Genomic DNA, 144,179 nt, shown 5'->3' with positions numbered 1-144,179 from the left:
AAGAGTTGATGTTGCCATCATCACTGTCAGGACTTTCCTAAAGTGCTAAAATAATTATTAAATGCTAGTCCACACCAGTGGTGTCAGCAGGACCCATTCACATAATGCACCTATCCTCCCCTCTCAAAGTTGACCTAATTTGCTAATATGGAGAATTTCTGCATGTAACAGGAACACTATTATTAAAACTGGACACGGAAACAATATCAACTATGTGCAGCACTCACATAAAGCAAAATGTCAGATGACAAGATAAAATGAAGTAGTTTTTCCAACCATTTGAAGTGCATTCTGTGTCTCTCCATCAAACTGCAGCAAAATGGCTTCAGCATCAATTCCAATATTTTGATAGTTGTTCATCGATGTGAGTCCACTCTTTTGCCAGTCATCCTAGAACAGGAGTACTCAGCACTGGATGAGCAGATGTCGATAACTTAAATCTCCATCATCACCTCCATCAAAATGCTAGTATCATTGCAACAGTTGGAGACTCAGCAGTGTGCTTTGTGCCTTAAAAAAAAGCCTAAAAGAAAAGTGGTTTTTGTTATTGTTTTTGTTTTGCTCATTTCTAAGCTACTTTTTTGTTCCCACATAAAATTAAGTCCAAACCTAAGTGAAGCTTAAGTACCAACAAAAGTTGACCAGGCAATTAGTTGTTTCCAGTGACATTAACAGAAATGATGAGCTTCACATCATCACTTCAGTGAGAGAATGCACTCAAAAGTGAATGTCAAATATGATATATAAATAGTATTTGTGGTTGTCGAAATTGTATTTTCAAAATTTCAAAAAAACCCCACAAAAAACAAACCCAAAACATTTTACAGAGATCACATTTGAAATAATGGTTGCCAGTGACAACCATTATCACACCCAAGTAAGCCATGGTCATTCTGAATCTGTATCACAATTTGTGTACAGATCCATATGTGCTTATTTAGATGAGTTCATGATTTGAACTACATTAGCACATAATCCGGTCTGAATGCGCATACTGTATTCTTTATTCACAATAATCCTAAATATGCATGCATGGATTGGAATATAAGCACAAAAAATGTGAAAAGAATAGACCCATAACATCTGCATGTGCATAGTTTCTCAAAGCTTTATCCACAATGCGCATGCACAACAGCCAAAACAGTCAGCTACCTTCTCAGCTTATGAGGCTTCTAGCCTTTCTTAAAAAGATATAAATGCTCATGAAAATGACAGAAACAACCGTTTAAATGTCTGGTAGTCAAGCTACAATCCAGCAACCAAGCACAGCTGCAAAATGACAGTAATTTAGAGGATGGATGCCAAGTAGTAATGGATGGATGAGTAATATTACATTGAAATTTATTTAACTGGGTAATGACAGGCCAGAAAATGAAGGCAAAAATGTAATAATATTTGCCTATAACAAATTATTCTGCAATCAATTAATAATAGTATAGCAACATATTGTTAACAATATAATAACCTGCAAGCAATAGCATTGTATTGACTGTGGACTAGAACTTTTATAACCTTATGTGGTAGTAACCTCCTAATGAGGTAATATTGGTTGATATTTTGACATATACTATTATCATATGGTATTAGTATATACTTTATGTTTCCATATTATTACCCCTCTGTTTCTACCTTATTACACCAGTAGTACCATATTATTAACAGGCTGTATTAGCAAGTGCTACCCGGTAAGCGCTGCGAGATTATTCATAGGACGAAGCATATTCCTATAAGGAGCAAGATTGTTTTCACCTTGGTTATGTTTATTTTAAAATTTCTCTGCGTAAGAGAAATTTGCCTTGGTTGTACTGTACTGTACATTTTACATTATTATTATTTTTTCCTGGACCAATTTATTTAGTTATTAGACTTTATTTATTATTGCGTGCTAATTTTAACTGACATGCAGCAATACTTGTCTGTAGTGATGAGGAAGTAAAATCATGAGCAATCATCAGACCCAACTTTGGCACATTTTAGTGCTGTTGTAAAAGCATTTTTTTTCATAATCCTAAATTCTTGAGTGGCGAAAGTAAATTTCAAGATACAGGGGCATCTTTATTGCACGTGATCAAGATCTTTTCTTTAGGTTTGCAGGCATCACTATTTCCATGTAGAAAAGGAAGGTAAGTTTCCCATTGTTTGAGAAGTCATGGTGCAGTGCAAAAGCTGTCGACAGCACTTTCATACAATAATAGCTGCAAGGTAGAGAAAAAATGGATGTAAGGTGCCACACATGCCTTTGTCCATTGTACTCACTTTTCACTCCCCCACGGGTCCTCAACAGTCTCTGGCATGTGGCACACAAAATCCTGGCTGGAGACAGAGACTGATTGGAGAAGAAAACTTTGATGAGATTCCAAGTATTCCTAGAGAGGAATCACTTCTTCAATATTGTTTTCTAAGCAATTTTCATGCTGAAGTTTAATAATACACTGCAAAAACCCACCTCCTTAATACTAGAAAAATACACTTATTTTTGGTGAAGATTTGCTTAAAACAAGTGAAATTATCTGCCCATGGGGTAAGTGTTTTTTTCTTAATAAGATTTCTTGAAATAAGAACAATATCTAGATTTAAATAAAGCTAAAAATAAGTATTTTACACTCATTCCAGGGAACAAATCAGAACATTGAAACTTAAAATAAGCTTTAACCACTTATTGTAGGCCACAAATAAGATAATAAAGCTAAAAATAAGTCTTTTACACTTATTACAGGCAACAAATTAGAACAATTGAAACTTAAAATAAGCTTTAACCACTGATTGTAGGCCACAAATAAAGATAATAAAGCTAAAAATAAGTCTTTTACACTTATTCCAAGCAACCAATCATGGCTTGAAACCTAAAATAAGCTTTAACCACTTGTTCTAAGTAAAATGTTGAAGAAATTAAATCTGAAAATAGGCATAAAACACTTATTCTAACAAACAAATCAAGGCAAATAATCTAAAAACTAGTACATTAAATCATTTTAAAGATATTTCTTCTTTTTAAATTTAGCTAAACACTACTTTAAGATTATATTGCTGATTAAGGACAAAACAAAACTGAAACAGAGTAAAAGTGTCCATCTTTATTTGTCCATTTTAACAATAACCTGCAGATAATAAAGATACAATTGAACAGTACAGGTCCAACATTATGAGTTTAAGTGGTTTCAACATTTCGATAGCCTTAGAGGTTTCGCCATTGCCCCATTAAAATTGACGAGTGACATAGGAAGACCACAAAGATTCTAATTTCTTCCGAATGACACCAAATACCACAAAACTTGTCTGGGTGAGTAAATGAACATTTTCCATTTTAGAAATAAGACCCAGATTGAAAAAACAAACAAACAAAAACAAAACAGAAGTGCCCTCTCCTAATCTTATCTGAAATTTACACACTACTTTCCAATAAATGCATGCCATTCTGCCAGGGCTTTTCTGTAAGATGATGTAGTGTCATGCTCATGAATGGCATCCTGGAGAACTTCTGTCTGAATGACAGACAGCAGGGTTGCCACGCATTTGGGGTAAGTCAGATGGAGTGCATAAAAGTATGCCATCACATATATCATAGCCTCACCAATTTTTTCTTTGTCAAATGTTGTAACTGGTAAATTACCAACAGCAATGACACACTTGCAGCCATCGAACATCACTACTGGACATGACAAGCTTCGTTTCTGGAGGACAGCATCTGGATCTTCTGTAGGCTGCAAGACACAAAAGACATGACAGTCAACATCTTATGTTAATTGTATGTTTTTTTGCTGGGATTTGGTCATAACGTTGGAGATGTCATTATCCTGTTCTTTGTTGGTTACACACATTTTATAGTAGTTTTGACTTATGGTTTATCAAGCGACTCCTTATGTGACCACACTCGTGTACATTAAATACGTTATAAATTAATGAAAACAATAAATTATAGATTTAAGTCTTTCGGCTGAAACTGAAAAAGCATTTTTGAGTCATGTTTGACCGAAATATTTTGTTTGCCAAATTTTCTGTAGATCTTTATAAGCAAATTTTATAAAACTTACATGTAGGACATGTAGAAATGCTTCAGAAGCATTCCCCATCTTTTTTGGTGGATGGGCAGGTGTGGGAAAGAGGAAGAGCCTTCATCAGTGCAAGGTGGGCTTCAGCTGGACAAAGCAGAAACAAACCTTCATAAACATAAATTTTAAGATGAGAACTTTGTATTCAAATGGTAAAACTTACTTTTGTCCATGGTCATTGGTGGATTCATTGCCTTCTTTGACACACCGTAGAACTCTACCCTGGAGCAGAATTCTTCCCATCTCAGTTTTACTTGACTGATGAACTTGTTGTTGTGGGGATCCAAAATTCTGCGAAGCTCACCCAACGCCTACAATAGGTTTAAAAAAATAAGTAGACAAATAAAATCAAAATAACTTTACTACCACACCAAATGTATTAGGAGGCGAAAATTTTGGTACAGCCATTTTTGCCGACTATACTGCCGAACCCAGACAAACTGTTAGCAATGGCAATGGCACTGAAGTAGAGCCACCACCACTAGACCCCCCAGTAACATCGGAGGTGTTGGAGGAGGAGCGACAGGAAAGTCAGAACGTGATGGAGCAAGACGCGGCTGAGCTTCAAACACCTCGTCAGAATCAGGTAATGTACTTTATGTGTTTCTGTGTGTACGCGCGCGAATTTTTAAATGTATGTGTGTTGTTTAACCTTAACCAAGCACAGTTACCCCAATTCAGAAATGTACTCAGTTCAAGTGAAAATTATAGTTTTAAAGTTATGTGTTTTCTAAGATAAACTACTTGATTAGAATATTTTAATAGGTATGAAGGCCAGTGCTGAATTTCAAATGCATGAATCCGCTGAAATTCAGGCTTGCACAACAATGTAGGCTTAGTTACCATACTTAAACATAATAAATAAACTTATTTACCAGTGTTGTGTACCTGCCTTGGTTGTTGTTAGATGCTCCATGAACCAAGCAGCTTTCAAATTTTTCTTTCAGTTAACTTCAGAGTAGATTCCATAAAGATTGGTTAAGTTTCATTAAATAACTCTTAAATTGTTCATAACATTTGCAGCTTCATTAGCTATCCATTGTAGTATGAATCTTTTAATAGCAAAAATGTACAACAGTTTGGAATATTTCTTTGTTTTGTTTTGCATCTGGTGGAATTTGAAACACATTCTGAGTGAGTCATTTTTCTTACACAATTGTTTTTCTTTTTGTCCTGTAGGGTAAAAGAGAAACTGTTGATCTTGCCAGATGTGCAGCTGCATTTGCTATTGGTGTGCGGGAGCAATGCCACCTATCACAGGTACTGCTTCATCTGATATTATGGGGGTGTCATTGTTAACTTGTTAATAAGTCTGGTTCAATGTAAGGCTGCAACTAATGATTTTTTTTTCATAATCTGTCCACTATCTTTGCAATTAATTGATTGTTTTTCATCGCTGGTTTTATTCAGCTATTACTTTCACCTATATAAGTTATTAAGAACAAATGTACATTACGAAGAAGTTAAGCACAAGAGTTGTGCAGTTCACTGCAATGTATGTAACTCTGGGCACACTCAACAGTTTAAAATAGGCTTAACAGTGTAAAATGTGTTTACTTTTAGGCATAAAAGACAAATGAAGTAGAATTACATAAAAAAAATAAATGAGGCAATCATTTGTTCACTTTTTCTGTTGTAACCTTTCATGCTCCTCCATCTTGCTCGGTGCAATGTGTTTGTGCCACGTGAGTCATGCATGTGGCATGTCATGCAAAACAATGCCAATTATTGGCTGATTTCTTCTTCTACTGCTCCACTGGTAAATTACAACATTCAGTGGCTCATTAATTTGAGCTAAAGAAATAGAGTTGCATTTTGCTTCTGTTATATTTTCTATTTACGCTTTCATGTCTCTGATGTGTTTTTTTTTCCTCCATCAGAGGAGTGTCAACAACATTGTCCTTGGTGTCCAACAGTATCAAACAGCTCTTCTGACGTCCTTGAGGGGAAAAATAAAGACCATCCTTGAAAGGCAACCTGACAGCAATGGACCTTTACAACAAGAAGTTCTTTCAACACTGGACAACTTTCAGGATCCCTTTCCCATATGTGCAGCTTCAAACCTACAGGACCGTGTAACACAGATGCATTTCAACCCTGTCACACCTGAGGAGATCATCATTTCCAATTATGCCTGTAGAGTTAAAAAGGGAGAATCGAGAGTTCTTGCAATCAAAAACAAGTCTTTCTACTACATTCCTTTGATTGAAAGTTTGAAACAGCTTTTATCCAATTCAAGACTATTTGACATGCTCAGTGCTGGACCTCAGAGTTGCCCCAACGGCAGTTTTTTGTATGACATTAATGATGGAATTATTTTCAAAACCCACCCACTGTTTTCAAAGAAGAACTCTGCTTTACAACTGATACTCTATTCTGATGAGATAGAAATGTGTAACCCCCTAGGGTCACGTGCGAGTGTAAATAAACTACTAATGTTTTATTACACCTTAGGCAACATAGACCCTAAGTTTAGATCAAAGTTGGCTTCCATCAGACTTCTCGCAATCGCAAAGTCTAGGAACATAGATGAGTGTGGGGTAGATATAATACTGCGGAGAATCAATGAGGACTTGAAGTTACTGTACGATGGTGTTATGATTAACACTGTCAATGGGGAATTTTATTTAAACGGAGCAGTTGTTGCTGTGTGTGGAGACACTCTTGCCCAGCATGAGCTTGCAGGATTTAAGGAAGGAGTTGGTTTTGCGTATAGCAAATGTCGTCATTGTGAGTGTACTTTTGATGAAATGCAAGAAAATTTCAATGAACATAGTTTCACCAGACGGACATTGGACGGACACATTAGGCAGTGCATTGAAATAGAAAGGGCAACTACCGAATTTTTGAAATCCTCGCTCAAAACGACTTTTGGCATAAATAGACAAAGCAAATTAGTTGATTTCCCAGGTTTTAATCTCATAGAGCAGATGCCACAGGATATTATGCATGTAATTCTTGAAGGAGTGGCACCAATGGAAATTAAGTGTGTGTTGAAATACCTTGTTTTATCTGGAAATTTGGATTTGGACTTGTTTAATTCTGCCATGCAGAACTTTCCTTTTTCATCAGTGGACATACGTGACAAGCCTTCACCAATTAGTATTGCTACTTTAGCTTCAAGTGACAACAGACTCAAACAATCCTCTGGACAAATGCTTATATTGATCAAGATTTTGCCATTCTTATTGTACAGTGTTGTAGAGAAAAATCCCTTTATCCAGTTTATTTTGGATTTAATTGAAATTGTTAAAATACTTTTTGCCCCAGTTGTGTCTTTACAAACTGTGTCCAAACTAAAAAAAATGATAGAAGATCATCTTAAACAATTCAGGCAACTATTCCCAGAAAAAAATGTAATACCAAAGCAACATTACATGCTGCATCTTCCCTCTCAAATTATTGCCCTGGGACCTGTAATACGTCATATGTGCATGAGATTCGAGTCTAAACACAGTTTTTTTAAACAATGGTCATCCAAATTAAACTTTAAGAATGTGTGCAAGTCTCTTGTAAACCACAATCAGCTGCTGGAGTGTTGCCAAAGTGAAGCAGGAACTGAGCATCCGATATTTGTAAATGAGAAAGAACTAGGTCCTGTATCAGAGGTTGCTAATATGGACCATTTGCAATCAAAGGTTGTAGATTTTTTGGGGATTGAAGATGCTATACATCATGCCGTTAGAGTAAAGTGGCTTATTTTACATGGAAACAAATACATCTGTGACAGGTCTCTTATACTCATTTCAGCAAATGGTTTAAACCCTATCTTTGGACTTGTAAAAAACATTTTTATTGTTAATAGTGTACTTTATTGTTTTGAATACCAGGTGTATGAAACCTTGGGTTTCAACAAAGACTTTCTTGCCTATGAAATTGCAATTCCCAACCTTGCCCAAGCAACTGAACTGACTGATGTTGAAGACCTACTTGATTTTACGTCATATTACCCAGTCAATTTCAGAAACAGTGTCTATGTTATGACAAAATATAACCTTGAAGATGTCCTTTCTTTAAAAACCTGAAATAAATACCTTCCAATGAGTGACTTTCTTATTTCAAGGAAAAAGGTGAATGTTTCTTATTTTGAGATAATTTTTGTTTTACACTCTATCTAAAAGCTATTTTTGCTTGAAATAAATGTAAAATGGTTCATTTTTAGATATACAGACTAAATAAGGAAACAAAGTAATATATACTTGAAACAAGTCTAATCATCTAACACATGAGACTGGAAACTAGCTTGTAATGTTCAAAACAAGATGGACAAGATAATCTGGCTAAAATTAAGACAATAAATCTTGTCAAGCTACAAGGAATTTGCAGTGTACTGCCGTATAGAAAAGTACAGAAACAAACTCATTCATCTATGGTGCAACACTGGTCACAGTTAAAAACAAGCGTGTGCTGCAAATAAAGCTTGTACCATAGCAGCAAATATGGTCAAGAATCTGATACAGTGACCTCACTGCTGTCATCCACCATAGCGGAAATGCCCCTGAGCAGGACACTGAAGAAGACATGGAGAAACTGCAGTAGTACGTCTGCTCTGAGGGCAACAAGACAAGGCTCTTTTGTTTGTACACGGTAGCTCCCAGCTGTGAGTGCTGGTTCACATAACCTCTAACTTCTTTCCACAGCTATTGCTTTAAAAAGTCAAACATTTTTAGTAAACACTGTTAAATCAGGACTAAGAGGACTAAGAACTCTGGTTTATGATGGTACAGTCACTGAAGTTCTACAATACCTTAAAGGTGGATGCACTCCAGGCATTATATTTTTCTGTGTATGTAAGCCATAAGCACAAGTTTAGTCAGCAGTCTTGTAAATTTGCAGAATAGAGAGTGTCACCATCTCAACATCTTGTGCTCAGCAGGAAGTAACTTGGCTCCCGGGTGATGGCCTTGTTTAGTTTCCATGCTGGCATGCAAAAATAATGAATGATATGCTTGTAGTTTTCCTTATGAGCTAGTATAAATGGCAAGCATATATTTGTGCAATGAAATACTTCTTCTGAGACTATGTGGGAAGAAGAGTAAGGGGAGAAGGAGTAATTGTTTGAGAGCTTATTATATCATCACCTAGTAATAATTGCTGTAATTAGTGAGAATGTACATCTATCTCCTTCAGATCGACTCATGAAAAAGGGGATAAATTTCACAATAGGGCAAACAGATTGTTTTGTTGCAATGATTATTTAGTTTAAAATCATATCAGATGTGGGGCAATTCTCCTCTGTGTTCAAACAGCCAGTGATAAGACTCTCCGGTCTCCATAATGTTTGTCTCCAGTAATTAACTCGAGGTGAAGATTATGGGAGATTTCTTCTCTAGTGTGTACACATCATGCAGAATTCATATTCTGACCTAAGCCCAAAACAATGAGCCTCATTTACAGCTTCTACTCCAACTGACAGCGAATGGGTGTGACGGCAGTCAAAACTGCATATTAATCTCCCCAGCTGGCATTTGTTATCGATACATATTTATGGCAACTGTACTGTGCATGGCAATGCACTTTTATACCATAAGCAAGAGAACAAAGCGAGGGATTTGTATTGTCCCTGTAAGAACCACATCTACAGAAGAAGCCTATGATTGTGACTGCCAATGTTCAGGTAGTCATGGTGAGGCTGTTGTTTTGTCAGACATGTTTGGTATGCTGGCTCATCTGTAGACTTGCATGTGTTTATGAAGAATGTAGTTCACAGGTTAGTAAAATATATGTGCATTTTTAAATAGAAAAAAAAACAACATTTTATCGTCATTTGTGGAAAGGGTAATTTTGAAAAGTATATAAACAGTAATGTGTTAGCTTAATCTTTTACCTTTTTCCATAATTAAGCTGTCCATGCAGACAGTGAGGGCTGAAATTGCTAATTTTTATTTTATCACATCAGATATCACTGATCATATCATACCAGGCATTATAAATCAATTCATAAATATAATTAAATTAGTATAGAGAGTTGTAGATCATTTACAGCTCTGATTGCCACCTACATATACAGTTAGTTTTCTTTTCTTTTTCTTCTTTTGTTAAAGTTGCCACTTAATATTTAAATTATGATCAAAGCACATATTTTCAGCATGAATTTAAGGGATTAAATAGAAGCACTGCTCTGATGCTCTGAAGTAATCGAAGTATTGAGTGACAGCTGATTTTAATGGCCAGGTGAGAGCTGTTCCCTTGTTATTCCATGACAAATTAAACAGATAAAAGAGAGAAGAGTGGATCCCATGTGTAATGGATTTAAAAATCCCATGAAGGTATAATATGTAATTTTGTATTCCACAAATAGCCTTATCTTGTCAAAAAGAGACTCCTGATGTTAACAGTGGTGGGCTCAGAAAGATGCACTGAATACAGGAATGCTGTAATGCATTCAGCATTGAGTGAATATGGAATATTTAAACACAGAGTGCCAAGTCCTTTTTATGATTACACATTAGCAGCTTTGAGAACAATTGCAAGTTGCATGTGCCACTTTCCAGTTAATCCATTATACATCCATCACCAATGTTACAGAAGCCACCTCTTGTGCTCTCTGAACGCTGCCCGAGCCAGCGAAAGGGTTTGACTGTGGAAGCTCCTGCTATTAACAGAATTAACTCCAGCCAGGAGCACAGCTCAGGGAGAACACACCAATTCCATTATCTCAGCTGGACGGAGGCCATTCTCCCTCTGCCACACTGCAGCCAAAGTGCTCTAAGCATGAGCCATGAGCCAAACTCATTGTAGAGAGACACAACATGCACCGACTCTCAAATGCACTCTATCAAAGATTTTCTGCTTGAAATATTCATCTAGCTGGAAAACTACATTTGAATCTTTTTTTTTTTTTAAAGGTACAAATATTTAATTCGTTTTCCCTTTTTACCGTGTGAGTAAAGTGAACTACAGTGAACCCAGTAATATTTGGTTTACTTTAGTTTACATCAATACCCTTTTCAAGGACATGTTTCCCATTCTTCTTGCTGTTGAATAAATTGGAAAAACACCCTAAACAGGCAATTGTTTAAGTCAGATTATACGAAACAAGAAATATTCTGGTAAATAAGTCATAGTGGGTAACCTTTTAACACAGTGATGATGTGGTAATAATGTGAGTATGATGATAAGAATAAATTGATACCTGAACGATTAATTTCTTTAATGGTCAATAATATAGTAAAATAGTTTAAAAGTAATAACAGAGAAAGCTAATTAGAGTGGAAAACACTATGTGCGGTGTTAGAATGAGTAGCAATATTGTAATGATAAAATAATAACGTCAGATTAGAATCATGTTTCCACAATATGCATTAGATTATTTCAGGATAATACCTTGAGAAAGATATTTGGCTGCCTGCCTAACACATACTGGTAACGAAAAGCTAATTTACACTTTACCTCTCCACTGCTCTGTGCCCAACCCAGTGAGCAGCTCATACTGCTAATGTGTTTCCTGTTGTTCTGCAAGAGTAAACAGGGAATCTGACTGGAGATGTGCATAGTGCATTAAAGTAGATCCATATACGTGATTTGTACTACATTGAAGATATATTACATTCTTCAAGGAGCAATAACAGAGTTTCCCAATCTCCTTTTTATATTTCAGTTTGTCAAGTTATATTAAATTAACTTTATACAATCAAAGAAACCTTTTTTTTTTTATCTTGAACCAGAGGGCAGAGCACAGATTGTTTGTACTTCACAGTCACTTACAGTTTTTTACAGTCGCTAACAAGCGCCTACCCATACTTCAGATACTTTTTCTAAACTCTTAACACAGACCCACACCTACAAAACACAATTGGCCAAATGGATAATATCCTTCCCAAAAATACACTTTGTTAAATATATACTAACTCCTCATTTCAAAATTAGAACACATCTTTCTCTGCACACACTAACTGTACAAAAACACTATAAATCTGACTCAAAATGAAATTAGTCTGTCAAAGAATAACACTTGTTTTCACTTCACAAGGTACATGCAGTCAATCAAAGTACACCAGGTTTCAAAATACTGGCTATTATTGACATTACAAAAACTGCATAGACTTTTATGTTTCAGTGTCACAGGTATTTGCATGCGAAACATGCAATCCACCATATTGACACCAGAAATGTCTTGGTTGGTAACTGTATGTCCACATGTACAGTAATGTTCACATTCAAAAGCATTCCAGTAAAAAGCAAACAAGTTTTTGTTTCTTTACTGTTTACCACAGGAGGTACAGTAGAAACACGGTATGATAGGACAGAGAAAGTTTTACAGTATTGCTTACAGTGAACAAAATATCCATGAAACACACAAGAGCATTCTGAACAAAAAAACAACAGCAAAAAGCCAAGATAAAAAGGGGGGGAGGGGGGCTAAAATAAGGCAAAAAAGTTGCATCTAATCTCTGCGATCTTCAGGGTTAGGCCACATGTTTTCATCAACATCACATCTGATGTCAGCCAAGTCGATGCACCTGGGATAAAACCGCCTGGTATGTCGGATCCACCCTTGGCAATCGTCAACTGTGATGTCCCTGGAGCCAGCATCCATGGCTTCAAGGAGGGACATCTGGTCATGTGGCTGATGGTCATAAACCTTCCACCGCCATGCAGAAAAGAACTCCTCTATGGGGTTGAGGAAAGGTGAATAGGGTGGAAGGAAGAGACTCACCAGTCTTGGGTGGACTTCAAACCATGTTGTTATTGCTTGCGAGTGATGGAAAGCCACATTGTCCCAGGTAATTACAAAGGTCCTCATGTTTTCACCCTCCTGACCCTGCTCTGGAACCAGGCGCTGGTGGAGATCATTGAGAAAGGCAAGCAAGCGCTCTGTATTATAGGGTCCAACCTGACATTTGTGAAGGAGTAATCCTGCATTTGCAATTGCTGCACACATGGTAATGTTTGCCCCTCTCTGTCCTGGCACATCAACTGTGGCCCTTTTTCCAATTACATTCCGTCCACGTCGACGCCTTTTGGCCAGATTGAATCCTGCCTCATCGATGTATATGAATTCATGAGGGGCCTGGTTGGCCTCCAATTCCATAACTCTCTGAAACAAAGTTTATGTAAGTCATGTTATTACTGTATACCATACTGTACTGTAACCTAGTATTGTGTAGGTTACCTACTTGCAAAGTGCAAAGCTTATAGAACTGGACATTGGATTGAATATACACTATACCTGGACATATTGTCGTCGTAGCTCCTTGACCCTCTCACTGTTCCTCTCAAAGGGAACAGTGTAGAGCTGCTTCATCCGCACTCTGTGTTTGGACAATGTCCGCGTAATGGTTGTGGGGCTGATTCTATCGATATTGTCAAATATCTCATGGTCCGCCACAATTCTAGTTTGAATTTCACGCAGTTTTATTGCATTATTTGCAGTAACCATTTCTACAATGGCAAGCTCCTGATCATTACTGAGGAGCTTTCCTCTTCCCCCAGAGGGTGGAAGACGTTGCATTCTTTAGAAAGACAAAAAATTCAACATATGCATTACTGTATGACCATATTGACATGTCAAGTGAGAATAGAAACAATCCATGTAAAATGCAATACTTACCTGTTGGTTTGTTGAAAGATGCGTATAATGGAGGCAACCGTTGACCGCCTCAAATTGGGCTGCACTCTTTCACCAGCCTCTCTTAGTGAAAGACCATGGTTGATTACATGGTCAATGATAGTGGCACGAATTTCATCACTGACTACTGTTCTTGCAGCCCTTGGAATGCCACCACCACGCATTCTTACACCTCTACCTTGCCCTCTCCTTGGGCCTGCTCTTCTCCCTGGGCCCCTTGCTCTTACTCTTCCTCGACCAGACATTACAGTGTTTGTCTTTTTTTTGTTTCCAAAAACATCACTCCTCAAGGTCTTGCCTTATGAACCCCACTGAGTCTAAGCCAGAATGGAAGAAGGTGTGGTTGGCCCAATTTACCCAACATAAATCAGCTGTGTGTCAATTATTCAATTGTTTGTTTGTTTACAGCTGAGATATATTTTTGATATTGATATTGTTTTTGTACTGATATCATTGCAGGGGCAGAGGTTTTTATACTGTATCTACGGTTTGGAATATTGTTTTTGCTATTGTGGGATGTTGTGTGTTAACATTCGTAGATACTACAAGAACAGTCCATAGTTTTGTTGGGAGGTATAACTTGTCTGTTAAGAAAATGTAAGCATTGTGGAAATGTGTTCACTGACTGCATATTGGGTGAACACGACATGAAATGTGTGAATGGTATGGCCACAACAGACCGATCCTGTGCTAATTGTGTTTAGAGTTTTGCAAATGTGACAACTGTTTGGACAAACGCTTGTTAGCGACTGTAAAAAACTGTAATACTGAAGACAGTGAAGAGTGCAATTATCCTGATTACTACTTTAGTATTCAAAGTAAAATGTATATCTAAGAGAGGACATCCATAATTGACTGTGTGCAGATATTCTAGTGGCTTCCTCTTTGTTGGAGGTGGTTGGGCTCATATAATTATACAAAGTAATTCTAAGCAAGACTGTGAAAATGCTTTAGTTCAGAAGAAAAAAAAGTGAAATTTTCAAACATGTAGTTTTATAGCTAATTCAAGCTCTGAGTAAAGACAAAATATCTAGCCCTCCGTTTGTGAAGGCAGAGGCTCTTCCATTAAAAATCGAGAATTATTGGAATTAATGGATTTTGCCTTCACGGTGTGTGTGTTCTTAAAGGCCTGAGACACTTTGCCAAAAATATTTCTCAAGACTGTCAAGACTGTGTGAGTCAATTCAGTACACTAAGTTTACGTTGACTTAAATGCCTCATTTTTATGCATTTTGGTCTGTTTCTCTAAGCTGTTAGTTATACAGTTACCAGCCATTATATTAGGTACACCTTGCGAGTAGCTGGTTCAACCTAATGTTGGTCTCAGGACCGTCTTAATTCTTTGTGGCATAGATTCAAAAGAGTGCAGGAAACATTCCTCCAAGATTTTGGACTTTGTTGACACGGCAGCATCACCCCAGTTGCTGCAGATTTATTGGTTGGAGATTCATGATGTAAATCTACACCTCAACCGCATCCAAAAGGTGCTATATTGGGTTAAACTCTGTTGATTGTAGACCAGAGATGGGCAGTAAGCACGTGCAACGTTCGTGGTAACCTAACAGACAACAATGGATAATATATAGAGTGTGGGATAGAGTATGATCCTGCAGTGTTTAGAGTGAAAGCACTGATATTACTTTAACAAGCGAATAAAGTGATAATATTAATATTAAAGTGATAATATTAGCGTCTGCTGTACACTCTGCAAGGGAAGAAAACTTCTTTCTACAGCAAACCCCCCCAAACTTCTGAGCAAGTAATGTGAAATTCACAGAGAAACCCCTGGATTCACCCACTGACCTGACCACTGTGGCACCGGGCAAACCTCCGCCTGCTCCACTTCTGCTAAACTGATGAAAATAGATTTAAGCACAACAAGACTCGGTGCTGCTGATTTTATTTATTTTCTGCTGTGTTTTACTTGCATCTATTTGAAAGAGTGAGTGTAAACAGAAAAAAATATTTTATTTTTTATGCTGGAATATGCAGAAAATAGGTTTAAATGTTAAACACATTTCTTCAAGTCAAAGACAGTTGCATATAATTTTATTTTTGCTTGATGCAATGTGCATACAGTTAAAAGATTAAAACTAAGAAAACAAGTTTTAGAAAGAGACACATTCATTTGATTGCCTTTTATATGATGAATAATGGAGAAAAATAGAATTGGGCTAAAGGTCTATTACTTTATTACCTATTGAGGTTGTGTATCATGTTTTTTTTAAAAGTAACTAAGCAACTAAGTAACTAATTACTTTTGAAAAAGTAATCAGTAAAATAACAGGATTACTTTTTGGAGAAGTAATCAGTAATTAGTTGCTAATTATTTTTTTCAAGTAACCAACAACAATGACCAGTCACCAACAATGCTGTGGAAACTAGAGTACAGTAAACTCATTGCCATCTTAAAGAAAACAGTTTAAGATGATTGGAGCATTCAATTGATGCTCACTTGGTACCAAAGTCCAAAGTGCGCAAATGGTGCTGGATTAGCTCAGTGGCTGAGCAGGCAACCACATGCCGCAAGGCCAAATAGAATGGCCCGGGGTCTATTCTGACCTATGGCCATTTGCTGCGTCTTTCTCTCTGTTTTCCTATCTCATCTTCAACAAAATTTGCAGGTGAGAAAAAAACCCAGAAGAATAATTTAAAGAAAATATCGCCTATATCCATGCAAGGCAGGATGGCTCCAGGCTTTCATGTTTTATGCCACATTCTGACCCTACCATCTGAATATTGCAATGCACATCATCACCCATCATTCCAGGCAACATTTTTCCAGCCTTCTATTGTTCAATTTGGGGAGCTCGTGTGAATTGTAGTCTTAGTTTTCTGTTCTTACAAGAAAGGACTGGCAACTTGTGTGGTCCTTTCTTACATGCTGTCTTTTTCGGGTCATTCTATCTGAACTCATTCTTCCTCATGCCAAGACTTGGTTTGAACTTCAGCAGGTCATCTTGAGCATGTCTGCATGCCTGAATGCACAGAGTTGATCCCATGTGATTGGGTAATTAGATAGTTGGATTACGAACGACTTAAACTGGTGCACTTAATAAAGAACCAGGTTAGTGTTATTTTATCAGTAAAAATAATGAGGAAAAAAATGTCCACAGCCATGAGGTTACATTTTTATATATTTTTTGATAAATCACCTGTTTTATCCCAGGCACGCACACAAATGTGCACTTCAAGCAAAGACAAAAAAATTATGAATTACTGAAGGCTGTATTTGTTCTCAACCTTTAAAGGGGATTTTTCTATTTGTTTTGAAACATTAATGTTTTAAAGCAACATTACTGAACATTGTCTAAACAAGAACATTTCCGTTACATGCCTCTGGCTATTTCTGTTGGGGATGCTTGAATATTTTTTTTTCCTGCATTTTATGAATATCCTTGAGTGGAAATATCACATTTATTAGTAGACTGAAACCGAATAATAAGAAAGCTTATGGACTAAGTTGTAATGTTTTACCTGTTTTTGTAATTGCTAATGGAACCCATCGCCCACCTACCTGTAAAGACAAGCTATTTATCAGCCAAATAGCTTACTTTGGCACTACGTATAAACAGCCTATTGTGTCCTTGTATCTGTGCAGCAGACTATTAGCATTGTTTAATAAGTAATGTTTATGTTCAATTTTAATGTTTTACTTCATACCAAGTATGGTGTTGTTCTTGGCTGCTGTTAAAACAGAATCAGATAAAATTTGAAAGAGTTTGAAAGAATGATAGCGCCTGCAGGTAAAGCAGACAAAACATCAGAAAAGACCAGGTGAGGAATATGAATCTGAGTTATAATAATGTATTATCTCATACAGCATGGCATTGCATCTAAGGGTTGTTTTACACAAATTTGCCTCCTGGCTACACAGGCTCTGGAAAGAATATTTGTTTAGTTTTCTTCCTGAACATTAGGCATTTATTGGGGGGGGGGGGGGGGGGGGGTAGAGATGCAGAAACACTGGAAAAATCTCAGTATTACTGTTGTGCTGTGACTTGTTTACAATATCCTGCAATAAGACAAAAATTTATTACCATTTGTGTTTGACATGTAGCAACTGTTGTTCTTTCCGACAGGAAGAGTCGAGTAACCATTCAGGAGCATTCTGTGAAACCCTCCCCAATCTTTCCACGCACAAAAACAGAACAAATTCAAGCCCTGGTGTCTTTCAATGCAGACATCAAAGAGAGATGCAGACATGAGAGCCAGGCAACAAGAGGAAAGAACAGCTAAGACTGCACACTGTGAACTGCTTTGTTATTTCATACAGCGCACACTCCTGTGACATTTTCTGCAACATACATGGGTAATTCATAGCAAGTGAAAGATCAAAACAATACAATAAATTGCCCGGGAGTTTTATTGAGGTTGTCAATACAGAAACCCCAGGAGAACAGAAGGAAGATACAGAGTAAAAAAAGGAGACCAACACACAAAAATAAGTGACCAGCTCACTCATATTGTTAAATAGAACATGGCATTGGTTTTTAAACTCCCTTTTCTCTGAGTACGCCTCCAGAAAATCACAAAGATTCTTACATTTCTTACAAGTCACCGAGTGTACAGATACACTGCTAATACAAACTCTAACCTTGTACAGTATATCTTATAACTTATTTCTTACTAGTGTGCGTGTTAACAATAAAGGTCTAAAGAAACTGAACACCAGTCTGCTGAATGCACTTCATTTGCTTTGTGCATTGACTGACTGGTGATGCAGACTTTTTGTTTTTGTTTTTTTGAAACACCAGTGAGTGGAATTAGAGTGGGGAGAATATTCTTTAATTCTCGTAAGCTGTCCAACTGCAGTGAATACACTCAGGGACGGTTCATTTGATTCGCGATTAATTCCTGTGAATGTGGCTGTTCAGCCACATGTTTTGGAGAGCAGCCAGCCAGAATTGAAGGTATTCCCAAAGGTAGATAGAAAATAATTGTGTTTGCCCCGAACACTCGTTTTATGTTAGCAAACTTGTCAACACACTTTGATCAGGATAGTGTAGGCTATAGTACAACCACAGGACATTGATCTATCTGTACTTTCAGCAAAATTGAGCTGAGTCATTCATGATATTGGTGCTTAAAGTTGGAGCAAGTCTCATATATACTACACAACTTTTAATCAGCTGAGCTGAGTCATTCATGAGATTGATGATTGGAAATGAAATAAGAACTCTCATATATACCACATAGAATATATATATTATAGAATCTATAATTTATATCACATAGAACATAAACTTAAAAAATACGACAACATGACAAAAGTAAATGTATCCTAAGCTTCCAAACTCATATACTCCTCTTGTGACCTCAATCAAAGCAGATTTGTATTTATTTATTTATTGGCACTGTCCAGTATTCAGGCACATACACTTATGTGTTTGTGCCTGAATACATATTATGTCCCCATCAGACACATAAGTGTATGTGCCTGATGGGGACATAATATGTCAAGGTCAAAATTTAGAACCTTGTAAATATTGTAACTTACAATCCACCAGGTTCACTTTGATGAAACCAGGACAGATGGGTCACTGAATTATTGAAATCTTTCTTTTTAAATTTCATTCTCTATCTCCTTTGTGACTATTTAGTCGCATTCTGCAACATTTTCATAACAAACATTTTTCTTTCCTCACATAAAAATGTGCATTTATCTCTGAGCAATTTCTAGTTCTGTGCCCATCTTGTAATGCCCTTCATATATTTATCCTAATGTCATGTTTCTGCTCTGTATAATTTCACTAAATCAGCCTGCAAAGTCCGTATTTTGAGTCAACAGTTCTATTTCACTAAGGTTTAAAAGGATATTAATATTTTTTTCAGATTAAAAAAAGTGTTTTGTACAATATGCAATGTGGACCATGGGTTAGCGCATGGTCTTTCTTGAGGTAGTGGTTAATTTCACCATTTATGTGTTAAATATTGAGTGAGTCGTCCCTGTCACTTAAACCTGTTAGAACCGTTATTTGAACGCTGCTAAATTGGTCAGAGCTGAATATCTTTTAATTTAAAGCAAAACAAAAACGCCTGCAAATGTAAGATTGTTTATTAAAACAATGAGAAAAAGTATCACATGATTTATTACCTTACCTCTCCAGTCTACCGTGTATGTTTGTATATTTTATTTTGTTTTGTTTTGTTTTTTTTGTATTAAATTGTGTCCGTTTGTAAATTAAAATCCCATTTACCTTAAAGTGTGCAATAAAGTTGGTTATAAGGTTTATAAGGGTGTAGATAACTTTCTGTTTAACAGAAACACAGATCTGTGCCAGTAAGAGAAATTTTGAGTCTACAAACTAATCACTGGCATCTGTTATTTATACAGTAAACAGCGTATGATTCAGAGAACTGTATATTTATGATAAAATAGTTAAGCCATAATTACCTCATTTTCATTCCTCTTAAGACGTTTGTTTTAATTATTCTTAGTTTTTTAAAATTCTGGTGAAGAGAACCTAAAGTGTAATGTAAAATTGTGTAAACTCATATTCATCAAGCTCGTTAAGTCTGCTAATTAGTAATTTTGCCTTATACGGCATCTGAGTTAGTCATTTGCGAGAGCTCATGGTACACTTCAGCAAGAACAAGTTTACATCGTTTTTTACACATCGCCTCTTCCTTTGTATTCAATATTTAAGAGCTATTCCCTCTGCACTGACACATGACCACATTCCTATTCTCTTAATCTGTGCCTCTGAGATGGGAAGCTGCTGTGCACAGTTTTTAGGGTGTATCTTCAGTGTATACAAGCTTTATAAATGAGCCCTCAGAGATATATGTCTGTGATCTGTGATGTCACATTGATGTACAGCCTGGAGCTGTTCTTCTACTTCAATGGATGGGAAACTGGGTGGATTTTTTAACCATTATTTATCCAGTGAAACCTGGATATGTGAACATGTCTTGGCAGTGGTTGGCTGTCTAGTATAACTGTTGCCTGACTCTATTGATCAGCCATCCTTTGTTTCTTGCTGCTTTATTATTTTGAAGGTGGAATTTGTGAATCAAATGCTTGCAAAAGAACAGATTGACTACTAAATGTCAAAAACCACAGAATTCAATCTCTTTTCAAATGACTTTAATAACGAGGAAAAACAAGTGTAGTCAAATGATTAGTTTAAATGCATACAGAGTTGATGGCCACAAAACTATAGGGGATTAAAATATTTCCAATTTTTGTGCAAACTTCTGACTTCTTATCAGTCCTTTTCTTTGCGAAATCTGTTCAAACCAGTAAGCATACTCTAGATTAGAACACTGTTCTGGTTATGTCACCGTTTCCTTTTCTGTCCTTTTCCAAATCAATTATGCATCAGTGTGGCATCCTAGACTGGGGCTAAAACAAACTCCTTTCTATCTTTTTTTTTTTTTTTTGGCTACACAGGAGGAAACAGAGATGACCGTTAAGTAATGCTGAATAAATTGTCCAAGGGCGAAGGGATTGCACCTTGAAATTCACAAGTGTTCCCTTGGAATTTCCAAATTCAAATTCAGTAGCACTGAAACAGAATTTTTAATAGACTGCTGGAGTCCAATAAAGCTCTGTCGATTTACCTATAAAGCCAGAAATTATCTATCCAGAAAAAAAGGACAAATATGCAAGTTAAATGTCACAGAATGATTTTTGCTCTTATGTAGACCAAAAGGTTAAAGGCTTTTCATCCATGAGGAAAAATGCTCTTCCCATGCATTTATTTATACTCTGGCTGTTATGGCTTTTTCAAGTGTCCCTACAGGGCTGTCTGCACTTCCAGCACCTCTCCACTCTGACGCACTTCCCCTAGTGGGGCTTGACTGCACTGGTGAGCATGTAAAGCTCGTCTCAGAGCACTCTTCCTTCTGCCTGGGGAACGACACCCTCAGAAAACACCTACATGAAAATGCAATTAAAAGCCTCCTTCTCTGAAAAGTACACCCTTTTTTTGAGGGACGGTGGCAGGAAATGTAGTGTGAGAGCAACATGGTGTGGGATGGACAGAGATGGGGGAGAGTATGCCATCTGCATTCTCCATGTAACTCATCATACATTCATCATTTCAGCACTCAGCTTTAAATTAAATGTTTTTGCCTGATGAAATACATCTAAAACCACACACACATTTTATAGCAAAACACCCAATATTATAGTGAGTTGAGAAATATGATATATAACAGGACTTTCAGATTATTGTTTCTATTACTTAGACCCAGAATCTGCATTTTTAGTCATCTAAAAGCTGCACATACACTTTTTTTTGTAAGTCGTACCCTTGAGAGAATCCAGTGAGTGCAGAGTGGCAAAGGAAAGATGATTATGTGAGCCAAATATTTAATTGTGCAAACATTTCTGTTAAGGATTAGTCTCTCTCTTAAGAATTCTTGGAAGAATGCTTCAACCATGTGCATTTCAAACTGTGCTGTATTTATGGATTTCAAGCAAGATCGACATTTCCTCCAGAGTGTTGGACTATAATAAAGCAGAAAAATACTGTGTATTTGTCTTGATTTTCAGTATCTGACAATCTGCTATTTTACCTCAGATTGCAAAAAAGGCAATGATTATTCTTGTTTCCCGTTGTTTCTTATATCTGTTTTGACTCTTTCATAATCTGGCTTCAACATTGTGATAGATGAAGGGAGCCCATGTAAAGGTTAACTGAAAGCAAATGCAATTTATTAAAACTAAAACTCACAGAAGCAAAGACTGCGACGTGGAGAACAGAAGTACTAAAAGATGGCAGGAGTGGATATGCATTCTGTGTGTGCTGTGGAGGTGTTGAAGGGGCAAAAGCAAAAAAGGTGATGCGGAGAGAGCACATGTGCCAGCTTTTAAAGCGTGTAAAGCCCAAGTAAACAAGACCAACTACTCTTCCATGGTAGCCAGGTTTCTGCTGAGGTCGGCCAGGACAGCATCCAATACAAAAGAGGAGGGCATCACATAAGCCCTTTGGCCATAAGAAACCAAGCAGCAATATTCTTTAGTAGTGTTTATGACTCACTAGTGTTGATAGATAGAACACCAGCAGACGCAGTATAGTGTTTAAGAAAATGTCACAGGTGAATTGATCTCTTCAGATAAGTCTTTGTGTAAAGTGGAGCTGGGTCCTTTATGTAAGCCCATTCAGAGATTTTTTTTTAATTGACATTGAATAAGGCACATTGGTTTGAGCCAGTGACGCTGCAGCAAATATTAAAAAGAGTTAAATATCTTAATGTTCCTCTCCATGGCTCTCAAGAGTTTGACTTCAACCTTGAGGCAATGTTGTGCAGATGAAATTTGTAGTTTCGGCGACTGCTGATTTTAGATGGCAAATGACTTCAAGCTCAGGACTCACCTAAGGTGCTGTACCAGCATTTTAACAAGGACTCAGAAGCCAGTTAAGAAAACACAGTGTTGTTGTAGCAACAGCTAGGTCATTTATCAAGTGTTATCTACTCTGTTAAAGGTAAGAGCTGGGGCTCATATATACCCATCAGTGTTATTATTATTTTTTTAAATCTGTGTTTCTATCATGTTTTGCTTGTTCTATATCAATTTTGTTTTCTTTGCTATATACTATTTGTGTCCTGCTTGATATCTAATTATAAAGAAGCAACATTAATTTAGTTTTTTGATTGTCGTCAGAGAAGCCAGGAAGAACATTATAACTATTACTGTAATCCATTATATATGTTTCTATAAGGAAACCATCAGCTTTCTGGGACCCTGATTTTAAGTCTTGCAATCATCATCACTATATAATTGTTCCATTGCAGATATGGGTAACCTTGTTACATTGTGTCCCATTTTTAGCTTCAACATTTTTCAGCATGGTGTTGCAACATAAATAGTGACATGGTGAGATTTAATTGTTGCATTTGAACGTCTGAAAGTTGGTTGCTTTTGCCTTTTCAGCTGCCTGATTGTGAGTGCACATTACACACAGCACGCACAATTTAATATAGTCTTATTTGTAGTCTGTGTTTTGAGTGAAGGCTCGGCGCACTTTAAATCTCATTATGCTTCCAAAGCAATGTCAAAGAAAATGACTGAGTTGTTAATACACAATGAACAATGAAATTGACTGAAAATACAAGGTTTCTTCACAACACTGTATACCATTTGCTGCATCTGCCATAGCTGCCTTTAACAGGACACCCAGGGTACAATATTGTAAAATGCATTTGCATAAATATTATTTTTCTGTAGTGCTATTCTCCAGCACAAATTAGATTTCTGTGTTTTTTGGTTGCATATTTGCTCTCTTGTTGCAAGTATTCCACTGCACAGTATGCTTTAACCCAAGGTTCAAATACCCTGCACTGAAAATTACCATGGGCTTCTTCTCTACTATAATTGCTTGAGATGCTAATTGGGCTGTGGAAATGGCCTCCTGAGTTCATTTAGGAATCCCACAACCTGAATTCAAAAATAAGAAGCAAAAAGGTTTTCCAATTGCCACAAGACATCTGGATGGCCTTGCCCTGAAAGCATATTCATAATTAATACACGAAGTCTGGTGGAAGGTGGCTTTTTTTTTTTTTTTTGATTGAAAGGTCTTTCAGTCTTACCCAAGCTAAATATGAAAAGAAGATGCAAGAATGTGACATTTGAATTAGAGCATGCAGCATTCCTCATTAAAATTGAAAAATATAGAGACCAAATGTAATTTCTCTGTGCACAGCCTTGTCAGTAGTTATACATACGTGGTCATGAAACCTCATTACAAAAAATCTAAATGCCTGAAATCTTTGCTCAAGTATTGTGCATCTCAAGTTGCAGCTAAATCTAAACATAAAAACTGTTTAAACTGGAAGTAACCAGGCTGTTGTAGCATTTTTTTAATCTTCATCTTTTATCATACCTAAATAATAAGGGATTGCAAATAAGATCGTGCTCTCGATTTCATTATATTATGTGGAAAAAAAAATATATGAGCAAAATGAAGGAATAGATCAATGTGAAGACACTGCCTTTGTATGACAGTCATGCAGCCTCAGACATAAAGGTTATATAGTGTTTTGCTGACATTGTTACGCTTTGAAAAGTGTAGCAATCTGAAAGCAATGGCTGCCTTGGATGACTATGTTACAGAAAGGGAAAGCTGCTAATGGAGACAAGCTCATTCCATTACAACACCATCTGTTCCACTGAAACATTCTGCTGGCAGCTACACAGATGTTGGAGCTGTACCTTGAAACCAGACAGAAAGGTCCGAGTGCCCTGTGAAAACCTGACAGTTATTTTATGGCGAAGATTTTAATTAGCTCAACCTAAGAGTGAAACTCCTTAATTTCCGCTGCTTGATGCGTTTTGTGACACCACACCATGAGCTCACCTTTTCAGAAGCTCTGATGTTAATTTGATTGAATAAGGTGAAGTATCTAAGGCAGCAAACAATTACAGAATATTAATGTTTCTGTGATCATAACAATGTGTTTAACCAAAGTAAATGAATGATTTTATCTAAACTAAAGGAAGACTTGACTGAGCAAATCCAACATTTAAAAAAAAGTAAAGTAATATAAAAAATAATATAAGTAATAAGGTACATTCCACACAGTACATTTTTGTCATTGCTGCTCTATAAAATAAATGAAAGCAATAAACTGCGGCTGTTGATTTGGTCAGAGGGATTCACTGTGGAGCTATCCTTCCACATGAAACATTTATTTCTCCTAATTCTCCTTGCAGAACCTTTGAGTGGTAATAACATGTTTCTTTCCGCTTGGTCGTGCCAGACGAGCGACAGGAAGACTGTAGGCCATAATTATCCTGTTTGTTCAGAGGCCCAGTGCTTTTTATTATTTAAATCTCCTAGGGCTGTGAAAGTGCTGGGAGGCAATTCTTTCTCCCATTTTTCGCCATGCTGTGTTAGTCAGTGTTAATGCTGCTCTGTAATTTTTTGATGTTCTGTTTGCACAGTGTTCATCAAGAATGTGAAAGATGCCTTAAACAAGAAAAAGAAGTGGCATGACAGTGTAAACAAATAACTTGAACAAATTGCTTTATGCAGGCATAAGTACTGATGATAAAGGACATCAAATACCCCTATTATTATGAGGAATTAACATTGGCGCTGAATGTACAATAAACTGATTCCTTTCAGCAGTGCAAACATTTCTGCCTTACAAAGACGGCACCATTTTTCTCCCGTCCCCCAGACAGTTGTCACTCTATGCGATTGTTGCAGTACAACATTTATGAATTCTTATGACAAATACATCGGTCTTCACATGTGTGAGTATTAAAGTTTTATATGATGGCAACATGTCATCATGGCTGACTTTCCCTTTATAATTAACTAGATAACAGAAACTCCCATTTTTAGTTTATCAGTGTCAAAATGCTTCTAACTCTATCAGCTACTACTACTGCTACTACTATCAAAACTGGCGTTTACCAGTACTATAAGGGCTCAGGGCATTATACACCGTTTCCCCAAGAATTCTTAATGTTATGGTAAAACTTTTATCAGATTTTAGGCAAAAAATATGAAATGATAAAAAACAAAATTGTTTAATAAATAAAAGATCAAAATTGGTAAAGGTTAGAAATTTGTTAACTTTGTTACCAAGTTAAAAATACCCCAAGTGCTATAAAACAGCCTTCTGATGAGACTGTGTGTTCGAGTTTAAAGTCTCTGGCTTTTTTTTTTTTATATCTACCCTTTTTTCAGTGTTGCCCTGTATAGCATAACAATGGATATTAAATCAAAAAAATCAAGTTGTAATTGAAGTGAGGGCATTCAGATTTAAATCAAGTGGCTTTAATATATAAGCTGTTGTCACATCATGACATTTAAGTATGATATCTATTTTATGTCATGCAACAGAAAAAATTCAATAAATTCAGTTTAAGGTTTTGCAGAGAATGCACATCACAGGTAATAACATTTACATAATAGGATTTAGTAACAGCAATACTTGTTCATCTATCTTTGTTACTGTTTATCTTTAACAATGAAAAAAGGGGGGAATTGACTTTAGTCATCACAGGCATTTTTATATACAGTGCTTAAATAACTTAGTGGTTGTGTACACAGTGCTGCGGAAGAGGAGGAGATCTGGCTGTACTCATTAATATCCTGGTTATAGGGGCAAATCAGCACAATTCCTTATATTAGCATGGCTATATACAAATATGATATAAGGAGTTTAAAAGGTTGGCACCAAGGATCATTGTCTCCAATTAAGTATCTAGCTAAATGTAATACTTTGTAACAATTCTCCTTCTTGTTCCTAAATCATGGCATTGAGTAACTGCAAGACTTCAACATCTTATCCTACTATATTTTGAGTCTTAATTAGCAAATGAATTCTTGACTTATGACGAAAAGCATTTCTCATTCAACCACCAGATTCTAATGAATAATCTAATTAGAAAATTGTCACCATAATCTAATTTACAAGTTTTTCCTTGTGTACGAGGGAATGCTTGTATCAGAATCAATGAAATTTCCTGAATGTCTTCGTATGCACACGAGTGGAACGGGCATGAGGTAACATGACTTTGACCTTTAAGTCACAAATCCAATCATTTCAACATTTAATCCAAAGGGACATGTGCCAGACTTGGAAAGAATTCCCTGGATGTGAGGTCACTGTCACCATGACCTTTGACTACTGACCGCTAAAATCTAATTGGTTCCTTGTGTCTACATTAACATTTGCGCTAAATTTGAAGTGATTTCCTCCAGGCACTCAATCACGAGAACAGGTAAGCAGGCAGACAGACTCGTTTGCTTGTATTTATTTAACTCAATCAAAGTTATCTTCGGCTCATGGATTTCAAAATGATGGATCATAAAAGAAAAGAAAAAAGAAACGGCTACTATAAAATGTTCAGCAGTGACACTGCTACCTTATGTATATTGCTATCATTTGTATTACCGACAATAACTACATAACTTGAGTAGAATGTCATGTGAGTTTTCATCCATTGGCAGTCTTATGTCCGCAGACCACATCTGTTGAGACACAAACTTTCAAGACAGTTGTTGTTCCTCTTCACATGACCTTGTTGTTGTCAATTATTAGTGACACTTAAGTGAAAATATATGTTGTCAGTGATTCTTGCAGAACGCATCGATCCTATCATCTTTCTAAGCAGTTAGTAGGAGAGTTTTTAAATATAACTCATTCCTAAATAATGCACTTATCTTTTATCCGCTAGTCTTGTACATTTTTGGAATAATACATGAAAAAACAAAACAACTCATATTATATGCAGTAGCTGCTGCTTTGATCTCCACCCCTTTAATCATTCCATGTCATGCTACCTAAGTATTTCACTTTTTATGTCTCTATAAATTGCCATGCGTTTCTGATTAAGATTTTGCAGTGAGTAAAATATGATATGAGCTTGTAAAACACTTAAGGTCTTTTAAGATAAAACAAGTGCTTCTCACCCTTTTAGTATCACTTAATTGGAGTCATTGATTTTAAATGTTTACAATTTTTTGAACTTCTATGGGGGCTCTACTCTTAGAATGGAAATCAGGGGATGCCCATAAGCATTCAGTAAAATTATCTCCTCATCAACTATTTCTGTGCTTATGTGCTTGTGCTGTCCTGCATTTATATTAACAACATATCTTGATTATAATGTTGTTTGCAGTTATTTTGGTAATAATCAGTCAGTACCCTTACAGAGATCTATTTTTTTTCCTGTACTTGAAGAACAGAAAGCCATAATTCAATCCTACGTAAGATAAGATAAGAACATGTCACGTTTCTAATTTTAGCATTTAATTATCTCCTTGGCAAATCAGCAAATGTCCTTCTTCTTCCGCTGTGAATAAACACTTCTGTACTGACACTTCCAAGAAATGCTATCAGACACTTTTGATTTTTGAAATCTTCCCATTGTTTTAACACAACATTTAATATACACTGTTAAAATATTTCTTTTCACCATGCCAAATCCCCCACAGACTTTCTATGAGCATTTGTTTAGAGCTGATTGTGGGCAGTCGTGCTTAGCACACAAGCTCATGCCAGACAATTGTATGCAAGACAGCCGAAAGAGAAAGAACCCAGAGCATTAGAGAGCAGGGATATTTGAGCAAACCTAGAGTCTTGGTGCAGCTTATGGTGCTTGGAATGAGAACCCAGCACAGTGGTACTGTATTCTCTGTTAACTCAAGTGTGTACCAGAAAGGGAAAATGACATAAAAGGTGAACTGGTTAAGCTGTTCCCATCATTTCTAGTCATGTGTGTCTTCCTATCCCACTGAGTGCTGTTTTATTCCTCTCCAGACAACACTTTGCAAGTTTTCAACAAACTGATTTCAACACTTGTTCTGCCGTGAAAGAAATTCATGCTTTGTTGCCCCTCATTAAGGGTTATTCTTCTGTCTCTTGTCTGTATCAGAGTCAAACCAGCATCAGCATTTTAGTGCACATCAGTAAATTAGAAATGCCGAGGTACAGTCGCACAACAATAATAAAACCTGCTCATAGATACGTGTTTACTGGTTCGCGTATGTGGGATAAAATGCACGCTATTTCGAGGTTGTCTGCAACACATTTTATCAACACCTTTGTTGAACAAACTGTTTTTTGTTTGTTTTTCTGTATTTAATTTTTGGTAAACTGTATTTGGTTTATTTCATTTAAATATGTAGGTGTTATGAAAAAAAAATGCTATATATATATATATTAGTCGTAAGTAAATAAATAAAATTGTTTCTGGAATGCAAAGAAGCAGCAGTTTTAAAATCATTCCAAACATGTGGCTTGGCTCATTATGGGACATGTTGTATCCCAAGAGCCGAAATGTAGTTTTTGTACTGGCCAGGAAGAGGTAGCATTGCTAGTAATCACATACCCCCCCCCCCCCCCCCCCCCCCCCAAAAAATAAATAAATTCTGACTTTCTCCATTGTCCATACATCAATTGATCAGAGGGCAGATTTCATAAATCCTTGAATAAGGCCAAATTGAACAGTACTGTGCTTCAGGCTCCTCTATATGTATGCAAGATTAATGGCATTATATCAGACACATTTATGCATTGTGTTTCAGAAATATCTACTAAAGCCAGCATGCTAACCAGCATGTCCTACCCTTGCTCCTCACAACTCACACTTATACTACTCATGTCAGTTTAATTTCCAAGGTAAGAAGAATTCTAGAATCTGTGTTTGTGATTCTTTTCAATCATGTTGAAAGAATTCTGAGAAAAAAAAACAGTAGACAGTGGTTGAATACCTTGGCAAGTAAACATTAAGGAGTAGGATTAACAGGAGAACTGAGATCTGCACTCCCACTGAAATCAGCTGAAAATGGTGATGCAGTCTACATCATGGACATGGACATTTATTGGGTCATTCCTACTATTCGGTGCCATTTCAGTGTGATCACTCTTCATCAAAAAATACAAAATTTTGAATTATTTTAACATTTCATCTAAAAGAGGGATTTTCAACCTATAAGAAAAATGTATTGGTCCAGCTAAGGATATTATATTATAATATTTTTTAAAATCAAAGTCTTTACCATGACGTGCCAAATGTCCACCCTGTTACAGGACATTCAATTTTCTATTAATAACTGTTTTGAATGCACAGTTATAGTAATATTTACATTTTCTAAAAGCTACAATGTCCCTTTTTAAAATCTGCAAGGAAATTTCAAGGAAGTATTTTAAACAAGCATTATATTGAAAGAAGACAGGTTCAGTTTTAAGACACAGTGTAATTTCAAAAGATTGTTTTTAGATTCAAAGGGAATATTAAAAAAAATTGGCTCCATTTTTAAGTAACTTAATTTTGCTGATTCATTCCCTCCCAATAACCAAAGAGACATGCATTATGTTTGTTGATTTGATTTAATTAACAAAAGAAACACACAGGTAACAGGGTGGACAGAGGAGAAACAGGGTGGACAGGAGGTAACAGGGTGGACATAACATCAGTGACAAAAAATACCACCTTAAAGAAACTTCAAAAATCTACATGTAGCAGACATTCATCGTTTCTCAGATTTTCTCTCAGTTGTCTGTAGGCCCTATACTGCCATCGGATATTAAAGACGTGCCGCCTAAATCTGAGTAGTCCGTCATGAAATTCCCCTGCAAGTGCATCCTCTGTTGTCATGACAGTTGTCTTCACTGTAATTGTTGACTTTTTACCAGATACCTCTCCATCATTTAATTTTTCATTCTCTTCTAGAGACCACTTGGTAAAGGCTATCTCTGTGTTGTTAGGAGGTCTCAAGAGTGTGTGTGTTGTACTGAAACAGTCTTTGCACTCACCGTATGCACAGACTTTGGATTTAGCATCACACATTGTTGCATCTACCGTCTCTTCAATGTGTTTTGTTGCTGACAGACCTTGGACATACAGGGCATTGGCCATGAACTGTAAGTTCTCATGTGTCCTGCACTGACAGGTTTCACGATCAGCTTCTGTGGGCACCACAACCCAAAATGGTCTTAAGGTGCAGAAACAAGAATATGAGACCTGATGCTCAGTTTCTGAAAGAAACTTATGGTGCAGATTCTTCAGTGAATCAGTTAGCAAACGTTTCTGTTTTTTTATTTTCTTTTGAGTTACAGTTTGCTTTCGTCCTGTTGTCATCCGACTGACGTCATCTCTTAAGAAGAAGGCCTTTATTTTCTGCTTGCAATCAACTGGTAATCTATTGCTTTCCTTTCTTTCAAAGGTTATGAGCCCTCCATCTTGTCTTTGACCACGCTTTTTTGAAAAGCCTAGAGCTGTCTGTGCAGCCCTCTGTAGCCTGTATTTCTTTATAATTTTTCCTATTGTCGTTTTTGCAATAATTTGCCTCTCTCGTTCCTTTTTGGTGTTTTTGTATTTATTCCTGATTTCCTCAATGATTGATTCCTGCAGTAATAGTCTTTTCCTAATTGTGTTGCTAACTGTTTCATGACGCAGCAGTGCATCCACTTTAGAACGTGGGGATTTTTTTTCCCCACCCAAACGCTGGCACCTCTTCTTGTATTTTTCTTTTTTTCTCTTTTCCTTTTCCAACAAGGCCTTTAGCTCTTTAATTTCATTCTTGAGTCTCCTTCTTCCCTGTCTAATATTCCTTCGTCCAACAATGTATTGCCTACAACACAGGAAATATTGTCACAATTATTATATATATATGTTTAGATAAATGTTTAGATACAGTATAAGATAGACGTTGGATATTATATGTTTATAATGTATTAGGCAGGTAGACTCACACACACACACACACACACACACACACACACTCACTCTCTCTCTCTCTCTCTCTCTCTCTCTCTCTCTTTTTAGGGCAAAATCACGTTTTATCATTCAAATACAAAATCTACCTAATCAGCAAAGCATTGAACTGTCAACTCTTCTTCTAACCTTGAGGGTCCTGGTTGCGGGGCATTTTCTGGCTCTAGGGAATATTCTGGACTTAGGGGAGGAGTATTCATAGCCTCAAATTCTGTCCTGCCTTTGGCACTAGCCCTCTGCTTTCTTTTCCTTTCTCGCCACTGCTTTCTCTGTGCTCTCTTCTGTCGTTCACTGAGATCTGCCACTTTCTTTTTTTTCCCCTTCCTCTCTGTCCTTTCTCCACTTCTCTTTCTCTTTATTGAGATATATCTGTCTTCTCTCAGGGTCAGCATCACGACGTGCTCGGTAGCGCCGCTGCTTCTCCGCAGCAGACATTGGTGCCATTCCCTGAAAAATGTATACTATTCAAAATCTTCTAAAAGTATATATATACAGGTTAATAATAATTACCAATACACACTTGTATAAATAACCCTAAACACTAAACTTCTATCATCTTACGTCCCCTCTGTTACCATGTGTCCCCCCTGTTACAGTGCATAGCAATAACAGGGGTGACGGTATCAGGGGGGAGATTTTATGCTAAACTTAGCCATTACTACTAGTATGATGAACAACAAGCTAGTACATGGTGACCACTAAGAACCATTTTTAACATGTTTATTAGCCATATTATAAAAATTACAAAAAAAAAATTGTTTCCACTATTAATAAGCGTAACAGGTTGGACGTGTTATGCTTTGCCACATTACAAAATCTTGCTAAAACATTGAAAAAAGGGTTGATTAAAGAGTGGTACTTACTCGTCTTCTTCTTGAAAGTTTTCCCTCCAAAATATGTTACATCCGGGAGTGTCATGTGACTAAAAGAATAATCAGGTGATGTGTTCTATGGAATTCTTATCAGAGTAACAGGGGTGACAGTTGATTCAGGGACACAACATTTTTTAAAGATTTTAAGTATTAAACATGCATTAATAATAAAAAAGAACATTTGATGAGGAACATTAGAAATAAGACAATCCAGAAATGATGAAAAATCTATATTTCTTTTTTTTTTTTTTTAAGTTATATTTGTACCTGAAGTCGAGCAAGCATGACTGGGGACATAGTACTTTAGTGACTTGTGCTAAAATAAAAGTAATTTACTTTTAATGTATTTATCCTGTGTATATATCAATGTGTTCTATGGTAGAGGGGGGTTAAACATACAAGAAAATGGTTTAGAAATAAGCATTAGACAAGTTTTACACTAAATATACCATATTATGTCATTAGGACTCAAATGGCAACGAATAGTAAGAATGCCTCTATTACAAAAAAGGATAAGGGCACAATGGTAAAGGGGAGAACTGCATCCAGGAAAGAAACAGCTCGATTAACTGTTGCTAACACAACTTTGGTTCTTTGCAAACATCGGCACACACCACTATGCTAATGCTAAGCTAGCCAAGAACCCAGACTGAAAGCTGAACAAATGTCAACCCCAGCAGCCAGACATTTTCTAAAGCAGAATCACTTTTTGTGCTGGTTTTCATCTTTGCTTTGTGGTCAGCTTTGTATTCTACTAAGAGAAACATCTTAGTGTGTCCTCATTATGGATTTATGGTGGTGTGGGGGGTTGCAGCCTCAGGTTTATATTGTTAAATGGTGATTATGAGGCAGTTTATTTCAGCTATTTTACAGAATAACATGAAAATAATGTAACTAGTATTATAACAAATTACGTTTTCCTGGGAGTCTGCCAATGATTGCAACAAGGAGGAGAAATATTTCAAGACACATGAAAAAAAAATTTCACCTGCAGCATGCACTTAATTTGCTTAAATCTAATTTCTTTATTGCTGCTTAGCAATGAAGGTTATTATCAAAATAGAGCCAATGAGAACCAATTGAGAATTGATTAGTGGTATCAGAAATGGAATCGGAATAGCTAAATTTTTATCAATTCCCATCCCTAGTCCCTACATTGCCACAGCCAGTACATAAGAATGCTTAATAAGTAGCAGAGCTTTGCCTACTGTTGTAACGGTGGTCTAAGGAGCTTGGAAAGAAAAGGTCTGGACTTCTTTAAGTTGCTTGAAGACGTTTCACCTCTTATCCGAGAAGCTTCTTCAGTTCTAGGGTCATATGGTGGAGAGTCCCAGATTTAAGCTCTGTGGGAGTAACCCACCGAGAGGGACAATGGACCCCCTAATGATCTTGTACTCCTCTTTCAAACCATCTGTCCTCTCTGTCCAAAATGTGAACATTGGCATCCTTGAAAGAGTGACCTTTGTCCTTTAGATGCAGATGGACCACCGAGTCTTGTCCCGCAGAGGTGGCTCTTCTATGTTGTGCCATAAATTTGTGAAGTGGCTGTTTGGTCTCTCCAATGTAGAGGTCTGGGCATTCCTCGCTGTACTGTACAGCATACATCACAATGGTGTATGCTGTTGTCGTCATCTGTTGCTGATCTACAAGAGCATCATGCTGAAAATGATAAATAAACCCTCAATGGTGTCTCTAAATATTTGACATTTTTCTTATTTCAAACCTAACAAAAGAGCAAACTTGTATCTAATTTATATGTGGCAAGTTCTGGCAAATCCTAGAAGCTACTAAGAAGTTGCTAAGGAAACATCCGAATTTTCCGCATTATTCTATCTGCCTCTTAAGTCTGACATCATTAGCTGTTTCCGGGTCCAAACTTCTCTTCACTTCCCAAAGTCAAACAAATACTATGGCATCTCTGAAAGTTTAATACTGTCTAAATTATTACAATTTTAATATAATGATCAGTGTGGCAGCTCTGCCAGGTGTAACAATAAAGTTTAGCTTTCAGGCATCTATGAAAAACTGGATATAACAAGTTTAATAGAGTTAGAAGTTAGCAGAGAGTTAGCTCGCTTAAGATGATCTACCATGTTCCGACTGAGGGATTTCTAAAAAATTAATTACTTTTTTTTTTTTTTTTTTTTTTTTTGCTGCCTGTCCCGTTTGGTTCTTTTGCCATCAGAATTGTTGTCTAAAGGCAAAGAAAGATGCCCAACGGATTTACTTTACCAAATTGACCATCCCAGCCTTGCCGTAATGGTCCATTTGATTCACCTTTTATTGTTCATTTTATTTTCACTTACTGAATACGGGACAGACTTGACTGGGGGAAAGAAGGGGAGAAAGAAAGAGGGAAAGAGAAACAGCTGAGAAGAGGGACGGGGGAGAAGGGCAAAAGACAAAAACCAACAGAATGAGCAGAAAAAAAAAGAAGAAAAAAAATGCATATATCAATCACCTGGATCACCTGCTGAGAAAGAAAACAAGCAGAAGAGAACAAGAGTAATAGAATAAACAACATCACAATGATATATGGGAATATGACAGTAAATACTAAATATTAAACATTATTGTGCAGCACATAAGATCAACAGAACACAGTGTGCTTTGAGGTAGGAGCCAAAAAGGGTGTAGTTTGTGGGTGTGATCACCCGTGTGTACACCTGTGAGCATGGACGTGCTTGTTTTTTTTTTTTAAAAGGTTCCTTCATGTAATGATCTGCTAGAGGGTGTGGGGGGGCCACAGCCCCGTCCTCCAGGGCATGAAGCAGGTATGGAGGAGATCAAAAACTCCAGACATCCAGAGGCCCCCAGAACACAAGAGACCAAGGAAGACCAACAGAGGGGCAGCCGCGCCACTGTCCCAGAAAGAGCTGAGGAGAGTCCCAGATGAGGGCTCACTCAGCAGCCGCGGAGCAGAAGCCAGGGGGAGTTGCAGTGACGCGCCCGTGAGCTCCGCCGGCAGCCAGCCGCGCCTAAATGACCGAGCCCCAGGCCGAGAGGCCGGGGGCACCCCACCTCCGAAGTGGCCCGAGCGAGCCCCAGGCTCCAGGCCCCGATAAGCGGCCGCCAAGGAGTGAGCCGGTGTGTACCTGGACGCCCATCCCCGGACACAAAGAACCACCAACGCACCGATGTCTGAGGGAGTCCGCCACTGGCAGGGGAAGTGGTGGTGGGGGGAGATAGGCCTCCAAACCTTGGAGGGCCTAAGATGTCCCCAGAGAGGTGGCGCCTGACACCCAACCTGACATATAGACACAGAAATACAGACACACACATATACAAACATCCATTCCCACCCTCATGCTCTCATATGCACTTACTCCACACTCAACCAACGTGGAGACAAACATAAAGAGACGCTGTACACACGATCACACTCCCCAAGCGTACTCTACGAACCGGGTCTAGGTACCCTTGCCCCTGGAGGGGGGAACTGCACCCAGACCCAGGTGGTGTTACCCTTTTCCCTGCGGTGGGGGGAGGCAGACCGCCCCGACTCCGCAGCAGCAGGGAGGCCCCACACTCCAGACCGCAGTCGGACGGCCAACTCCTCCTAGCCCCCCCGCTCCAGCAGGCCACAGAGAATGGGGGTGAGAGAAGACTCCAAACCTCCCTCCACCCGCTCATTGTAGTGTTGATGCATGTGTGTTCTAAGGTGCATTTAAAACCCAGGAGGGCATGGAGCTACCTGCCATATATATTACATTAAAATATATAGCTCTGCTATCACTTCAGACATACACAAAGACAGAAAACTAAAGAGCAGTGACTGTTTGTAGGGTTACTGAAGTTGGACTAGCTGGCATATAATTGTGGCTACGTGGTGACTAGCTACAGAGCTATGGTTAGGATAATATAAACACATAAGCACAGTGAAGCTAAAGGACAAACTGTAACCTTTTTTTTCCCTTCAATAAAAGTTAACGTGAGAGTCCTGGATGAGCAGAGACAAATGCAATCATAGGGCAGGAAAAATATGCTGAAAACCAACCTTCAGTCAAAGGAACGTGTGAGCTGATTTATCCTCAGCACTAGGTTAGTCATTAATGCATGGTTTGGATTACTCACTATGAAAACTGTCCGATCCTCATCTTGATGTACCCATTAAAGTCTTCCTTAGCCCCAAAGTGATTCTTTTCTAATCGTTAAAATATGTGGTGTCTGGCAAACCATGAGCCAGTGGGCTGTAGTTACATCATAAGGTTTAAAAAACTAAAACGTACTGCAGATGAATAGTGATATTAAAAACCCAGACAGGCTGATAGTGACCACTGACTATTTTTAGGGCCTTGTTCAGATTAAATAGAACAAGATACAAAGCTTTAGAACACATTATAAGGACGATAGCCTTAATGAGCACAGTAAAACTTGGACTTGGAGTTTATATATCATCACTTAACAACCAGATTAGGCTTGTGCCCTCTTACTTCTCAAAATAAATAAACATGTGTAAGTAATTATAGCACAAAAAATATTAACAGATTTATAAAATTAATTATGTAAGGTATGATTTATTTTTTTGTATCAGTTTAAATGTACCATCTGCTAACATAATACCTACAGCATTTTTCTGAAAAATATGACATTACAAGACGTTATTTGTTCTTGATTTTATTTTCAGACTTCAGAACCACAAGTGTTTTACACATTGCACCTTTAAAACATAAGACATTGTGTTTTTTACAGACATACCTTCGCACTAAACAGGCTAAACTGGAAATTACCTTCTAAAGAAATCCTGCCCTCCTGTCTTCTTGACCCTTTTCCTCACCCACTCTGTGTAGCTGTCTCCAAAATGTTGCAGTCTGATATTTATAACCCTTAAAAGCCATTTGACAGTTCACCATAAATTAATAAGACATATTTATCAGCAGTACCAGGCCACTCATGGCATATTAAGTAAATAATCCTAGAAAGATGGAGCCATATTTGTTCTATGTATGTGACTGAGCTTTGATGATAATAATTCCGAAAATAGTGTACCATTCATTTAAACTTATGGGGGGGGATAATCATTCCCATTTGAATTATGACACTGATGCAAATATCACAATAAAATAAACCTAACCTTCACAATATGAAAGCTACTGTTTGTCATAGATACACACTCCATATTTGTTTTTAGTCTTAAGACTCTAAATTACAGTATGACATTAAAGTACAAGTACCTGAGGGTAGCACTGTCCTTTGGTAAATGCTGAGGAAGCACAATAGCATCTCTTTCCCTCCGATTCTGGTTGTTTACAGTGGGCTCAGTAACAGAGTTTGGGATTTATAGGCAGTTGTGATATGGACCAGCACAAAGACATGAAAATGTCACAGTTTGTCAAATGGCTTGCGACCTGGAAAAAGGAGCACTGTTTATAAAACAGAATAAACCAATACAATGTACAATACAGCATGCATAACAGTGTCTAATTTTCAAATAATCTTCTGTAATATCCTAACATACATTATAACAAATGTTCATAAATGCAAACTTCAGTTAGTGGACCTTTTGGGTATTGTTTAAACTTGTTATAGTTTGCAATGTGCAACAAGATAAAAGAATCATCAACCATCTGCACAGGACCTTTGTTTTCAAAGCCTTTTATCCTAATAACAAATAAATATTACTTTAACTTCTACCATCAAAGTTTCTTTGATGGTAGATGTAAATGTAACAGGGTGAGAGGCCATTTTTTTAACTGGTCAGGAGAAAAGCAGAGGAAGTAAAGTCTGCATAGATACAGTATATCAACAAAGATGTGGCATAAATTGTTACATGAAAATCAGTGCTGAAAATTAAAGTAAAGTAAAGATTATATAATCTAACTACTGTTATTCAGCTGAAGAACACATTCGATAACACTAATACTGCCTATTGCTGTGGACATTAAAAGTGTTTAGAGCATAAGATGACACACCAGCTTTTTGTAGTAAACACTTGAGGCCAAGATGCCACAGCCAAATGTTACATTGTCATGGTTATGTTAAGTTTGTGATCTTAAAAAGAAAAAAAAAATCAACTACATGCGGTAATCATGTGTTCAGCAGCTCACTGTAAGTCAATAACTTGATGCATGTCACCTTGATCGGGTTTGTGTTGACAGTCTGATTATGCACAGGAGATTAAAAGTACCCTGTCAGGTTAATTTCCAGCTCCATATTTTATTTCTGGGGCTATGTGCAGCCCTTCAGCTCATGCACTGTCTGCAAAAAGATGTTATAGTTCCAGTTCCCATTCCTTTCAGCCAACTTTTTTTTTTCTGATTTGCTGCTTCCCATAAAAAGATGTTTTGAACTGGGTAGTTGTAGATCTGGTATGTTCAGATCTACAGTGCCTGAGGTGACCAGATCAAACATGTGACCTAAATTCTCTCACAAACACACACACACACACACACACACACACACACACACACACACACACACACACACACACACACACACACTGTGACAACGTGACAATGCATACATCCGTTGATATTTTCCCGGATAGTACAAGTACTCGTTATGGAAGATGCTTTGGTAATTTGTTACATAAATTGAGTGTATTTTCTATACTGCAACTTGTGTATAAATACATATATATATAATTAATATATCATGACTGCTATCTTAATATGAACACATAGTGCTTTAAGAACCTATTACCAAGAAAACTTTCATTTAACTGATACTCTCACACTGGTGTCATAAATGCTCTGGCACATTTCTTAATTTCCTTGTGGTGATCCAATATGGTTAATGAATCTTGCTGAGTGGATTGTAGAACTTAATGGGAGCTAGCTGTGCAAATCTTCAGTTTTAATAGCTGATTGTTCAGATGGTTGTTTGCCTACTTTAAAATAAACCATAATCATTTTTATCATTATTATTATGTGATGTAAATATTCACTTAAGCCATTTCCTAAATTAGATTTAATTGAATAACAAAAAACGAACTTGGAATAAGGAATCACATCATGTTAAACTCTGGATGAACTATAACGGTGGCACGCCGCGCTAACACCTCAAGGACGAGGAATTTCACTGAAAAGAAACTATTGCACTGGAGCAGAGGTGGACCTTATTAAGTTGGATGCCAATTACCAAGATTTGTCAACAATACAGAGGCACTGCCAGATAGCACTTCAATATACGTTTTCAAAGCTAGACGAGCCAGTGGCTAAAGAAGCAAAGAGGCTAAATCATCTGTGGTCCACCTGTACGGCTTTCATGAAATATTTATGTTATTTACCTCTGTATATTACTGGTCTAACATATTTAATAGGGTAGTATTTTCAGTTGTCAGTTCCAATTGCTTTCTCCCCTATCCCCTCGTCCTTACATCTAAACCAAATACCTTCTGCGTCCCACTTGAGTTAAAAGGCAATTAAACGTCAAAACAACAATCAACCTCCTAGTTATGAACGCTGCCCTCAAGGGAACCCCCTCCTGCATGTTTGGCTGGATTTGTGCATGGTTGTCAACAGCCCTTACCAAACTTGTCTGCTGCAGTGATGCAGCATGAAAAGATCTGAGGTAAAAGGTCAAGGCTATATAACTGAGTCTAATAAAATATATTGAAGTACTGCACGCAGCCTGTAGGAACGGGCTTGTTTTGCACCAATGAAATAATAAAGTTTTTGATCATTTATTAGCTATTTCTGTTCTATGTACATGTGTGAATATGCGTATATGATTGAAACTGAGTAATATGGTGTAATAAAATGAAATTATTTACCTGAACTATGTATCATACTTGCACCAAACACAGTCTTAATCCTTTTTCACATGTCATTCTTGGTCAACTGCAGCACAGTCCCACAGCATGTGTTTTGCGAGGTCAAACCAAAGGAATCCAAAATGGAAGTTCCAAATTTCAGATATGCGGGCAGCAGAAGTACAAAATCCAACTTGTATGTCGAATCTCACTGCTTCAAGGTTTGGCACAACTCTCTCTTTAAACAATGGCTCAAGCCCAGCATGTAAACACTGAAACTGTTATACGCTGCCTTCGAGCCTTATCGTTAATAGGACTTGGAATTGAGTTTTAAGTTGTGGTGTGGCGAGGGGCTTACTCTTAATTCGGATGTTCAAACACTAAACAAATCAAGTCCGTCACTGCTGCAACTACTGTTTCTCTGGTAACTAGTTTCAGCCTTTTGCACATTGTATCATTCCAGTGAATTGAGACCAATAGCAAAGTGCACCATTTTTCAAAAGTAGAGCAAATAAGTATGGATTTGGCTGCTCAATGTTGCTTAACAGAGCACATTTATGAAAGCAAAGTCAATATTGTATTAAGTGGGGCATATGTGTTATATTACCTGCAATAAGGTGATGTTACCAGGAGATGGCAGCAAAACTCATTCATGCACCAGATCAAAAATAATTTCCTATTGCTTGTTTTGACTGGTGTGTGATGAGAGAGGCGGCTCTCCATGTGTTGTTCATTTGTTGTTTTTATTGTTTTATCACAACCTAGTGTTTCATAGTTGAACACACTGCACAGTAGCGACAGTGTAAGGCTCAAATGCATGCCAAACTCTATATCTGAACATTTTCTTTCATCTGCCATATTCCAATTTAGTTCATTCCTATTCAAATACACCTCAGTAGTATGTTTTTCCTCCTTTCCTCTGCCTTCAGTGCAAGAATAATGATTTAGTCACGTGGAATGACTCCCAAAAAAATAAAAAAAAATGTTGCTTTTCACCACTTGATGGCAGTGTAACTGTGGACATTTGATTTTCTTCATTTGATTAAAACAATATATTAGATCAGATAAGGGGGAAATATGCACCCTGTTTAATTCACAGTTTAATTAAAAGACAAAACCAAAAAAAAAACCAAAACATCGACACATGGAATAGGAATGCTGTGTCCTAGAGATGTGAAAGAGTACCTCAAGAGATCTGGATCTACTGCCTATTGGTCAATAGGCAGTAGATCCAGATCTCAAAACAGAAGAAGAACTTTTGATTTTTGAGGAGATCTCTATTTGCCTGTACTTTGCCACTTAATCTGTGTGCCACAAACATTTTAAAAGCTGCATATATACTGATATACTCTTTGTTCTTTAGTGGAATCTGTCTTGTTTAGTTGAGCAGGAAAAAGTCTGAAATGGTTAACAGCCTGTTGTGAAGCAGTCTCTGTCAGTGTTAGGAGAACTAGAGGCAGCCTGCTGGCAAAGTTTTAATGCTTTAAACAAACCACTGTGTATTGTGCTAAGATGAATATTTCATTATGAATGTCACAGCATGTAATGATGTGACCCCAGCTTTGTATATAACCATCACCATTCTGCTGCTATCCGTGCAGTGCTTCGGCAGAGATAATTAGATGGTTCTATGCCCTGAAGTTGTTGGGCTGTTCTGGGGGCAAAGTGGAGTCCACTCCACTCCCAGATGAATGTAAAGTAATTACCTTGTATGCAACCTAGCAAATGTTTTTGGCTCTTAATGCTCTTATGTAGACAACCCGTGGGCATTTTAAGGTCACCGACTTTTCATCTGTGTACTTTAGACTAAACCAGCATTTTTGGTTCTTGTCAACAATAAGTAGACTGCCTGCATCAAACAAATACAAAATTGTTTTTTTCTTGCACCTTGATGCATTGAGACCCCATATTCTGTTTTGTCAAAATTGTCAACCAATGAACTTTTCTTAAACTCCCCACGTCACCTCAAGTTAGGCGCTGTGGCTGTCATTCAGCCAGGAACATGGGGACGTTATACAAGGTGTGTCAGGGAGATACAGCACAGATTCAAAAGCCCGGGGCACAATGTGTATTAAGGTTAATTTGAACTGATTAGATTAAGAAGAGAGGGGGGGATGTTGCTGTTGGGAACAAATGCATTGTGGTGTGTCCTGCTGTGGAAGCTGCACAGAGTGCTTTTTCCTTTGCTTCGTAGTGAGTGACACTTAATGCTGAGGGAGAGCCTCAGCACAAAGTTCAGCTCTTAAAATACCCAGCACCTGGTCATGCTTGAAGAGAGAGTCAAATTGGCAGCATCTGCAACAAGGAAGGCACTCTGAATGAGGCGGGTTTTTAATAGTATAGCTCTCCTCACTACTTTCCTATTATTGTCGTCCTTGATGTCCATTAAATTGAGTTGTGTTTACTTTTCTCTGTATAGTGTCTTCATATTATGTGGTCTGCCCCAGGAGAGTTCAACTGATTTCCCCTGTTTTCTTCCATTTCTTATTTGTTGGTCCCTGTCCTGCCACCTGAGACCGAGACTGAAGTTACCACTTTTTTATCTACGTGTATGTTACATCCACCATCTGTTTGTCTTTTCCTCTCTGTTATTGCTCCTCATTGTAAGCCTCAAAATATATATATTTTTTCCCAGTCCTTGCTGTGTTGTTGTGCTGGGTTCTTTGGAAGCCTAATTTACTCACTGTATATAGCTTTTGCACTTTTAAAACACTTTGCATGATGAGCACTATAAACCCGAAACACACCACAAAAACTGGTCATTTGGGCTTAACAGCTTGCAAAAACTGATAATTAAGTGTCCAGAGCAATGCTAGGAACTCTATGAAGCTGTATTTGTCCATAACATTGCTTAAAATTCACAATACGACAGTAGAGACACACTTGCTTAGCAGCTAAAGTCATTACTAATTCATCTTGTAGGTAACTCAAGATTAAAAGGACTAATCATGAAACTGGGAAAGGAATGAATATTTTTGTTTGTTTGATTTGTTTTTTTTAAGTTAAAATTGCAAAAAAAAAAAAAAAAAACTATTCAGAAAATAAAATTTGCAGGAAATTAAGGAGAGTATTGTGTGAGCATAAAGAAAATTATATGTGATTTTTACTAAGATATGCTAAGAGAAAAATGGTGAGTGAGTCAGTTAAATGTTCCGAACCTGCATGTATTTTGGGGCTTAGGCATGCAGAGTTATTGCTTAGTAGGATATGAGAATGTGACTTTGTCCATTTTAGTGGGTTCATTTGATTAAAAGATGCCCTATGTTGTTACATTTCCTATATAACCACTATGCAGAAATATAACACCCCAATGAGTCATTAACCACAGAGCTAGCAAATGAAGGCAACGTCACTGAAATATTCATGCCCTCTGCAAGCCAAACTTTACCACTTGAAAAAAAATAAAACTATGTAAGAACTGCGTCTATCACATAACTTCATATCCTCCTTTAAGCATTGCATTTCTGCTGGTAGATCGCTCATCATAATGCATACGAAAAATGCACATTGCTCTGTGCCAACTTCTGTCAAATATATATCACTTGAGGAAAATTAAATCACAAGGAGACACGGCTGGATATGGATGGTTCACTTGCATCAGTGTTAATATTGTGTAAAATTACATCAGCCAGGAATGAAAGTGTCTGCATCTCCTTTCCAATTAAGCTCCCTTTACGACATATTATGAGCTCAACTTAAGCTGTGGGCAGCAGAGGATGCATTTCAGCAGATCTGGATTTCCCTTCATTCCGTCTGGCATAGTGTATATGTGAAGAAATTACTAAGCCCCACAAGATTTTAGTTTTTGGAATAGAAAAAATACTGCAGCCAATTTGAGACTCTTCATCTGTAAGCTGTTTTAAGCCTCACTAAGAGCTTAGCTTTTCCTTATTAGTGCTTGCTGCTATATTCAACAGATATTCCTTTTACCTCTCTTTGCCACCCATCTATTTACCTCAGATGCAGTATTATGTGCTGATGACTTGAAGCAGACACCTTAAGCTCACTCCTGTCACAGAGCTGCATGTTAAATTCAGGGCATAGTGGTGATAACACTACAGGAGGTAGATCTTACTGACTGTTGGTTCAGCATGCAATGTACTGTATGTTCTTCAGCTACAGCTTTCAGTCTCAGAGTTTGCCTGAGAGTCCAATGAAGGAGAATGTGCTTTATTTTAAGGAGTCCGTTCAAGGATGGATATTTTTTGTTTTGTTTTGTTTTGTTTTTAACATTTAAGGTGACATTACTCCGCATGAATATTACTTGCTCCTGAAGACAGCACCATATTTTATGTATATGAAAGGAACTTTTTTTCCCTCCCTCTAAGAATCTAAGAATAGGCTGATTTTCCAACTAGATGTGCAGTGCGCAGCACCTCTCCAGGGAATGAATGCAAATCTGTTGGATATATTCCTTTGTAACTCTGCTGTCTTGAGAGTGCCATCTATAGTATATTATGTATACGCTTTTCTTCCATTTATTCTGTCTGTTTGACACTCAAAACAATAGCACTGAATAACAAGTGTCTAGAGGCTGCTAGAGACACTGACGGTCTCTCTCATTTTTACTTTTGTACATTTTTTAGAATAGAATAGACTTCTTTTTTCTGAACATGGGAAGTTATTTGAATATTTTAAAAAGTGCAAACAAAAATGCATAAACATTTTTTCAACTTAGTGAGCAGTGGGTGTTGGAGTGGCAGCAAATGTGCAGTTTTGTAGAAACAGATGTCTTTGCAACATAGTGTATTAAAAAAAGAGCGCATTGAATACCTCCTAGAAGGTTTATTTACCACAGCCCATAAGTAGGGGGCAGTAGTGCAATACAAACAATTGGTAATTGCAGCAAAGGCAATAATCAAAACAACTGCAGAGGCAGACAAAGCTGTGGTAGAGGTTGGATAAACATAGTGTGTGCTTCTGTGCAGCTCAAAATTGTAAATACCTGTAAATACCTCTTAAATGTGCAGGCAAACAAGACTGACTGTGATAGTGTGATATTCAGAGCTGGCCTATGGAGGAAATGTTGTGCTTTGATTATAAATATACACCGGCAGCAAAGCAGGAAATATGATTTGTCTGAAGGAAAAGGAAAAAAGAACACTAAGCTGACGGTTGCCACAAATATTTCAATATTTTTTAGTACTTCAACAGCTGCTTAGCACTCTGCCACAATCTCTTTGATTGCTTCCACTGTACTCAGTGTGTTACATAAACATACTAAAAATAAAAAATTTAAAAACATAAGATGTTAAAAAATTCTTTCCAGACATAAGTCTAAGCAACTCGGTAGGCTCAGTTCAGGATCCCGTCCAGCTCACTGGGTGGTTTTGTGAGATGGTTTATTATAAAGGGATTACAACATACAGGTATATATTAATTGTTCATTGTTGTTCCACATTATGTGGCATTTCTGATCTAGTGGTCTTCATCCATCCATTCATCCAACTTCAGACTTCCAAGGACAGTTCCACAGTTTCATGATGTCCCGGATCTTCCAGTGCAGAAGCAAAATTAAGGAGAACGCTAACAAGAGCGTGTTAAATAGTCACAAACAGCAAAGTTATGCAGTAAAATAGCTATAAAATAGAATTAAACTTGTCACAACAATTAATACCTTTAACATACAGTGTCACTCCCTCTTTGTTCACGTCTGCATAGCCTTGGGCGGTTCAAAATCATCTTAATCCACGCTGTCAGCTCTCCACTGACACCAAGGGAAACTTTCCCCCATTATTCAAGCTGACATGACTGATATCTTTGCAAACTTTTGGATCTCCACTTGAATTTAAAATAAAGTTGCATGGGTTTTAGAAACAGAACACACTGTGTTTGTGGCAGAGGTCTTGTCTAACATAAAGAGAAAGCCACTATATTTTCTTATGTCATTCAAACATATGGAACTGAACAAAGTCTCAGACCAGCTTTTAGGATGAAAAACTGTTTGGAACAAAAGAAGCTACAGAAGCTCGTCTACTCAACCTGCTACAAAGTCATCAAAAAGGCTCCTTATGCTCAGCAGCAGAGAATGGCCTCTTACTCTGACTGCCATGGTGACTGCAGCAAGTCACAATACTGGTGTCAGAGAGAGTGGTTTTAAATTTCTTGTCTTGCTTTTTGAAAAACATAAATTACAACTCGATCATTTGGGGGAAAATGTGAGGCAATCTCCAGTGACAGATATATGACACACAAGCAACAGAGGTCACAAAACAATTTTCACAACAGTTCAAGAGCGATCTCTACAGTTGGTTATGTTTTTTCTAGACCTAAAAAAATGGCACATAGATCTGTGTGTGTAGCTTTTAGGTCTTAAGAGTACCAGCTGTCACCATAAATCTGCATAAGGCCTATTTCCAATGCATGCAAATGTTCTTCAAAACACTGGAATTTAGCCCAGAATCCCAGCACCTGGAAAGTGGTATGATTGCAGCTGGGATGCATACTTTCTTCCCTTCTATTCACACTGTTGATATGAGTATTCAGTGCAGGGTTACAGTGACCAAAGGGTATTTAGGGCCACAGGAATGAACATTCTTGGGTACAATTTTGGTATGAGCTGTCTTTACACTAAAACATGTCATTATGCCATATTCTTATTATTAATTGGTTCCTTTGTAGACATGAATATCAGAGAAATATCATAATCCATACCATCTATATGAATAAAATGAGTTTGTAGTATTTAGATATAAACCATAATGTATTGTAAACTGCCTAAAGATTTAAATCAGAAGTGTAGAATAAAAAGCTATGCAGTCCTATCTGTCTTTCAGTAATGGAGATATTGCTACTCGCTATTTCCCAACATTGTTTCTTGCTAAAACAATATTGAAAAATACAATTTTCCAACACAAATGTCCAATTTCATTTCATTTTTTCAAATATTTACACAAAGTAAACTAATTTCTCTCAAGCCTTTAGGTCATTGCTTTGTTTTCAGGTTGCTGTGGATTACCAGAATTTAACACAGCAATAGCGCATTAGGCCTTATTACAGCTACAGAAATAATCCACCTGCCTGCTCATATTAGCGTCATCTCTCACAGGAATATTCGAACAAAAATATCTCTCGTCCGACAAATCAGCAAAGTTGTATTACAAGAAATGCACAGAAGCGCATACTTATTACAAGAATTCACCCAGCCAGTATGAAGATTTGTGTACAGTGTTAGAGACTGCAGCATGTAATATTAACAATACTTGACAGTGATCTCTATACACGTAGCCAACAGTTACCGCCGCCGTTCACTGTAGGAATATCACTATAGCTAGGTCTTCAGGTAGAGTTGACAAATGAAGCTATAACAAGTTCAAGAGCAACGACTACTTTGGCAAATTAAAATTCCTTTACCAGCATCTCCTCATCAAATGTCTCACTTCTGTTCTCAGGCAGACAGCTTCTCAAGCCTGTGTTCTTCTATACCTAATCACTCTCCATTCAATCTGAGTGTATTACCTGATTTAGCCACAAATAATGAGCTTCTCCTTGGACATTGATCCATTTAATGAAGATCTACCAAGACCAGTCTAATCCCTGCTGGCTGTTCACAATCCGCAGTCTGTACTACTTTAGCGATCAGACTTGTCTATATCCCCCTAACCAAAAAAGGGGGACATGATTGAAAGACATAGCCCAATTTGATGCCTTTGTTTCTCCAATAAAAACCCAACTATTTTACAAAATATGCCCTATATGCAGTGTACAGTGGCACTGCTGTAGAAGCTACATATCTGAGAATTCCTCTTCCTGATTTCCAAGAAATCAAAGGCCATTCTCTAACATATACTGAAATTTAAAAAAAGAGAAATATATATAACACAGAAAGGTAATTCTAAGTAGCTTGCTTGGCCAATCATTACCAGCTTCATATTACTGAGAAGCTAATACACAGTATAGCTGTTTTCATTTGAGTATAAATCTGATATTTCTCTCATATACAACAGCCTTGACCCTCTCAGCTGTGTATTGCATATTTCTTAAGGATTAGAAGTATTTTAATACTATGTGAGTAATATAAGACTATAATATGTATGCAGCAAAATTCGAGCAAGCTGCTGTATCCCATTTCCTTCAAGGTTCAATGTGGTGTGTGTTCAGAAAAACTGCATACCTTGATTGTAACGAGTGGTTATTTGAGTTACCGTTGCTTTCATATCAGCTTCAAGCACTCTGACCATTCTCCTCTGGCCTCTAGAATCAACAAGGCATTTTCACCCAAAGATCTGTCACTCGCACAATATTTTCTTTTCTTTTTCGGACCATTCTCGGTAAACCCCAGACGTGATCGTGCTGGAAAATCCTTGTAGATCTGCAGTTTCTAAAATACTCAGACCAGCTTATCCGGCAGCATTAAACACATTTAAACCACCTTTCTTCCCCATTCTGATGCTCAGTTTAAAATTCAGCAGTTTGTCTTGACCATGTCCACATTCCTAAATGCAATTTAGGGATGTAGACATGAGTCAATATTTCATCCAATTTATATTCATATAACACTATAACAATTTCTTATAGAATTCTTCTTATTGGACCTGTTGAATGACTTGCAGTACCATCACAGCTAAAATGTAAAAACAGCAGTTTTTGTCTCGTTTATGTTATTTTAAAGTTGTTATTTTAAAAGCTGTATTTTTTAAATTATTTATTAGTGGGTGGGGGGCAAGGACCATATAACATGGCAGTTTTAAGGTTATGGTTTCCTATTTTTTTCAAAGGCATAAGAGTGGCATCAATTTTGTCAGCTAATGCTTTGTAAGAAGGCATAAAATATTTCATAAGATTTTGAACCTTTTCTGTAACAAAATAGGTTTCATAATAACAAACTTCACGAAGAGGTTTTTTTTTTTTACATTCATGAATAAATGCTTTTAGTACATTTTCTATTAAACTTGGCAAAGGCTCCAGAGAGAAGCCTGAACAACCTCCTGCCAATGTGAGGGAGCAACAACAATATCAAAGTCTTTTTGGATCACTAAATCCCTTACCCAGTCACGCAAAGTCAAGCCTTAAACCCTCAGTCACTTATATCCACTGGCTCATTCTTTCGGTCACTGCCCAGAAGCCTTATGACCACAGGTCAGTGGCAAAGAGAAGACTGATCAGAAAACAGAGTTTCATTTGATGCACAAAACCAGCAAACTCACTGTTCCTCTTACTCCTGCTTCCTGACAAACCCGCACTGCTGTGCATGGATCATATCACCCCATTAATCGAGCGGCCTGCCATTTATCTAGGAGAGAACTTTCCCCTCAGAAGTAGAGGAGCTGTGTAAACTCGATAGAGTAAAATGAATGCATTTTTTTACTCAAAGAAATGCAAATTTATGCAGGAAAGTCATCCAAAATCTAATAAGATCATCTAGTATGGAGGAGTGCATGACAGATTTCAAGAGGAGACCTGTGGCGTAAGTACAATTTAGGTATTAGCTTTCTGGCATGCATTATTCTTGGGTTATTATGTTTCTCAAGACTGTGCCTACACACAAGCATGTCACAATGATGCATAATGTCCCACACCTATTGCACTGTAACAAGACACAGTACGCAGCAGTCCTCACATTATTAATACACATCTATCATCTGTACTTCTTATGAATTGGAATCCTTGGGCTACATTTGTTAATAAAACTTTGCGCTGTTAGGATCTCAGTGCAAACACAAACTTTAAATGGTTTAATGTACTAATAACAATTTACAAACTGTCATCACTCACTTCAGTTAATATCACATAAACTTTTCCACATGTGAAAATATATAACCATGAATTGTTTAAAAAAAAACTGCTATGTTCACAACATAATTGTTCATAAACAATAATGATGGGAATGATATGAATCCAGTCACAGGAAGAGATGGTGCAGATTCATTTTGTCATTGGAAGCATGTGTAAACCTAACATGAAATTTCTTGTTTAATCTCCTATATTAAATTGGTTTCATACAGGAAGTTACAAGAAACAACAGAAAACATGTTTGGGAGGTGGGGGGAGTATTTCAGCTGTGACATTTGGCCAATAACCTGTCACGTCCATCAGCAAAACATATATTAAAAGAAATCATATCTTTGTCATTAACAGAAACATAATTATTAAATCAGATTTCAAATTACAAATACTGACACAAGCTTTCTGTCTCTCAATGTTTAAAAAACAAACAAAACAAAAAAAACACAGAACCAGTGCCATTTTTAAAAACATCTAACAAGATTAAGAGGTGAGTGCCACATAACTCTCTCACCCATGACTAGCCGTTTGAAACACAGAAAGAGGCCATTTCTATGGAAATCCAATGTTTACACGCATGGGAGAAGTCTATTATCTGCCATTTTGAAAATGTGCACAGTGCTTCCTGGGGTTTCTACCTCATATTGCTCTCAGCATTTTCTTCCTTGTTTTCTTCTTTCTCCCCTGTGCTCATCCAGAGGAAAAACAAATGGTTTAAATGTCCTTTTGCCTGATTAAGCAAAAACCCTTTCTGCTTCTTCTACATCTATATATATTGCCAGAGAAGTTTCCCACTAGTGTCCCCAAAGTACCTCTTTCAGAAGCTGAATGGGGTCTTTTTCACCTTGAAAGCATTTAAATGGAGTTGCTAGGATTGGACTCTTCTCTCCCCACTCTTGCAAGGTATGTCAGGAGTTCAATGGTGTCTTGTGAAGCGTGAAGTTATACAGGGGAAGCAATGTGACTACGGCAAGAGAATAAAGTGACAGTAATGCATTGACAACACCACTCATCTCCCAGAAAGTAAAATACATCTCTTGAAAAGAGACATCTTGCGATGTCTAGCTTTGATTTTTTAAGAGTCCTACAAAAGTATCCCAAGAGGTATGGTACACTTTGAAATTTAAAGAACAGGTTTGATCCAGAAAAGCACAGCAACACGGGAACTCAAAGGAACCTCAGTGGAGACAGTTATTCCCATGGTTTTTGATTTGCATTGCATACTTACTTTATTCACAGCCTGCTGGGTCTGGAGGATAAAATCTGCCTTCTCAAACTCAAGGAGACAAAGGGCAACGTTTCAGAGTGAGGAGCCAATACTCTTTGCCCTTAAACAGGTGGGATGGCATACAGTGATGTCCCTGCGCATGTGTTAGATGACGGCCTTTTCTGAGCAGCATCTACTCTACTTTATGTACTGTAGTTGTTCTACAGCCTAATTCGGTGTAAGTATCCCCACTTTGTTGTGTAAACTCAAATTTACAACTGGTAAATTCAGTAATCATGATGCCAATGCCAATCGTGTTGCCCTAGCCTTAAAGAATCCAGGTCAGAAAGGAACACAGAGGTTTCCCCCAGCAGAACCTCATTCTTTTTCCTGTGAAGCTGTTTTTCTCAGACTTCAGACTCTTACTGTAATAGACCCAAGTACAGTAGTCCACCAGTTAACAGACATTCCTTGTGACTGTGCCTGCTGTGTTGTTGTGTTGTTACAAAAGAGATCCCAAAGAGTGATTTGATCCCTCATAAGTCAGTCAGACCTTCACAATTTTAGATTTCCATTCTAGTTTTTTTTTTATAAGCTTCCATCTACATCGTGTTGTATTTGGAAGGAAGGTCAGACCATTTTTCTATGACATGTATAAAAAAAACCACACCCACACATGATCCTTATAATTCATGATGTTCAACCACATTTGAAAATAGGGGGAGGAGATGAAGGAAGAAACTTACTACCACAACAAAATACTTTTTTCATTGCAACTGAAGCATTGCACTGTTTTGGAATACATTGATCCTTGAGATAGCAATGCAATGGACTTGGAACCTGTCCAGGGTATATTCTGCCTTTTGACCCCCCCCCTCTGGGATATGCTACGGCACTATCCCAGAGGGTGCCCACTACCACCCTGTATCCTAGCTGAATGAGCAGTTAATAGAATGGAAGGATGGATGAATCAATACAGCTTCATGTATCTTGTGGAATAAACAAAGAAACAAAATGATTCAGTGATCTCCATTAACTAGTCTGGTTTGTTAACCTAGTATTATCAGTCCTAGAACTAATTGCTTTTAATGTTTATGTGATCTGTATTACTTAATTAAGTAAGACCATGTGGATATTATTCTATTGACTTGTAATTGACATTTTTGTTTGTTTGTTATCTGGAAAGTATTTGGCTTTTATATTGTAGAAAAAAACAGTAAGTATAATATAATACTTACTTTTAATAGTATAAAAGCAAGAAAAGTTAAAAAAAATGCTCTTTAGAAATTGAAAATGGAAAATACACACACACACACACACACACACACACACACACACACACACACACACACACACATATATATATATATATATATATATATATATATATATATATATATATATATATATATATATATATATATATATATATATAACACCCAGCACGCCCCTGCGGGCGGTTTATCCTTCAAGCTCGGGTCCTCTACCAGAGGCCTGGAAGCTTGAGGGTCCTGCGCAGTATCTTAACTGTTCCCAGGACTGCGCTCTTCTGGACAGAGATCTCCGATGTTATTCCCGGGATCTGCTGAAGCCACTCGCCTAGCTTGGGAGTCACCGCACTTAGTGCTCCGATACTATATATATATATATATATATATATATATATATATATATATATATATATATATATATATTATTATTATTATTATTATTATTATTATTATTATTATTAAGGTGCTGAGTGCAGTGGCAATGCCTTGAAAATCCAAAAAAGTCACTGATCTGAGCAATTTTTATAATAGTTTTATTATATCAATTACTCGGATCACTAGTTTGATTTTCAAGGCATTGCCACTGCACTCAGCACCCTGAGCGGTTAGACAGAGGTTTGACACTTGTATGCAGGTTTGGACTTTGTGGTCAGGACACATGTCTACTCTGTCTACTCTCAGTAAGGCTGAGCGTGAGCGTGTTGAACACACTGTCACACACACCATCTGTTACCTCCAACACTTCTGGCTTGGACAAACACAGCTATGAGCAGGTAATGGTGCAGACAAAACTTCTGACCTTGACACTGTCTCCTATGTGTGATCAGCGCGGGGAGAGAGGTAGATTGATGAGAGTCTTTTTGATTTTGGTTTGTGTGAGAAAGGCAGCAGAATCCCACGTTGCCTGGAAACCTGTCTATCTTGTAGTGTGTGATGAAAGATGGGGTCTTTCTCTGCCTCCCTTATCTTATTCAACTTCAAGATAAACATCAAATCACCACACTCAATAAATGTATTTCTTTTTTTTTAACCTTATGCAAGATCTCACATGCCAGTACACAAATACTTATGCAACATAACCTTTTTCAGGTGCATTCATTAATCTATTTTAATTGAGGGATACTTAAAAATACTTTTACTTAATAAGTAACTTAATTAATAACATTTGGGATTTTAAAATAAAGCACAGAACAAGCACCATAGAATATGTGTTAGCATGTGCTATTCATCAGTGTTAATGATGAATAGCAGCATTATGTATCAAGTTATTTGCCACAATTACACTCACCGTGTTCTTGAAGATTCCTCTACTTGTCATTAAAGTTCACCTTGATGGATTTTGTGAGGTTTTTAATTTCTTGAAAAGCCTATTTATTATCTCCTCTTTGTACTTCCGAGAGGCAGGGCTCGCTGTGGGCTAAGGTCACTTTGAACATCAAATTTTGAAAAACTGTCATTTGGTGTCAGGTCACTTAAAGCGACCATTCCTTTGTGGTTTGGCAGGAATGGTAATGCAGTACTTTATTCCTCCCAGATGACACTTAATGACAGTAATCTAGTTTTGGTAAAGGCTTGCCCTTTTAAGGCAAAGAGTTATAGACATAAAAGATGTCTCCACAACACCAAGAACAAGGCTGCTGCCATAGGAAAAAAAATATTTTGAAAACACAATTGTGTGATAAATGAGATCTATCCAGTGTAAATAATTCTGTTCACTTTACACCCCTTTCATACAGACTAATTTTAGTCATTGTCCACAATTATTATTCGATCTACTGCTGTGAACACAGCACTAAAAAAATGCTTTAATTTCACTCGCCAGATCAATAGCACCTGATACAGCCTCATCTCATTCTCATCTAACAGTGAGGCACTGCGTTTATAATGCTATTGACAATATTGAGCAGTATTGACGAAAAAACTGGATAAGAGCCTCAGGCAGCGGGCAGGAATGAAGTGCCATTTCTTCACAGCTGTACACCTTTGTAATAGCTCTCTCAACCATGAACATGAATATAAAATGCCAGCTACTAAAAATCAGACAGCTTTGTTTCAATCGTTTTACTCAACCGTTCGTGTCTTTTGGCGGGGTGACGCTGGGTCGAGTTCAGGAGGAGACAAATGATAACAGAAATGATGCATCAGCTCTGCGAGAGCACATCTGCAAGATAAAGGAGGAATGTTTGTGTGCTGGATAAACAAAATGGCTCTAGTATATCTAGTTGCAGGTGCAATGTTGGGAATGGGAATAATGTGTTGGGGGATCTAACACCGAGTCTCTAAAAGTATAAACCGAGCAAGTGTATGTTACGCATTCTGATGTTTTAATTCATTCAAACGGAGATGAACTAGCTAAATATATATTTATACATGTATAATAACATTTTGAAATAACAGTTAGGTATAATAAGGCGTGCTTTAAGATCTTATCAGTCCAAGTACATACAAATTGAATGAAAGGAAATAAAATCTAATAGAAGCCAGCCAAAACAGCGCGCTTTCATTTACGCGACACTCATCATGTTGCTGACTATGCCTATGAGTATATCAGCTGTCTGTGATCTCCTTGAAAAACAGAAAGAAAGAAAACGACTCCTGACCATAGCTGTACCAGTTCAGATCTAAACTGCTGCTGAGTTTTAATGCTCAGATTTATTGTGCTTGTTACATTCGCGCGGCTTTTTCTCCCAGGGCAAGAGAGAGGAGAGGAGGGGCTGAGCTGTGCTGTGCTGCACCGTTCAGCTGCTCACCTCTCACTGAATCCCGTCTCCACCTTTCATCCCTCAACTTGTCCCACGTAGGGATGGATGAGTTCCACCGCCGTCGGACCTTGTAAAGTATCAGACCAATGCGTCTGAACTGGGGGACCGACAGTCACTGGAGGGTCTTTGGGCGTCGGTGATGTTTGCAATTGGTGACTGCAGAAACTGCCAACGTGTCGGCGAGTCGACAGACCACAGCTTACTTGTGCGCTCTTGGAGTGGGAGAATGGACATGTGAATGAGAACGATTTCCCTCGGCGGCTACAATAACTGTTTTGGTTCTTTTAGTTCACAAATCGTCACAAAGTCTCACAAGTGAAAACAGGATTGATGAGATTCTTTTTCTTTTTTTCTTTTTTTGTTTCTGCTTGAGGAGGAATTCATGCGCCGATAGCTCACGAGGCCAATATGCCAGAATGGGTCCTCTACAGTATTTATTTCTCTGTGGACTTCTGCACACCCAGACCTATGGTAAGTTCATACAGTGCATGCATCTCTTACTTAGCGTCGTGGTTAAAAGGATGTCTCGTCCCACGTCATGCTATAGAAAGAATAGTCAACTGTGACCCGATGCGTATTCGACCACAGTGATTCCAGCTTAAGTCCACCAAGAAGATACTGAGTATGGTACGCGATTAACAGCTGGCACCCTTCAATTCTTGGTCATCATATTATATACTTTCTTCTCTTTCTTTTTAGTTTAGCCCCTGTATAAGATTTTGTTCCAGACCAACTATTTAATGGTTAGGTAGACAAAGTGATTATTTATTTATACGGGGTACCCTTAGCTGAATAGATTTCTTACTTGAATTAAATGGTTGACAGCTTATCAATATTGAGTAATCTGACAAAAAAAAAAAAGAAAAAGTCCAGGCAGCCAAACTTTTCCCCCCTATATTATCTGAAAAAATAATATTTTCTGCTCCTTCAGTGTCATGTTCTACTCATGTCGAAACCTATAATGGCTCCTGCTGGACCCACATATTGCTTTAATTCTCTTTATCTTGCGTCAGATACGTGGCCTCACGTTCAGGTTGATCAGTTAACTTAATGGACCTTCTGCTGTCTCAAATTTGAAATGTCTAGTCTGACGTGGAGGCAGTGTACCTTCACATAGTCTTAAAATCTGTCCCAAGCTGTGCATGTGTTCAGTACAATGGACCTTTTAACATAAACACTGTATGCACAAAAATTCATTTGCACCTTTACATTTCAAGAATCTTGCGTTGTTCAATCTCCTGAAGTGTTTTGTGCTACTTTGTCCCATATAGCACAAATCTGTGTCAGTAGAGTAAATGTGTGCAGGTGTAAGCACTACACAGCACATAAAGTGGCTTTTGAAACGGGTGTTTCCTGTACACTGGAAATGCTGAGTTTATATGGTACAGTGTGTCAATGCAGCACACAAGAGCAGCAATCATCTCATCTTTATGAAACCTGTAGTCGGGGGGCGGGTGTTGATTGAACGCTGAGGTCATCATAGGAGTTGAAGTTTGTATTGGACTCCTGCTGACAGGTGTTTCCTGTGATTGGCACACCACATTTTTCTATACATTTACTGGGTTGAATCAGCACATTCTGACAGTTACATCATAAGCCATTGTTAATGCATGGCTGTTGCATTGGTTTTAATGGGTTTCTGTGGATATATATGTATTAATATGGAGATATATGTTAATACACATCCAGCATACCCATTCTTATGTTTTCAGTTAAAGGAATCTTCCAAGTTATAAGCTGAAGCTTGTACTGGTAAAACACTGTCAGCGTAACCTGGTTTTTATCAAAGTGTCCACTGCATGTAAGCTCCCAAATAACTACTTATTTTCTGCAAGGCTTTGAGTGTGGGCTTCAGCACCATGGATAGTTCTCACTAAATGGACATATTTGGGAAGAAAAATGAGCCTCAAAGGCTGGACCTGGACAAAATATTTTAAAAATATTTTAACTGTTCTAAATGTATCTAAATATAACTCTTTACTTTCAGACTCCATTAAAATTATATCTGCCTTTTTAACCCCCATTTTAAGGAGTTACATTAAAAAAAAAAAAATCCAAATCTTTCCCTTCTTTTTTCACTCATTTACATTCAGGGTCATAGTGTCCATGGAGCCTGCCCCGAGTAAGAAATAGACAACCCCCTCCTGATGAGATGCCAGTCTATCACAGGGCCAACAGACTGACAGGACCCCACAGGACCTTCTTGCTGTTAGATGACAGTACCAACCACTGAGCCAATGTGCCACCCACAACTTAAATCATCTAATTTAAATTCTGTTGTCTGACAGAACAAGCCTCAAACTCTGCATTAGCTACTGTGGAGACCGGGTAATGGGAAGACCAATTAAACAAAGCCAGTATTTCACAAAATATGTGTTTGTGTGACTTTGCAGAGCCACACAAATGTTATAGATTATAGAGTTTTTAAAAGCATTTTTAATACGCAGTGTATCTCCCTGCTTTGGCATGCTGGTGCCAGCTAATGGAACGCTTTTTGTCAACAAACCTCTTAACATTATAGACCATCACATCAATTTTTATTCACTTTTATGACTTTATTTCAGTTGCTGTAGAGCAGTCAATGATCACGGCTGCCTCTGCAGTTAAAAAGACAAGAGAAGCCAAACATCACTTTCATTTATTTATTATATATCTTATTTATTTTCTCCGTAAGACAGTCGAAAACGTAAGTTCTAGCGACTTAAACACTACACACTTGACTTGTTTGTATGCACACGACAGAGAAGACCTTTTAACTCAGATATTTTAATGTGCTCATACACCATGGAACAGATGAAAGTTGTGAGATTGTCATGTCGGTAAACAAACACAGTGCCACTACATTCGGGTCATTACTCTGTGACATTTAGAGGTGGAATATATGAAACACCACTGAATTGGTCAATAAATGGAAAAAAAAAAAAATCAGGCATTCCCGTGACATTTGATGGAGATCAGCTATCAAATACTGGGGGTTAAAACGTAAATATTATTTATGGCGAAATATAGCTGTTGATTTGAAAAGCACATAGTGAACTTTGCACATCCTTAGTGTTAAAGTACAAATCAAAAAATCCATTGTAGCAGCTGCTGTTATACACCCACTGTGACAACATGTTTGATGATGTCAGTGTTTGATGGAACGTGTTAATGAAAAAGTTAATGAGATGTAATGACTCCTCAGCTCCTGTCTGTGAAAGTAAATATGGAAGCTTCAGTTTAGAAACACAGTATATTGTAGAGCAAATAAAAACCTGACACTAATCAGCTTTCTTTTTTTTTCCAGGTACTGTAATCACATTATATTTTGTGTGTTCCACCAATCATATTTACAAATTGATGCAGAGGCATAATTTACAGTTTAAATTGCAGTGGAAATTATTATTTTAGTGACAGACGAAAACCATTACTTATTTTCCAACATAATTCCCCAAGATTTCTCTCTGTCATCAGCTGTCATTATTTTAATCAAAAGAAGTATGATAATCAACAATTCCCTGTTTTTCTCTCTTTTTTTATTTTAGAGAAACTGTGATAAGCCAGTATTGCTTTACTGCTGTTGTATGACACAGTGCCTATTAACTTTTAAAGGTTGCTCATTTGTAGTTGATATTGCTGTTTTTGGTAACTCAGGGGTTACCAACCTTTATCCCAAACATACTGTTGGTTAAAAAAGAAATATATGTGTATATGAAATAAACATTATCATCATTCCTTTCCTTTAGGGTCTCGTCTTCGCCAGGAAGACTTCCCTCCCCGCATTGTGGAACACCCTTCTGACCTCATTGTGTCCAAGGGGGAGCCAGCCACTCTCAACTGTAAGGCAGAGGGTCGTCCACCGCCTACGGTGGAATGGTACAAAGACGGGGAGCGTGTTGAGACAAACAGGGAAAATCCCCGTTCCCACCGTATGCTGCTTCCCAGTGGGTCCCTCTTCTTCCTGCGCATCGTTCATGGACGACGGAGCAAGCCAGACGATGGCATCTATGTTTGCGTGGCCCGAAACTATCTGGGGGAGGCCAAAAGCCGGAACGCGTCTCTAGAAGTAGCACGTAAGTTTGACTTTTCATTGTGCCCCTCTAGGCACAAAGGTAATAACATGGTCAAAGAAATCTCAATGTCGCATGAAAAAAAAAGGGAAATAAATGAATATGGAGCATGGGTGAGGGTGGTAACCTTTTGTGGGGTATATGAAAATATGAAAATGTGCTAATATTGCATAAAAAAGTAGAGGTTAAATTAAGCAAACAATGTGGAACTGTTGTGCTACCGTATATGTCATCTGATGTCATCTGTCACGGTGCACGCAAGATCACATAACCTTTCCGCTGAACCTACAAGTGTGTGTTAATTTACCCAGCCGTGTGCATAACGTGTGTGCGCATATGTGTGTGAATATGTTTCCTGACTGCTAGTGAGACCTGTTTGGATGACCTGTTTGAGTAATGTATGGGCAAAGCTGTGAATCGCTCCAGGGAGGGAGAGCAAAAGGAGGCAGGATTTTAACCCAGCGAACTCCCTTTCAGTGTTTGGATTTGGAAAGACGCAGCCAGCTCCCAGCCAGTTCTCTCCCTGTGTGGGAGAAAGGCGCTCTGGGCTATTCACATTTCCATTATGTGCTAAACTGAGCTGATTTCTTGCCATGAACAAGATGCACACACGCTCGGACGCACATGCATGCACACAAAAACACCCACACCGTCTCCCCTGCTCTGTGTTTATCATTAGCACAGATGGGGAATTCCATGCAAACAATATATTGCAATTTGGTTTTAAAATAATAATTAAAAAAAATATTCACCCACCCATGGCATTCTGTTATATTTGCTTTTTAATTCCAAAATAGGTGAATATAAGACATGAACCTAATGACTTGACTATGATGTACTACAATTACATTACTACAGTTAAAACAAGAACATGTCAGAGTCAGAATTATGGCACTGTTGTGGCTTCAGCTGATTTGTCACCCTTGGCTTTATGGGCAAGTCACAGAAAAGGAAGGGAAAAAAACTGAGATAAGAACCATGAAGCTAATTGTAGCTCAAGACATTATCTGAAATCTCTGTGCCTTCTTTTTGTGCACCACATGATCTCTTTGCCTTATTGCTGTATTCAGTCCCTGTTGTCTTGTGTTTCTGTTGTCTTCTTTTACTGATGATACCTCGTCTTTGTTTCAAGGCAGTGAACTGTCCTGGAAGTGCTGAGGCTTACGCAGATGCTGGCAATGTAATAGGACATACAAATCGAGCCATAAGAACGAGTGTGTGTCTGTGTGTCTGTGTGTATGTGTGCGTCAGAGGATACAACATTGGCTTCCCCATACAAAACGAGACATTGTGGTGTCGGGTATTATAGCTGGTATTATCTAGCATCCCTGTCTCACTGTAATCGGAATTTACACTGCACTTTGTATCACATTTACACTGCACTTCTTGAGCTGTACAGTTGTCTTTGAAGATAGTGAATAATTCTTTCTCATAAAGAAACCAGAGACCCAAAACTGTCGTTATAATGTCAAGAGACACATCTTCTGGCGGCTTCACTGATTCCCTTGACTGAATAGATGCCTACTTTATGAGCACAGTGACTGTGTCAGAGTGATTTTGTGGGGATTTTCTGGTTCTCCCTAAACACAATAAAGCTCATTTGTATGCTGTAGCTCAAACCGGCATTCTGAATTCATTTTCTGAGTTAATTCTCACATTCTTTGTCACTGTTAAAGCTGCAGCTACTTATAAATTGTTTCTTGGTTTTTTTTTCGTGAGAAACCTATGTTATGTGTAGCAACCATACATATGTTGTAAATGTGACTTACCCAAAATAGAGTAGCAACACCTAAATATTAGAAAATATAGAAATGTCTTCCTCAGCATGGCTCAGCAAAGCTTTAATATTCTTTGAAAGGCATGTTTTGTTGCACATCATAGGATACATTCTTGAATCCACACCAATTGGTTTATATTTTTTGTATTCAAAGCACCATCGTAATCATTTTGAGGACATTTTGAAGGATCAGTGTTGGCTCTGAGGAGTACACCTCATGAGTACACTTCGTATTTCTAGATAGAGCCATACATATTTGGAGAATGACACTTTTTTGTGTGTATTTTTCTTTCTACACCACCTTAGTTCATTTAAATCACACAAGCGAGATGTGATTTGAGTATAAACTTATGGCAGTAATTCAATGGATTTACCAAAAGTAAATGAAATGACTGCCTGAATTCTACAACCCATGGACATCACGAAATGTTGTTTCTGCTCTCTAAGTCCTTTACTGCCACCACCTTTAGTTCCTGTTTTTTGTGGGCCTTTCTGCCTTCAATTTATTTTTCTTTAATAAAAGAAAAGTAACAAGGCCATTGAAGAGTTTCCCATTCTGTTGCCTTGAGAAACTCTTAGGTTGCTTTTGCTGCGCTCTGATTAATTATATATTTGCACTGTGAAGTCCTGTCTGATCAGTTTTGCAGCATTTGGCTGAGTCTGAGCAGAGAAGTAGCACTAGCATAGCCTGCTAGTGCTGCTTCTTTAAGCAGTCACATCATCAATAACCACTCGGTTCCACAGGCAGCCATACATGCCATAACATTACTTCAACCATGTTTGACAGATGATGTGGTATGCTTTGGATCACAAACTGTTTCTCTCCTTCGCCATACTTTTCACTCCTCATAATTGTCGAACAAGTCAAGCTTGGTTTCATATGTCCAAAGATTTTTTCTTTTTTTTTTTCAAAATGTTCCACATTTTTTCTGGCAACGTCAATTGACCAATATTTACATTTATGTAGACGACTTTGACAGTGATGCACCTACCCCCACAAGATGACTTGACTTGGTTAGATGCTACTTTTTGGTGTTGCTGTTCTTGTCAGTGCATTTATTCTTTTTTAGCAGTGTATCAGATGTTCAATTTCCCAATTCTAACTTTATTATTTTGATTTCCACCCTAATAATTGCCTTCACATGAATCAATCTTCATTGATGTCCACTGCAGTGGTGTACAGAAGCAAAACTAAAAACAAAAAATAAATGGTCCAAATACTCATTAATCTATTTGTACAGCTCAGTATATCTTGTCTATTATAAGGAAGCCCAGGATAGGATCCACATATTTTCAGTATGTATTATATTTATAGTAACTGCCTTGTGTACATAGTGTTAAGGGATCATTTTTGTTTTCCACAGCCTTTCTTACATAAAGGACAGTACATGCCGGGCAGATTTTAGTCTTCTCTGTGTAATTCAGAATATCATGGTTACAGGGATGCATAATCACATGACTCCTCCAGGGACTGCAGGTTCCTGCCAGTATTGCTGCAGCCAAAGTTGTCATGCAATGCTCCGGGTGGGAGCAAACGGGTATACGAAAGTGCTGTGGGGATGATCTGACAGTGAGTCTAGCTCTAGAATGGTCTTTAGGAGTCCACACACATCCTCAGATTTTCTAATGGGCTGTAGCATTGTATCTTAACCAGTGGCTCAGAAAATGTAGCTAACTAGAGGGGTGCTGCTCCCTTGGGTACATTTGTGCTATACAAGCTCAATTTTGGTGGTTCGTCATGCATTTTGTGAGCTTGAGTCTGAGTGAAATTTGAAGAGACATTATTCATTCCGTGTGATGCAAAACACTTCAGCTGTTTAAGATGGCAGCAAAGCTTAAAATATGTAAATTATGCAGATATGCCAGACAAACCTACAGCTGACAGCCTGGCATCAACAAATGATGTACCTCACAACATTTGTTTGTCATATAAATTAGCCAGTCCATACTAAAACATCTATTTGCACACATATTTTCTTTCTCCCCTTATGCCTTAACAGGGCTCATGTTAAAGAATTAATAGTAACAGTGCAAATTTAAACCACAGGTTTTTTTTGTTGTTGTTGAGAATCATCTAAAAGGACAGACAAAATGTTAGTTTTTCTTGAAATCTGAAGAAATTATTGTGCATAACTCACCATTTCTTTATTTCCTCCATTATTTGATTTGTTATTCACTTAACACATTGGCATATTTTAAAGTCTTTGCCTTTAACTTGCTTCTTGTGCCTAATCATCTAGCTTCAGGCTGACTTCAATACAACTGTGATGTCTAGAGGGACAGTATTAACATATTTTCATACCATCTGCATGGTTATTCCTTCCTTGTTAAATCTTTTAGCGCACTGTGGATATTTTCCAGCACCGTGGTTTTTCAGAGGAAATGTTTTACATTTACATTGACTCTTAGCTGAGCGAGACTGAACTAACCCTGAATAAGTAGAAGTGGAAAAAAATGAAGGCTAGAAAGCATAAATTTTATCCTGTGGACAATGGGAGCATATTTATTTTCTAAGCTGATGGACTATAGCAAGGCACGAAACAGAAGAATTTTCAGCCTTCTCGAGATTCTATTTCCTGACCGTCTTATTTGGTGTATATATGACACAAATGATAACATCAGCTATTTCAAAGGGAAAAAAAATACCTGTTTATTATTAGAATGTCATGTATTTTTTTCTTGATAAACAAGGCCCATTGTGTTTTTGCTACTGTTGCAACATGTCACCTGGATCTCACATCCAAGTATGTAATTTTAATAATCGACAGGCACCTGCTGTCAGTGTGTACAATCACACTTGGCCAACCACTGAGGCAGCTTTTTTACATATTCACTCTGTTAAGTCAGACATTACAGCTGAGCGCTACTTCTGAGCAACGTGAACAAACAACTGTGCAACCTCCAGGCCACCAGTGGACTGGCACTAATCATCAGAGTGAGTGGCTGTTGATGGAATTAGAACAGCTTCCTCAAACTATTAAGAGAAGGGACAGAAAGACATGAACGGTGATGTTTTGAAGGGAGTTGTGGGCGGAGAGGCGGCAGATGCGAGGGTATTCATTAGCACCAAACTCAAGAACAAGACGAGTCCCCTTCTGTTCAACTGTGCTAGGAGAATTAGATGTATAGTCACTCAGCCAGACAATCATCAATTAAATCCTCACAGTCCCAGACAACTAGTGAACTAAGCAGAAACAATGCTAGATAAATCTAGTGCTAGATTTTAATTTTTTATTTTTTTTTTACCATAGATCCCTATGGTAATCGTTTTTGCTGAAATATTGAACACAAAATTTTGGAATTTTAGTATAATAGAAGAGTAAATTCATTTACTGACAGTTTGATTTCAGACTGAAATCTGCGAGGTGGGACATGTGAAAAAGTCTTGAGCTGTCCATAACGTCTTTAAATTTTGCCTGGAAAATGGGAAAATAGGTGCAGTGATTCATTGAAACATGTTCAAACATAAATGGAAATAAAGTATATAAGTTAAAAGTTAAAAGTTTGTACAATTCTTGAAAGTCAGTATTTGGTAAGACTTTCTTTGTTCTTTAGCACTATCTGAATTCTTTTTGATTGTTGGATTTCTTGCAATTTCTTCAAGTAGTTTTCAGGAATCGTTCATCAGGCATCTTTTATCTAAAGCTTTTTTTTTGTTTGCTTTTGTTCTGTTCTCCACCATAGAACCAAGTTCGCCAGAGCTTCTCTTTACATGTTGTACTGCCATTTTTGGGAGCATTACAAGTTGCTGTATGTCAATACAACCGTTCTATCCCAAATGTAATAATATGTATGCATTAAGTCCATAGTAAGTACATAAATTGCAAAAAAGGGCAATAAACTACAAAAAAAGGGAATAGTTTTTGCTTTTTAAACATATTTCTAGTTAGAGAAATTTCAGAGGTATATACTTAAAAACTGTAAATACAAAAAAAGTTGCAGAAAATAGTTTCCAACCACAGGAAAATAATTTTGAATGTCTTCATAGTTTTATTTTTTAGATACACCAATTTTTGTATACTGCAGGAAAAACGGAAATAAATATTATATTGCAAATTTGCAAAAAAACAAAAAAACAGCATGTGCATCAAAATAAACTATTTCCAACAGTGCAATTTGAGTTCTAAGTGTCCCAGAAACTATACAGAAAAGCATAAACTCAAACATGACAGACATGGCAGACATGTTTGTTCATGCTGAAGTCTATGCCAACGTACGAAGTGCTATGAACAGCTGATCGGATCGGCAAAAGCATGTTTCTGGAATATTTTTGTTGCTGCAAGTGCTCTTTGTGCAATTTTTGCAAAACCATATGTGGAAGGAAACCGAGGACAAGCTGAATGCATAAGATGTAAGTACAACTCCTCCGGTTTCCTATGCAAAATACATTTTTGCGGTAACTTATATGGTTGCAATTCTACTGGGATTTAAAAAATAGTTCAGCAAAGCGGGGAGTTCTGCTCCAATAGGCCTTAAAGGGTTGAGATGGTCCCACTCTGCTTCAATATTGTTGACATTTGGCCAATGGGGAGGCCAAGCTATGACTGATAATGTTCCACTGTGTGATTTTCTTTCTAGTTGTGCTTTTTGGAAGTGTGTTTGGAATCATTGCCAAGCTGAAAAATAAAGCAGTTGACAATCGATTTACAGGTGATATACATGCAGCCCCAAATCATGACAGAGCCTCCTCCGGGTTTAACGGGTTTCCTGACCTTCTCTGCACATTTGGATGAGGCTTTGGACCAGAATTTGATTCCTTCAGTCTCCTTCTTGTTTATTTGGCATACCATAGACTTTTCTCAGTGAACAGTAGATAGATCAGAATAAATATCAGATCCATCTCGTGGGTCCTATGTCAGGTCTTTGATGGAGTTATTCAATTCATTAAAAAAAAAATGAATAAATACTGCGCACCATGCCAAGACAGGCCAAGTTTTCAAATAATAGCTCTTTAGGAATCATCCTGTTGGTGCAAAAATATTATTTTCTACCTATTCTCTAAAATTATTGCACACCACATGTTAAGTGGTCTTTTATGTGTTGACAGAACATTCCTCTGAATATGGTCTAGTACAAGAACTGTATAAAAAAAATGTCCAAAAGAAGCCCAGAAAATATTACCTATTGCTTTAGTCCAATTTAAATAATTAAATAAATAAAATAAATAAAAAATGTGTTGCTCCTTGGAAACCATATATAAAGAAGAGCACTAAAAAAGAGTTCAGCAACCAATTATGTTCAACATGTACAGTATGGGCAATATATTCAGTTTGCAGCCATATAGCTGTGCTGTGATCTATATCATCACTCACTGCTTTCTTGTCATTGTCTTCTCCTCAGTGATGCGCATTACCCTGAGCAACATGGGCTACTGGTTGGTATAATGTACTGTGAGAGTCAAAGCAATGCTTTCTCCAGGCATGAAAATATCTTCTTTCACAAAGTTCATCTCATAGAAGGCATAATTTATCTACATCACCATATTTATGCTTTACATTTGGTATATATCATATGGGGAGGTTTTCTTCAGAAAGCTGTTTGGGTTTAGAGTTTTGCTGTGAACAGTCATTACTATTTTAAGGTACTTACCTGTAGTTAGGACTGATGGTGTGAGTCTGAAAACGTAGTAAATCACTCAAGGTTTAGTAGCCGTTCTATTAGGAGACATTTTGTGGTGCTTCAAAAAGTGGCAACTTGCCATTAATCATGCATTTCACTGTTTTGAAAACACCCAGGGTTAGTGTCTGCCTGCCAGCCCTGTGTGTTTCTAGGCAGACTGTCAATGTTTTGTATGAGTAGATAGGTTGGCCACATTGTACAATCTGTTTCCAGTTCACCAGCCCTTGTGTATCTTTCCTCTGTTTACCCTGCTTTTGTTAAGCCAGTATAGGGTTTTGAACCCAGCTGATAAGAAGTGAGCTTTCTCAGGTTTTCACCAAATTGAATCATTAGCATTATTAATACATGCCGTCATACTTTAGCAGGTTACATTTGTCGTGCACATTTGGGCCAAATCGATGCAGCATTGCAGTATTATGTGTGGTTATTCAACATTTTTTTCACAATTAAGTTGGTTGTATCTAATGCGAGCAGATGTAAAAAAAATAATTCAAAACTGTGCAAGCGTATATTTCTTTAATACCTCTTAGTGGTGATTGCACAAAAAAAGGGATGCTTCTCCACGTGCATTTATGATCCCAATCACACTGATTCTTTTTTTTCTCTCCATAGGGCCATTTTGGTGTTGCTAAGCAGCCTGTAATCAGCCATCAGTTTCTTGTATGTCAGTGAGCTACATACAGTATAATTTACAGTAGCTATATTAGTATTAGTAGTATAGCATCAAAAACAGAAACCTTGAAGTGAAAGAGAGAAACAAGCCCCCAAATAGCCCTAAATGAAATCATATAATTTCCAAATGAAAAACGAACAAAGACCATGGTGCATTGTTAACACAGCTGAATCACAGCTGGTATATTCTGATTTTCCACCTGTTAGGTAGTTAGGCTTTTTTCTAAAATAATGAGATTATAGTTATTCACATTACAAACTGTTCCAAACATGTACTCACTTTAGACAATAAGCTACAGAGGGAGCCTACCATGTCGTCTGTTGGTGTTTAACTATCCAGTCTTTTCCACAGCACTTAAAATGTGGCTTACATTTGTAGATCATTGTGAAGCTCAGACAGGGAAAATGGTATCAAGACTCCACATGCAAATATAACCTGATCACACTCATGTGGGCATTAGTATGCATGGGAAGCTTTTTGAATGTGATAATTATCAAATCCTTGAAGATGATGTGAATAATATGTATTCGAGTAGCTTTCAGGTTATGGTACGTGGATTCGTAAGGTGGCTTTATTTCTATTCAAGTTGTTTAGTATGTGTGTGGAGATCTTTTTTTTTTTTTTTTTTTTTTGCTGTTGTTTTTAATCATGTAAAATGATGCCATCATTTTATGACAAATGTTCCTCTAGGCATGGTGCATGCTCTTATATTTGATTTTTTTCTGTTCATCAAAAATGGATACTACACATGTCTATAAGTTTTCAGTAATCTTAGTTATTTTTTCTTCATTTCTGCTGTTGAACTTGCATTTGGAAAGGTCAAGCTCTTGGATTGTCAAAGTAGAGAAAAGCTGAAAGGCTCAGCATTGAACTTTTTCCTATCGGAGGTCACTTATTGAAAACATATCATATATACACAAAAATAGCTAAATAACTTTTTTAAAAATTATTAAAGAAATTCATTCTATCCAGTGCTTCAAAACTATATTTACTTCTGAATGAGAGTCTAGTCACATTTTATAGAATAGGTGTTGAATTCAAAGAAGACTGAATTAATCTGTACTGTATATATAGTCATATCTCCTATGACTGTAGAATCCCAAATGAACGTGTTAGAATCTGTTGGATATGTTTCTCGATTTGTTTTGGGGTCTTAATAGTAGTGTAGGAGAATACTTTTGTTTCTTCCAGGTAATAAAAATACAAACCACATATTTATTTTCCTGTCTTTTCAGGCAGTTTTATGTTAAAAGTATTTATAAACTGCAGATATAGAGGTGGCCAGGGCAAGGAAGTAGAACTAATTTATGGATTTATTTTTTGATTTTTTTTTTTTGGCTGAAGACAGTGAGTGAAGGGGCTAGCATCTGGTGCTAACTGGACCATGTTCACTCCTTGGAGGTCTGTGCATTATGAGGTTCGGTAAGTTAGCTAAGGGCTAGCATCTGGTGTTAATTGGACCATGCAAACACCTTTAAGAGCTCTGGTGCACTTTCTTACAGTTGGTTGGAAGAAACATATGCCTGGCGTGAAGAAGCACACTAGCTTGATTTGCTGTGTTCAAGCTTGTTTCAACTTTCTAATTTATGATGAGAATCATTTGTATGTAAGTGGAAATTCAAGATATAACATCTTACATTCCCCTCTCCATGTCTCTGTCTTAATTATACATCAAAATTTGTTTCCCCATATACATCCTGTCTTTTTACCTTATTTTATATATTTTACCCGAGTGTCATATTTAAAATGCTTGTAAGTGGTTATGTTTTTCCTTTAATATAATGACAACATTTAATAAGAATGGAAATGTACTTAAATATCTCACTGAATTTCACTGAATAAATGTTTATTTAAATAAGCACTATTTTATTTTACTTACAATAACACACTAACTTGCTAATACAACTGTTCCCCCTTCACAAAGCACTTTTAATGTTATCCAGCAAAACGATGACTAAAGTTTGTTTGTTTGTTTTAGAAAGAATTCTGAGTTACATAAGTCAGTGATAAACAAGGTTGCTTGTCAAACAGATGCTAACTATTAAATTATGGAATCTGGTTACTTTTCATGGTCAGTTGATCTTTACCCTCTTGGGATTTTATCATCCTGCATTTACGGATGCGTCATCACGTTTGGGACTATTTTTCACATTCTTTCAGAAGGAAAACAACACTAACTCTGTCTGATAAAAACAAGTACTCTAAAAGACTCCAGGGAGTAGTGCTTGGCAAAGGCATTTAATATTCTAATAGTAGAAAATATCATCAATAGTTACAAGTCTGACAGATTATAAACAGACTTATTTTATTCACAAGTTGAAAGTGTCTGGATTTATAATGTCCCAGTAACTATAGAATTCATCCTAATGAAAGCAGCAGTCAGTGTCATCCTTTCATTTAAGCGATTGTGTTTACTGAGTCAGTGGCTAGGTCATATTGGGTCAAGCTACTCACATGCACCTGTCACAACCTGTGACTGGGGAATTTTTGTTATGAATAAACCAAATATTGCTATCTACCTGAGGAGTCCTGCACACATATTGAAAATCTTCTTTCAAAATTGTGTTGAGGGTTGCAGCTTCCAGCTACAGATTTCTCATCCAGCGAGGAAAGATATGTGTTTACTATCAAAGTAGCCTTCAACTTTAATGCCTAAGTTGAGGACTGTGTGGTAAGAATTATTATTTATTTATTTTTAGACCATTAAATAACATACATGTAACAGTATTTGTCAGAAGAATTCAGCCATGCATACATTTTATATTCAACACGTTTGTGTTGAGCTTGCAAAGACCAGCTACAAAATCCATTTTCAATATGACGGATCACAAAATGATTCATTACATACCACCGTCTACTTTTCAAGGTATTATATTGTGATGCCAAACACAGTACATTACTGGCTATAATTTAATGCAGTCGTGTTCCAACATTTGAATTTGAAATATGGCTATACATCTCCTTTTAGATGAGTTGGCGCTGGCTTGAGCTACTCCATTAGCAGACCTTGAATGGGGCCTTCACACTATTACAGATATAGCTGTAACTTATTGCCTCTGTCATCTGTAGAAGCTGCTGCTGGGTGTAGCCTTCTGTTTTCAGAAAGCGACATCCAGCCTTGTTTTATGACAAATATATAAAGCGGCATGACGCTATTAGGACGGGTAATGGATTATATTCAGAAATTAAATTAAGAATTTAATTTTCTTTTTAAAGTAAAAAGAAATCAGTAATTTAAAGTGACCCCTAGCATGATAATGTGTTCACACTGTATTTGTGTGTTTGCGTGTGGGATTGGGTGTCTTTACTCATGTGTGATTGTGTGTGCATCTGAGTGTGACAAAGCAAAGGCGTGTGTCTCTCAGCAAAATGATAATGCTTCATAATTGTTGCACTGCAGTTATTGATGTACAATATATGCATGTTCTCGATGTGGGTTAGAGGGCATATTTAGGCAGATTGCCCTAATGCAAAAAAGAAAAAAAATCCCCCGTGGACTATAACACATGCAGTTTTATTAAAACGTATTATCATCATTCTTTTCGTGGTATATTAACCATCGCTGGAAGCCAGTGAATGTGTTGAAATATCTGCTGTTTCACTGTGTAATACTGCTAACTTAAGTGTGCCTATCCACTCCCTTCTTCAGTCTGGCTGGGGTGATGAGAGTGAGGAACATCACCAACCAGCCAGAGGGTCTCTGTAGTTGGTTTATTATTCATGTTGTCTACCCAACATTCTACCCAATCTAGGCCAAAGCGCTATTATAACTGCTAAGTGTCACATGCAAGACTTCCGTTTGCCCATTCATTCACTCCCATTGCATCAGTCTATGCTGAAGTCCATCCACCCAATACTCTGATTCACAAAATGTTGAGAGTGCTAGGACCAGAGCAGCAATAAAATGACATCAGGCTTTCACAGTACACACCTGAATGAGTAAAGAGGAATGGGAATATCCGGAAGCTTCATTAATTCATGAAACCTGCTGGATGTAGTATTTTTCTTTTATCTAACCCTGAAACTCACGAGCATCTGTCTGCTCGTGCTTTTACCTGGCTAAGGTGATTTCATAAATAAATGCTTTCTACAAGACAAAGTGGGCTGACAGAATGTTTCCTGTCACTACCTTTTATATCAGCAAATCCATAAAGTGCTGCACCCCTGTGTGTCTTAATTTATTCTCAACTGCTGTAAAGGGTGTAATTGCAACAAGGCACCAAATAACATTACATCCCATCTGACATGTGTCTGTTTGTGTAACGTAAGTGATACTTACACTTGGTGTGGTTAGATGGTAGACTCAGGACTAGTGTTTCAGGGGTCTAAGTAGGGATGGGTACCGGTGTCCGGTGCCATCATGGCACCGGTTCTGACATAAACGGTAGTAACCAGACCGAAAAGCAGCGCACATTTCGGTGCTTTATTTCGGTGCTTTTTTTTCCTGAGCTGTGATACACTTTAGATTCTAGCCAATCATTTTACGTTTCCGAGGATAGTAGGCGGGGCCAGGTACGTACGTTCTGTTAGAGCAGAGCTACAGATTAAAAATGTCCAAGGCGAAGCGGTCAAAAGTCTGGCTGTACTTCACAGCAAAATATGCAAACTCAGCAGCCTGCAACAAGTGCTTTAAGCTGATACTGTGATACTGTCAAAGGAGGTAACACCTCAAATCCGATGAAACACCTGGCGATGCATAGCGTTTTTTTTAAAAGCCCAGAAATGCGCCGTATTTGATAGCTTGCTGCGAGACCTCACACCGAGCACATCTACTGCGGGTGGGTTGCCTGTTATGCAACATCCCCCAAAAACACGAAGAGGAGAGTCCTGGCCCCTAGCCCTGCCAGTGTAGCAGAAATGATGACGGATGATGGTGGCAGCAGCAGCCGTTCTTCTCTGCGTGAGTAGCTAATTTACGTTGAGTAGGCTAACCACGTTATTACATTAATGCATGTAAGGTGAACTAGCAAACACCATCATAGCTACATGCGGCTGTCTTCTTGTTTGATGGCAGATACTCCCTTCACCCTGGCTAAAAAGGCTAAAATGACCAAAGAAAAAGTGGAAAACAGTTAAACATGAGAGGTTTTTGGACAAAGTTTGTGTTTTTTTCCATTGTTTAAGCACTGCTTCCAGCCAAGAGTGATACCATATATGCCCCATAGCTGCAGAAAAGGCTAACATTGTTATCTTTTTACAAAAAACAGCTGAACATGAGAGGTTTTTGGACCAATTTTGTGTTCTCCATTCTTTAAGCACCGGTTTGAGCACCGTTTGAGCACCGGCACCGTTTCAAAAGTACCGATTTGGCACCGGTATCGGATAAAACCTAAACAATACCCATCCCTAGGTCTAAGTGGGATTTCTGATAATCAAGACGGCTACTAACCGTCTCATACCGTGTTGTTGGTTTATACTTTACAGATTTTTATTTCCTTTAAACCAAATGCTCTATTTAGTTCTTCATTCAGTTACATAACCCTGCTTTTTCTGATTTCATATTCTCTTCAACCTTGAAAGCTCACTTATCATTCCACTCTCTTTTATTACTTTCTCCTCTCCAGCGCCCAACACACACGTTTCCTATGTTGTTCTTTATTTGTATATGCCAGAGACCAGGTATACTATGATCCTTCAGATTCTTGATTATTCTTTTTATGTTGCATGTACAAAACAGATTTTCTAGGTTGTTGGATGAGTCAGGTACCTTTTACTTCATGGATTTGTCAATGCAGCTACTATATCTAAGGACTTTTAAGCCCTCTACTGCAGCTGTAAAAATCCCTTATCAGAGTGAAAAGTGATGGGAAACATGTCGTGAGCTACAGAGTCTTAATTCCATACTTAAAGTAGTTCACAATGAGGGATGCCACGCCGTGAAATTTCATTTTTGTAGAAGCGAAAGATTTCATTACCAAAGAGTCCTCAGAAAAACATTGTTCTTCTTCACTGTTTTTCCTGTTTGTCTCCCTCGACACTGGCTTGGCAGAAAAAAAATGCTTATGTGTACAATAGTAGTATTTTCATGGAAAGCACAACAATTTATTTCTTCTTGCTACGTTATCCTTGTCGTAACCATTTTTACGCCTCAGATAACTAATGGGAAAGAGCAAAATGTCACATGATAAATCTTATATTTAGAACAAATTCAAATATGCAATATGAGGGAGCTACAATGAGAATCACGAGTCATTACAAAATTAACATTTTGGTTAAGAGACAATAGGACTGTAGCACTGCAGAAGGCTGTTTTATAAAGTGTTCCTCTGTAAAGGATGTTGTTCCCATGGTTAGTTGGTTTGCTTGGTCTCTCATGCTCCAGTAGTTAATGTGTACTAGTCCATTGCTGCAGATGCTGTCCGCATGGGGACTGGAGCTGAGGAGTGACCAACAGAGCTCAACGTGGGGAGGGACGGACAGTGTGTTCCAGAACAGATGTTTCCAGCCTTTGTGCATTTGTCATTTCAGCTTTAATCTGGTCAGTGAAGGGCATAGATGCTGCATGGATGGGGACCCCAGCTGTCAGCACTCTTGAGAAGTCACCCACCCCTCCACCCCTCACCACAAATCCTAAATTCATTCGAACATTCAAGGTCCTCCTATTCAAATCCATACTCATGTACGCACGCAAAAGCAAACACCACACTTTGTAATTGGCTCAGAATTAGGGCACACGGACTATTGTTGAACCTGTGGAGATTATACATCATGCCTGAATCTGTGGAGATTATGCAGTGCTGGGATATTATGCCTCCATTTTCTCTGATTGCCTCTTTGTATTATTTCCCTTGGTTGTGCCGTAGTGAATCTTCTACTTATTTCATCCCTTTTTCTTCCCTAATATTGTACCACATTCTGTTTTTGGTTTTCACTCAGTTTTCCTCTGTTGTACACAGTCTATTCCCCTGCTTTCTACCATTCTCCTCTATTCACCCCCTACCCCTACACACACACACACACACACACACACACACACACACACACACACACAACCACCACCATCAACACCACCACTCTCCACCCCCTTGCCTTACCCTCCTCCTCCGTGCCTCTCCTCCTTAGGGCCTCTGGCTGTCTCCCCACAAGTGATGTTCTCCTGGCCAGATGATGCATGCATATCTCTTGTGTCTTCTTGATGCTAACTCACGTAGACATTTGCACGGCATTGTGGGATTCTGCTCTCGGTCATATTTCATGTAATGATGAAAATGATGATGGTGATGAGGAATCAGGGAGAGGCGGGGATGGGGTTGGAGAGGGGGTGTGCTTCTATTTTTTGCCCTTGTCTTTTCTTCAGTATCAATCAGTGCATTGAGATTAGACAGTAGATAAATGGTGGTCACACAGAGTGAAGCATGGGTAATAAGTTTTGGTTTGAGTTTGGACGAGTTCCTTTTCACTTTCCATGCGATCATGAACAGCACTCAGTATTATACACAAAAAAGTAGGCTTCATCGCTGCTTGTGTTTAGCATCAGTTTAGAATTATAAACTCCGACTTTCATGGTTGCTAATCTCTGGGTCAGTCACTCTTCTGTTTTTTTGTTTGTTTGTTTGTTTTGTTCACTTCAAGGGCACCCATGATTGCTTGAACAGTGTGTTCTGAGAAAGAGACAGGAAGTGAAAATTATCCCTAATAGAATAACATTTTCCTTGCAAGTGTGCTAACGAACGGAAATGTGTTCTGAGCAAAAACTGAGTAAGAGGGAAACAGGGAGGATAAACATATTCAGTGAAGAGAGAGGGGAGGGGGGTGTCATTATTGGATGAGTCTGGGCCATGGCAGACTTTTGGCCCTCCTACAGTGTCTCATCTATGTGTATGTGCAGCACATTTGTGTGTGTTATAGAGTTAAAAAGATATGCTGGTGCTTGTGTGCACATTTTAGGGACTTGCTGCTATGCAAAGCTTTGTCAGTGGATATAGCATCTATGGAAGAGAGATTTCTTCACAGTCTACGCTACACCCTAATTAATCTGCTTAAACCTGCTAGGCCTGTCTCCAGCACTCTTACACATCAGAAAAGCCAGCTCTGAATCCAACCAGGATTTTCTCCATGGATGCCAGTGGAAAATCATTCCAGCTTCACCGCTGACAGCTTTCTGTCAGAATGTGCAGAAATGCATATAGAGTGGAGACAAACATACACATCATCATTTCCTATCATGAATATTGAATAGGGAAGCAGTTATCAAGAGGGGTCATGAAGTCCCTTAAAAGGTCTAGTTGTTGGTTTATATTGCCTACCTACAGCCAGTGCCTTTCAGATGACAAGCACTTCCATATCCAACAGATAAACCATTGTAAGGTCAGTGCTGTTCTATTGGGTTTGCCATAGGGTATAGCTGTGATCTGGATATGACAAAAACACCAATGACCAAATGGTGACAGTCTTTTTTATTTATTGCTGGAATAACTCCCCTGTAACATCTAATGAAATAAATTCAGATGGTACAGCCAAATGTTTTTTGGGTGTTTTTTTGCAAGCTGTTGTGACAAACTACTTCAATCCAACTTAGGTACCTAACTTCATTCATTTCTAATGAACAACACGCTTTTAAAGAGTGCCACACTGAATATTGAATTGAAGTTAGAGATAAAGTTTCAGGCTTTTGGTAGCACTTAAGCAGATTATAGTGTGATGACTGCAGAATGAAGAAATCATCACAGCAAGCAAAAATGAAATGTTCAATATTTTCTTGGCAGTACCAACAAAATATAGACTAATGCTGGAGCGCGTGTGAGCCACAATGTTCCAAAAAATAGTAATGTCAAAGTATCTTACTGTATATTTTACAGTTTTGTACTGTCTTTCTAGAATATCATGAAATTTACATAAGTAGACTGTGATTTTACATGTCAAAGGTAAAATAACATAATATCACTGTAAATATAGTAAAACACAATTTACTTGTTTTTTAAATATATATTTTTTTGTACATGTGCATATCTAGATTGTTAAAATACATTCACAAATGTATCATGATTTCACAAATATCTGTCCGTTATTTGAAAGATCGAACTGTTGAATTCAAATGTAATGCTATGGAAAAGTATATAACATGATTCCTATAAGCTTGTGTTACATCACATAAGTATTATTATCATTGCTATTTAGGGCGATTGTGGCTGAGGAGTTGGCAGTTCGCCTTGTGATCAGAAGGTTGCTGGTTCGAGCCTAAGCTCGGACACTCTCGGTATTGTGTCCGTGGTCAAGACTCTTCACCTACCACCTACTAGTGATGGCCAGAGGGGCCGATGGTGTGATATGGCAGCCTCGCCTCTGTCCCAGGGCATGCAATCCATTATTATTTAAACCAACTGTTAACTGTATATTTCTGTACATTTGCGTATTATGATTCATATTGCCACATTCATTGATCTTGTTTATAGCTAATTTCATTGTTTGATCACATTAAAATGTTCCTAATTTAATGTCTAAAAGTACTTGGAAAAGGCAGAATCCCATGTACTGAAAATGACTGTATTTTCATGAGAAATTTATTTTCTGTTATTTTACGGTCGTATTTTGCGCCCCAGCTGCTGGAATATTACCGTTTTTTTTATTTGTTTTTTTCCCTATTTATATGTAATTTCATTGTTTAATCACATTAACATGTTCCTAATTTAATGTTTAAAATCACTTGAAAAGGCAAGATCCCATGTAAAATTAGCGCAACAAACTGTATTGTCATTATTGGAAATAATCGTATTTTTATGAGGGAGTTATTTTCTGTTATTTTACGGTAGTATTTTGGCACCCCAGCTGCCGGAATATTACCATTTTTTTAAGATGTTTTTTGTAACAGTGCAGAGCTTTAGCAGGCACAATATTTTGCTGAATATGTAACCTGGCTAGACAGATACTAGACCTAGCATGGTGCTGATCATACTGAGTGTGTATATTTTCTTGTGGCTTGCCAGCTTATTATTTAGTTTGGGTGTCTAATGACTGGAAAGGCGTATGCATTGATGGTTTGGATCTTATTCCTTTGTATAGTGCCAAACACTACAGTATCCATGAGTGGTGCGTTGAGTCACAGGGATTCTTATTGTCAGCTCAGTTCTACCTTGTCTTAGAGTCCTGATGTGTTGCTCTGTCAACCAGGAGGTGATTTGGGGCCCAGTGGTGTTATTTCCAATTTTTTCGACTCATTTGCCTACTCATCCTGGGTGCTACCATGTCTGAGAGGAGCTTCCATGTTGTGGAGTGGAGGTAATTGGTAGTTTGAGACTATCATGCCCATTATATGATATATCATGATATATGTGGCAGTCTTTAAAAATTGCTCTGCCCTGTGTCAATCAGTCCTGGTGCATACCTGCTGTTAGCAGTCACTTTGCTGTGAGGTGATCATTGAGAGTTTAGCTGCTATTGAGAGATTACTCTGAATGGATCTTTGGAAAACTGATTCTACAGTCTAATTCTTCAGCCATGTAACCACAGCTGTGAGCCTTTAGTTGACAGTTTCTAGAACCTCAGTTATCTTGTTGTACCTCTTTTTCATCCAGAATGTGTCTCTTATGATTCCCTTCTGCAACTCAATCAATTAACATCCTCCAACTTTTTGGTTTCCCTGATTTTGTCTTTTCCTCTACCTGCATCTTGGATCTATATCTGTGATTTTAATTTATAAGTGATTTTAAGATTACTGTGGCAATGGTATGTATATATGACCTCAATGGTTTCAGTGATACTGGTAGTACAGATGATGCATTGACCAGTATTCATATTCACAGACATTTTCTTAAATGGGCAATCAGTGTGCCATATTTTTCTATGGTTGGCTACCTTGAGTTTTGCCACAATATTCATCTTCACCACAGTACTGTAGATGCAATTGTCATTGCAGGTAGCTGGGAACCATCAAGTTTAGTTACACTGCTCGTCTACTTTGTGTACACTGTTTTTTCCTAGCATGTTTGGCTTATTATTTCCACACTGCTGACTATTGTTCCTGTGGTGTTACACGGGGAAAAGAAGGTTGGAAATAGCTGCGGTGAAGATGTTTTTCAAGATGAGGGCAGACCATAGGGTGGCATATAAGAGTAGAGGAAGGTGCACACAGGTGGACTGTATCCTGTGTAGACAGTGCAATCTAAAAAAGATGCAAGGGAGTGTCAGGGGAGAATGTAGCTAGGTACCATCAGATGGTAGTCAGTAGGATGAATTTGGAAATCAAGAAGAGGAAGGGAGGGAGGGGAGAGTCAAGGGTTAACTAGTGGAAGCTGAAGAAGGAAGAATATTGCACAGACTTCAGGAAGGCATTGAGACAGGCTTTGGGTAGTGGGGCAGAGAAGAGCTCTGATTTGACGAGAGAAACTGGCAAGAAGGTATTTCCTGTGTCTTTTGAAGAAAGAAAAGAGGATGAGAGAACTTAGTAGTGGAATGAGGCAATATAAGAGGAAGAGGTTAATAAAAAAAAAGTACAATATGGGGAGGTGAGATACAGCAAAGAGAGAGGTGGCAAAGATGATAAAGATAGATTATAAAATGACTGGAAAGGGTGTGCAGCAGGTTAGCGTGATTAAGGATAGCAATAGAAATGTACCAAAAAGACAGTGCTGAGAGGGTGGAAGAAGAACTTTGAGAAAATGAATGAAGAAAATGAGAGTGAAAGGGTGATGGATGGATGAATGAATGGAGAAGTAAATCTAGAAGTGCAGTAAACTGGTAAGGAGGAAGTGAGGTCAGCTATGAAGAGGATGAAGAGTGGAAAGTTGATTATGACATACTTCTTGAGGTATGAAGATGCCAGTGAGACAGTGGACTTGGATTTTATCCAGACTGTTTAACACAGTCGTGGAGAGTGTTGATGGAGAAGTATAGCAATGGTCAGAAAAAGTTGCACTGTCTTTATGGATCTAGAGATAACCCATGGAAGGGTGGCAAGTGAGGAACTGTGGTATTGTATCATGGATTAAAGAGTGGCAGAGAAGTATGTGAAGGTGGTGCAGGACAAGTATGAGGACAACGAGACAGTGGTTACCTGTGCGGCACAAGTGATAGATGTGTTGAATCTGACGTGTAATTACTCCAAGGATCAGCTCTGAGCCCCTTCTTGTTTGCAATGGGATCATAGAGAAGATTAAGCAGGAGTTTCTGTGGACTACGATGTTCACAGACAATATTGTGATATGCAGTGAAAGTTGGGAATGAGTGGAAGAGTGCCTGGAGAGCTGGAGGTATGCTGTGGAGAGAAGAGGAATCAAATTCAGTCGAAGCAAGACAGAATATGTCATGAATGAGAGCGAGACAGGTGTAATGCTGGAGATGTATGGAGGAGAAGTGAAGACGGATGAGTTTAAATACCTTGAGTCAGTTGTTGAAAGGGGGTGCAGACATGGTGGACCAGATGGAGACAACTGTCAGGGGTGATTTATCAAAGAAGGATAGCAGTAAGAGTGAATGAGAAGGTGTACATGAAGGTAGTGGGACCTACTACCATGTACGGTTTTGAGACCATGGCACCAACAAAAAGACAGCAGGCTGAGGTGGAGGGGAGCAGAGCTGATGTTAAGACTTTCATAGACCGAAATGAGTACATCAGAGGGACAGCTCAAGTTTTTTAGAGTCAATGTTTAAGAGACAAGGTTGATTTTGTTTTGACATCCTCAAAGATTTATAGTGGGTTGTACGTTTATTCCACAGCTGCTCTAAATTACCAAAATCCTCTTTAATGGTTTTTGTAATAATTCATCCATTACTATGCCCAGATTGCATTCCTGAACAAAGAAAACCGTTTTTGTGGTTGGTGGTTCAGTGTTATGGTTGATTAATTTCTAGCTTCTCAGAAAAGTCCAGTATGCTGTTTTAAATTTGGCTACAAAAATGAAAACTAAATAATTTTCAGTTAATAAAAATAATGTTGTAGTTCTTAAGACATGGAGAGAGTAAGAGAGATAGGAATCGAAAGCAATCCTTGTATTCAAACCTAGGGTAGTTTGTCCAACTACTTTTGAGCCTCTGAAAATGGATGACTATGTGTAGTTTTCTTATGCATGGTTTTAGGAATGATGATGATAATTAAAAAGTTATGATATAAATAGTATGTTTACCTTCCATACAACAAAAAGTTGCAAGAGGAACAAACACTGCTTGTTTTGGTCTATATAGACACAAAAGCATTCATGAAATTAGGACTCTTTTTCACTTAAAAAAGGCACAAATGTTGGTAGGTGCAGTGGCAGATGCCTCATGACTATTGTTTTTAATAAGAGCCTGAAAAAAAGGATCCATGGGATTAAAATTGCTAATTTAAATTCCTTTGTCTGCTGGTTAATGCCGCTCACAGACAACTTGCCAGTTCCTCAGTTTGACTACTTCTGTCCAAACTGTAGATGATGCCAATGTAAGTCATGACACAAATTAGCAGAATTTATTTTCTTTTGAAGCAGAAAAAAATAGTCTACAGTTGAATTGACTGAAAAACAAAGCAAAAATCCTTTTAGTGGTGCAACCAAACACTGGTTTCACATTTGTGTCCACGTTTAAAGAGGCCATTCCTTTCCTCTGACAGCCTCAGTAAGTTTCAGATAACCTCAGATAACCAGCTTCTGTGCACAAGTTATTCCTTGAGCAGTCAAGCATAAGTATTTTTCAACATCAAATATGATTTTTCTTGTCTGTTTTGCATATTTCATTGAATTATTTTATATTGTATTAAGTATTTACAACATTAGATTTTTTTAGAAGACTGTTAATCACATTTTCCTTCCTTTCTTTCTTTTTAGTCACAGAACTACATAACTACAACTACTAGCTGACATTTTGGAATATTTGTGATCACTTTAGTTTTTTTCTCTTGAGCAAACATGACTCAGTGCAGTGAAAATCAAGAAAAGATAATCTTGTGAAAATGTCTTGACCTCGATAAACAACATTTGGCAAAATACTATCATCCACCTTTTAGTTTTCTGAAGATTTCTGTAGTATTGCACACATTGTAATAGTTATGATCTCAAGTTTGAATTTTATCACTTCTATGGAAGTGCAGATGTTCACACCAGGATCTTTATGCAGTGCAACTGCACACACAACACATTGTGAAGTTGTAGTGAGCAGTTAGGCAGTCATTTAAATGATTTTTTAATTGGACATAGGACAAATGCTGAAGTAGAACAATTCCAAAGCCACCCTTCTCCTTCTCCTTCTGTGTTAGCTCAATTAATCCCTGATTGGAGCTAATTACTTGTGTAACGTCTATTTGAAATAAGGCTGGATATAAAGTAGGCTGAAGACACTTGGCGATTTCTTCTTCACTCTTTAATGCAGTCTTCCTGCCAAACAAACCAAATATTTGATGACAGAGTGTCTAATTGCCTGCTTTCTATCTCACTCACTCTCTGCCTGTGATTAACAAGCATGGGCAGGTGTGTACTGTGCTGAAGTGTGCATGATTTAGATTTACATTCCCACACTATAGATTATACATTAACACTTTGATAGTCGTTCTCGATCACTAAATCATACTTGCTGTTTTCCAGCCATTAAAACGCTCTGGTCTGGCTTTACTTAGGCTATTAGAAGCTGTTAAGCGGGGTAAATAAACTGTGAGCTAATGACGAGAATGCATCTGCAACATCTGAACTCCACAGCACCACATTTAGCAGCACTTAATTAATCTTAATGGTTTCTGAAATAAGCCAGCCAAACAAATATCTTATCCATAAATTACTTTTCTCTGTGCCGTAACACATGTTACCACAAAGCACCCACTGGGGATGCTTATAAATTAATATATATGTGTGCAGTATATGTGCGCAGCCTGAAACCCTTACAGTGCAAACTGAGACACGTGTAGTCTTTCCTAGTAAAGAGTTGTTTACCACAATATTAGCTGCCTAAATCAACCTCGCTCCCATTTCCCCTTTCTCATCATTTTCATTCCCCTCTTAAATGTTTCTCTTCTCACACCATAATTCTCTGTCTGTCTTCTTACGAGGGACCAGAAAAGAGTTGGAGCCCGCACAAGTGCAGGCTCAGTTATTTGAAGGGATGCCATTTAAATTAGTGTTGAAGTTGAAGGAACAGTTTCAGTAAGTGGTGTTTGCAGGAGTATTTTTTATTTATTTATTTGTTTGCATGTTTGTGTGTGTGTGCCGGGGTGTTTGTGTGTAGTGCCTGTCACAATGTTCTTATCACCTCCTCACACACCTGCTTCCATCGAAGACTGAGCCTCCCCTCTTCTCAAGCCTTCTCATCAAAGCCAGATCCAACCACAGTTGTCGCTTCCCTTTCCCTGCACGTGTTCCCCTCCCCCGTCTAGCTGGTTTGGCTTGTGTTCAGCAGCAGCCACTCCCCTTGTATTACTGCGTTGTCTAGGCAGTCAAACCTTGCTGGTATCATGCAATCCCCAAGAGGAAAATTCATGTGGCTCGGCGGATGCACGTACAGGTGCTGTAACTCTTGGAACGGCTATTTGGGATTAGGGAGGATGATAAACTGCTAAAAGCACAAAGCCTCAAGTTGCTGGCATTGGGAGTAGAGAGAGGACATTTTTTTTGCAAACTACAGGTGCAAATCAGATGCTTTAGCTAACAAAGTCACTGTCAATTTATGTGCAATACCATCTATAAATAATCAAATTGATAGAAACTTGTGTGTAAATGAATGTAAGGCAAAGAATGATCCAAGTGCAATGCACATATGCAATTTATTTCCACAGACACAATAGAAACAGTCGCATGATTCAGTTCTGTCTAATTAAAAGCAGTGTGTGTAGGTGGCAAAAAAATCAATTTGGTTTCCATACAACCTTTGTTTGTTCACAGTTTTAAACAAAGCCCCTTGAAAACAGCAGCACACTTAAGAGGTGCTGCCTTGTTTAAATCGTTACACAAACATAGAGCTACAAAAAATAAAGCATATAAAACTGGAAATAGTCCAAATAGTGTATTTCCAAGGCTTTTGTAAGTAAATGTGTTTTTTTCAAATCACGTAGACTAATTCTGGATGTCAGTGTTATAGGAGCATGTGCTCTAGTGCAAAACCTTCAAGCAGAGATAGAATTTAAGGCTATTAATTCTCATAGTTTTCATAGAGGATGCTTTCACAAAATGCCCCCTGGATGCTATGCAGAGACAGAATTATCACTTCCGTAACACGGCAACATTTCTTTCTGATTCTCTATTGACACCTTACCTCTGTCTTTCACAGGACTGACAGCTAATCTCTACTTGCCTTCCCGTAAAGGCATTACAGTACATTGACGAGCACTTTTATCTATATTTTTTTGCTCTTCCCGTGCTCTTATGTTTATCTACTGTACCTTGCAATAGTTGTGCAAATTTTGCTCTTTCTTAATTAACTCTGCCAAAATAAAGACTGTCTTTTGGTTCCTAATTAAGAGATGCTGAGGTTGTAGTATATTGGAAATGTAAAATGAGAATCTCATTTTCTTTGACTTCCTTGAGGCTGGGATTTTAGGAGCAGTCCTTCCTATCACTAATCAAGCATTTGGTGTTTGGTGTGGTTATTGTATCCAGATACAACATTTTGATGATTAGTTTGATAATTGTGTGTGTATGTATGTGTGCATGGGCTTCTCTATTTAATGAGAGATGGATATTTATCCAACTCCTACTTAATGGAAGTGCAAACCTTATCTATGTATACAATCTCAAGAACCCTACCTCCAGACAGAACTTTATAGTAACATCTGTATGTGCGGTGTGCATACACCCACCCCCCACCCCGTCCGTCGCTGTCTGCTTTGTCCTCCCTTGAGAGCCGCAGCATTAATAACTGTAAGTGGATAATGCCCTCGTTCGAATTCCGATCAAGGTTTAATAAGAGCATGATTCAGTCGGCTACTGGCAGCAGAAGGCACTTTGTGCGTGTGCGTGTGTGTATGTTCTTTAAGGTAAAGTAAAGTGCATTGCTGGGGTGCATTCAAAGGTTTTGGTGGTCAATTTCCGACCTTTCTCCTCACATTGACACAAATCAAAAGCCTAAAAGTGAGGTGCATGACTATATCACTGTCACACTGGTGGTATGAGTCCTTAATAATGTAATCAAAGTGGCAGTAACAGATTAATGCTTATGCACTTGTTCTCTGTCTGCTTGCAAACCAATGCAGGACCTCTCATATACATTCTGGACTTGTGTATGAGTAAATGTCTTTAGAACTAGTTGTCATAAACGGTTATTGCACTGGCCTACGCTTGCAGCTATAAGGGGAGAATCTCTTCAATATAGGTAAATATCATATAGTCCTAGATTCTTTACAGGCATCCTGTCAACAGCCAGTCGTGTAATACAAGCAGACTGGTAGGAACTGCAATGCTTAATAACGTAAAACATTACAGCAAGAAGGACAGGGAAGTAAAAATGTACTGCAGCGTCACATGGAAACACTTAAGAATTATTAATGTTTCTATGTATTATGTAATATTAAGTTCCTCATGGAAGCCATGGGACAATACAGAGGGAGCATTATTCATGTTGAGAAGACGTGTGTTATGCTGAGAGTCAGAGCCATTAAACAAGCTATCTGTTCATTGCCATTAGCTCCAAATGCTCCGAGAGAAAAACCCGACTTTGACATCTAATCCTCTTACTCGGAAGCGAACTAATGCACGCAGAGCATGTAGTACATCTCACAAACAGATCCATTTTTTTAATGCACATACCTCCGATGGCACAGTATCGATGAGAAGTCTGGTTTTTTTTGTCTCCCCAAACGTCTTTAGACTTCCCCACTCTGGTCCTGTCTCCCCTCTCCCCTCCCTCTACCCAACCAGATGGCCTCCCTCTAACAGAGCATTGACACCAGATGTGCAGTTCCAGTGTCGACTCAGGGACCAGCTGGGTTGAGTGTGCCAGTGGTTCTGTTAATGAAAATGGCTATGCTGTGTGTGTGCGTGTGTGTTTGTATTTACTGTGGTTCAGTGGCATGTGACAGTTGGGGAACTCTCTGTGGGTGAGGGTTTTTTTAGAGTGAGCCACAGTGAGATGCAGTGCAGATCAACTCAGGCATGTAGTGCTCAACAGCTCACCCACCAAGGTTGGAACTATACAGCTACCCATCCAGAATGAACAAACTCTTCTCTTTTTTTCCTTTTTTTTATATCTGTAGAACTGTCAGTCACAACCTCCATCTTCCCTCATACATAATTATATATTCTTTCCTCTAACCTATTTAGCAGCAAGGGGATCACTGAGCTTATTACTAATTCATGCATACTCCTCAAACAAAGAAAAGTACACACGGTCTAAGGTAGAATTTGTTCAGCTAGAACTGCTTACAATGGAATGTCTTCTTTTTGTTAAATATTGCTCTAAGATGGATTGGTCATAGATAGGATCGTGAATGCAAGGTAACACTACGATGAGCATTTCATTTTGATAAAACCTCAAGCACCGGCTAATGAAGTTGTTACTACATGCTGCGCTCTGCCATTTATGAATTTGCTCAGAAACAATTCATTATTACAGATCGTTCCACTGATCAATTAAATGATAAGGAAACAAAGAAAACTGTTTGCTTCGCAATAATTCTGACTGCTTGCATAGGATGAAGACAAATCAGCTAATGGAAAATGCTATAGTGAAGAAAGCCTTCCTTAAAATTGAAAGATATTGAAGCCTACCCTTATGTGATAGCCTAGCTCATTATGCTTGGCCCCTATCTCCTTGCACCCAGAATATGAAGGGATAGTTTAATACCTACATCAAATGGCTGACAAGGTGGATAAGACTCCTCAAGGTCTTGCATGCGCCAAAGAAAGATTCTTGTGCTTACTGGATAAATCGTAGCCTTTTGAATTTCGTTTTCGAAGGGAATGTAGAGTCTACTCACCTTCATGCGGTAATATTTTTGGCTTTTGTTGAGCCAGAAGTGGTGTAGAGCAGTAACATAGGAGCGAAGGTTCCCATAGGATTCAGTCCATTAAGCCGATGGGGGCAGAGATGTGATTCCAGATATTGGAAACTCAACAGTAATCTATCTGACTGCACCTCACACATCCATGAATAGTTTTCAGCAGACTTTTACTGATGAAATTTGTCAATTTTCACAGGCCTTATCCTTTTCAAAAGGAGTGGCACTTATCACACTGACACACAATCAGTTAAAGCATGTGATATTAATGTGGCTGTCAAATCACCAGCCACAGCTGTGAAACAGGTCACATGAGTACAAATACACATTATGTGTATTTGCCACCTGATGTTCATTTTCCCATATATATTTAGACATTATAACTAAACATGCTGCTGCAGTCTATTTGTTAAATGATGGAAGACAGGCTTTGATAAACCTGGCATTTAATACAGTTCAAAACACTAACCCCAAATACCATAACAGTTTCCTTAGTATGCTCTCAAACTCTCTGTTACAAGTAAATAGAAACTTCACCTAGAGGCACATGAAGGGGAGTTGCATAAACATTTGACCTGCCCAAAGTTTGGTTCACCCTGAGTGGAGCATGGATATCTCAGAATTAAACCCCAACAAATCAAGCTTTTGAAATATTTGATTGGTGAACTGATAAACAGTTGTTAGTCCTTAGCTGTCACTGCTTGCATGATAAACCTAACAAAAAAGGGACTTTCAGCATTATGGTTTAATTTTTAAGATTATTCGCACCTTATTACCTGACTAGAGCACTTTGCTTTCAGGGTGGTGGCTTGTGGTTCTCAGGGTATTTCAAAAGCATAATAGGAGGCAGAGTCTTTTCAACTTTAAGGCCCCTCCTCAGTGGAACCTGTCTACTTTCAAGATTAGGCTTAAAACTTAAATTTTATTTTGATAAAGCTTATAATTAGGTCTTGATTAGGTGATCCTGAATCCGCCCTTAGTTACCCTGAAATAAGCCTAGGATGCTGGAGGCTTCATATGATACACTAAGCTCTTCACCTCTGTATATACACATTTAATCATTAGTTATTATTAAACTCTGGCTCTTTTCCACAGTGTGTCTTTTGTCCCATCTACCTCCCCTTACCCCCATCTGGTTGAAGGAGATGGCTCCCCTTTCTGAGCCTGATCCCTGCTGTTAAAAGGGAGTTTTTCCTTCCCATTGTCACATATGGACCACAAATACTTTCCCACCTACAAGCAATTCATAATTTTCAAGTCACCTAACGTGCACGTCATTGGAATGTAGAGGGAGGTATATAACCCAAAGGGAAAACATGCAAACTCACTTCAGGCCTGAGGCCTCCTTGCTGTTTGGTGACAGTGTTTACCACTTACTGCTTGCGCTTTTTAGCAAAGGACACTTTTTACACATTGCTCACCCTGTGGATTTCATTCAGAGATGCAGAAATAATTTATTTACACATAGCCTCTAATATAAAGAATTTAGGGGGGGGGGAGCGCATTATTAATGTGTGGATGTTCAAGGCTCATGGTGTCAGTCTGAAAGTCGATTCTCCTGCTGCTGTGTGGATTAGACTGTCTATTGAGCACACTTTGAATGCAGCTCTGTTTATGCACATCACTGCTTCCCGGAGATGTGTGATGCTAAAATGCACAAACATTAATCTTGACTCCAAATATGGCAATAATTACAATGAACATTAAGCGCAATTAAACATTTGTACACAAAAAGAAATTAAAAAAAGGTTTGATTTTATGGTAGCAGATGTTATATAGTCACAGTATTATATATGTTTGATATCTATGAGTCAAAGTATGTAATGATAAGGAGATATATAAGAAATGACAACTAGGTAGATGCCGCACATACTGTAAGCCAAGTAATAATTTGCTGAGGGACTGGATGCTCCAGTGGGTGTGTTGTTCCACAGCGTCTCATCAATTACATTCCCTGAGAGAAAACACCCGGCTGTTTTCTGTTTCTTCGGATGCTGGGTTTAATGGTGCTTTTCTCAAATGCCTTTGCCAGCCAGTAATTGGTGCAACTTAACAATAATAAGTGCAGTCTTTGTAGTGCAGGGAGCACAGGCTGAATACTGCTTTATTAACTATAAAAAGCCAACTTACGTGTCATGATTGACAACTTTGTTTCTTCTCTTTTGACATCCACTGCCCTCATAGTTTTGCGCCGTAAATGAATGAAAAAACACCACAAATCATAACAGGGTGGCGTTGTTATGAAAAGATAATATTTGATCACTTTCTACTGTTTTTGAAAATTTCATTTCAAAGCATCTGAGCGCTTACCTAGAAGATTAGAAGATTTACTAATTGGCAGTTAAAGGAAACCTGTTCATTGGTTTTGGCATATAAAACCTGCAGTATCTTTTAATAGCCAATTACAGAGCTGATTTAAATCTTTGTTGTCATTTTCCTACCTGGGCTTTCTGACTAAGATTGTACAGGCTCACCAATGGGTTAATAAACCAGTTTCACAATTGCAGTTTACATCTAAAATACATTTGGTGTAATATCTGCCCAGTGATTTTAAAAAATATATTTAGGATGCCATAATTTTAGTGAATTCTGTCTTTTAACGGTTTCTCTCTAGATTCCAGCTGTGCAATGAAGAAGCTGTACAGAACAGGGTACAGTTTGTTTGCATTGCCTGTGTGTATGCCGCAAGGGTGTTGGTTGTTTTTCCTAATCCAGAAGATTGAGACAGGATTGTCAGTTTCCTTACGCCGTGTACCTAGAGAATTTGAGTTGGCATCCATGTCTGTGCTTCCATCTGTCAGTCATTTATTGCATGTCTTACACTTATGACCTTTATTCTTACAGATACGTGGCACAGATGCTGCCGTGTCTCTTTCTCTCGCTTCTTCTCCTGACCACAGACAATCGGGTCTGGCACATGGCGTCGTATGCAGATCAGACTGTAAAGTCAGTGCAACTGGCTCCAGCATGTCAGCAACAGAGAAGTGCAGCACTTGCACAGTCAGCCTCTCAAAGCAGTCATTTTCACAGAGATTTAAAGGGTTATTATGATGCTTGAAGGAAAAGAACCATCCCTCTGTTGTGCACAGTATTTCATCAGAGGGAGCACTCACCAGTGAGTGATAGTGTGTCAGTTAGAAGCCGTGATTGACAGATTATGAAAGCATGAACAAATATGATTTGATAAAATCAGAGGAAACATTGGACTAGAAAATCAAATAGGTATTATCCTTCTTTATATGAAGAGCATCTGAGCTAACTGTACTGATGCACGTCATATGTAGCGTGTGTTTACTTTTTCCCTTTACTGCCAGGCTTAAAAGGATTTACTTAGTATTCACACTATAATTAGGGGAAGAAAGAGTGGAAGGAAAGCAACTGATGAATCAACAATAGATGGTTCAGAGAGCAAGTGCCGCTCAGATTTGTTTGTCGCTTTATTCAGTCATAGTTAGAGACAGGTTTGCAGGACATTCAAAGAGAATTCCCTTTAGATGTTCCTGTTATAATACTACAAAAACATTACACTAATTTCAGAAGAAAGCTAAAGCTGAGCAGAGCATTAGCTGTCATTGTTTTTGTTATTAGCATAGTGCCACTCCATAGCTTACAGCATCTTTTTTTAAAAATTGGTATCACCTACATAGTTTTAATTCAACCCGACACATCAGTGCTGTTTACACTGAAATTATTTGTCTTTTAATAATTTAATATTAACAAATGAAAAAATAATAATACCAGGTAAATAAAAATTGTGCACCACTCCTGTCATGCACCCCTGTTTTTGTTCAGAAGTAGGATTTCTGTCAGCACAGATGTATGTAACAGGCATGATCAAAGGTAAGAAAAAAAATACATTGCAGTGATCTGGTGTTAGATTGCAGCATGGCCAGTGATATTTAGTCAAAGGCTGTATGATGCACCACAAAGACTGCTTTTAGAGCCCCGCTCCAGGGCTCACGGATTCCCGGCTTATCATGTCGAAAAGTGAGCGTCAGGCCAGTCTGCTGCCTTTAGCCTACTTGGCAGCCTGGTGGCTGTTGCTCATCTGTCCCCAAGCCAGTGTGAGCACATCACCGATCTGGACCAGGATTAAAGGACCTAATACTAACAGCTGTGTTGAGATTAGCCGTGTCAGTATTTACAGTTATTTTGTCAAGCAGTGCACCACACGCTCTGCTCAAATAACGAACTGTGATTTTTGATTTTCCTGGTCTGTTTTGTTTTACATTTTTGCCGCTGGATTCATCGTGAAAAATGACATGTGCTTTTTTGTGTTTAGGGAGGGATATGCGGAGGGATTCAGGGAGCATGGTTTGATGGAGATAGACGGGTTAGATTGCTGTGAAACAGAATAATGCCTGGTTACGTGGATAAACAGAACTTTCTGAAGAGTTGAAAGACGCCAACTCCTTTGTTTTGTTTTGCAAAAATGTACCACAGATGGAGAATGTGAGGGGAAAAATAGAAGACAGAGGATGAAGAGAGACATGAAATTGAAATGTGGATGTCAGCAGCAAGAATGTGTTGATGAACGGAGCAGATTTGTCTTATGTGTGTGTGAGAGAAAGATAGAGGAGTTAGGTGTGATTGTGTTTGCACATGTACCTCCCTGTGTGTGGATGAATATGCTTGTGTGTGTTCATGCAGGAAAGGACGCCCTCGCTCAGCTGAGACCGATCACCCCATGATGGGCTATCACTGGAAGATTGGTCTGATTCTCCATACCTATCTCTCTATGGAAATGTCATATATGAAAAATTGATGCCATTTTCTGAAGTGGCACCAAAGTCTTTTGTCTCATAGATAGTGCTTTTTAATCTGCTTTATGTGATGGAGGACATACAGAGGGATCATAGGAAGGTACTGCAGGTAGCAGGTATGGATCAGCCACCAACACTTGCTCCCTTCCAGTTGCTGTGTACATACAGAGTATGTAACTGGTGACCTGGGGCTTACCAGAAGGTGTACATAGATGTGATTAACTGCAGTTTGTGGTGAATAATCTCCTAAACTGCTCAAGGGAGTATTTGTATCGAGGCTAGTTGGCTGTGGGAGAAGCTTAAGAATTACTAGGAGATATAACTGGACTCTTATCCTTCCTTGTGCATTTGGGATTTTCACTTTGAAATGCTAAATGAGGTTTTGACTAATACATCAACATTGTGGGCAGCCAGTTTTAGCTCATCAGCTCTATTAAATCAGTGTAAATGTTAGATGTTACACAGCAAAATCTCCAGTGTTAAATTAACACTAGAGAGTGTCTATATGTGTCCACTCCTTTGAGTGTTAAATATAACACTGTTGAGTGTTAAATGAACACTTTTGACAGTGTTGTATTTTTAAAAGTAACCTAGTCAGTTTTCAAGATTTACAATGACTAACACTAAGCAGTGCTGATTTTCTAACGCTGGAATATTTCTAACATTTTGAGTTATTTTCCAGTGTTAGAAAATCAGTTAACACTGGAGATTTTGCTGTGTAGGTGTGATTGTGTTTGTACCAAGGAATGAAAAATAAGTTGAATTTTGTCCTGTTCAGTTGATTTTTTTAAATTGATGATTTGTTAAATAGCTTATCTATATTCTAGTCAAAACTCTTAGCTGCGAAGAAATAAGTTTAGGCTTGCTGATGGTGATCTATTTTTATGAGAAATTATTTTTCAATTATTATTTTTTACTTTGATTTTTATTATTATTATAATTTTTAATGAGGGCACAGAATCGATAATACGGTCCTGTGCCTTGTTGAAAACTTGAAGCCCGTAGAAGAGGGTCTATATAGCATTGATAACTCACCTATTGCAAGTTAAAGAGCTTAGCTGCTAGCTTTCTGCTAAGTTTCCCTTGGCTAATTTGAGACACAGAATTCATCTTCTGCCCCATGTTTGTGGTGTTTTGGGAGAATCTCTAATATAGAAGTGTAGTGCACATTTTTGGTTCTAACTAGCAGATATCTGTGTCCGTATATTGCATCCATTCAGTCTGTGGTTACAGTTTGCTAACCAAGCTAAGTCACGTTAGCTTATAACTTGGCATTTTACTCTCTCGTCCAAATCTGACTCCAAAATTTCAAAATGGCCATAGCCAAAACATTAAAATTTACGTATTCAGATTCAGAGATGAGACCTGAATGAGAAATGGTACATTTTTTACAGGCTATCAGTTTATATTCTGATAGACTGTTATATATCCAGCCTTCATATATATTTGATTAATTCAGTTAATTTTCTCATTTAGAGATCAAAGGTCAAATCCGTGCAATCAAAGTAACAAAACCTCCCATATATCATCAGTTAATGTGTTTGACTGAGATTATCATATTAATTAGTTTTCTTTTTTGTGTTGAATGACAGCTGTAGTTGAGGAGCTGTGCCCTACATAGTTGTTCCAATAATTTATTCAAATTCAATCATATAGTTCTATATATAGGCTACTACTACTATCTCTGGTGGACATCATTGTGCAGGTGCTTAGATCATGGCATCTCAGTTGGATTTTTCTGTTTCTGATATTCTCTGACTTTTTTTTTTTAGTTCAGTTTTTCCCACATAACTCAAGACAGCTTGGAAATTGCATATATTCTACTGGTATAAACAGAAGACAGTGACCATTCCCAAAGCTGGGACAAGGTTGTAGTGAACAGAAAAGTGAAGAGAAAAAAGTGGTTGCTAGAAAAGATCAAGCCATTTTAACTTTTAAAAGTCTGCAATAGCTTTTCTTTTTACCCTGTGCAGTACTGTGATGATAATAACAACGATGAATATAAAACACAGCAGGGTGCATAAATTCAGTTAGATATAACTAGTGTCTGCAAGTAAGGTTTCTTCCCCTTGGTGACCACTGCTTTAGTGAAACAAGGCGAATCAAATGTGAGATTCTGATCCCTGACTCATTTTTCCGCTCATGTTGTACTTCTTCAAAATATTGCTCATGGTTTTTGAGAAAAAAATATTGTGATTGACCTTTTATATATCTTGCTTTCTTCCATTTTTTTCTCTCCTTTTCTTCTTTCTCCAATAACTAACAGTGAAGTATCAAGGCAGGTTTCTTTATCTTTAGATACCAACTAGAAAGATAGAACACTGGGAAGAATGGGTAGGAATTAAGTCTCGATAAATGCAAATTCACAAACTAAGTCCACACAAAAATATTTGAACACTGCTGTACAAACAACAGTGCATCTGGATTTAGCGGTTTATATAGATGAGATTGAAACTGTGACTCTGGAGAGAAGGGAGAAGCAGATTTACATAGGTTACTCTTAGAGATAAAGGAATGTGTTCTTGCGAAGAAATTCATGCAGACAGGAGTAATTAATTATAGATGTGGAAATGTGGTCCGAGGGAATGCTGTTACAGTAACTAGAGGCAAAGCAAGTGAGAGATGAGGGAGTGGGTAATGGGAGGAGGGGTGATTCCTCCTATACCATCCACAACTTCAATTTACTTTACACGACAAGAGAACGGAGGTTAATTAAACATGACAATGGTATCGGGCATTTATTCTTAACCCTTCACGGTGGCTGACTGGTTCCTAACTCAAAGGCCAAAGATTTCATAATGACTGTTTTTATAGCGTGAGGTGTAAACTCTCACTCAAACGTTCCATGGAAAGAAAGGTTACGAGTAAAGATATGGGTAAAATGTGCCCTGTGTTAGTGTGTGTCACATATCTGGTTGAAAAGAGGGGAAAAGTAAAATGTCCTTTTATGGTTAATAATGAAGCTAAGGAGGAGCGTTTAAACAAACAGCAATTCAAAATAGCATTCACTAAATTCTGCCTGTGCTAGCTAAAGTCAAAGTAAAAACTAAATTGCATCTAAAACTCTGCTAAATTTTTGTGTTGCCACAGGCGTACACAGATTTCACCGTTCATCTATTTTCAGCTCTCGTATTGACACTAATTGGTGTTGACACTAATGATGCCAAAAAAGCAAAGCAAAGCGGTGCTAGGGCTGTCTGAACATACTTTTGAAGGCTGCTGACCTCAGTTACTATGTACCTCCTGGTCTTCCCCCTCTATATTTCATGTTGCAAGAATGGAAATAAAATTGGGTCATAATTGGACTTAATAGTAATGTGCACTAATAAGTATAGCTGAATTAAATAAAGATTTTCACATATATATATTTAAGGAGCTGTCAGGAATACAAATTATACTTGGAAAGTGTGTAGAGACACCAATAAGGCTTCAAGCCAATGCAGTCTATTGTTTTCTGCTACATTTGATGTCATCGATACTCTTACACCTTGCAATTATGGCAGAAATTCAAGTGTATATAGTTCTATATTCAGGCTACCGTGTTGTTTATATAAAGAAGGGGGGCTTAATTTACTCATATTGTGTCTTCCTGTTGGGAAGCCAGAACTATAATAGGTAATGCACGTTTGTACTGGGCTGTTAGCCTCAGGGGACATTGTGTAAATGTTCCTCATCTCCCTGCTGATCTTAGTCCTGACTGATTACTGATGACTTTTTTAGGGCACAGACATGCTAAGTTGTTTATTTATTCAAAAAAAAAAAGCCCAATGCGAATAGCCTTCTTGACTCCATGTTCCCTGTCCCTGTTCCATGAGTGCGTGTCGGCATAACTGTCTTGGTTTCTGTTTCTATCTCTTGAACAGTGATGATGTGTTATGGTCATCAGCACAGTTTGTGATATAGGAACAGGCCAGCTGTTTTTCTGTTTGTTTATGTGTATATGTGCGTGTATGTCAGTGTAGATATTATGCATGTGACAGATATGGGACATCCTTGACTGCTGCTGAGAACATGACATGTCCCTACAGGCTATCTTGTTCAAAAAAAAAAAACAACCTCAAGCAAACTTGAAAAAGAAAACAAAAATGTAGTAGACCTCTGTCACAAGAAATGGCACGACTGTAGTTTGTTCGTGGACACTGGATCATTGACTGCAAAAGGCTGTACAATAGCAGGATTTTCCTTATGCTCAAATACAATGTAATCACAGAAATAGAGCTGCTATAACAATTTCTATAAATAAAGGCTGATATGCTGTTTAAACCTGAATGTATAATATGTTGACTGTATGTGTCAAGCTTTGTCTACATGAAGCACCTCATTTCTTCACCGCATCTGTGAGTCCCAAATGGAAATCCAGCCATCTGTTACACACAACAACTCAGATGTTACTATCTTCATCTTTCCTCACTAGTCATATACTTTGTGCACATATTTCTTTTCATTTTGGCTCCTGAGGTATAGCGCTGCTATACCTCAAGCAGTTTATATAACATTGACTCATAAAGGCACTCTAAACACTATATGTTAGGAAATGAGACACAGAATTCTTCCTGTGTTAATTTGCTTGTAATTTAAATATACACAGTCACCATCTGTCACTGTGTATATTGTACAAATGCCTTTTATGATTAATTACTGCTCTGAAATGACTCGACTAGCAGGTCCACAATGATTTTTAAAAAATGTAATCTGCATTTTCTTACATTGACCTGAAAGATTTTTCTCTGATATTTTAAATACGCAGAATAAACCTCCCAATTTACATATCTACATCATTACCTCACCTATCTAGCTATCTAATTGAGCTGCTCTGGGCTAACTTTTTCTAAATCAATTTTTATTCGTTATGGATTCATGACTAATAAAGGCTAAATGCATTTCTAAACAGCTTTAAGTGCAGCTGCTGTTTCTAAATTGTATATTTGAACTCATCTAGTGGTCTGGTATTGTGGGTATAGTAGGTATTTACCTTACAATATGAAGCACTTTGAGGTGTCTGTTGTGATTTGGCACTATATTAATAAAATTGAATTTAACTGATTTTTGCACCATGAAAAAAGTTATCTGCACTAAATTCTACTGCATCTTCTCAAGGAATTTAAAAGAGAACATTCAGCCACCTAAGGTTAATTGACAGCTACTCCCATTAGTCTGTCTGTGTGAACATTACTTTGTGGGTTTCAAGTGAACATTATCAACCTTACCTATATCAGAGACATTATAAGGACTTTGGCTAAATATAGAATGGCTGCACTGCAATCCTTTTAGTATCCCGGCACGCCTTTTAATTTATTAGCATGCTATGTGAGCCCTGAAATGAGCAAAATATCTCAGTAGTTTTATAGATGGGTGTAGCTAAAATACAAATATCAACATTGCATTTTTTTTTCAGAAGCGATGCATTATGACTAATATTAAGCTGATGTGCATTGTTGGAGATAGACTCTGCAGTAAATGTATGCATGCCTAATGGGTACATGAGACAGCAGTTATACCAGATAATACAGCGTCTAATAAATGCCCTGTCTGTATAGAGCAAGGCATGTTTTGAAACATCACCTGCTGTAAGTTAATAAATACTGCTTTAAATCCATGTACTTGTGACAAAATGGAGATGATTTTCTATTTCTGAGTCATCTGGGCAGCTTGCAAACTGAGCAACATGCATCCAGTACTCAAGTGGGATCTTCACAGATTTGATGTGCTGGTGAAATGCTGTAATGAAATTCAGTTGTAGAGTGAGCCTGTAGAGAGTCTCAAGAAATCAAAACAGTGAGATGGAATATCTCAGAATTTACAACTGCCACATTACCACCCTTTTTCTATTAATCATAGAATGAGCCTCTGTATAGTTATTTGTATTCAGACACTTCTACCTTGTCACATATTTTTACCACCCATTGTGCCACGAAATGAAGCCCATTTACAAGTCACTCTCCTTCTGATTTGATAAATGTAACTGGCAAATGAGTGAGTCCTCTGAATGCCTTGTTTGAATAATTGAGCAGTACTCAATCAGACAACATTAGGCAGTGGTGGCAGCTTACGCATGGATGCTGCCTCCACAGGGGTTCCACATTTAAGATCAACAGATTAACATCACCTTAACCTTATTCCTCGCATAAGTTTGAGTTTAGCACTCACAGAAACCTGCCTAGACCTCTCAGTGGGTGTCACTAATATCTGTGTAGAAATTTTCTTTCCTTGCACAGAGAATAAGTGAGCATGGAAAATTCAGGAAACATACAGAAAGAACAATTTTCTTCTTTCTGCCTCGTGTAAGTTAGTGAATCAAAATAATTTGAAATAGACAGGACGAGTCTGTGTACTGTGACAATCTTATCTCTCCTGTATAAGAAAACAGATTTACTTCAGTGTATCAGAGAGAAAGCAGCAGTCAGACTGCTGGGCTTTATTATTTTTGCTTTATGTATGTCTGATAATGTTCACAGAATGCCATTTACATAGCACTTCTCTGGTTTTACTCATACACTTTAAGTATCTCACGTCACAAAGTTTAGTATCAACAATTAACCTAACTTGGATATCTTTGGACTGTGTGAAGGAGCCAGAGTAACTGGACACCGACAGGTGATTGAACCAAGAACTTGCTTTACAATGCAGCAGCAGTGCAAACCCCTGCACTACTACGCTGCGCCTTAAAGTGTATAATTTGTAACTGTGCAGCCTTTGTTAATGAGACCAAATTTCAAGTTTGCAGTAGCCCATCATCAAGAAATTGTAAGTTACTCTCTTCCAAAACTATTTAGATAAAACCGATTGTGTGCACCATTCATGGCAAACCAAAGTAAATCAAGAGATAAATTGTTATTTTAAATCATGTGTGGCATCACAAGTAAAAATAGCCCAGAGACAATAGGTACAGTGTATCAGAATGTAACTGCTAGTTATATTCAGTTACCACAGAACATTGCTATTAATAATGGGAGTAATTGATACACAGATATTTGCTGCCCAGCTACTAGCACACAAGCACTACAATGTAATCCATCCATTATACAAATTTACCTCTGCCTCTTCCACAGTCTCGATATGTTCAAGCAGAAGCCTAGGCCCAGTAGAGTCTTTTATTATTTCCTGGAGAGTATTATCAAGTGTGTATTAGTTAGAAGGGTGTTTAGTGTTACTGTTTAGATGTATTAATATATTTATTTGAATGATATTTACTTGCATTTGGGGAATTGTCAATATAGATAGACGTTGTAAATTGCTTTGGAAGTGCTTTTTATGTGGATATTGAGCATTTTTGTGTGTGTGCAAGAAACTCTTTCTTTATCTGGTATGCACCAGATAGGATTAAAGTAGAGTAGAGATTATGTTAGTTGCATTTTGAATTGGTGTCTGGCTAGAGGGTTTGGCTAGAAATATGTTTTCTTGTGTTTTTTGGAAGAAGAAATAAATGTGCTTCATATTTCAAAACTCCTCTTGGACTTGTGACCTCCACATTTCGGCTCTTGGCTGCTCGACCAAGCTCACACTGAGACAGGGAGAATTTGGTACTTTAGATTTAGATACTGTATAGCTGCAAGTGGCTGATAATGGATTAGTATCTGACACCAGACATCATGCCTAGAATATGTTTCTTTTTTATGGTATTGCCAGCATAGTGTGACAGTTATAAACTCCACCATTACATTAAACCAGCAACCTTTGTTTAAGACAGACTGCCTTTTCCCCTGACTTACTTCTTGTAATTGGGTTTTCACTTCATCTTCAACTAACTGGTTTTCCAGTTATTCCTGTGTGTTTCACGGTCTCTTGGGACAAGCTGTTAGAGAAGCATCTCTGATGTGACAACACAAAAACAGGAAAGCAGTTGTGTGACTGGATGAGTGCAGTGTTGCCTTCATGGAATGGGTCAGTAAGCGTATAGTACAACGTGACAGCCAGCTAGGCATATGTCTGTGCCAAAGTAGTGTCTGCGACTGAGGCTCGTTTACTCTAGCTACTGGATGTGATTGACAGTTAGGCCAAAGGGCTGTTGGCTCCTTCCTGATTTGCTTTTTCACTAGAGGTGTCCTCTGGGACTTGGAATTCATGTTACAGTATATCAGCAGAATAGCTTATGGCAGTAATGTGGATGAAAAGCAAACACAGGCTATCATCTAGTGTGGGATATGATAAAGTGCTCTAGTTTTTCATTAATTCATCTCACTGAAAATTAGAAACAGCAGAATTTTATTAAACAACAGACAGTTATTTAATTTGAAAACTTCCCTTTATTCATTTATTTATTTTTAATTTTGTAAATCATCATTGTTGCCATACAGCACACTTTGTAATTTAAAACAGGCCTAGAGCAAGACTTGTTAAAAAAATAAATAAATAAAAGACGTCAAAAGCTGTTAATGTAAAGAGGCAACAGCTCATTGCATGAACCAGATCATGATATCTATTTTTAACTGTTATTTCAGTGATGGCTTACAGTACAGTCAATCCTGTGGTTAGTTAAAAAAAACATATCATTTTAAAAATGATATGTGGAAAACAACTGTGACAGAAGTGGGGAGTTTTTGAAGCATTAACCTTTAACTTAGCAGCGGCTATCACATACATCTGTTCAAAATGCATGGTTTTTACAGGGACTGCTTGACAATCCTTGATGTTTCGGATCCTTTGAACACACAAAATCAAGAGCAGATATCCCTGCCGTGGGTAAATTAAAATGTTGACAAGAAAGGAAGAAAGGAGAATGTGCTCATGAATGGCATTCTAATGAACTACAGCTCCCTAGACAGAAAATTAGAATAAACAAGGCATATTTTTTTAACCACCATACTTCATCCAGGTGTCATAGCATATCATGTCAGTGTATAACTTCAGGTATAACGTGAGCATCTCTGTTAAAGATGTTGTTTTGAAACAAATTTTTATCCTTAGTTCTAAATCTGGCCTTGTTCCTGCTCCTGTGTTTTTTCATAGACATCCACCAACAGAGTCTGATCTAATTGGTATCCCCACTCACTATTTGCACTACCTCTCCTAACTCCTATATGCAGTGTTTCAACTTCTTTTTAATAAACCAAAGTTTGACCCTGTGTCTGCTGAAAAATTCAGGCCCATTACCAACCGTTGTTGTCATCCAAGGTCTCAGAAAGAGAAAAAATAAATAAATATTTTATGTCAAGAAATATTACAGGAAATGAATGTATGAATGTAATGAATTTCATAAAACATTGAAAATCATCGATTTTGTATAAGAAAATGTTCAATAACTGTTTGAATTATTTAAGAGTCCGCTGTGCAGCCTTTGATGCAGCTCGGTAGTGTTTTAAAGTAAACACAATAATGAATTGGAGAGTGACTATTTTCAATCATCTCAAGGTGCCTGATTTCACCATAGCCATAACACACCGACGCCTAATATCATTTTGAACCATAGTATCCATTTTCATGAACTTTCATTAGCAAGTGAGTAAATAGTAAGTTCTGGCTATTAAACTTATGAAGAGAGTTATTCATGTTTTTACTGGGCTGCTTTTGGAGTATTCAAAATTCACAGAATATGAATTTTAATGAATTAGGGACCCAGTGAATTTCAGGCCAGTGTGTACTTTACTATCAAAGTTTTCTAGAAAAATTAGTAGTTTTAAAGTGCCGGGATAATTCATGGTACCCTGAGATTGAACCTGCTGAGTGTGTTTAGTTCGAGGAGGATACTGTGGTGTCCAGCACTAGCCCATTAGCTGTGGAGCCTTGCATCCCGTAGGCTGTAGGTGACCTCATGGAATCAGGGTTGTTTTGTGTAGATTCTACTCAAAGGATAACATTGCATTGTAGCAAGATGATCAAAGTTTTTCACCTCACCCAATCAGGTATTTCAATGTTGACCTGATCATTGCTAGTATAGAGTCACATAGGCTGATGTCTATGTCCGTATGCCAATGTCTTTTGTGCACTTACCAGAGTGTAGCTCACTTGCTTTTATCAGGTACTTTTACACTGAGTGATTCAGCCTCAAGTAGTCAGACTTATTACAGTTTACATTTTTAATGCATGATCATTTACTTTACTTCTTATCTAGACTTGCCTGTTTGTGTGTCTTTAATAGTTGTGCTTTGCTTTCATGTCTCTTTCTGTGTTTTGGTGTGTCTTTCCTTTGCACATTGTACCGCTAACCCCACCTAGATATATACATGGTGTTGCATTTATCTGCAGAGCCCATACATTCAGTATGCCCTCAGAGTGATGACTGTATTATCGGAGACAGATGGGCGATTGTCTCCTGCGACAGTCTACTTGACAGAATTATCTTTGAACTCTTAAATTACAAAAAAAAAGTCATAGAGTTCTGTTAGCCTGTGGCAGCTCAATCTTAAAGGTAATTTTTGGTTCACATAATGGAACAGCTGAACTTGAATGAAAATTTAAACTAGTGACCTGAAGTAGATTTTCTTAAAGAAATGGTAACGACCCTTGCTCTCTTTTTTTATATTTCTAAGTGTTGCGTGATGACTTCAGGCAGAATCCACAGGACGTGGTTGTGGCAGTTGGAGAGACTGCCAGTTTTGAGTGTCAGCCGCCACGTGGGCATCCGGAACCAACCACCTTCTGGAGGAAAGATAAAACTCGTCTTGACCTCAAGGACGACAGGATCACAGTAGGTTAATTCCCTTAGGGAGGGGACTCCTTTGCTGCTTCAGGACCTATACACTAAATCACATACTCAGCTACTCACATTAACCCGGAACTGTCACGGGGGTAAAGGACTTTGTATTGAACCGGTTCATTCTAGTTACAGGTGCCTTTTCTTCCTCAGGTCCGTGGAGGAAAGCTGACCATCTCAAATACCAAGAAGAGTGATTCAGGGATTTATGTCTGCGTGGCAGCCAACATGGTTGGGGAGAGAGATAGTGAAAAAGCTCAGCTCTCAGTTTTTGGTAAGAAGTCTGACACGCACATATGCTCGGTTCAGAAAATAATAGATCATAGCTTTTTTTTTTTTTTTTTGCCACCTACATCATTTAACCAGTATATCAAAAGTAAATTTCGCCTCTGTATTATCTTTCCTGCTGACATCCAGAAAGACCAGTGTTTGTGCAACGGCCAGTGAACCAGGTGGTCTTAGTTGACGAGAGCGTAGAGTTCAGGTGTCAAGTCCATGGTGACCCGCCGCCTGTGCTGCGATGGAAAAAAGAGGATGTGGATATTACTCGTGGCAGGTGAGGACTGTGACTGAATGTGTTTAGTGCACGTCTGTGTGCCATGTGCGCGTTCGTGTTTGTGTGAATGTGTACCGATGCTAAAACGATAATAGATAAATGTTTGAGGAGAGCTAATGAGTCCCATCAGGAAAAGAAGTTTTAACATACTGTATTACTCATGGGAGACTTTAATTAGTCTGTCAAAAAATTATTTATTAGCTGCAGAGAATCTCATTTTTTTGCTGTTTGAACTCCTCGGCCAAAAAGCACATGAATGTCTGTCCTTTTGTTCTTTTTACTAATGCCAGCTTTGTACAATTCAATTGTGGCACAAAAGGCACTAAAAGAGATGGAAACACAATAGGATCCTATATACTGTCTATAGTATAAAGGAAAAAAACTACAATAGCCTAGTAACTGGATATTCAGCTGTAATGGTGTTTATTTAATCATGTCATGTTTTAATCCAGTTTATGGTAATTTTGCAATGGATTGCATTATAATATGTAGTGTTCCTGCGATTTGTTCCACACATTTAGATCACATCATATGCATATGCGTGTATCACATAGGAGTATTCATTTTAAAAAGTTATTATTAGCCTATCATTGTTTGTCTTGTGCTTTATATGCTTTAAATATATGATCTCTGTATAGAAACAGTGTGATTCAGTCACTACATTTCTCTAACTGAAGTTTGAAGTCTGAAGACTGATAAATTGTCATTGTCTGAAGTATGTAACTTACATCAGCTCGTCATTTCAGGCATTTTTCAAGGACTTTACAAGATGTGATATGAATCAGATTTTTATCACAAACTGTAACAGACAATTACATTTAATTAAATTTAAAAAAAAAACAACCATGGCAAGCATTCTGTCTAAACTATTTCATTATAAATATTATCAGCCTATCAGCGAGTACAGCTCTAGGTACACTGCAATTATGCTAATTGCAACAGCAGTCTATAGTTATGACTGTTTAACTAGTTTATTTGTTTCTCTGAACTGCTTCTGAGATTCAATTTTGCAGCTGTAATGCAAAAATAATTATAGGTTTTGTTCTTGGAGATGTTTTCAATTACTTTTGGAGCTGCTTCGAAATTAATCAGCTATATTAGTTAATTAAAGTATTGAAGGGTATGTTTTCCTTAGCTGAAACATAGTAGTTCATCTTTTTTATACAAAAATGTGATTATTCATGTCGAAATGAATGCTGTTTAATGGCTTTATTTTTAAAAAGAAATAAACATGGTGTAAGCCATTAACACGCTATAAAGTGCCTCTGTGTTAGATTATATTTTGAGTTAGACTATAACAACTGATTGCCGCCCTATGTCTGGCAGTCTGTCTGCTTACCTATGTTATGCCCTGTACCTCAGTACCCCCTGACTCCAGAAACATGTCCTACTTTCAGGCCTACCTCGCCTCACTTCCCTCCTTCAACTTCTTTCATTCTTTTCCGAAACCCACCAGCCTCTTGGGAAGTCTGTATCTGGGTCAGGGATGTGCTGTGAATGGAGTCCTCACCAGACTCTGGACAGACCCCACAACTCCCATCGATATTCTGCCCACACCCTTTGGAAGAGCTATTTCTGATGTGACTTTTTCTCACCCCTTGTGCCATTTCTCTGCTCGACTTGTCTCCCATCTTTGAATCAGTATGGCTGGCTAGACAATTTCACAGGATCGCTCACGCCAAAAGGGACCCGAGAGAGGGAGAGCCCGACTCCTTGCTCCTTTACTCATTCTGTCTGTAGCCCCTATGAGGCACTTATCTAAACTCTGGTAGCTTAGATGTTTCTCTCACTCTAACTTCAGTGATGCTGACTTACAGTATGCTGCACTGGTGGATACACACTGATGCATGGAACATCTCTATGAATTAGTCATTTCTTACTGCTCAGCTCATTCATCATACTCTGTTTGTCAGACTATGCCACTCCCTTATTCTCAGACTGTTTGTCTATCTCTTCCTCTCTCTCTCTCTCTCTCCCTCTGCCTTTCTGTCTTTTTTCATTGCTCTCTTCCACACTCATACACTTAGACACACACACACACGTAAGTATACTGCACAGCCCACACCACAGTGGGTGGTTCGTCATTATAAATATTGAAAAAGTGGAACAGTCAGGGTTCCAGCTGAAAGCACCTTTCATTTTGCCATGCATTCATCGCAATATAATTACTTCCCTTTTTCTAGCACTGTAGAAATTGCCTTAGAAAGTCTGCCTGTAATGTATCAAAAAAAAGGACACAACCCTTTTAAAGCTTCCATCTAAAACATCACACGGTAGTTTATACAACAGCAATTTGATATCATTGTTTGTTTGTTGTTTTTACACTACACTTTAAACGTGAGATTTTTAATTTGCATATAACCGTTATCATGCTTCCAGCTTTATTAAATCAGCTGGGAATGTTACTTGACTTGCTGTCACTGTTCCTCTCTGTCACCAGGTATGACATTAGATATGAAAAAGACGACTTCCTTTTGAGGATAAAGAAAGCATCAGTGATTGATCAGGGAACCTTCACGTGCCTCGCAGAGAACCGTGTGGGTAAAGCGGAGGCCTCCGCCTATCTGACTATCAGAGGTGGGTAACTGGTTGTGGACTCACACTTGGCAAAGCTCATAACCCATCCCTAATATTTTTTTTTTGTATCTCCCAAAGCAGGCCACAGGACAATCAGTCCTTTATTGCCCACTTTATGAGCATTATTGCCCCCCTGCTGAAAGGCTAGGCCTGGCCTCAGCTTTTCTTTCATACAGTGGGCTGATGTAGTTGATTGCTCTAGATCTCCAGCTAGGCGCCAGATATGAACAATCTTACCAGCTTTAAGTGAACTTTTATGACCTCTCCTGGGGGGCTAATTCTCCATCCAGCCACTCACTCCATATTTACACCTTATCAGTGGGAAGAAGCTGTTTCATCTTTGAAAAGCTCAAGCAAAAATTAAGCCAAATTCAGACCAATAACATTATCTCCGTTTTTCGTTTTTCTCTTTCCTTCTTTTTTTATGCATGAAAAAACATTGTTGACAGAGCTAAAAGGGGATACTCATTTGCATACACTCCACATATTTGTTCCTGGACTCTACTGATGTAGCTTCACGTGACTCAAACATCAAAATAATCCTTATTTTTCTTGTACTTGTCCTTGGTGTATTTTCTCCGCTGCCTAAAATGAGTTGGTTTAGCTCTCCTTCCTTCACTTTAAGCCAACTTTCTTTTTTTTTTTTGTGTGTCCCGTTTGGATCTTTAGCCATCAGAATTGTTGTCTTAAGGCCAAGAAAGATGCCAAGCGGATTTATTTTACCAAGTGGATCATCATGGCCTTGCCATATTGGTCCATTTGATTGACCTTTATTATAATTATGAATTTATTTTATTTTCAGTTGCTACAAACGGGACAGACATGACTGGGGGATAGGACAGGGAGAAAGAATGAAAGAAAGAGAGGGAGAGAAAGAAAACCAAAGGGGAGAAGAGACGGTGAGAAGGGGGGGAAGAAAGAAAGAAAAAAAAAAAACAAAAAAAAACAAAACACCTGGGTCACCTGTATGGAGAAAAAAAACAGAAGAGAAAGCAAACAACAAAGAGCAACATAATAAAAAAAACGGCACCATCACAATAAACTAGCTAGCAGTAGATAACAGTAGATACTAAATAATAAACGATATTGTGCAGCACGCAAGATAGACAGCGCACAATGTGCTTTGAGGCAGCAGCCAAGAAAGCTGTAGTCCGCGTCTGTGAATACCTGTGTGTACACCTGTGTGCATACCTGTGTGGATCAGCATGCTTGCTTTCCAAAGGTTTCTCCATGTAACGATCTGCTAGGGAGTGTGGGGAGCCACAGCCCCTTCCTCCAGGGTATGAAGCAGGTATGGAGGAGATCAAAACTCCAGACATTCAGAGGCCCCCAGAACACAAGAGACCAAGGAAGACCAACAGAGGGGCAGCCGCGCCACTGTCCCAGTAAGAGCTGAGGAGAGTCCCAGATGAGGGCTCACTCAGCAGCCGCAGAGCAGAAGCCAGGGGGAGTTGCAGTGACGCGCCCGTGAGCTCCGCCGGCAGCCAGCTGTGCCTGAGTGACCGAGCCCCAGGCCGAGAGGCCGGGGGCACCCCACCTCAGAAGTGGCCCGAGCGAGCCCCAGGCTCCAGGCCCCGATAAGCGGCCGCCAAGGAGTGAGCCAGTGTGTACCCGGACGCCCACCCCCAGACACAAAGAACCACCAACGCACCGACACCTGAGGGAGTCCGCCACTGGCAGGGGAAGTGGTGGTGGGTGGAGATAGGCCTCCAAACCTTGGAGGGCCTGAGATGTCCCCAGAGAGGTGGCGCCTGACACCCAACCTGACATATAGACACAGACATACAGGCACACACAGATACAAACATCCATTCCCACCCTCATGCTCTCATATGCACTTACTCCACACTCAACCAACATGAAGACAGACATAAAGAGACGCTGTACACACGATCACACTCCCCAAGCGTACTCTACGAACCGGGTCTAGGTACCCTTGCCCCTGGAGGGGAGAACTGCACCCAGACCCAGGTGGTGTTACCCTTTTCCCTGCGGTGGGGAGAGGCAGACCGCCCCGACTCCGCAGCAGCAGGGAGGCCCCACACTCCGGACCGCAGTCGGACGGCCAACTCCTCCTAGCCCCCCCGCTCCAGCAGGTCGCAGAGAATGGGGGTGAGGGAAGACTCCAAACCTCCCTCCACCCGCTCATTGTAGTGTTGATGCATGTGTGTTCTAAGGTGCATTTAAAACCCAGGAGGGCATGGAGCTACCTGCCAGAGAGCAGCAGGTAAGCGCATAGTCCCTCCTGCTAGCCCTCAATGTCTACGTGTATTCAAAATTGAGAGGTGGGCAACGACGCCAGGGGTGAGGTGTACACCCTGATGGTAATTTGGACTCCGTGTATCGTGCCCACCCCCAAGATCCTATATGTATGTGTAATGAGAGTGTGAGTAATGTGAAGGTCTAAGTTGTGGGATAAAATTGAGGCAGAGGCAGCCAGAAGGGGACAGAGGGGGGGGTAGCCTCCTCTGCACCCCTACTCCAAGGCCCTGCATGTGTGGGTGGTTGTGGTGGAGCGGGAAAAGGGAGGCAGCTGGAGATGGGGAGGGAAGGAAGGGAGGGGCAGGTGACCCCTCCCTGGGGCCAGCTCCCCCGCTGACCCCAGTAGGCACTCCCATACTCCGCAACCCGTCAGGGAAAGGGGGCCCAGGCCCATCCAGATCGGGGCCCAGCGCAGCAGCACCCCCCGGCCCCACAGCCAACTTTCTTAACGAAACATAACCAAAAAGGTTTGAATGGAAGGCGGATGCTGTGTCCACAACCAGACCTGTGTGTCTGAATTAACCATATTAAGATTATCTGCGCTAAATGACATCACACAAAAAAAGCCTAAAAACAAACAGTTATGGAGGTCTAAAGTCTGAATTATGGATTCAAAAGGATTACATTACCTCAGCACATATTCTGACCTTCTTATTTTAAACTTTGGACATGTTAAATGTCAGCTGACACTTTGATGATAGAACAGACTGTATGTATGACAGAAGAAAGGAAACCAAGTGCAGCTTATTTTGAATCACCTAAAATTATCTTCTTAATTATCTTAACTTCTTAACAACAAATGCATAGAAAACACAGCATAATGTACACAACATATCTCATCTTTAATCAGCCCGCTCTCATCAATGATCCATTTCATTTACATGACTTTTAATCTACCAACAGATCTATTAAGTTTGCAAGTCTGTTAGTCTTAAAGCTGATAAATCATTAGCGATATAACTGTTCAGCAGTTTTTTGCCATCAGTTTCTTATCTCACAAACACCAACAAGGTACTATTTCCTTAAGGTCCACGTCATCACCTGCTTTGGTGACTGATTTTTACCCTCCCTGTCCCTGAGTTTCATGGATGGAAACCCAACTCCATCTCATTCATCTCTGATTTTCATTAATTTCTTTTTTTTTTCTGTCCCTCTGTTCTACTCCTCTGCTTTCCTTCTCTCTGTGTTGTGTGTAAATCTCACTCACACCATTGTTGTGTCATCAGCTCGCCCCGTTGGTAAGTAAGAGCTGATCCCATTGTGCATGCGCTGCTCTTTGTTTTTAATCACACACCTGTTCAGTATGCATGTACCGTTGTGGCATTCCACAAACGCAACCATCAAACTAATTTTAGACATGCATATATAGGTTGTTTTAGTCAACCACTGATTTATTCCCGCAGTCCTTAAATTTACCACGTCACTTTAAAAAGAAATAAAAGGAGTTACAGATATGTGAGATGTGCCTTATTTAGAAAAAAATGAAGATATATGGGCACTCTAATGAGTTATTATTAAATATTCTGATACTTTGGCAGCTGGATTTAGCTCATTTTAGCTGTATAGCTTTTCAGTGAGTAAAACCCAGTGCATGAATCCCTTCAATTAGCAGCTGGACATTCAGTTTATGGATTTTACTTTGAAAGTTTAACTGGAGTCCTGTTAAAAACACAATCAGAATTCTGTAAAATTGCTTTGCAGTTGTTTTATGTTTTCTTTTGCCTTTAAACTCAGAGGCACCTCAGTTTGTGGTGCGTCCCCGTGACCAAATAGTCGCTCAAGGACGAACAGCAACCTTTCCCTGTGAGACCAGAGGAAAACCTCAACCCACTGTCTTCTGGCAAAGAGAAGGGAGCCAGGTAAGGATAAAGACTGTGATTTGAACGATATGTACTTATTTTTATTTTTTAGTAGGGTGGTGTGCGTGTCTCTTTTTGGCTTGCATTCCTATACAGGCATCGATTCCACAGCTATCATAATAATTTTTCAAAAAATGGTCAAAATCTGACTACATGGAACAAGCCAATGGAAAGCAGTGCGGTTCTGTTCCACACGCATATAATGAAGTGGTCATTTATCATCAATCTACACTGGTCTGACTAGCCAATTCACTTAGCAAGAGACAATGTCATGTACTGCATTAGAGTCATTAGACATAATGAAAGCAGGCTAATGTCCTTTCCTGCCCATCAGCTTGTCTGCCTAGGGTGCAGAAATGGACAACGCTGATGCCTCAGTTTTATGACCATGACTTCAGGTTATCACAGTAGAATTAGCACTCTTGTGGTAAACAGCTATTCAGACCTTGTAGGAAAGAGACATTGACCCACTTTTCTAACCGAATTGTACACAGGGGAGTGAATATTCAAGTATATTGAAAGCATGTGTTGATGTTGTTTTGGTCTGAAGAATCATTTTGAAATAATTAATAATAACTATAACTATCAGGAATAGTGCGTATCATCATATTCGACCACTGGGGAGCTAAACACATGACCCGAGCATTGTCAGAACACTCACTCAGTCCACTTAATTACATGAACATGATTAGCTGCTCTTTAACACAGATATCTAATCTAATCATGTCAACAACTCAATGCATTTAGCCTTGTAGACATGGTCAAGATGACCTGCTGAAGTTCAAGCCAGGCTTAAGAATGGGGAAGAAATTAGATTTAAGTGACTTTGGCATGGTTCTTGGTGCCAGACAGGCTGGAATAGCAACAACACCCTGATCTATTGGGATTTTCTTACACAACTGTCTCTAGGATTTACAGAGAATGATCCAAAAATATCCAAAGAGTGGCAGTTCTTTGAGAAAAAAATGCCTTGTTGATGTTAGAGGTCAGAGTAGAATAGCCAGACCTCTCCCAGCTGACAAGGAAGGCAACAGTTAGTCAGATAAGGTTGTTTTGTTACAATTGTTGCAATTATACAGAAGAGCATCACTGAATGCACAACATTTTGAATCTTGAAGCAGGGTATAGCAGCAGAAGACCACATCAGAGAAATGCAAAACTGAGGCTACAATTTTCACGGGCTCAACATAGTACAATTTTGGATAACACTGGAATTCCATTGTCTGGTCTAATGAGTGTGAATTTCTGCCTGGACAGCTAGCTTGTATGGTCAGAATTTGGCATAAAAAACATAAAAGCAGGATCCATCCTGCCTTGGCTAAGTAACTCAGGCTGCAGGTGTAATGGTGTGTGAGGTATGCTCTTGACAAACACCGGGGCACTAAGTACCAATTGAACATTGTTTAAATGTCACAGCCTACCTGAGTCTGCTCGCTGACCATGTCGACCCTTTATGACCACAGTATACCCATCTTCTGATAGCTGCCTCCAGCAGGATGCTGGAACATTAAACATAGTTCACTGTACTCAAATGGCATCCACAGTAACAAGATCTCAATCCAACAGAGCTCTTTTGCAGTGTGGTTTAACAGGAGATTTGTGTCATGGATGTGGAGCTGACAAATCTACATCAACTGTGTGATGCTATCGTGTTAATATGAACCAAACCTTTGTGCTACTAAACAAGTACATCATCTAGTGTATTTACATTTCTCCCCACTGTCCCTCCCAATAGGATCTTCTTTTCCCCAGTCAGCAAGCACAAGGAGACAGCCGAGTGTCTGTGTCTGTGAATGGAGAGTTGACCATCTCTCCTGTACAGCGCTCAGATGCGGGGTACTACATCTGCCAAGCCCTCACTGTGGCCGGAAGCATCATGGCCAAGGCCCAGCTTGAAGTAGCAGACGGTAAGACGAGAGTAGATATAGCAGACACCATCCTCACAGAGAGAGAAAATGTTTACCTATGAAGGAAAATACCACTTATCGAGTTATGCAATTTATATATACACAGTTCAGCTGGATTAAAGAGCAAATAGGATAAAAGAAAGATGAGAGATGTTAAAGAAAACTTTGCTTCCTGAAGTTACAGTGATTTTGCAATGTTGTGCAAAGTATATCAGCATAATAACATTGTGCATAACTTAAGAGTCTCATCAATGTTTATTATTTTGATGGGGCACATATAGCTTATAACATTACTCAAACACTGAACACCACTGTATCAAAGATAATTTATCTGCCCACATTTACTGGCAAAGATACATCTGTATCTTCTAAAAGCCAGCCACTGATAATGAACCTTTCCATTTGCACCTTACTTTTTTAAAGACTGAAAACATGTAAAATAAAACGATCTACTTCATGGAGAGATGCAATGCTTCTTTTTCTTTTGACAAAGCTTTAATGTCAGCATTAAGTGCTGAGCTGCTGCCAGCTGGGAGCTGTTTATGCCCTTCTCCCCATTTGTTTCTTGGCTTTTTCTCCCACACATTATTAAATTAGCATCTGTTGAAGTGTTTTTTTGGAGAGCAAATGACTTCTGTTCTGTCACTCAGAGGAGATGGATAAATATCAAAATGTAAGGTGTAGAGCGCAAGGGATAGGATAAATTCCTTTGACTTATGGCTGAAAACAAAGATGGATAGAGTTGGCGTGACGCCTGGGATGTTTGGAAGCTTGAATTGTATCGTTTTGCAGCATGCACTAAGCTTGTAAGATCAGCTGCCATACTGTATGTGTCCACTAGATTAGGATTTTCTGAAGTGCTGGTTTCTCTAATATGCCATAAATGTGTGAGTGTAAAAGTACTTTATAACTATGTAAGTATAGCTATAACTTTAGCTATTTTTTTAGCTGTGATGTTTGATTGAAGAGTACCAACCTGGACCAGCAGTGTAGAAATTGATATTCTTATGCATAATCAGTAATTAGTGTTTTGATACAGTTCAATAAGTAGCAGCAGGGACTAATACTGGAGAGTGTTCTCTTGCATCCCTGTAACAACCTTGGAAAGCAGTATTGTAATTTTTACTTTTGTCACCAAGGTTTGTGAGTATGATTGCATTTTTCACAGAGCAGACTAAATCAGGAACAGCAATATCATATTTTTGTTTATACCGTAATCACTTGGGATAATGAGAGCGTGCTCTACAGCAAATGTAATATTAGAAAAAGTTTGCTAGAGCATCTTTTGTTAGATAATACATAAACTAATTTTGTGTTGAACTAGAAAAAGTAATAATGGCATCTTCCCATTTATTTAATGTTCACATTTACATCTAAGTTAAACCTTAATATATACTTTTCAACAACACAACGTGATAATATTGCCATATATGTGCAAACAATTTAGCTCTCTGAAAATCACATGCGGTTCTGCTTACTGTACACTATGCTGCGCCTAGTTGTACCTGATTTTTCTGTTATTCTGCTTGAGTTGCTGTATTGCTCATTGTCCTGAAGGAGGTGTGATGAAAGATAAGGCAGGGAGAGCCTGCTGTAAACACTTGTGTGAATGGAGACAGCCCTGATAACAGTGGAGAGCAGCAGTGAGGAAATTGGAAGCGAGGGATAGTTACAAGGCCTAGAGAGATTCAACACTACCGAAATTACTGTTTGAGAGTGCAGAGGCTGTTTTCTGGATGATATAACATGCTCTAAAAAGCTTTAAAATAGTTGTATTGTTGTTCTGCTTGGCATGCTAATTCTGAGTTTGGTTCATGTGTGTTTGTGGGGGACTTGCCAAAAGGGTGGAGATAGAGCCATGAGTCACAGTGGAAAGAGAGAGGACAGGCATGAATGTGCTGAAAGGTGTTATAAAGAAGGTATGGTAATTAGCACCACGGGTGAAGCATCGTTAATCCTCACCTAGTAATTAAAACTCAAAGGTGTGATGCAGTGCCATGAACACTCCGCCCTACTGTGGAAAAGCCTCACAAAACAGTCAGTTCCTCTCACAACAAATCCACCAGATTGAACCCTAACATCTCGGGCATGCAACCACAAATATAATTATTGCAATCACAAATTAACACCTTGTGATAAGGTCATGTATTTTTTCCCACAAATCTGATAACTCCAAGAAAATAGTTGCATGTTTCTTGCCAAGACTATGACATTCAAATTACAATGTTAGGAAAGCATTCAAATAATAACACCGGATTCTTGATTGTTATACTCAGCCCTGAAGGACCGCCCACCACCGATCATCCGGCAGGGCCCATCCAACCAAACTCAGGCTTTGGGAGGCATGTCCCTACTCAGGTGTCAGGCGTCTGGGGACCCAGAGCCTACAATCACTTGGCGGAAGAATGGAGCCAACCTGCTTGGAAAGGACACAAGGTTTTCCCTTCTGGAACATGGCAGCCTTCAGATCCAGAGTACCAGGGTGGGTTATGTTGAAGTAGCGAGCGATACCTTGTATCTGTAATATGTACTGTAGTTTCTTCTGGGGACAGTGGCCTACTAACCACCAAAGAATAGCTCTAATTGCTAATTTAATTGTTTTCCCCATAACTTTGCTTTAAAAAATGATTGAAGTCCAGTTGGAAGAAGTTGATGGGTTAACCATAGATCACTGGTTTCTGGACTCTTATTTTAAAGGCATTTTCTCTTATATTATTGGAAAGAGTAGCAACTGATCTGCCACAAAATAGTGGTGAATCATGCTCAACTTAAGTGTTCGTTGAACTCTAAATGAAATTTGTGATTCAGAAGTAAGACATACTTGCTGAGTGAAAAGTTGTATTTTTTCTTTTTCTAGACTTCTAGATAATTAATCTTGTTTCTAACAAATTACGTTTCTCCATGCCTGTCATTAGAAAGAATTGAGTTTTAGGAGACTCTTCACTGACATCACTTTCCAGTTACATCTAACTTTTCTGCTCAGTCTGTAGATGTTTAAAGCATATAGAGTAGTGTTTCTTTTTTCTTTTTCTTTTTTGTTTTTTAAGTGCTGGCTGGGCTCCTGGCATTCAATCCATCTTTGTTGCCAGTCAGCTGTTTTCCTAGGTTTTAGTTGTTCACTTGGTTTAGTCTAATTAATTTTTTTAAAAGAGATAAACAAATTACCAAATATATGAAATGATTAGGGATGGGTATTGATAAGATTTTAACGATTCCGATTCCATTTTCGATTCTGTTTAACGATTCGATTCCTTATCGATTCTCTTATCGATTCTTATTTTTAAAAAAGGAGAACACTAAGGTCGATTAGCTTAGAACTTTGTTTTATATCTTCTCTTTGAACAAGATAGAAATTTAGGAGTAACATGGCCTTACAAACCCAACAGTGGGATCTTAAGAGATCCACAGCCTACGGCTCTTCAATGGGGTGTCACAGGGTCCCCAGGAAAAAAAACGTATATGTAAAATAATAAAATAAATATTCTCCTGTAGCAATAACAAAGTTTAACATAAATTATTCTGTAGCAATTACACAAGAATATCCAGTAATGTCCCTGCCTACAATTAAACACATTCACTTACCAAAGTGAAATCGGGGGCATCTGCTGTGGCAAATGGGTGCAAGCCTTTGACCACAAACTTAGACACTGCTGGGTGACATTCGTCTATCCTGGCCTGAAAGGAGACGCTACCGGTAGACTGCAGCGAGAACTGCCAGCATCTGAGCCAGCCAGACTCTGTCTCTCTCATCATGGTTATCTAAATGCAACGCACAGTAATAGCAGGTTTTGTAATAAGGTAAATCGCGCTAACATAATATGCAATGCTAATTGATTAGTTACCTGCAGTATTAACGGGAGAGGACGTGGAAACGCTACCGCTGCTGCTGGGTTGAGCTTCGCTAGTCCGGAGCGGATCAAAAACACGACATTCGTTGAAAGCAATCGCGTGTTTTTTGAGCAAATGCTTTTGCATATTCGTAGTGTTTCCTCCCTTTGATGAAATCTCTACTTTGCAAGTATTGCACGTTGCCCTGTTGTCATCCTTTCTCATAAAGTGTAACCAAACTTTTGAGCGTTTGTGCCGCTCAGGCGCCGTGTTTCCTACTGGGTAAAAGACGCTACTCAACGTGATGACGTCATTCGGGGCGACTGGAATCGATAAGGGAATCGTTTTTAAAAGTGGCAAACGATTCCAAGGAATTGAAACAGTGGGAACCGGTTCTCAACAAGAACCGGTTTTCGATACCCATCCCTAGAAATGATAAACCACAATTGCAGCAAACATTCTGCCAGTTAGCATTACGTACGACCTTTATATTTCCTCATGCCAGATGTGGCAGACGGAATTGAAGTGTCCTTTGCAATAGTTCAATCAGGTCCTCAGGACTAATTAATCAAAATAAAGGACAGTTAATTAATCTTGGAGACAGTGTTTTACCACCAAAATTAAAATGCCCTTGTTATCTTCTCAGCAGGATATCAGTTGAATCTCCTGTTGATTATTGTGCCTTCAATTAATCCCACTGCACATATTTCACATTCCTCTGACCTGTAAATTATTCGTATATTTTGCAGTGAAATCTTTCTCTTTTGGTGAGAAGGACATTGAAGTGAATGTGAATGCAGTTCATAAACACATCAAAGGAAAACAACATATTTAGTCTATGGGGCTTTTGTTTGTTTTTGCATGTGTAGCTTTCACACCCTGCATTGCGTGTGAAAGAATAAAGAGGAATCTACGTACCTGATAAATGATGTCAGCTTTAATGCATTACAGATGAACAGGTACAGTCAGGTTGCTGTTAAATGATGAATAGTGAGTATAGATTTTTGTTAGTTTTTGAAGTCTTTTATATAGTCTGAATTCAGAAGTGTGAAGGGGGTAATAAAATGGAGAATCTCCAATATACGCTGTACTGTCACAATGTCAAAGTGCTCCTCACTCGTGTACTTTCTCTCGAGAGATAACATAGTTGTCAGTCTCTCCTAAAGCATTGCCAATATGAAATTGGTTGTCATATCTACTATTTCCTGTGTCAGCACTAGTGATGATAATGTCGATGGCTTTTGGAATGGCGGGTGACCATTACTGGAGCAAATCAATTAAGAAAATTAATGTAAGCTTTCACTGGGATCTCTCTTTTTTTTTTTTTTTCATTGGCCAGCATTAAAGTTCCCTCTCATCCACTCTCCGGCTTTTCTCGAGCCAAATGCAGGCCAGTGGAGGTTAATGCATTTTTACTGTACTAGTAAGTGCAAAGCCCAGAGTGACGTAAGAGCTTCTGGAAACCATCTGGGATCAGAGTTGGATTCAGCTGTACAAAGCAACAGAGTACACTCGAAAAGCTGTATTATGATGCAGATGAGCAGAAAATGTTTGTTAGTTTAATAGACACAGTGTCTGCAATCATTATTATTATTTTTTATCATTAGTTACTGTTTTTTAGTGAAAAAACCCCAAAAGAATTTGGTTTCTGTTGCAGTTTTGAAATCTGCCCAGTTCTTGTAGAGTTCAGATGAAATGGGAGCTTGAATTAACTTGAAATTTAAATTGTGTTTTTCTTAGCTGTCTGACTCAGGGCTGTATACCTGCGTTGCTACCAGCTCCAGTGGAGAAACATCGTGGAGTGCCTACTTGGATGTCAGAGGTCTGCTTCAGTAGAAATGATTCACATGTTTTATGCATATCACTTATAACATGGCTTGCATTTGTTTTGTTTTTGTGTGGGTTTTTTGCTTTAATTGTGTCTGTCTTGTTTCCTTAGACGCTACTGACCTCGTTGACTTCATATCTCACAATTCGACCGCCCTCCCAGGGCCTCCCTCCAAACCTGAGGTTACTAATGTTACCAAGAGCAGTATCTCGTTGTCATGGAAACCGGGACCAGAGGGGGGCTCCCCAGTGTCCTCCTATGTCATTGAGGCTTTTGGGTATGTCTGCGACCTATGGCCTCGAGCAACATTTAGTGACCCCGAACTTTCATGGCAGTAACAGATGTGGGTGTTTCTGTGGGCAGTCAAGCAAGCCTGGGCAGTTTGAAGGAGAACATTCATGAGTAGCTCTTTATATATATATATATATATATATATATAGTTAATTTCCAAGGAGTACAAAGTAGCTTGTATTTAAATGTAAATAATAACTTTATTGGTTGTTTTTAAGCAGAATATGATTAGCACACTTTTTGTGTGTATGTGTGTGTGTCTTGTGTTTGTTGGACTGACTATTCTTTCACCAAACAAAATGTTTTTCAAAGCCTTTCAATAGTTATTCTGGCGTTTCATTACTATGTGGCACATCATTTGAGCTCCCACTCTCAGCAGTACATCTAGTTATCTCAAATGAATTGTCTGGATTTCTTACATTTGAAGTTGTTCACTGCTTATTTAATTTATTCTTTTTACAGTCAGTCAGTGAGTAACAGCTGGCAGACCGTGGCAGATCATGTGAAAACCACAGAGTTCACAGTCAAAGATCTACGACCCAATACCGTCTACTTGTTCATCATCAGGGCAGTCAATGCTCAAGGGCTCGGGGATCCGAGCCCAATGTCTGAGCCCGTTCGCACTCAAGGTACAGAAATGAGAATGGATTCTAATAAATTTTTAGCGATAAGAATTCCTGTTCCCACTTACATTGCTTGTGTTTTGGTTTTTTTCTCTGTCACAGACATTAGTCCTACAGCACAGGGAGTGGACCACCGTCGTGTGCAGAAAGAGTTGGGGGATGTTGTAGTCAACATGCACAATCCTGTTGTCCTCAGCTCCACTTCAGTGCAGGTCACCTGGACTGTGAGTACCCACAACCCTTAAAAGATTTGTAAAAGTATAGCCGAAGTACCGACTGTTACCTTTGGAGCAATATAAGAAAAACAAATCTGGTCTAAGCTTGTTTGAGAACTTTATACCTGGCACGTCACTTTGTTTTGGATTAGCTGGCACACACACAGAATAAATATGAGGGGATGGATACACATTTGTAGAATGAACAGCTGCTGCTGCATCAATTTTGATTGGTGTGAAGCGATGCAGGAATCAAGACTAATGTTTCTATTCAGGACAAATACATCACCATTAGGCACTACATGTGTCACTTCTGGAAGCAGTTTGCAGTGCTTTATCTGGGAAATGTTATTTCTGTCTGTTGGCAAGGTGTCCCAGTGCCTGCTGCTGTAGGTTAATAACACACCTTGGATACATTTACTGCAGTCTGCTATTTCATGCTTGTCAGCATGACAACCGTGTACTGTCACACAGCTTTTAGACTGAGACAACTGTGTTTGTGGTGGATCTGAATAGGTTCACAGGCGTTATTTGACCTGGCTCCATTTAACAGAAGTTTTTTCAGTACCCAAACTTTATGTATTAAACAGTTGCAGCAGAATCTTTCTTAATTGTTGTATTTTGCATGTTATTTGGGAAAAACAGCATTTCCCATTTTGTTTTTTGGATTTTACTCAACTTTAATTTCAGTACTTTGTTGCTCAGAACATAAAGTTGTCAGTCACCTTTGTCTGTGTGGTAGATGAGAACTTCATTGCATACTTCTTGTTAAACTTGGATCTCCACATTTCTGGCCTATATGCACAGCTTGTGCAGGATTACATCAGACATTACATTTACTAGAAACAGTTCCACTAAGACATCAAAAATCACAAAGCAAATTTTTCCTGCCTTATGAAAAATCACATTTCTGTAAAGATAAGGGTTTGGTAGTAATGAGATTTGAGAACGTAAGAACCGGCGTGCACAAACTTCCACAAATTTGGATCAATTGTATTACTTTTTTCTATCTTTTGAAGAAAATAGGAATTTGTGTTTATTTTTTATTCACACTCCCAATAACAGTAATTCCTTTTTTAAACATAGGCAAAAAAGGAAAAAGAGATGGCTTATGGGACATTTAGATGCACAAATCATTTTGTTAAGAACATACAAGCTGAGACAACAGAGAGACAGCGAAAGAAAAGAAATAAGCCAGAAAAGAGCCACTCTTGCACTGTTTTGGTGATAATCCAGTGTGTTATTTTCCTTGTAAAAGCTTTTTCTTGCTTCTCCCCCTGTCAAGAAGTACCTGTCCTGAAAAGAACCTGGGAAAATTAAAAAAAAACAAGAGGAAAAACATATTCTGTGCAGATATGGCAAATGCACTACTACTGTTTTTGTACGGTTTCTTGCTTCTCTTCTGCTAATTGAACTGTGTGATTAAATAAGTGGATGTTGAGTCATAGCAGTTTTTATGACACCTTCCGCACAATTACAATGCAGCGTGTCTCTCTCTTTCTCCTTCTCCTCTCTTTTCAGGTGGAGAATCCATCCAAGTTTATCCAAGGCTACCGTGTTTTGTACCGGCAAACTTCAGGGCTGCCCTCCCCAGGGCCGTGGCAGATACAGGACTTGAAGGTTGCCTCAGAGAGGGACATAACTCTCTCTGGTCTGAAGAAAGGCATTGTATATGAGATTAAAGTGCGGCCGTATTTCAATGAATTTCAGGGCGCCGACAGTGAATCCATGACAGCACGCACCATGGAAGAAGGTGAGCCACAAATTAATTCGCATTTCTGATAAAAATGTATTTCTCTGCTGACTTAATGTTCGAAAGAAGTAAGATATAGTTACTAATGCATGAGCAGGAGCTCTTGTGTAAATGTTTCTACCTACTTTCATATTTAGTTGCTCCTACTAATGGCTTCTTGGCTAGATAGGAATGGATAATGGCATTTCAAGTACACCCTCCCACATACGCACACTGCTGCAGTGCTATGTCCCCTGTGTGTGAAAGCAGGTCTCCCAGACAGCGCAGTAGGGCTCTATGACAACCCCGAGCCTCTGTGGGTTGGTGGGCAAAGAGGGCGAGCAGTAAAGCTCAACTCTCTCTCACCTCGTCTGTGCCTGCTGCCATGTCTCTGTCTAAATGTACATGATATGACCTCCCACCTCACTTACACTCACACACCAATGAGCTCTTTGTGTAATTACACTTCCTGATTTCGTCTTTCTCCTCGTGTTATTCATCGGCTATTTGAAATGTTATTAATATCAGACTTCTCTATTCATTCTCAATTCTTTGCAAACAGGAAATGATAAGAATTATCTTTGCATGCTAATGCTATAATAGAAATTATTTAATGCTGCCAATGCAAACATCACAAGAGATGAACCCCAACTTTTATGTTGGGTTTTCTGTGATCGGAGATGAAAAAGCAGATTGAAGTGAAAGAGACCACAGTGCACAAAGCCCAAAGGTAGAGAATCAGGTCATGGCTGCGACTTCATTTGCTGCATCACTCTCGTTGTGTTTTCTCATTGAATGGGCTCTTCACCCCTGGACTCAACCTGTCAGTACAGAGCTTAACTATAAGAATTCTAAGGAGCATTTGAACATTTGGTGGAAACTATCTCAGCTGTGGTGTCAAAAACACTGGCTTTAAGATGCACCAACTCAGCTGTGGAGTGAAAGATCTTAGGCAGGTGGAGTGCTGACTAAGGAGACAACTTTGAAAGAACTACAAAATTTCAATTATGCATATGAATCTTACACGTGGAGTCACTGAATCAGTGCTACTCATTCAGGTTAAAGGATTCATGCTCTCATTGATTCTCATTAACTTTCTCTATACCTTCCAGTCAAATCACCCAATATTTATTATTTAAAGCCCCTGATGTGAAAATCCACTTTAACCTTGAATATGGTTGTGTGACAATCCCAACTAAACATCCACTCACTAGCTTTTCTTTTCACCGAAATTGCAAGCCGTTACCGGCTCATCTGAAAATGTGCTAAAAGCAATGAGAGTTACTGTCCTCTCTTTGCAAAAGATCTCCATAACAACTGAGCAAACATGATCGGGTGATACAGGCTATGGCATTAAGGTTAACACTGTTTTCAAATTTAATCAATTCCCCTGAAGGTGAGACTGCATTTTGGACTTCAAGAGTAAAAAAAAGTGAATGCACTGTATCATCATTCATTTACAGCGGCTACATATGTTGCCTGTGGGTGAACAAGACAATATCTTCACTTACTTCATTGCATCATTCAGGTGTTGCATCATTTGAATGGTGTGGAACTTGGCTTGCGCTGAAAAACAAGTCATGACAAGGCCATTAATGTCAGAGAAAATATTAGCCCAAAGCATCTGTGTTTGATGATGAGTGGATCACAGGGCTGCATCTTCCCCCCAGTAGGAGAACAGGGCTAGCTTAGTCTAGGGGATAAAGCTGGTGGAAAAAAGAGAGACTCACCTCACTGGAGCCCAATTAAAACGGCCACACAGGATCACAGAGGTCTTTGCAGATGGGGGCATATGGTCTGCTCAGGGATACCTAGAAACAAGGCATTGTGGTAGAGGGGGAAAAAATTGCCTTGCTCAACCTATTCTCTACTGCACAGAAATGCAATTCTTGCAAAAATTGCAAGAAAATCACTTGTTATCCATCAAAGGTAGATTGGAAATGAAGTTCCCTACTGCACAAGGGAGAATTTGTATACTAATGCACCTCACAACCTTTCAGTGAGTTTAAAGAGGAGTGTAGGCTTTCAGCCAGTATTCACAGCAAGTCAAATGAACCCATGAGTCAAGGTTCTATGCTTGTATAGTTGTTAAAATGAGAACCTCTGATCTGACCTGGTCTCATATGGACATTAGTGAGGCTAAAAGCTGAAATTCTCATATGAAACAGAGCTCCCTTCTCTTGCTAGATAGAGTTTATTACTGTTTTTTTGTTTTTGTTTTTGTTTTTTGGGGGCGGGGGCAGATGTGTTGTAGAGTAATGTTCACCAGTTCATGAATTAATTAGCTTAAATTATGCATCCATTTGCATAACAGGTTATGTTTACTACTTCATATCCTGCATAGCAGAACATTAAGCAGCTTTAGTAGCTTTTGTTTAATTGCACAGCTGTGGGTAAAAAAAAACCCTGAAATGTTTACTTAGACATTGGAAGCATTAATTGCTTGAAATTACTCTCTAGCTACAGTTCACATCAGTCCTAATATAAGTATTAGTCACATTAGTAAGAACATAATCTTTGACCTTTTCTTGGTTTTGCAGCCATTTATAGTAATATTATCCTGAGTCATTACTGGTATTCTAGCTATTATTCATCCAAGGGGATTGTTGTGGTACATATGGAAATTGTAGAACTACACTTAATGGTTCCTGTCTTCTCCTAATGCAGACCTTTGACTGACTGGAAAGGCACTGTTTGCTAAAAGAGCACCTCTGAAATGACATCTGGAAAGCTGAAAGTTACTTGGATAATTGTGACCTGATATTACCCTACTTGGAGCACTGAAGGCATTTAGTGGTCACTGCCCTCCTGCAGTTTTTTTTTATTGGTCACTCTACTACTGCTCTAAGCTTGCTCTAAGCTTACTAGGTGCCTTGTGGAAAGTGTATGAAGCAGCATTATTATAAAATATACAGACAGTGGTAGTATTTCCAGAATAACGTGCAATGACAAAAGGAATGAATACTTTTGAAATAAAATGTTAAACGTGGTATAATCAGAAATTATGATCATTTCATTTATTTAAAAAAATGTGGAACCGTATACATGCCCATTATTCTGTGTACTTTCTGACATATAGCATACCTTCTGATTTTATCTGTATATGTGTATTTTCCTTTTTTCAGAAAATCAAAACTGAAAAGATAAACAAACAAAACTGACAAATAAACTGTTCCTGGCTGAGGTTTTGAAAGCCCCCCAAAAATCCTCAAACAGTTGTAGAGGTCTGTGTTTTATGGAATGCTTTGTTTGTTTGTTTTTTGCTCCATCAGATTAGTTATTATGATTAGATTTTTGTCTTCGGAGACAAAAGGATTGCCTCAAATATTATGAGCCCGAAGATGAATATTAGGAGCCTTCTTTGTTCAGACTGTTGATGACTTAGAAAGTTGAATTCCTTCACCCGTAATCAAATTGGAATTACTTGTAAATGTTTACTTGAATGAAAGGAGTAAAGATTTGTGGCAGGATGATATGGTATAATATAATATCCTGTATTTTATATTTGACTCTTCCTTCATTGCGTGTGTATTTTTTCCTTCCTTCTGAACAATAGTCATCTCAATACTGGGACAGTAATTTGTGTGAGTCTGTTTAACGGTAATTGCTTTGGAAAGTCAATACTGCCTAAATGTCTGAATATAGATATCCTCAAACTGAGCTCAGTTAATTTGTTAAATGTAATAAAAATAAACCGCATCTCCTATGGCTGATTTAATTCCTTTGTCCTGCCAGCCTGTCAAGTACTTTGCAGACACAGCCATATCTGTTCATAGCCGCTCTTTTAAGCACAAGCTACATTATACAGGGAGATTTGTTTCATCTGGCAACAAAAGAAATCTATTGTTTTGTCATCTTTTTGCTATGTAAATTACCTGAGGCTGATGTTGAGCTTTGCAGATGTCAAATAACTGGCAGAGGTCAGGATCAAATCTTGCACAAATGCTCTGTCATACACTTCTAATATGCTGTTGTGTCATTAGTTCATATGCGCTAATACATGGCTTGGTGCTTTTGACTTTGAGAGTACAGACACCATGTCCATTTTGAGAATTTGACTCACAACGCCCATTTCCACCTTTACTTCTCAGTACAGTAAGACAGTGCCTTCCATATATTGAAACACTGTGATTAGTATTGTTATTTTAAGCCTCCTTAATCGGGCTCAAACTAGCTGTTTCATCCATTCAGTCAGAACGTAATGATGATTTTATTAGGAATCGAGAGAGACTATGTGCCCAGGGATTGCCTGATTTGCACAGTTCCATAGATATGATCTTTTTGCCTCCTGCTGCCTATAGTTTCTTTAAATTTTACATCTATCTATGGAGGGTGCCACAATCTCTAATTTTAAAAAAGAACTATTAAAGTTTGTTTTTTATGCCCTTAGTCTCCACATACACACCAAGAAATCACCTCAAACTTATTATCAGACATGAGTACTGACCAATTTTATTCAAACAGACATGCTAAATTGAGTGCATCTACACTGGAAGCATTTGCATGTGGCCAATATGGTGTAGTGCGCGTAGGACATGATGAAAGTGATTTACTTACTGGGTTCAGCAACACAATAAGAATCTCACTATTAAGATAAGAAACTGAGATGAAGTACTCCCAGCAGCCATCTGCCAGGCTGGCTTAGGAAATAGAAAAACCCATGTTGTTTGGCTTGCTGAATTAATATGAATTGAGGTAGCGAGTGAGACAAATCCCTCTTTGACATATGAAAAAAGAAATAAATAAAACAAGACACACTCGTTTTTCAGAATAAACTATGTGTAGTGATTTCATTCTTTCTTTCTTTTTTACCTTTTCTTTCTTTAATCTTTTTACCCCCTCCCGGTGTGACCCATCAGCACCAAGTGCGCCTCCACAGCAAGTGACAGTGCTGACAGTGGGAAACCACAACAGCACATCCATCAGTGTATCCTGGGACCCTCCTCCTTCTGACCAACAGAATGGCATCATACAAGAGTACAAGGTGAGCCCAGGCTTCTCCAGACTGAATAGTTTAGTGATTTAGTGATGTACAACCACACAATGAAATCTGTCTGGTGTGTCTGTCTTTGTCAGATCTGGTGTTTGGCCAACGAAACTCGCTTTCATGTCAATAAGTCTGTGGACGCGACCATCCGTTCAGTGGTAGTTGGGGGTCTGCAGACTGGAGTGCAGTACCGTGTAGAGGTGGCTGCAGGCACCAGCGCAGGGGTGGGGGTCAAGAGCATACCCCAGCTCATCACTTTGGGTAATCCACTCTCTCTCTCTCACAAACACACACACACACGCCAAACCTCGAGTCAAATAAAATGACCCCAAGATAGGAGACCTAGGTCTCTATCACAGATTGGGGGTCTGGGAAAATGATTTATCAATTTATCGCACTTGAAGAAAGAAAATTGCGCTTTACAACGCCAGATGTCTATAGAGAAATCAATAGCAGTTCATTAAGTGTAGTGCCTGGTAACACTGTGCCAAGTACTGTTAGCCATATCAATAATCCTCTCCAATATGTGTGCAGCTGGCGCTAACAAAGTAGACAGTGTTTTTGTAGGAGCTTATCAGCCTATCACATCTTATGAAATCACTAAAGGATGCCCAGCGTATATAAGCCCAGAATCAATATGGGAGCTCAGGCCAGATGCTCTTCATCTGTGACTTTTGACTGATATATAATAACACCCCTAACGCCCAGAGAAAGGGAAACAGGCCTGTGGAATGAAGCTTAATGATGGGGGGGTGGTTCCTGCTGGAGACTGTGAATCTAATTTCACAGCACAGTAGCCGCAACAGAAAATCAAACTCTGTCAGAGCTGCTCTGTCAATCTTGTGTCTTGCAGCTCAAGTTGATAAGTGCACTGCTGAATTGATTAACGCTATATTGGATGCACTGATGCTGGGTTTTTTTTTATCTCTTTGTGTTTGTATTTTTTCACGGGCTCATCTTTCGGTGGTCTCTGTAGTCCATGTGTCCTGGTTTGATACATAGTGTGTTCCACACTTCTTTGATTTGCTTAAACTTGTACATTTTCACCATATTTATTTATCTCCATGTCAAACATTGTGATGATATTGAATAAAATTTTGTTGCAATTTAATTTCTCTGAACTGCATTTTTTCCTGCTCAATATTTTTTTTAATCCCATTCAGTCACTCATACTGAAATTAAAATTCTAAATTCTTTCCCTTTTCTCCCTGTGTGGGTGTGTGGTGCCTCCAGGTGCAGAACTGAGGGACGTAATGACAGGATCGGACAACAACAACAGCATCTCAGATGTGGTGAAGCAGCCGGCCTTCATCGCTGCTTTGGGAGGGGCTTGCTGGATTGTCCTCATGGGCTTCAGTGCCTGGTTGTACTGGAGGAGAAAAAAGAGGAAAGGACTTAGCAACTATGCAGGTAAAAAAAAAAAAATCAATTTACATGGTTCTGCATCAAAACTGGCTCACAAAGCAAAGTAGGTCTCTCTCCAGCGGAAGCTGATGCCATCACAGATGTGACTCCATTTGAGCTGGCTGAAACGCAGAACAAAGAAAATGTATTCAGCGCGGATGGAAATAGGCCCTATTTACTTTAATTCACTGTGCACTGATGTGCATCGACTGTGCTGCGTTCCATCAGCAGCACACCTCAACACTCTAATACATTCATGCGAGATAAGTAATTTAACATCCCCTTCCATTATCAGACCATGCCTGGTGTTGTTTGCACATTAACATGAGGTACATCTAGGTTTATGTATGGAATGTTCTTTTATTCCACTGCGAGTCGAGCATGAAGCTGTGTGCAAATTTCATAATGCGTATTGCAGCTTTTATTTAGTGACTTGGGGAGAGAGCAGTGCGATTTCCTAATTCAGCAGGGATTTATGTGATTGAGGGCTGGTTTTCTGATCCCTTTATTCAAAAACTGCAGGAGTTTAAGTCCAAAATTTCATATTTCCATTTGGAAAACAATGGATTCTTTTTTTTTTTTTTTTTTCTATAAGAGCCATTGACTTAAAAAATTCATTGATTTCTTCATTTTTAAATAATTTATAGCAGTAGTTTAAAAATGCTATTGCATCAGTAATTGTCTTTCTTGTTGCACACGTACTGTTTCAAGATGTATTTTGGAAGGATTTCATAAAAAAATAGAATTATGATGAGAGTGCAGATCACCTGAGGCGAGCAAAAATAAAAAATAAAAGGTTAAAAATGTCACCTTCATTTAAACTTCTCCCTCAGGGCAGTCAGTGTAAATCAGAAAATGCTGGAATGTTAGCTGCGTTATTGCCCAAGCTTCATCAAAATATGATCACAGTGCTGACATATCAGTGATGGATGAACAAACAAAGCAAAAATGAAAGCACACAATCCATATCTTTTGAACACGAGAGCATTTTGAATCATTTTAATATTTCTAAGCACTCTTTATGCCACTTGATATGCCCTCTGATACGCACACTCTTTATGTCTCTTTAAATTGCAGTTCAGTCCTTCACCTTCACTCGAGCAGGTATGTCTTTACATTGTGCCATTGTATATACAATATCCCGGCAATTTAGGTGCCTTCATTCTTGACAGCAGTAATGTATCAGCCATTCAAATCTACAGTCATGCTGTTGATTACTTGACAGTTTAATTGTTTCTCTCTCCTCCCTCTTTTCCCTCCAAGTGACATTCCAAAGAGACAGAGGCCTGATTCGCAATGGAAGGTGAGAATTTCTCCACTAAAAACCTTCAGAAACCCTACTGCTAAAGCTTCCAAGCGGACATTTCGGTGTCACATGGTGAACTTTTTAATGACACCATGCTATCGTAAAACTTAATATGAAGAGTTCTCTCCTGATGAATGGAATTTGCATTTATGCCCCCCCTTCACCCACCCCCGCCTATTCATATTGTATCAGTGCACGATTTCCACTGTTGTTCACTGTGATGAAATCATTAATCACTCCTTTGAACTAAGAGCTACCAATTAATGCAGGTGTTTTAGTCACCGGCGCGCTTCTCAGTTCATCTGAGTGAGCCAGAGGTCAATAAAGGAGGGGAGAGGTGATGAATGTGCTGTTTAAAAAGCTTGGCCTAGAGTAAGTAGAGTCATGGGTTTTATGTGGAGACAGAAGAACAATGCGTCGGACCTTGAGACTCCTCTCAGTGGCCGATAGAATTTCCAGACTGCTCAAAATGCCCAAAGCAAAGACAGCGTGTCCACAGAATATCAAAGTATTCCTGAAAACAACAGGGGGAAAGAGGTGAATTTGCTCTGTGGACAGTGGTTTGCTCTACATATTTGTTACACCTAAGCAAGCAGATAAGCCCAAAGCCAGAACAAATGTTGCAAGTAATAGACTAAAAATAAACGCTTTCTTGTAAAACCCTTTTGCATGAGTGCCTTTCTCCACACTGAAGGTGCACAGACTGCTTGCGCTACTGTGCATAGCTTTGCCCTGTTCTTCCAAGGAAATATATGTAAATATATGTATTATGCTTGTGTAGTTTAAAATGGAAATTATTGACGTAATTGTTTGAACACCTTTGAGCCATCACCAAGTCAGCTGTGAACAACTCCCCTGGCACTTGGTAAATCAGGCTCAGTGGAAAACTCACTGTAAAGCTGCACATTAAGTAAACATATGCAGACACACGGTATGTTTACTTAATGTGCAGGCATGTGAATGTTTTGCCATTTTTACAGCAGCTGATATAGAGGGGGTGTAAATTGTCTTTTTCTATTTTTTGTTCCTCCCTGAATTGCTGCCCACAACTTTCCTACCTTGAAGCGAACGCCTTTATTCGTGGACGTTGTACTTCACAAAGACAAAATGACATGGTAGCGTTCCTAAACCACCTAATGGGCTTTTGCTGTCTCTGTTGCTATGGAGACTGAGCAGCAGTGTAGCTGATCTGCCAGAGGCTGTCCATGATTCTCAATTTAAAATGTAAATTTCTGTTGTGCTAAGGCTCTAAAGTGGATTTAGTGTGTATTTAGGCCTGCCTTGCTTCTCCAGGGAGAGTTAGGGGTGGTAGAGTCGAGGGGAGGCAGAAGTCTGATTTATAGACTTGCCATTTTATGTCTCTCTGTTGTTTATTGTTGCCTGCGTGCTCGGCTGCTCCACGGGCGAGAATATGCTGAATGAGTTTTCGCATCAATTTGTTGTTGATGCAGCAGGAAGAAAATAAGCAGGGCAGGCTGAATATTTAACAATGTCACTGGTTCTCTGTCCTTTCCACCTCTCATCCACCTTTGTCTGACTTTAAACATTCTCTCACAGTCGTCCAGGGTTGTTAAAAGCAGGTGATCCAGGCCTCCCCTGGTTAGCTGACTCCTGGCCTTCCACAAGTCTCCCAGCTAACGGGGGCTTAGGGAGTCCAAAAGGCGGCAGCAACTTTGGCCGAGGAGGTAAGAAACATAAACAAGCCGGAGCGATGAAGAATACGGTTTAGCGATGCCTAGTTGGACAGTTTTGATGTTGATCCCTTGGGAAGCATGCTGACAGGATGTCACACTTAAGCACATATACACAAATAGGTTAACACACACACACAAATTAAAACAGCCTTCAAGGGCTCTGTTTTACTAATTTGATGTGACAAGCCTGATATCTGGCTTAAATTTGCACTGTTTAGATATTGTTTTCCCCATCATTCTTTGTCATGCTCTGCCATTGTCCGTTTTTCGAGGTTGCGCACAGTGGTTGAAGTATATTGGTTTCCATTATGTGTTTGTATGCCTACATGTTCTCAAAGTTCAATGGAACCCTGGTGAGCTTCAGGCTTTATTCGTGCAAGACTGTTGAGCTGAAGGTTAGCACTGTTTGAGCATCCCTCTTGTGAGCACTCCACCCGGCTCCCACAGAGCATTGCATGCTAATTATGGTTGTTGATAATCACTTTCATTTATATCAAGTCCATTTGAGAAATGTATTTAACTAATACAGAGTGCTGGAGCAGCAGGGAGTGTTAATGACCTTAAAGATCGTTAACTTCATGTCAACTTATCTCTCCATGATGCCTTTTCCATTTCCCTCCCCTCTCTGTGTTCATCCTCTTTTTTGCCTCAGATGTTTTACCGTCTGCAGCGGTGGAGAAAACTGGTACCATGCTGTCTGATGGTGCCATCTACAGCAGTATCGACTTCATGGGGAAGGCAGGCTACAGCAGCCCAGCACGAGGCACTCAGCCCACCCCCTATGCCACCACTCAAATACTTCAGTCCAATAGTTTCCACGAGCTGGCGGTGGATAGGCCAGATCCCCGCTGGAAGGCTTCTCTTCAAGCCCAGCAGGAAATAGCAAACCTGGGCTACTCGCTAACTGACAGACGCCCTGGCAGTGGTATGAGCCACGATGAAATGATCAAGATCTTTGTTTATTTGATTGTTTTTGGTTTTGTTTTGGGTTTTTTTCATTTTATGATAAACTCCTTGGGTCTCTGTGAACTAAGTGTAGCATCTTTGCAGCAAAATCACAAGCACTTTTTTCCCTATCATTTAAATTACTGGGAGCTAAACCAAGGAAAGACCAAACTAGGAAGGAGAGAATTTGTTTACATATTCACTAAAAATAAACCCTTAGGATAATGTCCTTAATTACTCTTCTGTCTTCATCACAATTCTACCCTGGGAGCTTATCTTGCCTAGAAATGTCACGCAATCATGACACATTTCTTTTGGGTTAATTTGATTAGATGGAAGAAGAAAATCCCTCAGTGTTTGGAGCTATTTATGTAGCTTATATACATTTAGTAAAGTCGTGGAGGCTTTTCTGTGTTTTCTTTTTTTTTTTTTTTTTTTTTGCACTATAGGCCGTGTGCTCAGTTAAATGTCAAACTAACCACAGATAAAGAGAACAAGTGGAGAAGCAACTTAAAGTGGTTTGCCGCAGGTTTTGATGCCTATTTAAGAAATGTCAACATTTAGAAAATGTTGTAATGTGCTGTCAGCACACAGGAGAGACGAATAATGAAAACTGGGTAGAAGACAGGTTGGGTAAAAGTTCACAGAGAGAAGCAGCAGAGAAAAATAGAAGGTACCTTTTTCCAAGCAAAACCGAATGTGTGTGGACTGAGAGTAGAATAATACTCTTGCGTATTTTGTATAGAGGAAGCTAAACCTCTCTTTGCCTACCCCCAGGTGCAAAGGCTGGGAAGAAAAAGAAGCTAAAAAGTGGAACAAAAACCTCTAAATCAAATGGGACATGTTGGGCTAACATGCCTCTGCCACCACCACCCATGAACCCCCTGCCTGGGACTGAGGTTGACCTTGACTGTTACCCCCAGGAAAATCATGGAGGAGGGTAATGTACATTCATATGTCATCAGTCTCTGTACTAAAATACATAAAAACAGAAAAGAAACACATGCAAACACAGAGCCTGCACTTGGGGCCCAAGCAGAGTGTATGCATGGGTGGCTTTGTGTTATTATCAGAATTTGGATATAAGCTGCCTGTTTAATTTACCTTGTGAAAGAAAAAAGAATTAGCTGTATTAGCCTGTTAAACGCTAGTACCCTAGTTAGCTGAGTGACTGCTGGCCTACATTTAGCCCTTTTGGCTAAGACTAAGCTAAAGTCTTTGTTATGAAAAATGGATGTGGTCACCATGCTGCCCCACACTAATTTCTGAACTCTGCAATGTGAAGCCTTTTTGTTTGTTTTTTGTCTATGCCATGTTTTTTCGAGATAGAAGTGACTATATTTAAACCACATGATGAAGCGCTAACAGTGTGAGCTTAGTTAGCAAGCTATATCCTTAACATAGCTGCTAATAAGTGCTAATTAACATATAAACAAAACATTATAATTTAACTCAACAAAATTAAAAAGTTCTTGGAGTGAATTCCTTTTTTTTGTTATTTATCTAGCACCATTTCTACAGTTGTGAAACCACTGGGTGTGTTTGAACCCAACCACTAGCTGGGGATCTTTCTGTGCCTATGTGGGTTCACACCAAAGATATCCATATTAGGTGCTTGTCTTTGGATTATGATAAATCCAAACAGGGAGCTGGTTTAACGGGGGCGGAGCCTCACAGCTGAAGGCTCTGTCTCCCCCACTGTATTGTTGGAAGCTCTAGGAACCACAAGTAAGCCTGCACTTAGAGAGCAAAGTGCTCTTTTGGGATAATATGATATGATGATGAGATATGACAGATTCTGATTTTTCTGAATGGTGGCTAAAGTGCTACTCTCTGTGTGGTAAATCTTCTAGAGCAGATGTCTTCAGGACCACATTTTGCCATCCTGAATTGCACAGTCACACTTGCATTGTAAAGCCTAAACATATTGTGGCTGCTATTTTCTGATCATTTAAAAGTGTTGAGAACACTTTTGTTAGTGGAATATTTACAGGTATTTTCTGTCTTTGGCATACATCTCTAATCAGTTATTTAGGAAAGTCAATGTGGTGATTAACATGAAAACATTTTGTCCACATGCCAGATATGACAACGGAAGCTGGGCACCACCAATGTCTGTCCAGACCTACCGCCATCAGAATTTGGAAAATGAAGTAGAGGAAGAGAGAGGTCCCACTCCTCCCCTGAGAGGAAGGTCCTCCTCCCCAGCAGCAGCTACTTTTAGTCAGCCTTCATCGTCCTCTCTCAGTTCTGCCCACCATGAAGAAATGCAGTCCATCTTGCAGGCTCACTTGGATGAGCTGACTAGAGCCTACCAGTATGAAGTGGCCAAACAGGCATGGTAAGATTCCCTTGTAAAGCTAGGTTTTATAAAAATTTATTTATAGCACTTTTCAATATACAGTAAGCATCACAAAATGCTTCACAACCAAAATGCTAGAACACCAAACAAGGAAAAGCAAAGATGGCTTTTTAAGACCACCTTTCATATTCTTGTTTTTGGTAATAATGTGAAAGTGTGAAAGCTTTGCATGGTAACGCAGATCCATTCAACTATGTTTGCTTTGCTCTGTTAGAGAGATGCATGTAATTTTATTCATTTTATTCTGGTGAAAGTTTGGATTTTGCATATCAATGGAAAATGTCTGAGTGCCTTTCAATGCTGGTATTTACATGTGTCAGCTCAGACCTGCGGCCCGTGTGTCTTGCAAGCGATAAAAACATCTCTCCATTGATTACACCTTTGATGGAGCATTGGAAAACTTGACAAGTCAGTGGCGACATGGAGGGTAATGACTGGGTTTAGTCTTACATGCTGTTCTGACATCAGTAAATAGAGTTAGTAATTATGCATGCATCTCCTCTATGGTGGGATGCGAGCCATCATGGAGGACAGCTGTGCGGGAGATAACAGGCATGTTGGTGACAGCCCTGCCCATCCAGATATCCTTAATCCAGTCCAATTACAACTCCATTGTGTTAGCACAACACACACCAGCACTGAGAAAGTAATCAGTAAAATCACTGCAGGCATTCATAGTGTATGCACATTGCATCTCCACCCTCCTGAATATCTACTGATTCTGAATTTGTAATGCTTGTTTTGCAGCATTTTTCACGCCCATTATCTGTCTTCTGTTGCTTTAAAAACATTTTATTAATACACACTGTTTCCCCACATTTAAATAGGCATATGAAAACCAGTCCAAACGTGTCCAACTCCCCAATCGACTTCATGTCTAGTACACTGGGTTCTGATTTGGGAACCACTCTCCTTTCTGAAGACGAGGAGGAAGAGGAGGAGGAGGATGAAAGATATGCTGTGGTGTCAAAGAATTTGTGTGGCTTTGAATACACTCCTGGTCACAGCATGGATAACCTTGAGGGCTCAGGTAAAAATGTTTTAAAAATTAATTGCTGTCTTCATTTTTAAGTGAATAGACCACTGAGTCATTGACACTATGAGGTCATGCTCACATGGAAATATGGGTAAATAATAATGCATAGGTGCTGAAAATATGACAGATATTAACATGCATGCTCTAATTATATTTTTATATGCCTACACCAAGTTCACCGATAGCACTTTCATTAGGAATATGGATGATTTGTGAAACCGAGGTATGATTATTACTTATTTATGGAGCCCATTTTTAATTCATAGCTTTCACTTGATGTGTTCTCACTGAAGGCATGCCACTTTTAAGAATAATATCATTCCCATGTGAGAATGTAGCTAGTAGAAGTTTTTCATCTTCAGTGTAGTCGATGAAAAGCATAATGATAAAAAGAAAGAAAGTACAACCTCTCTCAATTTCCAAATTTTACATTGGAGGACATAACTAAAAAAACATTTTTTTAAAAATACAACCTGAGATGAACAACAATGCATTGCATATTACACCATGTAGCAAAAAATAAGCCAAAATGCTGAAGCAGTGTGTGAAAAACTAAGCCATGATTCAGTAGCTTATACAATTACCTTTAGCACCAAGTTTTAGCTGTTGGACAAATGGCCTCACATTTGACTCTAGAATACTTTGGAACACAGATGAGTCCATATTCGACTCAGTGATTGCAAGGTTCCTGGTTCCCATGGCAAACTACAAGCCCAAACTATCCCCCTTCCATTACTGTGCTTGACAACTGGTATGATGTGTTGGTGGTAATATACTGTCTTGGGCTTTTGTCAGATGTGGTGCTGGGCTGTATGGCCAAACATCTCCACTCGGAAGTCTTCAGATTATCCAGATTATCCAACTTTACAAACCTAAACCTTGCTGCCGTGTTCTTTTCGTGAGACGAGACTTTCTCCTGGCAACCTGTTTCCAAACAAACCATACATATTCAGTCTTTTTCTAATTAAACTGTCACAAACTTTAACTTTTCACATACTGACTGAGGCCTGTAGCATCTGAGATGTAGATTTTTTTTCTTTTCTTTTTTTCAGTTTCTTTGAGGTGAGTTTACTGCAGAGTCCACTCCTGGGAAAATTAGCAACTGTCTTGAATGTTTTTCACTAATGAATAAATTTCTCACAGTGGAATGATGAACTTCAGATTGTTTGGAAATGGCCTCATAATGCTTTCCAGATTGATTGGCAGCAGTAACTGCTTCTCTAGGATCACTGTGGATGGTTTTCCTCCTTGGTATCGTGTTAGCACACACCTGAATTTTCCAGACTAAAACTGCTAAAAGTAGTTGCTGTTAATGCATTTGATTACTTTTAAGGATTTTTAACGATATTCTCTTAACTATGGATTCTGGCAGCCCTGCTGCCCTTTTACTGTTGGACTTGTCAGCAGCTTTTGACACGGTTGACCACGACATCCTGTTATCACGGCTAGAATCGCATGCTGGCCTAAAAGGATCTGCCCTTCAGTGGTTTCGCTCCTACTTGACAGAAAGGTTCTTTTATGTCAATATGGGCCCCCACAACTCCAAATTAGCTCCTCTTAAATACGGCGTTCCTCAAGGCTCTATTTTGGGTCCCGCCCTCTTCGCACTCTATTTGCTGCCATTGGGCTCCATCTTCTCGCGGTACAGCATTTCATTTCATTGCTTTGCGGATGATCTACAGATTTATCTACCTTTAAAATCAGGATCAGATCAGCCGCAGCTCTTATTACGCTGCCTTGACGACGTTAAACAGTGGTTATCATTAAATTTTTTACAGCTAAATGAAAACAAAACTGAGGTTGTCATTTTTGGCAATTTCAATCATATCGACAGCACGTTGGGTACCCTCTCCTCGTATTGTAAAACACATGTAAAAAACCTCGGAGTTTACATTGATGGTTCTTTTAAATTGAATAAGCAGGTGAGTGCAGTAGTTCAGTCCTGTTTTTTTCAGCTAAGACAGCTAGCCAGGATAAAGCCATACCTTCCGGCTGACGTCTTCGAGCGTATCATCCACCTTTTTCTTACTTGCAGACTGGACTACTGCAATTCATTGTATTATGGCCTAGATCATGCCACCATCCATCGCCTTCAGATGGTTCAAAATGCTGCTGCTCGCCTGCTAACCGGTACTAAACGGAGAGAGCATATAACCCCAATTTTAGCCTCTTTACACTGGCTCCCTGTCCCCTACAGGATCCAATTTAAACTTTTACTTTTTGTTTTTAAGTCACTCAACGCCCGAGCCCCCCCCTACTTGTCAGAGCTCCTCTCTGCCTATGCTCCAGGAAAACCCACGAGATCTAGTTCAAAACTATTGTTGTCCATTCCACGGACTAACCTCAAATCTCGTGGTGATAGATCCTTCTCTGTGGCAGGTCCCAGACTTTGGAATAGTCTCCCCTTTAATATTAGATCTGCTCAAACTTTTGAGCAATTTAAATCTTTACTAAAGACACACTTTTACGCTCTGGCTTTTAACACATTATGACCCAAGCATTTTGGATTTATCTGAATTAGTTAGTATTGTTTCAATTCTTCTATTCTATTGTTTCTATTGTTATTATTGTACTGAATTAGTTAGTATTGTTTCAATTCTTCTATTCTATTGTTTCTATTGTTATTATTGTATTACACTGTAGTTTTTAATTTTATTGTTATTGTTAAGCACTTTGTGCAGCATCGGCTGTTGGAAATGTGCTATATAAATAAATCTGACCTTGACCTTGACCTTGACCTTGATTAGTAACCTAGTTGAGGCTATAAGTGAGGCTGTATTTAGACTTTCACACATCATTTCAACATTTTTCCTTAATTTTTGTCAAATAAATAATGGCACTATCTAATATCCCATGCATTGTTGTTCATATGAGGTTGTATTTAAATAATTTTAAGACATGCTAAGGAACAGATGATTATTTGTTATGTCCTGATACGGAAAAAGTTAGAATTGAAAGAGGGTGTGCTTTCTTTTCACCATGACTGCATATGAATGGGAGACATGTGGATATAGTTATGATTCACTGAAAGGAAACATGTGTTTTGCTGTCATCACTACTGAAAAACCACAAAAGTGTAGATTTAAAACATATAACAATACAGATGTCAAAATGCAACAAAAGGAAATCTGTCTCTTATCAGAGATTTTGAATGGGGTACTTAAGAAAAGGACGATATCAAAGAGGAGACAATTCTGCTTTTCTTGTTCATACATTCAGCCAATCTGAGAAACTGCATTCATGTCAGATAGTTTCTGAAATACATTCTTTAACTCGCAACAAGAAGAAGTGCCTTTTATGGTGGGTGACAACCAATATTGTCTTTTTAACAATATCCACTATCCAATTATCACACGTAAATAATGTAAAAACAGCAGTGAATAATCAAGAAAATCAGCTTTCTAACTATCCAAGGCATTGCAGATTTCTTCAATATCAACACTCTATCTGCCAATGTGGTTGGGCCACTGAAGCTTGAAGTGAAAATGTTTTGCAGTGTGTAGCCTTGCTAATCAATTATGGGTCGGCAACACAAACACAAAAGCATAAAATGGATCATTTAATCACATGCATGCAAGCCGCCCGTACACTGTTCTGGTCCTTTAGGACATTGATTGGTCGTTTGGACCGCGATTTGCGCGCAATGTGATGCAGACAATACATTTGGGCAAATGTAAAACAGTTTCATCATCTCAAGGATATTCAGATAGTTTAGGGTTAACCATTAATACCTCTTTATTCTTTTTCAAAGAAATATTAAGACAGTCTGTTAAAAGCTGCTTGAAGTCCTCCGTGGATAGATGTCAAAGCAATAATATATGATATTTCAACATCTTTAGTAGGGCTCTACTGAAAAGAAACACATCTTGCATTTAAGATTTGATGCATTTATAAATAGGTTTACTGTGTGAAAATGTTTCTTTAAAGAGAAACTTGATGGCTTCTCCCACAGGGACAGGATTGTACCATTTTTAGACTCCATTGTTTGAAAGGTTAAAATTGAAATGTGAATTGAGAATATGTGTTTTTTAAGCCCTTTTATTAACCCATTGCAGGGCAAAATGCAGATCAGTGTGACTAAAAATATTTACCAACATTAGCAATGCAAACATTTTATGAACTCCTATTTAGCTGTCAAGAGTTCTTCCTATTTTAGAAGTGCATTCAGTCACAGCGAGGGAATTATTTCAGTCCAGTGAATCAAAACATGAATAAGGTTTTTTTGTGGTGGCAGTATTTCCACAGCGGCTGCCATATTGCATTTGTGGAGTACTTCTTTAAATAGTTTATTTATTTATTTTCAAATGCTTGTCTGGTTTTAGAGCTTGATTTTATTGTCACTCAAACAAAGAAAAACAGTTCTGTACTCTGATTCTGGCATTCAGTAGCAATATGCTCTCATACCTTCTGTTTCGACATCACATATAGGCTAGGATGTAGAACAGACAGTTTTTGAAATTTCTAGTATTTGTTGATTTCAATCGCAGCTTTGAGTTCCGCTATCGTTCCAACTGACACGTTTGGCTTGTTAATAGATCTGCTGATCCTCTATGGGTTTTCCAAATACTTGGTTTTGAATTCATACCCAAACCTTAATATTCAATAACTGTCTCATTTCGGTCCATTATAGGTAAGGCCTCTGAGCAGTGTCTCTCAGACAGCTTTGGCACAGCAGACCATGGTACACAAGGCTCGCATAGCCTTGGACACAAGAGGGCGCCACTCACTGCTAACAAGCCTCAGACAGACAAGGTTGGAACTCTTCCCAGACGAAGAGACACTAACACAGACGGTGAGTCTGGACTTTAATACCCCCAGCTATTACTTTTTATTTATTTTAAGTCTTTTTAGTACATTTAATGAGAATACCCATATCGTGACGTCTGATTCGTATCCTTTGCCAAACACCCTGATCTACCATCCACTCAATAGCCCACACACCAGCCATGAAGTCCCTGCACGGCATGGGTTCCCACATGCACAGTTCGTGGGCAGCTGCTCCCTCAGACCCCTCTGAGGAGTGCATGGTGAGTGTGTCCACGCTGGAGCGGCAGCATATGGCATCCTGGAGTGGCACGACATCATCCAGCAGGGCCACCCTGAGTAGGGGTTCAAACAAGAGAGCTGGCATAGAACCCTCCCACAACGGGCATCCTTCCACAAACGGCACAGAGAAAAGGGAACACTGTGAGTGTTCATCCTCAAAAGGATCTACTGTATTTGTGTGTGTGTGTGTGTGTGTGTGTGTGTGTGTGTGTGTGTGTGTGTGTGTGTGTGTGTGTGTGTGTGTGTGTGTGTGTGTGTGCACATTACAAATATTGGATATCTCTTGTAAAGCAAACACAAGCAAGAAAGTAATAACATGCAAGTTTTCATGAATTCTGATGCATTTAATAATTTTCACTCTGCAAAGATTAACATTAGACAGGTTCAGTTATATACTATATATATACTACATACACTGATCAGACACAACATTAAAACCACTTCCGTAATACCGTTTAACCTCTAAATATGACTAGTAGCATGTAAAGGTAAGGCTCCCATAGATTGGACTTTTTCCAGGACATCCTTCAGATGCTCAGTTGAGTTGAGATCTGGAAAATTTGGAGGACAGTTAGAAAACTTTAACCCTAGTCTTGAATGAAATTTACGGTATGAAGGAATCATCAATCAAATTAAAGGGGACATGAAGGGGTGTAGATAGTCTGTAAGAATGTTTAGGCAGTTGATAAATGTTAAAGGATCAACTACATGAGTGCATTGGCCAGAGCATCACTCTTCCAATGTATAATAGCTTCCTGTTATGCACCAGTGTCTTTCCTGCATAACAGGGAAACACACCTCACTGAAAATGTGATGTATAAGATCAGGCCACCAAGCATATAGATCCATTGTGTTTTCACCTTTCTCTCATAAGCAGCCTTAAGGCTTTCAGCAGTGGATGCTACAGGTTAGAATTCACTCTTCATGCAACCAGTTCAAACTTATCTTTTGTTGTATTTTTTGTATGTAATGTTCAAAACGTAGCATCTCAGTCATGTGGGATCAACTGACAGGACTGAGATGCTCTGACCAGTAGTGTAGCCATACCATTTTGGCTATTGGCAATGTTCCTGACACTCTTATGCTTGCCAGTTTTTCCTAAATCTAACAAACACTAAGTGTTCTCTGGAACAGTATACCACATTCAAGGGTTTGCAATATTAGCAGTGATGTTATATTCTACTAACAGTGAACCCCAAAGTTAAAAAGGCTGTTCCTATGAATGGTAAAATTCAGTTAAAAGAAATCTGGTAGAATCTGGTGGAAGGGGAATAATAAAATAAAGTCAGATCACCTGGGATTTTTTTTATTATTAAATTCTATACATAACCTAGAAAAAACAAAAACAAATACAGTTTTGGTATAGATTGAACAAAATCTTTTGTCTTGTCACCTCAGACACATCCTGAGAGTGGCAGCTGAACATCCAGATTGTGAGAGTAAAGTTTTTTATATCATCCAGACTTTACATTGTTTCCTTTGTGTCTGTCTGTCTTTCTTTCAGAGTTTATGTGAAGCATCATTCCCCGCAGTTGCTGCCTGTCCCAGGACACCTTGTTTATAAGTGCTATGAGATTTTTCTCTGCGAGTGACACTGTATGATGTTTGGAAAATGGAGACAGAATAAAGACAAAGAAGCAAAATTGTGCAGGATAAAATGCAGAGCTGTAAATGTCATGTACAGACACAGACACCACTCTCACAGTGTTATTTTCATCCCCCTCTTCAAAAGAGTAAACAGTGCGTTATATGTCCTCTTCTATTTTCTGTCACATGGTGTACAACAATTCACACAGTGGAGATGAGGAAGAAAACACACAACTAACAAAATGACTAATGATTCAAATGAAAAAGGACTTGCATAATTTGTAAATAGATTTTTTAATGTTTTTCTCTTTCTTTTGCTTTGCTATGCAAGCCAAACCCAATGTTGTCTTTTTTTGTGATTTATTACCATGAGTCCTTTTTTTCATTAATGCTCAAACTGTTAGCTTGTTTTGATGAAGCTACTGTATCATTGTATTTTTGCACAGAGCATTTTGGTGAAAATAAGCACAAACCCATTGTCAGCTAAGCTGAGGAGGAGAATCATAATGGCAAAGAGGGGAATCGAGAACATAAACAAAAAGACATGTATACTTGGCTGTGCTGTACTTTTTGTTTTTTTGAGAAATGTTCATCTATTGAGAATTATGAGGCAAAAAACACAGGCGAAAACTAATATGCCAAAATAACTGTGTTTCATACTTCTTTTGCTGGGAAACCTATTATGCATTATACTAAAAATGTTTCTCAACAAATGGTTAATAGAAGATTTTGTATGGTAACCAAGTAACACATCAGCTGTGATATCCAAAGCAAACACAAATGGAAATATACTTCTCTGCCATTCCCAGCATTAATCTCTTAATACATATTTATATATATATCTGTTCCTTTTACAGTTACATCCAGTGACATGATGATAGTGCAATATTTAAAAATACAATATGACAGTTTGTGAAATGAGAAGATGACAGGAATTTGGAGCAGGTCACCTATAATGCATTGGATAGATTAATTAAAAATGTCCAATGTCACTTGTAGAGAAATAGGATGTTTTAATGACATGTGTTTATGATGTTAAACATCAAAGAAATGATACTGTTCAAATTTGTTGTTATGAACGACAGAGCAGAATGGTTATGGATTTCCACTATCATCAACATGTATAGACTTGAATGACTGCCAAATTGAAAGATGTTTTGTAAAGTTTTAAAAAAATACAGCCAATTATCATTTTCTGCCAGTGAGATTGGGAATGTGATGTCTTTACATTTGTTTGGATGGTTATGTTCTGACCGTTGTTCTGGTAATGGCTCTCCCTATGAAGAATCTTTATGCCAGATTGGTTTGCCCTCAGGAATACACAGCCACATACAGTAGGGCCATTTTTTTTTCCAATCCTATGATGCAAAATAAAATGTGTATGTGAAAATTAACAAATTCTCTTCTCACAATTGCCTGAGTTTGAAATATGATTTGTTTTTAACAAGAAATGCCCATTTTGGATTTTTCTGAAACAATTAACCTATTTTTACATTACAAATGGTTTTAAAATATACTCCACAGTTACAGTTTAAACTAAAGAAATGTCATTCTTTCTCTCTCTCTCTCTTTTATATATATATATATATATATATATATATATATATATATATATATATATATATATATATATTAGGGGTGCAACGATACACAAAATTCACGGTTCGGTTCGGTTCGATACTTTGGTGTCACGGTTCGATATTTTTTCGATACAAAAAAATGTTCATGCCTTTTTAATTTGTCATTTATTAAAATTATAAATATATATTTTAACTCAAAAGTACAGTTTTTAAATTTAACCCTAACCCTTGTGCGCGTTTTTTATTTTAACAGCGAATGCGCACCTGCGGACCACTTATGTGCAGCCCTGGTTATTTAGCTCGTCATATTGCAGCCACAGAAATTCTTTTGTCCATGAAACCATAAAGCTGCACTTTCTTTTTGCCTTATAGTCTCATTTGTCATAACTTCTCCGTTTTGTGGTAAGCTTTTCTTTGGCTGTCACTTCTTCACCCCGAGCTGTCTTATTTGGCTCAGCAGAACTAAAATATATATACTGCTACTTTTACACACGGACTCACATAAGCTGAGCGATTCTCTGCGCGATCAACCTCTCACATGTTTAAGCTGCGGGAGATTTCACTTGTCATGTTTGCATAGTAAGCTAACGATTAATAAGACGATGTCAGAGGAATTGGTGCACAAATTATCATCACTCACAGATCAGTGCTGTCGCTCTCTATACTAATATATATATATATGTATATATATATATATATATATATATATATATATTATAGGGGTCCAACGATACTCGTATCGATATTGAACCGTTCGATACAGTGCTTTCGGTTTGGTACGCATATGTATCGAACAATACAAAATTTTTAATTTATTTTATCAACTTTCCTTCTGACGATGCTGTCTGTGTTGAGAGCTCAGTGGATCTGCGTTCGACTACTCCGCCTAGGTTGCACTGTCGAGCGCAGATTCACTGAGCGCAGCACAAGCTAGCAAGACAGAAGCTAAGCTCGTTGCAACATGGCAAATTGAACCTCCCCCACCCTCATTCAGATCTGGCCTTTGGAACTATTTTGGTTTTCATGTGAAGTATGACCCTGAAGGTAAGCGCGTCATGGACAAAAGTAAAACAGTATGTCGGATGTGCCGCGCAATGCTCAATTACATGGGTGGGAACTAGTGCGTTAGAGCAGTTTGCTCGTTAACGTGTTGACGCCATCCAGCCCCACGCACGGGCGATCCGCTGTAGCTTGTTAACGGAGATTTGCCGTGTTGTGGCGTTAACGTCATTTCAGATTAACGCTGACAGCACTAGTGGGAACACAATGAATATGACTGCACATTTACGCCGACATCATCCTAGTGCAAAGACAAGTGGAAGCAGACAAAAACAACAAGCATGCATGCTACAAACTTTACCCGAGTCATTTAGACAGCCGTTAGCACATGATTCTCCTTATGGGGACCTGATATGTTTAATATGCTGCTGAGAATATAGCCCAGAAGAAGCGTATAGTATAGCTTTTATTTTGGAAAGAGCCATTTCTCTGTAATAAACTCTCGTTTCCAAAAATGAGTGATTTCTCGATCAGATAGATTTATTTTTTTATTACTTTGTTGTTTCAGCAACATCAGAATTTAAAAAAGGTACTTTTGAGTTAAAATATATATTTATAATTTTAATAAATGACAAATTAAAAAAGCATGAACATTTTTTTGTATCTCAAAAAATATCAAACCGTGACACCAAAGTATCGAACCGAACCGTGAATTTTGTGTATCGTTGCACCCCTAATATATATATATATATATATATATATATATATATATATATATATATATATATATATATATATATATATATATATATATATATATATATATATATATATATATATAAGCTATGGTAAATTGTTTAAATTATCCAGGGAATCTTAGAACAAACTTTAGAAACCACGCCAATTGTTCTTCAGCAATAATTCAAAAATAAGCTGCACACCAGTGCGTAAATGTAAAAAAAAAAGATGTATTATAAACAGTGTAACATCAATGTATCTACTTTTATAGGCATACCTGTATATGTAAAAATAGTGTACCCACAAACACTGGCTTGTCTGGCGTATCTTAAAAAAACAACAAAAAAATACCTCTTTGCCTTCTTGTCAACTTTATCTGACGCTGGGTTTTTTTCTGAGTTTCAGGCTCAACTTCCATCATCATTATCTCGGGACCCCATGACAGCTCCATGTTACATAGAGATAGCTTCTTTTGTTGTTGCTGGAGTCGATCAGCATTGTGGAGAGTTGCTTCAGGCAATGGTGCAATAGGTGCTATGCACAGGGTGGGCTAACCTGTCAGCATTAGTAACTTGGAAATGGATGGACAGGCTGCAGATACTGTGCAGACAAGGAGTACAATGTTCAATTGACCATTTAAACGCTATATCCAACTGCTTAGGTTTCCAGAAGCGCCACAAGGACAGATAAATTAGCATCATGTTGACAATTTTGTCACACTTTCACTCAATTTAGCTACCTATCATCCCATCACAAGGACAACCCAGCACACAGACACAATCCCATCACCAAATGTGACTCCTCCTAATTTACCCAATTTGTACTACATGTGACTTTAATACAGGAGCAGACTCACAACCTAGCCCACAGAGCCCAATTACAAGGTCCCTGCATTTCAATACCTACACCTCAGTCTGATAAAAGCTATACATTAATATATCGGTCTAGCGGTGATGTTGCTGACTTTGTGGGTCATTATGGCTTTTGGTTCAATAAAAATTCAGTTTACTGTAACAAATTTATTGCTGAGATACATTCTCAGCCCTCAGGGGACCGATTTGGCCTGAAACTGCTGCACTTCTTCAGATATTGCTGCGAACAAATGAAAACTACTCATAATGAAGTCCCTGTTTTACTGTGGTACA

At 38.5% G+C, this 144,179-nt stretch overlaps 2 protein-coding genes, 1 long non-coding RNA gene and 2 pseudogenes across 6 annotated transcripts; 2 read left to right on the top strand and 3 right to left on the bottom strand.

Annotated features, from left to right (window-relative positions):
* Positions 1–3,101: 3,101 nt before the first annotated feature.
* On the bottom strand, positions 3,102–4,360 carry LOC146565387 (uncharacterized; annotated as a pseudogene). Its single transcript, XR_014894227.1, has 3 exons — positions 4,213–4,360; positions 4,032–4,136; positions 3,102–3,701 (listed from the first exon to the last, which is right to left on the bottom strand). The product of XR_014894227.1 is annotated as an uncharacterized LOC146565387 (transcript).
* Positions 4,361–4,397: 37 nt separating this feature from the next.
* Positions 4,398–8,588, top strand: LOC146565386 (uncharacterized). Its single transcript, XM_085290160.1, has 4 exons — positions 4,398–4,635; positions 5,229–5,309; positions 5,930–7,239; positions 8,537–8,588. Exons 1-4 carry the CDS (start codon positions 4,591–4,593, stop codon positions 8,586–8,588), a joined length of 1,488 nt encoding a protein of 495 aa, XP_085146286.1. The 5' UTR covers positions 4,398–4,590.
* A 21,950-nt stretch (positions 8,589–30,538) lies between these two features.
* Positions 30,539–32,875, bottom strand: LOC146565385 (uncharacterized; annotated as a pseudogene). Its single transcript, XR_014894226.1, has 2 exons — positions 31,940–32,875; positions 30,539–31,667 (listed from the first exon to the last, which is right to left on the bottom strand). The product of XR_014894226.1 is annotated as an uncharacterized LOC146565385 (transcript).
* Positions 32,876–55,278: 22,403 nt separating this feature from the next.
* LOC146565383 (roundabout homolog 2-like) lies at positions 55,279–141,115 on the top strand. 2 transcript variants are annotated; one of them, XM_085288509.1, is made up of 28 exons: positions 55,279–55,809; positions 59,064–59,390; positions 101,509–101,666; positions 101,826–101,946; positions 102,090–102,228; positions 104,669–104,805; positions 108,294–108,305; positions 108,802–108,926; positions 110,662–110,833; positions 113,110–113,315; positions 116,402–116,483; positions 116,601–116,766; positions 117,243–117,409; positions 117,506–117,627; positions 119,140–119,371; positions 124,210–124,334; positions 124,427–124,598; positions 125,571–125,747; positions 126,819–126,845; positions 127,005–127,044; positions 128,605–128,732; positions 129,394–129,666; positions 130,464–130,626; positions 131,770–132,027; positions 132,876–133,078; positions 137,715–137,876; positions 138,017–138,271; positions 139,635–141,115. In XM_085288509.1, coding segments are annotated over exons 1-28 (4,206 nt in total). In that variant the 5' UTR covers positions 55,279–55,754; the 3' UTR covers positions 139,637–141,115. The 2 variants fall into 2 exon arrangements, with proteins under 2 accessions (XP_085144635.1, XP_085144636.1); XM_085288510.1 differs by lacking the exon at positions 108,294–108,305.
* LOC146565384 (uncharacterized) lies at positions 125,639–128,182 on the bottom strand. Its single transcript, XR_014894095.1, has 3 exons — positions 128,106–128,182; positions 125,798–125,863; positions 125,639–125,706 (listed from the first exon to the last, which is right to left on the bottom strand). It is a non-coding gene; the product is annotated as an uncharacterized LOC146565384 (long non-coding RNA).
* Positions 141,116–144,179: the final 3,064 nt, after the last annotated feature.

This window comes from Mchenga conophoros, linkage group LG10, assembly GCF_057382185.1.
Source record: "Mchenga conophoros isolate Kocher_MC1m ecotype Shallow Benthic linkage group LG10, M_conophoros_male_GT1.1, whole genome shotgun sequence".
Taxonomy (NCBI): domain Eukaryota; kingdom Metazoa; phylum Chordata; class Actinopteri; order Cichliformes; family Cichlidae; genus Mchenga; species Mchenga conophoros.
This window is presented reverse-complemented; position numbering and strand designations above follow the sequence as displayed.

Coding starts and splice junctions, on each gene's coding strand:
- LOC146565386 (XM_085290160.1), top strand. CDS start 4,591: ATGGAGCAAGACGCGGCTGAGCTTCAAACACCTCGTCAGAATCAG. Junction 4,636..5,228: donor AAACACCTCGTCAGAATCAG/GTAATGTACTTT, acceptor TTTGTCCTGTAG/GGTAAAAGAGAAACTGTTGA. Junction 7,240..8,536: donor AAGATTTTGCCATTCTTATT/GTACAGTGTTGT, acceptor CATCCACCATAG/CGGAAATGCCCCTGAGCAGG.
- LOC146565383 (XM_085288509.1), top strand. CDS start 55,755: ATGGGTCCTCTACAGTATTTATTTCTCTGTGGACTTCTGCACACCCAG. Junction 116,767..117,242: donor TATGTCATTGAGGCTTTTGG/GTATGTCTGCGA, acceptor TTCTTTTTACAG/TCAGTCAGTGAGTAACAGCT. Junction 124,335..124,426: donor GCATCATACAAGAGTACAAG/GTGAGCCCAGGC, acceptor TGTCTTTGTCAG/ATCTGGTGTTTGGCCAACGA.